At 38.2% G+C, this 144,179-nt stretch overlaps 1 protein-coding gene across 1 annotated transcript; it reads left to right on the top strand.

Moving 5' to 3' along the window:
* Positions 1-57,555: 57,555 nt before the first annotated feature.
* On the top strand, positions 57,556-105,902 carry LOC149230203 (uncharacterized). Its single transcript, XM_089378904.1, has 4 exons — positions 57,556-57,806; positions 57,914-58,015; positions 102,388-102,548; positions 105,169-105,902. Exons 1-4 carry the CDS (start codon positions 57,707-57,709, stop codon positions 105,274-105,276), a joined length of 471 nt encoding a protein of 156 aa, XP_089235030.1. The 5' UTR covers positions 57,556-57,706; the 3' UTR covers positions 105,277-105,902.
* Positions 105,903-144,179: the final 38,277 nt, after the last annotated feature.

Here is a 144,179-nt window from a genome sequence, read left to right on the forward strand (position 1 = left end):
AGAAGTTACAACCTTCCCTTTTAGCAATTTCCCTTCAAAAATAAAACTTTGTAAAAACACTGGTATACCTAGGTTATTCTGTATTGCCAACTTCAAATTTTCCCCAGAGCTTAGCTTTAAACCCCTGAAAAAAACTAATTTCTCACTTAGGATTTTAACAAAAATTTGAAAAAACTTCTAGATTTGGTTTTGCATGAAGTGTTTAGATCCGGGAAGATCAAGCCGAATTCCCTTGGAACAATTTACGATCTCAAGATTAGTATTGTCCTGCCACGTCCTCATCTTACAAGCCATGGTATTTCCAAAACTACAAATCTAGTAGCGTATATTGTGTCCATAAAATGTGGAAGAAACCATAGGCTACCCTTTCACTCCTTCATAGCGCCCATGGATTCTTTGCTACCAACCCTCGTGGTTTACTACTAAAATTTTACTCCAAACCCACTCCGGAAATGCCCTGCCATCTCCATAGGAACATTACGAGAGATCCTCCACATTCACAACTGCCATTCACGTCAAACCTCAAGCCCTGGATCCTTACAAATCATGGTGTTTCCAATCCACAAGTTGTGATCATGGCAGCATACAAGAATTGAGCTAGAAAAGGATAGCCTAACGCCGCTCAAAAACTCCGTCACTCCAGAACCTTGGTCTCCCCAACCTCTAATAGAAATTATACCATAGACCAGCCCCGCCGTCACCATCTTCTGGTAATAGCACATTCGTCACGGTGAATTCAGATAGTGATCCAACCACCAAAGGCCAGCACCGCCACCGCCATATATCTGAGAGTTGAGAGCCAATATGAGGCTCTGATTCCTTACTGCAGGTTCAAATGAAACCCCACCACCAAAAGTTTTGTGAGACCAGAACAAGTGCTTTCCGTTGCGATCCAGTTGAAGGGCGTGGTAGGATCTAGATTCGTTCGCAGGATAACAAGTCTGGATTTCCTTACAAACATCACTCCACTGCTGCAAGAGGGAGAATTCATCATCGATCCAATGGCCATCCACGTAGCCTCCCTGTAAGGACCTGCGGTTCCACCTGAAGTGCGACCGCGTTCGACGATGGACGAGCAGTTGGAAAACATGTGAAGTGAAGCTCATAATGAAGTTGCGTGGACAGCAAGTGATAATACGCACGAATAAAGGTTGAGTGAAGGTGTTTATACGATGGATGAGCATGGGAAATCCACATATGAAGCCGACGATGGAGAAGTTATGTTGAGGGCGTTGGTCGATGGGCCGACCAGCCATGAACATGAACAAAGTGTTGGTTGATGAATTGCATGGGTCGGTCGAGGGGATAACACGACCGTGTGATGAGCGTATATATTAGCGATGGAGAATGGCATTTGGAGGCATCGCTCAAGCATTCAAGTGAGAGTCTTCTATGAAGTAGTGCGCACATAAAGGGCCGCAGCAAGGAAATATCCGCAGGTCGTATGAGCCCAAGTCTTGGGCAGGCCGCGTAGGGTGCACGAAGTCTGAACGAAGGCGTAGGACGAGGAGCGCCCGTCGGTTGAACGAAGGCGAGGGTGCTTGATTGTGCAAGGCGTGCATGGGTGTAGGCGTGGGCTCCCGGTTGTGCGGTTGTGCACGGGTTCTTGGGCAGCTCGGGTGAGCACCCGCCCATTGTGTGAAGGCAAACGCGTGGGTGTCTTGGTGACTCGGGTGAGGTCGCCCGCCCACCGTGCGAAGGTGAACGAAGGGTGACTCGGGTGAGGTCACCCACCTGTCGACAAGGTTCGGTTGTGAAGTTTGGTTGGCAGCTCGTGTGAGGGCGCGCCTGCCCAACTTGGGCAAGGAAATCTTGGCTATCACACAGAGGTGTGATGATGATGTAAAATTGGCTAAGTATGAAACTTGGAGTTTCCAAGTATACTTGTAAAGCATTGTAAACTTGTAAAGTTGCATAATATATTATTCGAGTAGACTCATTGTTCAGGAAGTTGTCCCTCCCTTTATACTGTGCAATTGCATTCTCATGTATAATTGTTGTTGATAATGAATGTGTATGGGTGTTCATTGGTATAAAGGAAAAAACATAATAATTACTTGGTTGCGAAACACAAACTAAGTAGGATAAGTGGTTAGGCGTAGTCCACGAACATAAGTTTTGGTGAAAAGAAAGTGTTCGATGGTGCCGCACCTCGCCAAGAGTGGTTGAAAGACTACCGAGGCTCCGACGTCGTGACACTCCCTCTCGTGAGCCTGAAACCCTTGGTGGCACCAAGTTGAGATTCCCTAAGAAACCAATCCCTAGCGCAAACCTCCATCACTCTATCATACCCAAAATCCAATAACGCACTTCTTAATAATAATAATCATTAGAATATTTGAAACATTCAATTTTACATTTGTTGAATATCGTGTAGGGATTGGTAGAGATGTAACAAAAAGAAATATTCAAAAGATAAAAATTACGAAGGATGTGAATGATAATGAAATGGTTCTGAGTTAATTAGCATTTAAAGTTTTCTAAGAGGTAAAAATAGAAAAGTCATATGAATTTATAAGAGGTATAGTGGAAATAAGAAATTAATTCAATGATTCCCATAACCAAGTTATTCATAAATAATAACAAATATTTTTGTGTAATGGTTAATGTGATTTTTGAGACTCGTAAAATTAAAAAATATAAGAACTAGTGAATTATATAAATTAAATGGTTAATAAATGTAGATATGCATTAATCCATAATAAGTATGAAAAGACTTACTCCATAATACATATCAAGTTGTTAAAAAAATTCATAAAAACTAATTAATTATAATTTTATTTTAAATTATTATTATTAAATAATTAAAAATAATAATATACAAGTTAAACATATATACATTAAAAAACATGGAACAATATATTTTTCTTTTTTTTACGAAATCGGGTGCTGTATGTATTCAAAAAAGGAAGGGGAGACTAAGCTCCAGCAGTACAAGAGAAGAGCTCATAGGATGAGCTTGCAGCTGTATTACATTGAAGGATTCTGCTGAAATGCTTTCATAATCTACTTGAAGGACTCTAACACAAGTGTAAATTCGGACAAACTGGAACAGTAGCAAACTGACTTTACAAAACATCTAATCTATGCTTATGTGACTGATTTGTCGAGCAGTGGAGTTCTCCGGGTGGCTGTCAGCTTCTGCGATTTTTATGCTAGAGGAACTGGTACTTGGGGCGTTGATCTTGTCCATCATATACCTGAGAATGTCAACAGATTCCTGAATGTGCGCACAGGTGTTTTTAAGAGAGTTGAATTGTTCCTGCAGAGAGGAGATGCGATGAAGGAAGAGGTTGATATCGGCTTCATATTTTGCTGAAATGATCCTGGAAGCAGCTTCGATTTTCTCATCCAAGAGACGCTGGTGAGCTCTAACTTGCTCAAGTTCTGCTTGCAAGTCACGACAATGGAGGCAATCTTCACTGTGATCCATCCAAAGAAGGTCAAATCGGACTTGAAAAGGCATTGAATGAAGGCTCCCGTGGGCTGTATTAATGACAAAGATAACCAAAATGTTAATCAGAGCGGCAGGGGAAAGAGTAGAAGGGGGTCTCAGGAAATTGAAGGCAGAACTGAGGGGAGGTCCAGAATTTAAGACAGAGACTACAGCTGAGCGATAGGAAGCATAATAAGACAAAGGAGGATTGCGCTGAGGCAAGCTGGAGATGCTTGTCAACCCAGAAAGGGAGAATCGGGCGGGAAGGAGCCTGATCGATGGAGCGATCACAGAATTAGAAGTCGAAAAACAACTGCTAACAAAGGGAGCGAGATCAGAGGGATAAGCGAACGAGAAGAGGGGAACTTGCAGATGAGAGGGAAGCTTCCCATGATAAATAGCAGGCGGGCAGAGACCCAAAGTGAGCCGGATCACGTGAAAGGATCTAGGGCGTTCACGAAATCCAAAGGGGAAGCAAGATTTAGGAGATACAACAAGATCTGCAATGGGATATGAGGGTATTATCGGTTGATTGCAGCAAAGGGCCTCGGGATTACAGGAGATTTGGTCGGGGTACGCTTTGACAGGAGCGCAGGTCATTTGACATAAACAGTTTAAAGTAATCATGAAAATCAAGGGAGGAATTGAAACGAATCTTCATTGTTACAGTGCAAGCTTCCTTTGGGCCGAGAGCAAGCATGACTGGCCCGTTTGTCAGCCTCTCGATTGATGGATCGAAGGATGTGATAGAATTGGAATTCCTTATCATGGTTAATCAGGACTTTGCATCTGTTGATGATTTGCTGCAAGAAAATATTAGAAGCTTTCCGCTTGCTATTCATTAAATTAATAATGATAGCAGAGTCACCGAAGATGAGAGCTTTTTTGATTCCCTGTGTCTGTAGCTGAAGTATGCCTTGGTAGAGGGCCAGAGCCTCAGCTCTGTTGTTTGAGAGGATCCCCAAACCCCATTCAAATGAGACTAAGGGCTCACCAAAGGGATTGAAGATAATGCCCCCTGCTCCCGCAGCTCCCGGATTAGATTTAGAGGCACCGTCAAAAAACAAGGAGTGGATGTTACTTGAGCGAAGCCAGTTGTTGAAGTCATTCTGCTTTAATCTAATTTTCCATCTGAAACTGATAGCCTTGCCCAGATTGCTACAGGAATACTTATCTTTTCTATTAGATTTCTGATGAAGTCTTTTTCCTCGACCCATAGGCTAGATATGTCAATTTTTTTTGTGAGTTTAGAAGCAATAGTTTCAACCGCCAGACTTTTTGCCTTAATACAGAGATTCCTGATAGAAGTCTCCTTATCTCTAAATATCATGTTGTTCCGAGCGATCCATATCCTCCATAAGATAGCAAAAGGGAGGGCATCCCACACTCTCTTAGCAGGATTGTGTTTCATGGATTGCCAGGGGTAATTTCTTTTCCAGTTGTTTAGAACTTCTCCAATAGATTGCTGAGAATTCCAGATGAGGGGCGCGGAAGGATTGATGCTACTCCAGCAAGAGACTGCGAAAGGGCATGAGATAAAAAGATGTTGTATAGACTCCTCTGCATCTTGGCAATTAGGACATCTGGAAGGTCCAACAATGCCTCTTTTTTTAAGGTTCTCTGCAGTGAGAGTTTTTTCTTTCAAAAGTGTCCACATGAAGAATTTAACTTTAGGAATTGCTTCTGCTTTCCATACAGTTTTCCAGTGTATCCATGTTGGCGCTGGGTGTTCCTTGCTGTTCAAATGATCATACCCTGCTTGTATTGTGTAGCTAGTGCCTGTAGGGTCCCATCTGAAATCGTCCTTGTCATTTTCAAAGGTGGGAGCAATGTTGTGCAGATGTTTACAGAAGTTATCAAAGTTGCCTTTGAGTCGTTGAGGAATGGGAGGAAAATTCCATTGCATCCAAGCATGGGATAATGCATCCCATTGAGAAATTTGGTTTAAATTACATATCCCTTTACTTTGGAGGAAGAGTGTTATTGAATCCATACCTGGGAGGCTGTTGATTGGCGGATTTCCCATGATTTTATCAGTGCCGATGTTGACTTCCTTACCTCCTTTAGGCACCTTAGAAACGTTTTGCGCCATGAAGGTGATGGCTTTTTTACATAGCTTCCAAATATTTGTGCAGTTTCTGTTGGGGATCTCAGCTTCAAGAAGATGCTGCCTTGGTTGGCTGAGGTATTTGGCCTCCAACACTTTTTTCCACCAGGCTATTTGGTTTTCAATGAGTCTCCATATCAGCTTTCCTCCGAAAGCTTTATTCATGAGGGTTGGGGATCTAATGCAAAGGCCTCCTTTCTCCTGATTTTGTATGACTTGTTTCCATCCAACCAAGTTGAATTTTTTCTTCTCATTTTTCTCGCCCTGCCAAAGGAAGAATTTGAGGATACTGTCCATTTTACGGTGGAAAGAAGCTAGAGCCTGGGCCAAAGAAAATTGATAGAGGGGGAGGGAGGAAAGACCCGATTTTAGCAGCACTAGTCGTCCAGCTGGATTGAGCCAAGAGGTTCCCCATCTCTGGACTATTCTTTTCATTTTTTCTAAGGTTAATTCCCAAACATCTGCCCTTCCATTCCCAATACTCACCGGCATTCCCAGGTAGCTGATATAGCCCCAATTTAACTTGCAAGGGACACCAAATATAGTGGCAATGCTTTGAATCGTTTGAGCTGAGGCATTCCATCCATAAATGCAGCTTTTGAGATGGTTAATCTGGCCCCCTGAATATCTCATGAATTGATCTAGCAAGGATTTGAATCTTCGAGCTATGATCGTAGTCGCCCCTCCCAGCAGCAGAGTGTCATCAGAAAATTGAGAATGGTTGATGTTTTTCACTCCATCTTCAAATTTGATACCAGTGATGAGACCTGCCTGCCTCTTATGGTCAAGCGCACAGCTGAAAGACTCTGCCATTAAGAGGAAAAGGTAAGGAGATAAGGGGCAGCCTTGTCTTAAACCCCTTGAGGAACGGAAAGAAGGTCCAGGTCTACCATTGATAAGAGGAGCAATCCAAGGGCCAGAGATACAGGCTCTTATAATATCAAGTAAGGAGGGAGAAAAACCCATTTTCTGAAGTACAACAAAAAGAAAGGAATGCCTTACCCTGTCAAAGGCATTTGCCAAGTCCAATTTCAGAATGAAGCCCTTTTCATTCCTGGAATGACTAGAATGAATGGCTTCCTGAACCAAGAGAATGGAGTCGGATATTTTCCTGTTAGCCATGAAGCCTCCTTGGTTTTCTGAAATTAACATCGACAGAAGAGGTTTGAGACGGGAGGCAAGGATTTTTGTGAAGATTTTATAGGAGGAGTTGCATAAAGATATTGGCCTGAATCGGGAGAAGTTAGAAGGGCGGTTCTCCTTTGGGATGAGGGCCAGGTGTGTTGAATTTGTGTAGCCTCCTATTTTGCCTTTCCTCTGAATCCATTTGAAGTATTTTATGAGATCCTTTTTTATCGACTCCCAATATTCTCTATAAAAACATATTGGAAAGCCGTCCGGTCCGGGTGCCTTGTTGGGCTGAAGACACCAAATTGCTTCCTTAATTTCTTCCTCTTTTATCTCTTCTGTCAACCTTTTATTTAAGTCTGTTGTGATCTTTGTTGGCAAATGCTGCAAGAGGTCAGCATAGGGTTCTTCCTCCCCTGTTTCAGTTAGGAGCTCCTTGAAATGGTCTGAGGCAGCACTTTTAATGGTTGTTTGATCAGCGTGTTGTATCCCTGTATTGTCTATGATGGCTTTTATGTTGTTTTTAATTTTCTGAGTAGTAGCTTGCTTATGAAAGAAAGAGGTATTCTTATCTCCACTTTTCAGCCAAGTCTGCTTAGATTTTATACGCCATTTTTCTTCCTCCTCTCTTTTGATGCTACATAGTTGATTATAAAGCTTTTCTTCTTGAATCTTTTCAACCTAATGATACTCTTGGTTTTCTATTGTAGAATGGAAATCCTCAATTTTGGCTTTCACCTCTCTCTTTTTTTCTCTGGTTCATCATACTGCGTTTTGGCCCAATTTTTGAGTACTCTTTTCACATTTTTTAATTTGCTTTCCCATATAAATCCGTGAGATACTTCGATGTGTTGATGCCAGGTTTGATGTATCAGGCTTTTGGCTTCTGGATAATCGCTCCAAATGTGATTGTACTTAAAGGGAAGAGGCCCAAGAGAGCTATGCAAATCAATAGTTAAAACAATGGGATAGTGATCTGAGACAGCGAAGGGCAGAATGGTGACGTTGACTGCTGAGTATGAGGAAAGAAAAGAGATGTTAACCAGAAACTGATCCAGTCTCTCCATAATGTTGCTGCTACCCAATCTGCGATTATTCCAAGTGTATTTTTGGTTTTTTGGTATGATGTCAATCAGATCACCGTGTTGCATTATTGTTTCTAGCTGATTTCTAAATGGATTGGGAGTAAAACTGCCCCCACGTTTTTCATTGGCGTGTAATATCAAATTTAAATCACCCCCTAAGATAATATTGCTACTGTCTTCTTCTATTATGTTCTTGTTGAGGGAATCCCAGCAGACTTCTTTGTCCCTGTAATGCTTGGGGGCTTAGACGTTGTAAATTACAATCTACTGATTGCTCTTATTGTTCCTCAACACTATCTTTATCCAATGCTGTTATATTACTTCAGCTTCTCTATTCCACTGTTCCTGGTTCCAAATAGTAGCAATCCCACCTGAGGCACCTCTAGATTCACATGTGCATCTTGTGTAACGCTTATGATGGGCAATGATCTTATCAATTTCTGACTTTCTCTGTTTTGTTTCCTGCAATAAGATAATGGATGGTTGCTCTTGATTTATAAGATCCTTTAAGGCATTGATTTTGGGGGGGTTCCCTAGTCCCCTGTTGTTCCATGAAAGAATTTTAATCATTTCAAAAGTGTGATTCGAGGAGTTGCTCTCCCTCCCTTATCTTTACTTGCTGTTTCTTTATCTATCGATCCTTGTATATATGATTCTATAGGATTTCGGAGTCCTAGAGCTATGTCTTTTTGAGCGTTCTCATCCCTGTGCTATTTGGAAGATTTTCTTCCCAGATTCTTTTGACCATCTAGAGAAGACCCATGATCTTTGGAATTGCTTCGGGTGATTCTAGGAGGGGGAGGATCTAATGGGATGGAGGAGGGAACGACTAAGATACGAGGAGAAGAGGGAGGCTCAGTATGAACATGAGAGTCTTCAGGAAGGGAAAGAGCACGAAAGGGATTTGAAGAGGGAGAAGAAGGAAGGGGATTTAGCTGGCGGGCAGAAGAATGAGGAGCTTGAGGGGAGGAGGGAAGAGGGGGAGAGGGTGGGGCGGAAGGATTGAGTGATATGGGAGGGTTGTGTGAGATTGGAGGGTTGTGAGAGGAAGGTCCAGCATCATTGGGCAGCTTGTGGCTAGGGGCTGTTTTTTTTCTTTTTTACCGTTTCCCATTGTTCTTCTTGCAGATTATTGTCAACATTAGAGAGCTTAGAACAACGATTAGCAAAGTGACCGTACTCATGACATACCTTACACTTGAACGGGATCTGCTCATAATCGAGTTGCTGAATGTGCGACCAGTCGTCAACTTTAAGCTTAATGGCCTCCAGAAGACCTTTGCCCAGATCCACTTCAACAAAAATTCGGGCACATGCATGCATGTTATCACTTGGCTCGCTCTGATCAATGTATTTCCCGACTGCATTTCCAATGGCATGAACTGATTCATCTCCCCAGCAATGCAATGGGAGATGAGGGAGACGAACCCAAACAGGAACCGCATTTGGGATATCCAACTCCGGATCAAAGTCCGGTGTCCATTTGTTTAAGTACAACCCTCTGGAATCCATGAAGTAAGGTCTGTTGCGGAAAATCAAGTCCTTGTCTTCCTTTGTCTCAAAATGGAAGGTGAAGTATCCCTTCCCACAAAATCTGATAGTAATTTTCCCTTGTATTTTGTCTATCCAGTTCCTTTCCACCCATCTCTGAATTGTTTTTGGTGAGGACCAGAGACCTGTAAACTGCCCTATGAGTCCTTTTTCCGCAAGAGCAAGAGCAGCCATTCTTGGCAAAGTAGGAGGGAGAGAGACTTCTTGTAACCCTTCGATTTTTTTAACAAAATTGGAGATCGAAGGACGAGTTAGCTGAGGAGGAAGGGAGTTTATCAGAGTCGAAAAAGCCTGATGTTGCACTGCCTCCTCCGGTGGAGCCTATGGAGGGGCCATCCTAGCTGACAGAGGTCAAACCTAAGCGGGAAACAAAGGCTGGCAGGCGGGAGCCTTCAAAGAAGCGCCGGTCCAAAGGAGAATAGGGCGCGGGAGCACCGGAGGACCAGCAGCAGGGCTGCCAGGCGGGAGGTAGTTGGGGGTCGCAGGGCCGAAGGAGGGTAGGGTGCGGAGGCAGCGTGCGCGCGATTCCACATGGAACAAGATTCTTAATCATGGATATTTACTCCCATTTGACAATGGAGGTTCTCAATTTGTAAATAGCTTTTGTCACAATACCATGAGACAACACCATGGCTTATCAATACCACATGTCCAAAAAACCATAACTCACTTCATATGACACGTGTTCATATGCTACTTTTTTTAGTTAATCAATTTAATTTAAAGGGAAAATTTTGGGTAACTACTTTTCACATAAATCTCAACCTTTGATTTGTGTTTACTATTATGAATATTCTAGAATATTCCATCAAGGTTAAATCTCTACCATCCACTTAATAATTATTAACAATTAAATTAAAATGATGGAAACTTATTCCAAAATAAGTAAGTCTATCAGAGAGATTATTGATAATTAACTTACAATTTTGGAAGCCTATTCCAAACAGATACAACTATTGGCATAATAAACCATAATCATTTAAAACTTGTTATTGCTAAACACATTTTTTTTAATATGCATATACTCTTCTAAAAGATTACCAACTTAACAGTGTTGCTATTTTTATTTTCATATAGATATTAATCAATTTTTTTTATCGTGTTTTTCATATTTATTTTCAAGAAGATGGATAAAATTACAAAGGACGCATTATGTGAATTCTGAAACAAACATGCCAATAAGGATATCATACAAATGGTACAATGAGACAGTCTAAGAAATGATTATATTTACATAGTAAAAAAACTATTCCAACAATAAGGTGCATCAAATGCATGTAATAGTTGTTGTTGTTGTTGTTTTTTTAAATGTAAAAAGAATTTAATTATCTATATTGGAATTGAGCTTGAGGAATTTTTATTTTCAAATAAATGGGTGAACAAGATTTGATTTCAAGAAAATATTTTTCGTCTAATATATCATTCAACAGATATGAAAAGTATTCAAGTATGTTTTCAATTTCAAATCAAAGAATATCATATTTAATTTAATTATTCTCAATCTTCCACAGCCGAATTTAATTATCTGTATTGGAATTGAGCTTGAGGAATTTTATTTTCAAATAAATGGGTGGACAAGATTTGATTTCAAGAGAATATTCTTCGTCTAATATATCATTCAACAAATATGAAAAGTATTCAAACATGTTTTCAATTTCAAATCAAAGAATATCATATTTAATTTAATTATTCTCAAACTCCCACAGCTGCACTTGAAGCGTTAAAGCTGGAGGGAGCTTTGAAAAGAATCAACTCATTTTCCATCGAATTGACAAAAAAATAGCGAAATAAAAAAACCTCTATAGTGGAATAATCTACATTTTACCTCATGTTATTGGTGATCGAGAAGCATAAAATCCACTCAATCAAAGTGGGTATGTGTGGTTTTGTGCAACAATCAAAGTGGATATCTCTTGTTTGGTATCAGGCCATTGAAACTGAATCAACTGCGGAATTGATCTAAACTGGAGACCTCCCATGTACAGAGTGACAAGACCCTTCCAATAAAATTATGCCGTAAGGACTCGCCTTCTTATACTCTTGAAAATGCCATCACATTGTGGAGTAAAATCCCATTGCACAGGATTGAGGGAAACTTTATCAAGTGATAGGCAGAGAAAACATTGAGTATTAGTGTTGCATTGCACATATCGAGCCAGCGAGGGATGGAAAATGTCAGAGATGGGAGATTACTTTGCAGAATGGATGAGGATGAGGTCCATTTCCGCAAAATGAGGAGTTAGATTGGTGAAGATGAATGCCCTAAGTGGAGGCAGGCCAACCACAACCCTATAGCATAAACTTGTGGTATCCACGAAAATAGAGCACAAGATTTCATAAACCAGGCATACATTTCATTAGTGAAATGTATATATAACCATGTTAGTGATTTCAATTAAATGTATATATAGCCATGTTAGTGATGTAAATTAAATGGTCTATAAAATATTATAGACATTAATTTGTAATAACTATTAATTATAAGGAGGGCTTGAGGAATTTTGATTTTCAAATAAAGTGGACGCTTCATGTTTTCCAAATAAAAAGGTCTAAGTTTTATTTCTTTAGGTAGATTTAGGCTATGATTACTTCAAGATTTTAAAAATATTATATTTTATTATTTTAGGTTTATAAAAAAATTAGGTTAAATAAAATTAATATATTGAGTTAGTTTTTTTGTGTTAATACATCTTTTGTTGATGCCTACGACATATATCAACCACATTTATTAATGTGGTTGTGCTAGTTATATCATGAAATACTAATTTCAATTGGTTTATTGTTGCAAAAAGAGAACAAAATAAAACTCATTCAACAAATAATATGACATGACAAGGAAGAAAGGATTGATGTCAAATTTTGTGAGTACCATTATATTTTCCTTAAAATTTCATTTTTTGTTGTTGGTGTATATATATTAATTACTTCAAAATCATCCTTGGGTGTTTTTTAATGGGTGTTGACATACAAAGAAGAACCATCCTGTTATGCTCCTATACCAATAGGTGTCATATTTCATGATTGACTTGATGAGCTCTGTAATATGTTCATCCCTTTCCTTGTTGCAAAGGTTTTCCATATTATCAAAAGATCAAAAAAGTCAAAAAATGTAAAGAGGGTATGCCCTAAAAGAAAAATCGAAGGTTAAAAAGAATAAAATGGTCAAAAAAGTGAAAGAAATGAACCCCAAACAAAAATAGACCAGGAAAGTGTGAAAATAAAAAATGCCACTACTTTTTTTGTAATAAGCATTGTGTGCAACTTGTTAATTCATGCCACAATTGATGAAGAGTCAAACAGCTTAAACTTGGCTCATTTATATTTTGAATTTCTTGTTTTAGAGATTGAGAATAAAAATCTGACCAAACTGTTTAATCTTGGCAGATAAGTAGATAGGTAGAGAAGCAAAGGAGCTCAACAGTTAAATCTGAGCCCTTGGATGTTATAAGTGCAGACTTAGGTAGGATTTCCATGCAAAAGAAAAGAAAAGTTGATGAGGGTTTGCTAGTCTAAGTGCACCCGAATAAAGAAGAAAAAATGCTAGGCAAAGTAGGCAGGGTAGGTAGATTGGTGTTGCAGAATGATACCTGTGATGGATTATGTTTCTAAAAATGTGTTAACTTTCACTTCTATCACAAAGTGCAATGGAAGACATTATACTTGAAGCAGCTCAAACGAGGCAAGGTTTCATAACTAACTCCCCTTCATATTTTTCCCTAATCATTTACTAATTTCCCCCCTAAAATATTAAGAAATTGTTCTTAATATCCCTCATAAACCACTCATTCCATTTCATAAACATTGCCTAAGTAAGACCCTACTTTATTTGGGAAATTGTATAATATCACCCATAAACCCCATTCCCACTTTAGCCTAAGTCTAAAAATACACGTGTTATTGTACTTAGCGCGCATTCATTTTCATAAGTCATATTAACCCTAACTTTTATTATATAAATCCCAAGTAAATTAATACCCTTCCCCGTATTATGTGAATATATAAAAATCCCCAAATATTAATATTCCTGTCCTCGGTTAAATATAACCATATTCGCTGTATAAAAAGAAAAGGGATTGATAAGTTTTATTTGAAATTTATTGAAAACCTCCTCGCCGCGCAACAATGAGATTTATTAACCATCCGGGTTAATTTATAACCAAGCCCGCAACCCAATCAAATACGCCCGAAAACCATTAAAAACATTGGTTTATTATGTCGGCCCTGCTGTTTAAAACTCGGCCATGTTCAAAACCCGTCCACTGTCCGATCAACCCTCGCCCATCCGTCGGTTGATAAACCATATCGCAACCGCCTTTTGACCGATGTTTAACTCGCATGGGTCCGGCGGTTTGGCGACCGTACTCTGCCACGCATCGCGCTCCCAGCATGATCGCTTGCCCTCCACCCGAAACCGCCCAGCCCTAAAAGCGGTGCGGTCAAAAAACCACTTACCACCGCCCCCCGCTAACGTCACCCGCCACGCCACCTGCCACGTCATCTGCCCCCATACTCTCGCTGACGTCATCCGTACTGCTGACGTCATCCGTCCTTCAAATCAAAAAATCCTACCAAAACTAAATTTTGTCAAATAAAATGGTAAAAAAGTCATTTTTGTTGTATTTTTTGCATATCGCGCTCCAAGCATAAAATCGACTGAGGTCACATTTTCAGTTTCCGACCAGAAAGGCTACATCGATGAGCTCGAAGACTCTACCAACCTGCCATTTTGTAGTTTCTTCCTCTTTAAACATAGTTTAAACCAAACAGAGGGACTTCCGAGCTTGCAGAGGAAAGAAATAAAGATATACAGGGATATTTTGATACCCTAACAAGTGGACCTTTAGAGACATGAATTTCCAGAGGAAAGGTGGTGAGAAGACACATTAGCAGCTTTGTTTTACCAGAACACGATGGACAGCGATGAGCAGAAGTCAAAACACAGTTAAAGAGTATCAGTTCAGCATTAAAGTGTATCAGATCAGCGATAAAGAGTGTCAGAGAAAAATTGAAGAGTAGCAGATCAAAATTAAAGTGTATCACATCAGAATTAATGCATCAGTTAAGACAGGTAGCTAGCGCAGAGTTATTGCAGAGGACAACTGCAAGCCGAACCCTAAAGGCCTGCCTCCAGCACAACATCAGTTAGCTGTTTCTATTTTACTTGTAAATTATTATTAGTCATCCTAGATATTATTTCACGGCTGTTATGAGATATTTGTTGTACAAATTTGTTGCATAAATACACCCCCCCCCCCCCAATTAGATTATTGAGTGTGGATTGTGGATTTCCTAGACTCTGCTGTAATACTGAATTTTTGGAATAAAGAGTTGTTGGAATCAACTGTTGTATGGCCTGCTGGATGAAGAATTAAAGCAGAAGACTTGTCACAGATTTCTTGAATCAACCTCTAGATCAATAAGTCATCTATATCTTGTGTTTTACAGTTTTCTTGTTTATTATATCATCTTTGTTTCATAATCTGAATGATAAAGAAAAGGTTAATTTCAGAATATGCTTGATTGCACTCTGTTTTCAGTCTTTATAGTTCTCTGTGTTTTCTTCAGAATTAGAATAAGTAGTGAAATCTTAATTGCTCATGTTTCCTAATTCTTTCATGTTGATTATTTACTAAAAAATACTTAAATGTTCCTTACCAGTAATCATCCATTTTCCCTCTTTCAAAAGGTTGAAGGATTCTTAACTGCCCTTCACCCAATTTGAGCCCATTCCACCTGTTTCAAGTCCTTTATTTGTTCCCTGTTTGACTACCTTGCTCTGTGAAGCCATCCTCTGTTAAGAAACCAAATCCAGAAAGCCATCTTCTTTGACTCCATTAGCGCAATGGACTGACCTACTCAGTTTTACTCCTCTGTTCTATCGAATCTCACCACCCAAACTCAAACAAAACCCTTGAACTTCATAACTAGCCTAATACCTTTAAAAACAAAGCTAAATCATAAAGAGAGAGCCCTCTCTGGATATAGATTGGCTAGATTCTGTATCTAAAAGATTGGTCTGTGGTTACCTCGGCATCCTTCCCTTTCTTACAACTTTTGGGAAAACCTGAGTGATAACATCATTGGCGACTCCGCTGGGGACCTGAATAATTGTTTGTTACTATTGTTTATTTCATAAGCTACAGATGGAGCCTAAAGCTAGCCAGGTAGCCTTTGAAATGCTTTTGCTTTGCAATTGCAGAAGTAAATGAATGCTACTTCAGTCTATCTCCGGTCTAGCTTATAGATTGGACAGTTGGTTTCAAATACTTGATCAATTCCTCTTTTCAAAAAAGTCTTTAGGAAAGTTCAAAACTCCCACATCTAAAACCTCCTAGAAGAGACTGTTAAAGTTGTATTGTCAAATCTATTTCAAGAAAAAAACCAAAACACACCTAGAAACTGGCTTCAGAAAAGATTCATTACACCAAATCAAATCCTGATCCTAATCCCCCACCTGTGTTTGAAAATCCTAATCTGATTCCTAGGATTCTTAGAAGACAAGAGAGCCAAGAAAATTCTGCTAGTTCACACCTTGACAAACATTTGCAGAACTCCATTCAATCTGAGCTTACCTCTGGAAAACCACCAAACCTTCCTGTGATTACTACAGCTTCTCCAAGTTTACGATCAGCACCTCAAACCACACACATTCCCATTGTTATCCCTACTCCTCCAGTTGTCTCATCTATTTCTGCAACCATGGCAAACCGATATACTCCCCTACACTTACCTGCCAATTCAGGGGCATTGCCCCAAGACTATCAAAGTAAAATCCCTTATTTTGAAGGTACTGGCACTTACACAGCTCAACAACATACCAATAAAATGATCGACTATTTTGAAAAATATGAGGTTGATGATGATGATATTAGAATGAAAGTATTTGTTCAAAGTTTAACTGGAGATGTTAGAACCTAGTTTAGATCCCTCCCTGCAAATAGTATTAATGACCCACAAGCTCTCTATCAGACCTTCTTGAACAGATGGGAAAAGAAGAAAGATCCTCTCCACATTTTATCAGAGTATGAAAACCTAAGAAGAGGCACACAAGAAACTGTCTAAGATTACTGTACCAGATTCAATAATGTCTACAATGCTATCCCTCAAAATCTCAGACCTCCTCCAGATTTGGCCTTGATCAAATTCCCTGATGCATTTGATTCTGATATGGCATACCAACTTAGGGAAAGAGCTCCTCGAAACTTAGAAGAGATGCAGAGTATAGCTGTCAATGTTGAGGCAAACTTGATATCTAAACGATCTAGAGCCAGAGCTGAAAGGAGGACACCTTTCAAAGAAGAACCTTCTGCCTTTGAACAGAAATTAGATGTTATTATTAAAGGAATGGATAGACTTGGAGATAGAGTAGAAATAATCGAGAGAAAATCCCCTTGGGATGGTCAACCAAGCAATACTAGGAGAAATCCAAATTTCAGGAAGAACCAAAATTCTAACACTGGAAAGACAGGGCCTGACCAAAACATTAGGCCCCCATTTCAAGAAAATTATGTTGAAGCCTCAACTTCTGATGAACCAACAGAAGGCATTCAAATTAATCTGATGGGACTCAACAATGGACAACAAGTTTTCTTGACCCAGGAGGATCAAGAAGCTCACATCCTTAAAAAATTCCAAACTCAGCCAGGTGAATCATTTGACTTTAGGGAGGGATATGATACAGCCATTTATGAAGTCCATAAATAATACAATCTGAGGAGAAGAAGGATATATGTCCCTGAAATCAGCAAACATAAAGATACCAAGCAGCCTAACAAAGGTAAGATCAGTGCCCCCCCTGTACATATTCTTTCTAAAAAAGATCCTAACCCTGATAACCCAATTGTTGAAGATGTATCACATAATCAACCACCTAACAGACAACCTTCCAATTCTATCCCTTCTAAAGGAAAAGTAGGAGAGCCTATAGAACTTGATTTGGAAGCAACTTCATCCCATAATCGCACTCCTGAAGAGGAGAAAAACGCAGAAAATCTAGTTGTCCTAAATACAAGAACTCAAACCAAAAAACCTTTCAATTTTGAGATAGAAGTAGGTAAACTAAAGATAGTTGTTCCATTATCATAATTAGCTAAACATGATGTCTACAGAAGTCAAATCAGCAGATCACTCAAAATTTCTGTGAACGAAGATTCAATAAATGTTTTTGAGGACCAGCCTGAATTGATATTTGGCCCTGGAGTAAATTTAAAAATAGTAGAGGGAGAAGTTCGTCCTTTCTATGTGGGTTTAAACATACATGATAAAATACTTCATAATGCCATGTTTGATTCTGGTGCTTCCCATAACTTAATGCCTAAATCTGTAATGGAGAGGTTAGACCTTGACATCACTAGGCCATATAAAGACCTTTTCTCTTTTGATTCAAGTTAGGTCAAATGTTTGGGTTTAATCAAAGACTTATGTGTGTCACTAGTCTAATATCCTGCCAAAACCATCTTAATGGATATAGTAGTAGTTGATATTCCACCAAAGTATGGCATGTTATTGTCTAGATCTTTGGGTGCAAAGCTTCAAGGATCTCTACAGTTAGACATGTCTTATGCTACTATTTCAGTGTTTGGTCAACCCAAGAGACTATACAGAGAAACCTTAATGAAGTATGTAGTAAGTAGTCAAGAGAAACCTCAAAATTTCCCTATCTACTCAGTACATTCAGATATGGATTCTTTTATCCTTTACAATGCTTAAATTGATCCCCCACATGAAATAAAAGTTATGGCAGATGAAACAGAAAAAATTTCAAATGAAAGGTCTAGGGTCCGAATCCAAGAAATTTCTGAAAATCATGAAACATTAGATAAACCAGAAGAAATTGAAAAACCAAATCTCCCTATTGAACAGATCCCTACAACTCCAGATACTAATTATGAACATGAAATCCTTTGGCACTTAGAATTTAATGGCTATGTGAACAAATTAGGAGCAGGAGCAGGAGTCTGGGTGCACAATCTTGAAAACAATCATGTTGAAGGTCATGCCTACAGGTTAAACTTTAGATGCACTAATAATATGGCCAAATATGAAGCTCTATTGCTAGGTCTTAAACTGGTCAAGAAATTGGGAGCAACTAGAGTGTCAGTCCTAGGAGATTCTGATTTAATCATTCAACAGATAAAAGGGAAGTTCTTGGCAAATGATCCCAGATTAAGAGAATACAGAGGAATAGCTATAGAGATCCTCAATACATTTCTAGAAACTCAGCTTGCCAAAATCCCGAGAAAACATAACTTGCAAACTCATAGCCTGGCAATGTTTGCCAGCACCTGTAAATTACCATTTGAACCAAATCATCAATTCACAGCTGAAATTATACACAGGCCAGCCATACCTGATAATGTAAAGAATTGGCAAGTGTTTGACAGTGATAATCAGATCAACATTTTTTAACCCTTGAAGAAGAATTTTCTAGCACTAACATGAATGTATATACAGTTAGTGAGTCTGATCCAACAAATCAGATAGAAACCGACATTTCAGCAGAAAATGCAACCCAAATGCTTCATCCAATGAAATTTACCAAAAAGGAAATACAAGATCTTAAAGAAATAGATGTTGATGAGATTATTGATGGAGAATTTGAAATTATCAATTTGAAAGATAATCATTTGCCCAAAGGATTAACTCCTTTGGAAGATCTCTTTGATTTCAACAATATTCCAAAGAAACCCCAGATGGAACCTCTAAACGCAAACATTGAAGACTACAACATAGGAACTGAAGAAAATCCAAAAATGGTAAAATTGTCCAAATCTTTGCCCCCTGATCAAAAACTTAAGTATGTTGAACTGATCAAAGAATTCCAGGATGTTTTTGCATGGAGCTATGAAGACCTGAAATCTTATGACACCTTTGTAATTCAACACACAATACCCCTCAAGGAAAATAAAAAACCATTCAAACAAAAGCTCAGAAGAATCAACCATGTACTGCTTCCTTTAATTGAAAAAGAAATCAAACGAATGCATGATGCAAGGATAATTGCTCCAATTAGATTTTCAGAATGGGTCTTTAACTTAGTGCCTACCAGGAAAAAAAACAGGAGAAATCAGATTATGTGTTGACTTAAGAAATGTAAACAAGGTTTCTTTGAAAGACAATTACCCTTTACCTAAAATGGATCATATTTTACAAAGAGTAGTAGGTGCTTCTAGGATTTCACTTTTGGATGGGTTTTCAGGTTATAATCAGATTCTGGTTCATCCCGATGACCAAGAAAAGACTGCATTTACAACACAATGGGGTACATTCAAATATGTTAAAAAGACATTCGGACTTAATGCAGGGGCAACCTTTCAACGAGCAATGGACATAGCTTTTGCAAAAGAAATTCACGATTTTCTGGTTATATATCTAGATGACCTCACTGTGTTTTCTAGATCAGATCAACAACATTTAGATCATTTGAGACAAGTGTTTTTAAAATGCAGAAAGTATGGTATTTCATTAAATCCTAAAAAGTCCGTGTTTGGTCTAGAAGAAGGAAAACTGTTAGGCCATATCATCTCCAAAGATGGCATCAGAATTGATCCTGCTAGAATAGAAGCTATTCTGCGAATACCCCACCCCAAAAATGTCAAAGAACTTCAAGCTTTCCTAGGAAAGATCAACTTTTTGAGAAGATTCATATCTAATTTGGTTGAATTAATTAGATTGCTGAACAATATGTTAAAAAAGGATTCAAAGGTTAAATGGACAGTAGAAGCCAAACAAGCATTTGAAGAAATTAAAATGGCTTTGACCATAACACTAGTCCTTACAAGTCCAAAGTTCGATAGAGACTTCATAATTTTCTCATTTGCATCAGAACACACTATAGCAGTTGTTTTACTGCAAAAAGATGATCAAGGATGTGAAAAACCCATAGCCTTTTTCAGTAAAGCACTTAGAGATGCACCTCTAAATTACAAAATCATGGAAAAATAGGCTTTTGCACTTGTGAAAGCTATTAAAGACTTCAGAGTCTATATATTGTACTCCCATGTAGTAGCTTATGTACCAAATGTTGTTGTCAAAGACATCCTGACTCGGGATGGAATTGAAGGCAAACGAGGTAAATGGATAGCTAATATATTGGAGTATGATATTGAAATAAAACCTACAAAGCTTATAAAAGGATAGGGATTGGCTAAACTCATGACTGAAACAAACTTTCAAGCCCTGGATATTAATGAACTGGATAATGAACAGGAGATGGCGACTCCACAAATCAGCCAGGCCTTCTTAGAATCACCTTGGTATGCTGATATAACTCATGTATTATTAAACCTGCAGGCTCCTCCAGGGTTATACATAATAAAGAAAAGGTTTTTAAAGACGAAAGCTTCAAAATTTTGTATTTTAGATAATGCTCTTTTTTGGAAAAGTCGTGAAGGTATTCTATTGAATTGTTTAATAAAAGAAGAAGCTGACAAAGTTCTCAAAGAATTTCATACAGGAGACTGCGGTGGACACCTTTACTGGAAATCAACTGCAGAAAAAATCCTAAGGGCTGGATTTTACTAGCCAACCTTGTTCGCTAATGTAAAGAAATATGTCACTGCTTGCCACAATTGCCAAATTTTTGAAGGCAAAAGGAAACTGTTACCCTTGCCCTTGAGACCAATTTCCACTGAAAATCCCTTTCGACAATGGGGTTTGGACTTCATTGGAGAAATACACCCTCCCTCTTCTGGCCAACATAAATGGATTCTTACTGCCACAGACTATTTCACCAAATGGATAGAAGCCATTCCTTCTAGACAAGCCAATGATGCAGTGATTATAGGATTCTTAGAAACCAACATCTTGTCTAGGTTTGGCTGTCCTGAAAAGATCATAACCGATAATGTTGCTACCTTCAAGTCCAAGAAAATGATAAATTTCTGTAACAAATACCATATCACTTTAGGCCATTCCACAGCCTATTACCCTCAAGGTAATGGTCTAGCTGAGTCCTCCAATAAAAGCCTAATCAATATTGTTAAGAAATTGTTGGAAGAGAACAAGAAAAACTGGCACAAGAAACTTACAAATGCACTATGGGTGGACAGACTTACTATAAAGAGATCTATTGGAACTAGCCCTTATGAGTTATTTTATGGCATGGAAGTTGTGTTTCCTTCATCTTTAGGAGTCCCCATAATGAAATTACTGCAAGAAGCTCAGGTCGAACCCAATGACATTCAAAGGAGAATAAATTAGACCATCCATTTGCAGCAGACCAGAGAAGAAGTGCACCAAAGATCCCAAGTGTTACAAGAAAAAAATCAAGAAAATATTTAATAAAAGGACCAAAGCAGAAGACTTCTACCTTGGAGACAAAGTTCTAAGGTGGGATTCCAGGAGAGAAGACAAAAGAAAACATGGGAAGTTTGACTTCCTATGGAAAGGGCCATTTATCATCCAGGCATTGCAAGGGAACAATACTTACTTTTTGAAGAGCCTGGATGGCACAGAAACAGAAGAAGGACCAGTGAATGGTCGAATGCTGAAACATTACTTGATCCAGTTTTTTAATGTATTTTGACTCTAACATGTACATACTATATCCTTAATAATGTCATAGTTTGGGTTGGATAGTAACTTGTTGCAGTTGAAGCCCGAAGAGAAGGCCCTAAGCTTCACAAGTGTGCTGTCATATATACAATAAAGCAACCAGGAAAAGGAGATTTCAGAACACAGTAAAAGTTACTCATAAGGCCATCTGACTTGTTGTTCTTGACTTTCCACCAGGGAAAGCCATCCCCAAATGGAGCCACTGTTATGCTCCTATACCAATAGGTGTCAGATTTCATGATTGACTTGATGAGTTTTGTAATATGTTCATCCCTTTCCTTGTTGCAAAGGTTTTCCATATTATCAAAAGATGAAAAAAATCAAAAAATGTAAAAAATGTAAAGAGGGTATGCCCTAAAAGAAAAATCAAAGGGTAAAAAGAATAAAATGGTCAAAAAAGTGAAAGAAATGAACCCCAAACAAAAATAGACCAGGAAAGTCTGCAAATCCAAAATGCCACTACTTTTTTTGTAATAAGCATTTTTATGCTCTTGACCTGCAAAAGATACCCAAATACAGAATATGCGAAGAAATATACCCAGAACATAGAATAGTGAGAGACAACAACAAATATTTTATTATTCAGAAAGCAATGTTCACTGGCCTCTTCGAGGGGGCAACCTCCAATAGAGAAGAGCTCGATACAAAAATAAGACACGATGCTCCTCACAGGGAGTCTCTATCCTTTATATATGACTCATACATGCAATACCATGGATCAATACCATGGGTTTTATTAATACCATCTATCTAATGCCATGGCCCATTTGCAACTAACTGTGGTCCCGTCATTAGTTGCGGGTTAACCACTTACAATTATTAATATGGGCTTTATTGACTCTTTACTATGACTCGATCCCATTACATAAATAAGGGGGTTAGGGTGGGACCCTAACATGCCCTCCCCCTTAAGAATAGCCTTTTCCTCAAGGCTGAAGCTGCGGAAACTGCTGAAGAATAGTGGCTGGTTCCCAAGTTGCATCTTCCGGAGAGGTCTCTTTCCACTTGACCAGAACTTCCCTAATCATGCGACCACGCAGATGCCTTTCTCGTGTGTCTAGGACCTATTCAGGTTGGAGCCAGATTGACCCTTCCTCATCCAATTCAAGTAGACTGGTTTGAATTCTGCAATTGTTCCCAATCACTTTTTTGAGGCATGAGACATGGAAAACTGGATGGATTTTTGCAGTAGGCGGCAAAGCCATCTTGTAGGCTACTTCTCCAATGCGCTGAAGTACTTGATATGGTCCGTAGAATTTTGGAGATAGTTTTTGACAACTCTTGTCTTTGAGTGATGTTTGCTTATATGGTTGCAGCCTCAAAAAGACCTGATCCCCTTCTTGAAATTGGCGCTCTGAGCAATGCTGGTCTACCTGTTGCTTCAAGCGGTTTTGAGCTTGATGAAGATTCTCTCTAAGATGGGCGAGCATGGTTGCGCGGTTTTGTAGGAGTTGATCCACTGCTTGTACCTTTGAGCCCCCCTTGATATAAGAAGTAGGGGAAGGAGGGAGTTGACCATATACTGCTTCATAGGGATTCATTTTGGTGGTGGCATGATAGTTGGTGTTATACCACCATTCAGCCAGAGGTAACCATTGTACCCAAAGATGTTACTTTTATGAAGTGAAACACCTAAGGTAGGTTTCCAGACATTTTTTGACGGCTTCCGTTTGACCATCTGTTTGTGGATGATAAGAAGTACTGAGTTTTAGTTGGGTGCCTTATAGCTTGAAGAGTTCCTGCCAAAAATTATTGGTGAAGATCGGGTCGCGATCGGACACAATAGAAGTGGGCATGCCATGCAATTTGAAGATCTGATCCATGAAAGATTGAGCGACCAAAGTCGGTGTAAACGGGTGGGGTAGGGCGCAAAAATGAGCATACTTCGAAAGTCTGTCCACAACCGCCATGATGACTGACTTGTTTCCTGACTTTGGAAGACCTGTAATGAAATCCATAGAAATCTCCGTCCATATTGTTGCCGGGATGGGCAACAGTTGTAATGTGCCTGGTGCTTTGACAGTCTCCCCTTTGTGGCATTGACAGACATCGCATTCTGCTACAAAAGTGAGGATGTCCTTTTTCATGCCTGTCCAAAAAAATGATCTTCTGGTGCGAGCATACGTCTTATGAAAGCCTGACTGTCCTGCAATGGGGGATGAGTGCAATTATGCCAAAATGTGACTTTTGAGGGTGGATGTTGGTGATATTACGACTCTGTCCCTGTAGCGAAGAATCTCATCCTGCCACGAGTAGCCCTTGGTGGAATTTGGATCCGCCTGCAATTTAGAAATGAGTTGGGAGATCCCGGGATGTGAAAACCATTCCCTGCGAGCTTCTTCAATCCATTCTGGAATGGGAAGGGAAATTATTAGCAGGGTACTTCCCTCCTCAAATTGGCGAGATAATGCATCTGCTACACTATTTTCTTGCCCTTTCTTGTAAATGATCTCATAATCATATCCCAGCATTTTGGCGAGCCATTTATTTTGTTGTGGGGAGGATAGGCGTTGCTCCAAAAAATATTTAAGACTGTGACGATTTGTGCGGATTTGGAAACGTCGCCCCAATAAGTAAGGTCGCCAGGTCTCTACTGCATGTAAAATGGCCATCATTTCCTTCTCATAGGTAGATTGGCCCAGATTCTTCCCACTTAGTTGTTGGCTTGTGAAGGCCAAAGGTCGCCCTTGCTGCATTAAGACCGCCCCAATACCCGTACCCAAAGCATCACATTCAATGACAAAAGATTTGGTGAAGTCAGGTAGTACTAAGACTGGAGTGGAACACATGGCATTTTTGAGAGCTGTAAATGCCTGTTGTGCGTCCTCATTCCAGAAGAATGAATTTTTCTTCAGGAGTTGAGTGAGGGGCTTCGCTATGCGACCATAATTGTGGATAAATTTGTGATAATAGCCTGTGAGACCCAAAAATCCTCTCAGGCTCTTCAAGGTCTTAGGTTGAGGCCAATCCTGCATTGCCTGGATCTTTTGGGGTCCACCTTGACACCTTCACGCCCTACAATGTGGCCTAAATACTCAACTTCTTCCATGCCAAACGAACACTTGGACATATTAACAAATAATTTATGCTTGCGGAGCAGTTGCAAGAGTAGATCTACATGCTGAAGATGTGCGGCCAAAGTGAAACTATAGATGAGGATGTCATCGAAGAAGACAAGGACAAATTTCTTGAGATATGGTTTGAGAAGGTGGTTCATAAGGCTCTGAAAAGTAGATGGGGCATTGCAAAGACCGAATGGCATGACCAAGAACTCATAATGGCCTTCATGAGTTCGGAAAGCAGTCTTTGGAATGTCGACTTCCTTCATGCGAATTTGGTGGTAGCCTAAGCGAAGATCCAGCTTCGTGAAGAATTGAGCACCATTGAGTTCATCCAGCAAATCGTCAACCACCGGGATGAGAAATTTATCTTTGACTGTCAACTTATTAAGGGCCCTGAAGTTTGGACACATCCGCCACTCCCCATCTTTCTTGAGCACCATGACCATCGGTGATGAATAAGGACTAATGCTGGGACGAATGACACCTGCTTCCAAAAGTTCCTTGATTATTTTTTCTATTTCATTCTTTTGGGTGAACGGATATCTGTATGGGCACACATTTGGGGGTTGGGCCCCTGGAACCAAGGTGATGCTATGATCATGTTCCCCTCTCGAGGGTGGAAGATCATGAGGCTTGTCAAAGACCGGCAGATGGTTATTTAAAATCTGTTGCATCTCAGGATGAATCGGTAGAGACTTGGTTTCGACTGCCTGGATGGCATTAAATAGAGCTATAACTCCATGATGGCCCTTTTTTAGCAATTTTTCCATCCTATGCGAGCTGATGATAGAGGGAGCTCCCGCCTAGAGTCCACGGAGGGTATGTGTGGAGTTGTTCTGCCTAAAACTCATATATAACTCATGGAAATCCATTGTGATTGGCCCAAGAGTGCGAAGCCATTCAGCACCGAGGACAATGTCGCACCCTCCCATGTGTATGGCAAACATGTGGGTCTTCCACTGATAATCCCCCATTTGAAGTTTGACATTTTCACAGCGGCCTTCACATTTCATTGTGCCCCCATCCGCAATTTGGACTTGGAAGTTAGAAACTACTCGTACAAAACAATGCACTACTTCTGCGACTTTTTGATGGATGAAATTATGTGTACTTCCACTATCAATCAAGACTACTACTGGGTGATGTTTAATAAAACCTCTGATTTTGAGAATTTGAGGTGAAGAAATCCCTGCCAAAGCATGCAGCGAAATAACTGGTCTGTCAGGGACATTGTCCTTTTGGTTGTCCTCTTCTACCGCCTCCTGTTCCTCCAGTGGTGGATCTTCCTCCGATGAGCTGTAATCAGTGGCATCAATTTGAAAAAATTTGGGCTCCTTGCATTTATGACCTGGGGAGTATTTTTCATCACAGTAGTAACATAATCCTTGCTTTCTTCTTTCAGCCATTTCTGCAGGTGACACCTTTTGAACCTTAAGTGTTTGAGTCGTGTTGTGAGCCTGTGGAAGGCTAAGGCTTTAAAGGCTGTAATATATTCATCCACTGTGCCAGTCCGTCGGAGCTTAGTAAGACGACCCAAAAAAGAAGATTCCTGGTCAAAGCGTTCTGTAAGAGCTTTTTTGAAGGAGGTCCAAGTCATAAAAGGTCCATTGCAACGTTGATGCCATTCCCACCATTGCCACCTTTCATTGTCCAAGTACATGCTCCCCACCATAAGTTGAGTCTCATTATCTAAGATGTTATTCAGATTGAAATACTGATCCATTTATGCTATCCATGCTGCCGGGGGAGAACCATCAAATTTATGCATATCCAACTTGGGAGGTCGCAGACGGGATTATTGGTGGGGGCCCCCGAGGTGAAGAGAGTGGCTAGACTCACCCTCACTGTGTCCATTGCCAATATAGGCCTCCTCATGGGCTTGCTCCTTGCCCGTCAGGATTATGCTTGGGACTATGCTAGATAGTCGGTCAAGCTGAATTTGGAGGGATTGCAAGGATTCTTCAAGTTTGTCCATCCTCTCATTGGCCATAGCTTGAGCTCTAGTTTCTACCATGCACTGACCTGATGTTCTTGATAATTGGGACCGCCCAAAAAAAAAAATTCACTAAGAATTGAATGGTACCACCGTGCTCAGCTCGTCGTCATGATTGTGATGGGCTAGATCACTAATAAGCGCCCCAGGAGATCAGATAGCTCTAAGCAGTGGAACAGATTGCTGCTGCGGATCTGATGGATCTAATAGATCTAAATGGCTGTCTGCTAACTCGGAACTGCGGGACTGATGTCTGCTGTTGCTGCACCCCTTTGCACGAGCGGATCTGGTAGAGATGATGCGTGATCCCCAGATAGAAAAGGGAACTATGGTCTCGAGGTGTGTCAGGTGCTACAGATCGCAATATACATAAGGGTTTGACAGTAGTACTTGGCCCAATGTTTCAGGGCTCTAACTAAGGAGGATCAACCGTACCCTTAGCCGTACAACCCGACTACCCTATCGTACGGGCGAGTAATCTCTCCGAGTGCTGTTCTCGGTGTACTGTAGCAGCAAGACGGCCGAAGGTTTATCTATGGCGAGGTTGCAAAGGAGCTAAGGGGCTTCCGATATACCCAAAAGGTACTTGGAAGACAGTCTATACGCGATTCTATCTAATGTGCTACTACTCGAAGGGGTACCCACAGGGGTTACAAGGGAGTCCAACAAGCGTGACCACCTCTTGTATTTCCTGCGTGCATGCCTCCCCAAATCCGCAGGTTTATGCGCTCAACAACAGATCCCGTGGTTTAAAGACGCCGGAACACGTCTCTAGCCAAAAAAAAATTTGCTAAGAAATGGAGATCCCACCAGCCCTGGAAAGTGCTCTGATACCACTTATTATGCTCTTAACCTGCAAAAGATACCCAAATACAGAATATGTGAAGAAAGATACCCAAAACATAGAATAGTGAAAGACAACAACAAATATTTTATTATTCAGAAAGCAATTTTCACTGGCCTCTTCGAGGGGGCAACCTCCAATAGAGCAGAGCTCGATACAAAAATAAGACACGATGCTCCTCGTAGGGAGTCTCTATCCTTTATATATGACTCATACATGCAATACCATGGATCAATAACATGGGTTTTATTAATACCATCTATCTAATACCATGGCCCATTTGCAACTAACTTTGGTCCCGTCATTAATTGTGGGTTAACCACTTACAATTATTAATATGGGCTTTATTGACTCTTTACTATGACTCGATCCCATTACATAAATAAGGGGGTTAGGGTGGGACCCTAACAAGCATTGTGTGCAACTTGTTAATTCATGCCACAATTGATGAAGAGTAAAACAGCTTAAACATGGCTCATTTATATTTTGAATTTCCTGTTTTAGAGATTGAGAATAAAAATCTGACCAAACTGTTTAATCTTGGCAGATAAGTAGATAGGTAGAGAAGCAAAGGAGCTCAACAGTTAAATCTGAGCCCTTGGATGTTATAAGTGCAGACTTAGGTAGGCTTGCCATGCAAAAGAAAAGAAAAGTTGATGAGGGTTTGCTAGTCTAAGTGCACCCAAATAAAGAAGAAAAAATGCTAGGCAAAGTAGGCAGGGTAGGTAGATTGGTGTTGCAGAATGATACTTGTGATGGATTATGTTTCTAAAAATGTGTTAACTTTCACTTCTATCACAAGTGCAATGGCGGACATTATACTTGAAGCAGCTCAAGCGAGGCAAGGTTTCATAACTAACTCCCCTTCATATTTTTCCCTAATCATTTACTAATTTCCCCCCTAAAATATTAAGAATCTGTTCTTAATATCCCTCATAAACCACTCATTCCATTTCATAAACATTGCCTAAGTAAGACCCTACTTTATTTGGGAAATTGTATAATATCACCCATAAACCCCATTCCCACTTTAGCCTAAGTCTAAAAATACACGTGTTTTTATACTTAGCACACATTCATTTTCATAAGTCATATTAACCCTAACTTTTATTATATAAATCCCATGTAAATTAATACCCTTCCCCGTATTATGTAAATATATAAAAATCCCCAAATATTAATATTCCCGCCCCCGGTTAAATATAACCATATTCGTTGTATAAAAAGAAAAGGGATTGATAAGTTTTATTTGAAATTTATTGAAAACCTCCTCGTCGCGCAACAATGGGATTTATTAACCATCCGGGTTAATTTATAACCAAGCCCGCGACCCAATCAAATACGCCCGAAAACCATTAAAAACATTGGTTTATTATGTCGGCCCCGCTGTTTAAAACTCTGCCATGTTCAAAACCCGTCCACCGTCCGATCAACCCTCGCCCATCTGTCGGTTGATAAACCATATCGCAACCGCCTTTCGACCGATGTTTAACTCACGGGGGTTTGGCGGTTTGACGCCCATACTCTGCCACACGTCGCGCTCCCAGCATGATTGCTTGCCCTCCGCCCAAAACCGCCCAGCCCCAAAAGCGGTGCGGGCAAAAAACCGCTTACCACCACCCCCCGCTGACATCACCCGCCACGCCACCTACCACGTCATCTGCCCCCGTACTCCTGTCGACGTCATCCGTACTGCTGACGTCATCCGTCCTTCAAATCAAAAAATCCCGCCAAAACTACATTTTGTCAAATAAAATGGTAAAAAAGTCATTTTTGCTGTATTTTTCTGCATATCACGCTCCAGGCATAAAATCGACTGAGGTCGCATTTCCAGTTTCCGACCAGAAAGGCTACATCGACGAGCTCGCAGACTCTACCGACCTGCCATTTTGTAGTTTCTTCCTCTTTAAACACAGTTTAAACTAAACAAAGGGACTTCTGAGCTTGCAGAGGAAAGAAATAAAGATATACAGAGATATTTTGCTACCCTAACCAGTGGACCTTCAAAGACATGAATTGCCAAAGGAAAGGTGGTGAGAAGACAAGTTAGCAGTTTTATTTTACTAGAACATGATGGACAACGATGAGCAGAAGTCAAAACGTGGTTAAAGAGGACCAGTTCAGCATTAAAGTGTATCATATCAACGATAAAGAGTGTCAGAGCAAAATTGAAGAGTAGCAGATCAGAATTAAAGTGTATCACATCAGAATTAATGCATTAGTTAAGACAGGCAGCTAGCACAGAGTTATTGCATAGGACAGCTGCAAGCCGAACCCTAAAGGCCTACCTCCAGCACAACATCAGTTAGTTGTTTCTATTTTACTTGTAAATTATTATTAGTCATCCTAGATATTATCTCACAGCTGTTATGAGATATTTGTTGTACAATTTTGTTGCATAAATACCCCCTCCATTAGAGTATGGAGTGTGGATTGTGGATTTCCTAGACTCTGCTGTAATACTAAATTTTTGGAATAAAGAGTTGTTGGAATCAATTGTTGTATGGCTTACTGGATGAAGAATTGAAGCAGAAGACTTGCCACAAATTTCTTGAATCAACCTCTGGATCAATAAGTCATCTACATCTTGTGTTTTACAGTTTTCTTGTTTATTATATCATCTTTGTTTCATAATCTGAATGATAAAGAAAAGGTTAATTTCAGAATATGCTTGATTGCACTATGTTTTCAGTCTTTATTGTTCTCTGTGTTTTCTTCAGAATTAGAATAAGCAGTGAAATTTTAATTGCTCATGTTTCCTAATTCTTTCATGTTGATTATTTGCTAAAGAATACTTAACTGCTCCTTACCAGTAATCATCCATTTTCCCTTTTTCAAAAGGTTGAAGGATTCTTAACTTCCCTTCACCCAATTTGAGCCCATTCTACCTGTTTCAAGTCCTTTATTTGTTCCCTGTTTGACTACCTTGCTCTGTGAAGCCATCGTCTGCTAAGAAACCAAATTCAGAAAGCCATCTTCTTTGACTCCATTAGCCCAATGGACTGACCTACTTAGTTTTACCTCTCTGTTCTATCGAATCTCACCACCCAAACTCAAACAAAACCCTTGAACTCCATAACTAGCCTAATACCTTTAAAAACAAAGCTAAATCATAAAGAGAGAGCCCTCTCTGGATGCAGATTGGCTAGATTTTGTATCTAAAAGATTGGTCTGTGGTTACCTCTGCATCCTTCCCTTTCTTACAACTTTTGGGAAAACCTGAGTGATAGCAAATCCCAAGATTTGATTGAATTGCATCAAGTATGACATGTGAGTATATGTTGAAGTATCCAGGTTAATTGAACAATTGTAAGTAGTTATATTCTTTTACTTCCCTTATGTTGTAATTAATGAAACACTAAGAAGCAATTAATTATATCTATGCTTTTTCATAACATATAAAATTTGCAAGAAACTAAGTATGAAATGAATCCAATAGAAGATATATTAAGAGAGGACATGAAACATGGTTTCAAAAGTATGTTTTTTGATTTAAACAATCATGTAATGATTATAATATAAATGTATAAATACTCGTTATATTTTATTGTGATGTTTATACATGAAAAATGAAGAAATATAACTTCAAAATCAAGCCAATCAACAACGCATTCCAAATAACCAAAATACAATATCCCCTATAAGTGATGAATAAATAAGGAATGCAAGCAAATTGAGCAACAACAATAGTTCAAGTGATGAATGATGATCAATGAAATTGAATGTTAAAAGTTGTATATTCTGGAATGTTTATTTATGAAATGACATTTTATTAAATGTTGACATATTTTCCCAATTGGATGACAATAATTTCTTTTCTTTTTTTCTTTTAAAACTAGAACATAAAAACATTATATTATTTAAAATGTTGTAGTTACTTCTAGTAATGGTGTACGTAGGTCAACTTCAATGTTTTAGAGCATAAAGCCAAAAGTATCTAATATTACAATAAGGGTTGTAACTAGATAGTGAAAGTGAAAACCCAATGGATTTTTGATGGACCATCTTACAAAATATACCTCCTCCCATCAATTGAAAAGAGAGTGGCCTACTCATTTTCCTATCATAACTAATACTATATAATTCTTGATTACATGAGTACATTCGAATGAATTTCCCACATAAAATATTGAAAAAACAACACATAATTATCACTTATGCTAAGTTCTTACTCCACTAAACAAGACAACAACTAGAGTTTGTTGCCTTTCCAATATAATTTTTTATCCCACCTCTTTCTCTCTTTTTTCTTAGTTTGATTTGATTTCCTTTATTAATAGAGGAGAGGGATACAAATATTTTCTTAAAACTTTTACAAAGGCATGGGAACCATATTTATACACTTTCCCTTCCTCCTTTTGTTCTTCTCACTCCATGAAAATTTCCAAGGGCCTTCTCATGAGAGGATGCCAAAACCCCAAAAGGAGTCTCTTCTATATTAAGTGGAGTTGAATTCTTTTTTGATTATGAATTTTGATTGATGGATCTAACTGATACTTTGAGATCTCCTTCCCCTCTTCCTCTTAATCTTTAAGGACCTCAACTCTAGTATTAATGTCTTCTTGAGCCAATGGGCTGGTTTTGGGATTTGAGTGTACTATTTTATCTTCCACTTCCTCCTAATTAAGATTTTCAAATATATTTCTATAGGGGTTGGATGGGATTGATTGAGGTCTTTTTGTGGGTCGCGATCCTTTTGCTACTAATTCTTACACCTTTTGGAAACTTGTTTAAATGGTTCCTATTCATTGTTGTTTTGAAATTTTTTATCTTGCTTCAAAATAGACTATGTTCCTTAGCTATTGGACTTTTTTTTTTAAAAGGACTATAATCATGGTAGGTGTTACACTTGAAGGGAATCCACTTATAATAAAGGGTTTGTAAATGACTCATCCATCCATATTGATTTGGATTTCCTCTTGAATCCCATTTTCTAAGTCCATTTCCACACAAATTCTAGCATAAGTTTAAAAATTCTCTTTTGATTTATCTTGGTCAGTTTAGTGATCTTGCTTCTCTCTAGTGAATTTAATAGAATATTCATCCCAAAAGATGATGAGAAGGTGTGGTATCTTGAACCATTCATGGGAAACCTTGATTTTCATGTTTGGATCAAAATGTAAGGCATAGTGGGTAAGGAATATTCCCTTAGAACCCATGAAATAGGGACCATATTTGAAAAGTTGTTTCATCTCCTCTTTGTTGCTAAATAAAAATAAATTATGACTTTCATCTAAATAATAACTAGAGATGTTTCTTGTATCTGAATTCTCTAAGATCCTTACTTGAGCTACTTGGGGGATAAGCCAACTTCCCGTGAAATTTCCAATTAAGACTTCCTTATAAAACATAATGAATTTGTTTATTTCCTTTTAACAAATATTGTTTTCACTAGGAATCTCTCACCAAAATATTTGGAAGATCTAAGTAGAGAAGCATATGATTCCTCCACTTTATTGGCTACATCCATAATGGTATAGAGGACAACCGTAACCCTTCTTTGAAAAGGCGGGTAAAATTGGAGTGAAGTCTCTTCCTGAGTGACCTAACACTAGGAGAGAGATAACTTGACATGCAATTGGATGGCAACATATTACCAAAAACTGTAATAATTATTTATTGACATTTTGAATATCATGAATCTTTATGTTTCCTCTTTTTGTATAATGAGGGGTCTTTTATTCAAATATAATAAAATGAAATTCTTATACTATTGCATTGTCTAATGACATGAAATTTTAAGTTTGTGATATATGAGTGATTTACTTCGTTAAAATGATTAGATGTGAAATCAATTGGTATATTTGTTTAAATGATACAATATAGTAATGCAATGACTATATCAAAACACAAAAATAAAAAATCTAAAAATCAATATTATTATAAAAAATATTTAATCTTCAAGTGATTAATTGAATGTTTCTTATTGCATACTCACAACATGGAAAAATTCATTATTGAAACATCTCATTGAATTGTATTTATTTCAATAAAATGATATGCTTCATTCATATTTAACCATCAATGTGTTTAAATGAGTATTATCATTGACGTAAATAACTATAATAAATGCATCAATGTTCTTAATGACAATAAAAACATCTCTTCTTTAAATGATACCATTACCATTGCATTATTGTTATCATTACCATTACAAGACATTATGATGCACAAGGTAACATATTCATAAGTACTTTTACATATGTAATATGCATTGGGTTTTAAAATGTAGAAATTCCCACTGTAGATCAATATATTATGCAATACACTAAAGCAAAATACAATATCTACTTCTACAACAAACTTTGCGGAAGCTTAATCGAATATGAGCAAGATCAATTAGAACACATATAACTGAGAATGATAAATCAATCACACATGAACACAGAAGAATAACCCAGGGAAAGCCTCAGCCTAAAACCCAAATCTTTGTATTATCATACAAGTGGAAATATGTTCAGATTACAAAAAGAATCAACTCACAAGCTATCCAGCTCTCTCTGCAATCCAACTGCTGCTCATAGACAGTCAAAGGCTTTTCCAAACCTTCTCCTTTGCCCTCCAAGCCTCCTATTTCCTTGCGCAATTTTCCTTGGGGTCCAATGCTGCCACCTGTGTGAATTGGCCTCTTCACACACTCACTAACCTCTGATGTAACTGCGCAATCCTGAAGGAGATAATTCCTTCTGCATGGATGAGTTTCCTATATAGGAAAATTCCCCCAACTAATAATACACTGTCCCTTCCTCTGATCTCAACTCAGTCTCTGACTGAACTGACATGCATGAGTTATTTATGATAGAATATTCAGTTATCTGAAGTGCAACAGTTACATGCATGCATGCATTAACTAACTGAACTCACAATTAATTCCACAAACTGTTGGAACTAATCTAACTGGACTTAACTCAGTTAACTGAGCTAACTAATTACAACTCAAAGTACAACTCATCTTGATCTCCTTTAATCAAGGGATAACTTCCTCAATCAATGGAGAAACTATTGCATGTCTTCATACAGACTTCATGTTTGATTTCCTACAACTAATTAACTCAAGATGAATTAATTTATTATTTTACAAACAACTGCTAAGATCAAATTCGAATTTTACTTCTCAATTTTAGTTCAGGGACTAACTAAAATTGGAATCTAACCCGAAATGCTATTTATAGCAATGCTATTTTTAGCACTTCCATTTTTCATTCCTTGTTGCTATGTCAAACACTGGTACCTGAACTGCTATTTATAGCAGTGATATTTTTAGAACTTCTATTTTTAGCATTTCTTGTTGCCATTTTCAACACTCCCTCTCAAAAAGAAAGGCATTCAACTCGAACCCGATCCTGAACCTTGGAATGTTCTGCATGCAACACTTCTCCCAAGTGTTGTTGCTCCAGCAACTCTAGAAACAAAAAATCTCCCAACTGACCTCCCTTTTGGGCTAGAAACATCCTCTGATGTTGAAGCTTCCTCTGAGCTGCTACAACACTCCATGCATCTCGCACCGTTGCACACCTCTCTGTGCCATCCTGCACTGGTGAAACACTCTTGTGCCTCTCGCATTGTTGCAGCCTGCTAGCTCTGCACTGTCTTGGGATTCCTGCACTGTAGCTCTCTCTAGCGCTCCATTCGCGTCTGCCTCTACCCACTTAGCCAGTCCTGCTACTCCTCGTCGGGGCTCCCGTAGCAAGGCCTAATCAAAGAGGTTGGGTACCTCAATGATCCTACCCCTATTCCAGCCTTCTTAGGACTATCACTCTACATCGCCCCACCTCCTACCTGGAGGTATGGATGCATGTGAACCCTCTGCCCACTTGGCTCGAAATTTCCCCCTACTGTAGGTCTCGACATGAGTGGATGCCTCCACTCGATCTCCTCTCAGCTTCTCCAGTTGTGGCTGCTCCACAACCTCCTGAAGCTACTTCACTAATTGTGGCTCCTCCAAAATTTTCTGAGACTTCTTCTGGCACTGCATGTTGAGAGGTAATGTACTCTCCCTCTCAACCACCAAGTCTCCATCAGTTACCTTACTCATCAAGACTTTACATGCATGTTGAACCTCAAGAGCATACAGGTTCTTGACTCGTGAACCGATCTACTTCACCTGTCTAGTGGTGATATGTCGAAGGAAAACCTTTCCCTTATTGAAGGCTACATCATAGCCTTTATCTTCCATCATTGCGATCGACACCAAATTTTTCCTCAATACTGGTTCATACTTGACATCGGTCAAGATAATGCGAGCTCCATGCTCCCTCTAAAAAACAACCCTGCCTACACCTAAGACACCATACTTTTCATCATTACCCATCGCTATGAATATATAGAGATCTTTCTCCTCCAAGGTACTAAAAAAACTCTTGTCACTGGTCATGTGGAAAGAAGCTCCACTGTCAAGAAACCAATCACATCCCACCATGGATGAAACGATGCACGTGAAGAGGGTGAAATCCAACTCAAATTTTGAGGTCAATGCCTCACCTTCAGATCCTTCCTTGAATCCCATCTTGGATTTCTTCAGTGGACAACTTGTATCAAAATGGCCCACCTCATGACAATGAAAGCATCGCACTTTCAATTTGTCAAACTTCTTCCCACCATGGGAAGAACTCGATTTGGGATGAGAATCCTTCTCCTTCCCTTTCTTCGCCTTACTCACTAAGGCACAATTTTCTTCATCCTCCTTGGATGAAGAAGATCCATCTCTGGTGCTTCTTCTTATCTCCTCGTGCATCAGATCCGACCAAAGTCGTTCCCAATATGGCAGTTTTTCTCTTCCATTAACTGAGCCTTGGTAGCTATGCCAGCTCTTAGGAAGATCGAGGAGTGCAAGACTCACCATGTCATCATCGTCTGTCGTGATCCATACACTCCCAAGCTCATCCCTGTAGGTGGTGAGCTTGTTCAGATATGTAGAGATTGTGTCGCCCTTTTCACACTTGATTTTCTGAAGCTTGTTTTTCAGCGCCAGCTTCCTCTGATTACTACTGTTCTGATATAGATCTTTCAATGTTTTCCACATCAGAAATGGTGTCTCCTTGCCATGGAGGCTCGAGACAATGTGGTCTCGAACTCGCTCCAGGAGGATTAATTTTTCTCCTTGCTCTAACCACACATTTCTTCCATTCCGCCAATTCTGTAGCATCAGCTGCTGCTGGCTTGGGGGCTTCTTGATCAATGAAGTCCTTTAGACCATTATCCTCTAATACTGCTTCCATGCGACCCTTCCAGGCTATATAATTCAAGCTGCCATCAAGGGCATACTCGAGTCTTAAACCATTGAACGCCATTGGTGAAATTGAGATGTCATAAGAACTTGATTTCTATATTCAGGAACCTCAAACTTCGAGCTTCGAACTTCTTGTATATTTTTCTTCACTTTGATCACCTTTGCTCCGATACCATGTAGAAATTCCCATTGTAGATCAACAGATTATGCAATATACTAAAGCAAAATACAAGATCTACTTCTACAACAAACTTTGTGGAACCTTAATTGAATATGAGCAAGATCAATTAGAACACATATAATTGAGAATGAGAAATCAATCACACATGAACACAAAAGAATGACCCAAGGAAAGCCTCAGCTTAAAACCCCAATCTCTGTATTATCATACAAGTGGAAATATGTTTAGATTACAAAAATAATCAGCTCACAAGCTATCCTGCTCTCTCTGCAATCCAACTGCTGCTCATAGACAGTCAAAGGCTTCTCCAAACCTTCTCCTCTGCTCTCCAAGCCTCCTATTTCCTTGCCCAGTTTTCCTTGGAGTCCAGTGCTGCCACCTGTGTGAATTGGCCTCTTCACACACTCATTAACCTCTCATGTAACTGCGCAATCCTGAAGGAGATAATTCCTTCTGCATGGATGAGTTTCCTATATAGGAAAATTCCTCCAACTGATAGTACATTGTCCCTTCCTCTGATCTCAACTGGGTCTCTGACTGAACTAACATGCATGATTTATTTATGACAGAATATTCAGTTATATGAAGTGCAGCAATTACATGCATGCATGCATTAACTAACTAAACTCACAATTAATTCCACAAACTGTTGGAACTAATCTAACTGGACTTAACTCAGTTAACTGAGCTAACTAATTACAAATCAAAGTACAACTCATCATGATCTCCTTTAATCAAGGGATAACTTCCTCAATTAATGGAGAAACCGTTGCATGTCTTCATATAGACTTCATGTTTGATTTCCTACAACTAATTAACTCAAGATGAATTAATTATTTATTTTACAAACAACTGCTAAGATCAAATTCGAATTTTACTTCTCAATTTTAGTTCAGGGACTAACTAAAATTGGAATCTAACTCGAAATGCTATTTTTAGCACTTCCATTTTTCATTCCTTGTTGCTATGTCCAACACTGGTACCCGAACTGCTATTTATAGCAGTGCTATTTTTAGCATTTCTTGTTGCCATTTTCAACATAAAATATGCATAATATGCACTTGTGCATACATTTTATTTTAAAGACCTAGAGCATGTCAAAATTTGGCACATTGACATGTATTATCAATAGAAGTGCCATAATACTTTCAATGTATAAACTATACATCAAGGTTTCAAAAATATAATACCCACCAATGTATATTTTATATATTTTCAAGCCTCAAAGTGTATAAAAGAGTAATAAATTGGTGCATATGATATCTATTTGGCACTAATGCACATTTTCAATATAAGTGCATCGAAAGTAAAACATTCACTAGAACCTCCAACTACCCGGAATTTTTAGTTATAGTGAAAAACTATTAAAACTTATACTACCAATCATAGATGTTACAATGGAGTTTTATGATATAATTTTTCCCAATCTCGTAATAATAAAAACTTCCAAAATAATCCTCCACTAGAAAGTCTTTTTCTTATAGTGGATCACCTACTTTAGCACTAGTTGATAAGATTCATCATGAGGCATGGATCGGTAAGAACCCCTCTTTAGTACATCTTAGATTTTTTTGCTATGATGCTTGTCTGCATGTTCCCATGGAGAAAAGGAGCATGTTGAACAATAAAGTGGGAAAATGTATCTTCATTGGTTATAAACATGGATTAAAAGGACACAAACTTTGGAATCCAATGAAAAGGAACATTTTTTATAGTCATGACGTGATCTTTATCGAAGTTAAAAGCACGCTCAAACATGAGGATGAACTAAGATAAGGAGAAACATAGAAAATACAATTTTAGCGAACGAATGCAATACCTGACTTCACTAAGGATGATGAATCAAATGAATTAGATGAAGAGGTGGAACCATACACCTTAGTCTTTTAAGAATATCTATCCAAGTAATAATGTGAATTGAAAGTTGTGGTCCATATAATTTTCATCCCTGTTTTTTAGTTATTATTGATGATGATCCTATATCTATTAGAGAGGTACTTGATTGCGTGGAAGATAAATTGTACAAGAAATCCATGATTGAAGAGATGGAGGCCTTGGATGAAAATGAGGCATGTGACTTGGTCAAGTTGCAAGATGGAAGAAACCATATTGGTAGAAAATGGGTATTCAAGAAGAAGCTTAATGCAAGAGTTAGAGTGGAGAAGTACAAGGCTCACATGGTAGCAAATGGATATTCCCGAATAGAGGGAATTGACTTTGTTAATATTTCCTCCCTTATTACAAAATTGAATTCCATTAGATTTTTGTTTCCTCTTGTTGCAATATTGGATATTGAAGTAGAACAAATGGGTGTAAAGAAAATGTTCCTACGTATAAACCTGGAGCAATAAATCCACAAGAAACAACATGAAGGGTAAGAAGGCACTAGATATCAAGTTCCTATATGGATTAAATCAATCCTTAAGAATGCGGGTGAGAAGTGGTGGAGGTGGAACATTGTAGGATTGCTAGTGTTGAAATAAGTAGATGATGATAGGATAAGTGAACAAATATTTGGGGGAATCTTTGGATGTGCGTGAGGAGTGTAGGTAAGTCAATGTTTCAATCATTGGAATGAAAAATTGAAGATAATATGGTGGGTGATCAAATATTTAACTTTGTACCCTTGCTCATCTATCTAATTTGAAACTTGCCATGAAATTCTAGGATGATGTTGTGAGGAAGAGTTTAGGTGGTCAACAGGGAATTGAAATAGATAGATTGCTCATTATAGGGGTCGGATAGGGTGGTAAACACACCACGTGGCATGTTGAATCATCCTCAATCCATGCTCCAAAATATTAGTAAAATATCAAGTCACAAGCATCCAAACATCGATAGATTTCACCCTCTTAAAATAGTGACAATATAATTATTTCAATTATGTCAAATTATTTTGAATTTTATTTGTGGAACCTTTCAAGTGGAACCTTTTACCCATTTAAGAGAGATCAATCTTGATAATCATTGATCAACACTTGTTATTATGAATGTGAAGAGTTCGATGAACTTGTGCAAGAGAAATTATGTTAATAGGATCTTAAAATAGAAGAAAAAAACATGCTTAAATATGTACCTCTTCCTATATCATTTTATTATAAAAATAATTCATAATATAATACTTAGGTATTCTGCAACATCACTCAACCCTAATCCATCAAGTAAATTTAGATTGCATTGGGATAAAAAGTATAAAAAATGGAGCTTCCCCAACCCACATTGTTCTTGAATACAAAATCTACTTGCAAAGTAATTCAACACATATTCGACATAGTGAGCCTTCATAAGGTTTTGTTATTACATTGCAATTAACTCAATAGAATCAATATCTATTTTTATTAAATTAGGACTATATGTGAAAATGTTGCTTACTAAAGTAGCATATGAACTTTATTATTAAGGAATTTTTAATGATTATCACTCGACATGTTGTCAATATCTTTTTTGTAGAAGCAAGAGAAGCTTTTAAATTTTATTGCATTGAGAGAAGCTAGGGGCAACTAAAAAGCTTCTCTCAATGCAATAAAATTTAAAAGCTTCTCTTGCTTCTACAAAAAATATATTGACAACATGTCGAGTGATAATCATTAAAAATTCCTTAATAATAAAGTTCATATGCTACTTTAGTAAGCAACATTTTCACCTATAGTCCTAATAATAATAAATAATATTGATTCTATTATTGTAATAACAAAACATATATATATACATATATACATATATATATATATATATATCATATATATATATATATATATATATATATATATATATATATATATATATATATATATATATATATATATATATATATATATATAGTATATATATATATATATATATATATATATATATATATATATATATATATATATATATACTTCATTCATTCAAATCAAAATTACATTTTGTACATGCTTTTAAGATTTTCATGATTCCTTTGACATAATCCCATTTCAAAAATGTAACATATGACTACCTCCATTATAAAAAAAAATTCCAACATGCCATCTAGCACGTGTTAAGAAAAAATAGCTCCTTAAAATTCAACTAGACAATATAGTCCATGTAATCATGTCAACATTGTTCACAATCTATGTCATAGAATGAGCTCACAAAATACATCTCACTTATTGTATAAAGAAACTTTAAAGAGTGAAAAAGGACACAATTCTATAGAAAAATTTATCATTGACACACCAACATAGTCTCTAATAAAAAAAGTGATTAATAGTCATAGGTTTCACCCTCCAAATCCTTCTGGATATGCCAAAGTTCCAATTCTAATAGAAGACTAGCCTTACATAGTCCATTTGCAACCTCATGCTTTTATCTATAAAAATGATGAAAATATACATAATTAAATGCATCTCTATAAATTTGATCTCATAAAAAATGGGCAACAAGAGAAAATTGACCAAATCATTAAACCTCCACATCTAATTTACCACCACTAAAGAGTCACCAAATATATAGATTTTTGAAACATGTTTTTCAATCACAAGTAGAAGGGGTAATTTCAAGTCCAAAATTTTTGCGAAATTATTAGTTCCTCTACCCAAACACACTTTTAATTTTATCACATGAGTGTCATTTAGGAAAATAACACCGTATGCCCCACAGATAGATGGGTCTTCTTGATAAGCGCCATCAAAATACGCCTAAGCTCTAGATTGGTAAATCTATTCCACAACAATCTTCCTTCAAAGTTTCTAATTTTTAGTTTGTTTGAAACCATTGAGAATTGACATGCTTTAAATGGTGCATTGAACAAGGATAAAATCTACAATTAAAGAGATTTCCATTATGAGTGAGACATCTCCCTTAAGCTTTGATCAATGTTAGAGCTTTGAATATCTTCATTACAACATTATTATACCAACTTCTTAGGATTTCCTCAATAGAAATTCCCCTCTCAATTACCTTTAGGCATGTGAAGGTTTCCACGTCTTTCCAAATCCGAATAGAATAAGCATAGTTCAAAAGAAAATATTGGATATTTTTTTTCAATTTCCTTGCATAGAGGGAATTTTCTAGGACCATGCCTCCTTCTACTTTGTACGTGGACATCCTAGGTAAGTATTTTATTCTTAATAGAAATCCACATAAATATATGATATTTTAAGGGACATTTAACTTTTCAAATAATTTTCACCACCAAATAGAATCACATAGTCCATTTCAATCATAAAAAGAATACTATATCCACCTTGGGACAATATATCCATCTTCTAGTTCTTTGACCATATTTATTCATCATCTATGTCCTTTATTCTTGTATGATTTGTGCTTATATTATCAATATAAGTTTCCTAAACCATTTTATCTTCTCCTTTAATCCCAAGCATACCAAGAATTTTAAGTTCATGTTTCCAAACAATAACGAGTTCAAGATAAGCCACATGTCTTAGGTAACAATATCTTCTCATGAAGAATAATAATTAACTTGTTAGGTAGCATGAAGCCCTCCACAAAACCAACCTAATGGTATTCACCTAATTTAACTCCAGCCCAATATCAACCTTCCATAGAATCCTTTTCCTAATCGATGGAGAAATTGTAGCTAAATCCTTCCAAAACTTTGAAAAAATATGACAATTATTTGAAGGAATTCTAAAAAAATATTCTACTAAATAGGCTCAATGTATTTATGAAATCAAATTAACACCAAATACCCTTGTTGGAAAACAACCTCCAAACACATTTTGTAGCCAAGGCTTTGCCAAACATGCGAATGTTTTTCAAACCCCATCCGCCCATCTCTTTTAAAGATACAACATTCTAACATTTTACCAAAGGAATCGCCCATATTTGACTATCTCTAAGCCACAAGAACCTAATTGGTTATCCTCAACATTTTTAAGACATCTATTAGAAAAAAATTTGAGGACATCCAATATATAGGAATATCTTCTAACAATGATTTAAATGGAATAAATCCCCCCCCCCACCCTTTGGACAACTATCTATTTTACCTTATACATAATATCTTTTCAATTTTATAAATACACTAGTCCCAATATTTAATCATACAATCTCCCGGATGCGGGTGTTTAATAGGCCGCGCAGCCCACAGCTGGTGCGTCACATGGGCATGTGTCAGCCCAGACGTGCCACGCAGCACCCTGCAGCCTGCTTCATAAGGGCGCATGCATATGATCCTACGCGGGAGTTATTACCAGTCTTGTCTGCCTTTATTGTCCTCCTGCAACTCTCTGCGATGGCGCTTCATATCCCGGGAGCCTCTGTCACATTCTGGCATTCATTCGAAGCTGCTGGGCACTCCGCTGCAGCGTTGGAGCATTCTCTGGTAAGGTGGGGGATTGCGCAGGGACATTCTTGCTCTGTGGAAAACTTAGCAATGCAGAGGGAGCGCCTCAGAATGAGCATCTGACGAGGAGGCTCTCGGGGTCGGGCTTCAGCTCGGAGGACCGCAATTTCTCCTTCTTCCTCTGTCGAGGTAACATCGGACCAGCATGGCTTCCATGGTAGAGCAACGGGACGTGGCAGCGCGCCTTGGAGAGGAGATATACCAGAATGCGGACATGCAGCGCATCCCACAGTCAGGTGCCCGCAATTGATCTGCAACGCCCTACTAGGGAAAGTTCCTCTCCGGCTACTCAAGCTGCCCTTGCGGGCCCAAGCGAACCGGCTCAGAGGATCCATACCAGCCCGGTGGTCCCTCTCTCGGACTTGGATGACTCACAGCAATTTAGGGGCAAGGTGGAGGAAGAGCCCTATACCACAGACGAGGATTAATTCAACCAATCAGTTCGCCCTCAGCAGCCTGGAAAGGAAAGCTACGCACTGTTTTCGTACCTTGTTATCTGTATGTGTTCGGTTTCAGTCTGGATTTCCAAATCTATGTGTCGGCTATAAGGGTTCATATGTTTATCAGTCTTAGATCAAGTAATGTCATGTGTCGTTATGTTAGTCCGTCACAGCATGTCCATGCTCAGCATCCAATTTTTGTACCTGTTCAATTTTGGGTATGTATAATTTGGGCAAACTGTCAATCTTTCGGCAGAAGTTACAGGGCCATGGCCCTGTTGTAACACTTATGTAATTTTTTGACTTTTTGTACTACTAATAGAATAGCCTGATTCAGGAAAAAAATATTTAATCATACAATCATTAGCCTTAAAGAGGAATTGTATATACTTCAATCCATCTTGCAACTTAGTCTACTATAAAAGGCACATGTAAGCAAAGAATCTAACTTTCTCATCTCTCACACCCATAAAAGATATTACTCATCTACCCATATTAGCTTTTATTACTATAGTAATACAATACTAGTCTCAAATCTCCTTAAGTTTCAATTTGTTATCTTCTTTATCCATAACAAAATGATAAATTATCATTTACAAGTAAAATAGGAGTTATAAAAGTTTTCTCCAAATCTTAATACTTGTGAATGAAGTATTTCCCTTGGGTTCAATGAATGTGCTACTTGATCCCTAGGCAAAGATTATAAAAAGCAGTGGGATAGAGGGAATCCCTATCTTAACCTTCTTCTGGGAATGAAAACAATGAAGAAGATAAGGACACAAGAGCAACACAAATCTTAACCCAGTTATCCATATGAACACAAAATCCCAAATGGATCAACATCAACCTCAAATACAATCAACTAGTTTGATATAGGATTTCGATAGATCCAAATTAATCACCATTGTTGGAATCCTCGTAGTTTTGATGGTGGGAAAATCCAATTGAGCTACACCAATTGATTCATGTATTTATCTTGCTATCAAGAAGGAAAAATTTTCATTTGAAATCAAGCTAAATGACAACCTATTTACCGTCATTGCTATAATCTCGACTATTATTTTATACATGTGATTGCATAAGAAAATGGGCCTATACTCAAATGTGGCTAGATTAAATAACTTGGAATGATGGAAATAAAAGTAGCATTACATGTTGCTAAAATGTTCATAGAAGATATAGATTCCTCAATACCCTTCATCAAATCATCCTCAATATCTTCATAAAACCCTAAGAAGTATTCAATAGGCCACCCATAAAGACTAGCATTCTTATCTTTTTGAAAGCTACATAAAACTACCTATAACCCAACTTCTGGGACTTCCTCCAAGAGACTCACATTATCTTCTTATTTCAAACAAATATGGGAAAAAACAATTCATTTTAACCACTTCAACTATAGTGACCTTACTCTCTACCTTATGTATATCCACAAATTAATCCACACCTAGTTGGAAAATATTCCCAAAACTAGAAGCTATAGAACCATCACTCCTTGAGACCTTCCAAATTGTGCTAACATTCTTTCTATGATTTGCATATGAGTGAGAAAACATATTATTTTCATCACCCTTTGGGAGCCAAAGAGCCTTGATCTTAAGGCTCCAAGTTTCCTCCTTATATACCAAGAACTTCCTTTTCCTTTGCTCTAATACATTTACCATTTTGAAAGCTTAATTAGGATATCCTACCGTCTCTTGGGAATTTCAATCCTTCAAAGCATCTATAAAGACAATGTCTTGTTCATCAACTGCAACATGTTTCACTCTGTTCAAATTTGCTTCAAACAATATACATCCTGATTCTCAAAGTGTCCCATCAAAGGGGACCCATTTCTCTTTAAATAAACTAATAAAATATTCATCCTCCATACACGTGGGGTTAGGTTTTCAAGGGATGGGGAGTTTCCCTTTTTCTTTTATCATTTCTAGAAACACTAGTTAATGATAACAATCACCTCCCATACATACCAATTGCCTAATATAATTCTAATAATTAATAAATGATTTAGTAAGAATAAACCTATCCAATCCCTTTACTATTATTTACTCGTCCAACCTCATATTCCTCGAGGTAGGCCTTAACTTATTAAATTCCATGTCTTATAGTCCCAAATCTTCTAGCTTCTTCAGAAAGAAATAAGATAACGGGTCAAGATGGGTAGTAGGGCCCTATGTATTATCCTTATCTAAAGAAAAATTTAGCGGCACACACACACACACCGCCCCTCCCCCCCCCCCACAATAATTTTCCTCATTACAAATATCCTTTCCAAATAAGCCACTCTATTTGTATATGGACCCTATATGTTCCAGACATAATCTCCTTACCCAATTTATTGGAGAATAGTGCTATGTCCTAAACTAATTCAAAAGGCAATACATTCGAGCATGAAAAAACCATTGTTACCCACTTGTAAATTAGCCCCCAAGATCAACCCTTTATTCATCATACAAAAAATCCAAACCCCCAAATATCTTCACTAAATCACATATTTATTTACATCCTTCTCCCATGGTCTCTTGCAATAAGATTATGCTAGGATTTTTTGCTCACAAACTATGCAAGGTTTATTTTTCAAGGTTCTACCCAACACTCACATTTAATTTAAGAAAACTATAGTCCATCCTCCATATGGGTATGTGTAATTTTAAGAATCCATATCTAATAATTTTGTTTCGCAACCTTAGCTTCATTTTTTCCCTTGGCTAAGGTAATGGAAATATTTTATTTCATTCCTCTTGTAGACCCCTTTATCCCTCAACAATCACCCAAGCCCAACTTTAGTCCCACCATCTAAGGCTTTTGAATAATATTTCCTAGGTCGAAAGAAATATCTTGACATCCCATTTCGTGTACTCTCCTCATTCTAAAAGGGACCACCATACAGGGATATGTTCTCACCACCACTAGAGGACCCTCCTACTACATCGACCCTTCTAAGACAAATATTCTATTTGATGATATCTAAGACCTCTCCAAATGTCCAAAATTATATGTAAACATCTCCCTCCTCCTAAAATCATGAATTTTGAAAGCATCCAAGCTAGGATATGACCCTATATCGAATCCCCAATGTCAGAAGATGAAAAATTCATTAGAGAAGGGCATATCATTGACTTATACATATAAAAAAATGGATCACTCAATTTTGGAAAAACATCCTTCCATTCCATGCATTACATTGATGGTGGTTAACAAACAACACAATGATCCAAGGAAATATGACTAGAACCATTTTTAGTACCCTTAGCCTCCATGAAATCGCCATCCGCATTTGAAGACACTTCTTTTTTATCCACAAAAACTCCCTCCTTATGATTTTCTTGAACGAATCTTGTTATTAGATGAATAAATGCTTGATTGTTTTTCTTCCCCACAACACTCAATCTCCTAAGCCAAATCTTCTAACTAAATTTTAGATTACAATCCACAACCAAATGACCATACCACAACACCACACAGAACGAAATAGGACACTAATGTAGTCCAAAGATTGGATAAAGGAGAAACGACCATTTTGATGAGTAATATCAACATCTAAACCTTCCTTGAGATCCAAACCCATTAGAATCCATGTAATAAACATCATACCGAAGTCCAAAAACTTATGTCAACCTCAATAAATGACCCAAAAGAGGTCCCAATCTCTTGAATAACTTCTAAATGAAAAAAATCGAGCAATAATATAAGGAGTTTAACACACATAGGAGTAAAATTCATTTTCTTGGATCTAGAATCAACGAATGAGCTCTATTTCTTGAATGATAGAGGGGTAATGTCCCATTTCCAATGTGATTACAATATCTTCTTCGAATCAACCTTTGCTTGAAAGAGAGATAATACATGGCCCCATTATGCTTATACAAGTCCTTTAAGGAATTTTCATCCATATTTCTTCCATGAAACCTACCATCAAAGGCCCAAGTTTCTAGCTTTACCACCCATTGCATCTTCACATCCTCAAATAGAACTAACTTCATAGGGGTCCTTTTTGCTTCACACAATTTTTCCTTTTCTTCTTCACAATAGCCTCCATAGTGCCACATTTCAAGTAACCAACTCCACCTCCACTTTGTAAAGCATCCCTTTGGGCCTTACCAAGTCCATCTACCCTCTCACTTACCTGATTACACTAGGTTGAGTCTTCCTTTAGATGATTCACCACTAGATATTGACCAAACAAAGAACCAATTTTTGGAATCACTAAATGAAACAATCATTTCACCCAAGCTTAATGATGACAATTATGAACTACATCCATGTTCCTTGTATTGTAAAGAACATTGGTGTCTCCTTTACTCATGTTTGCACCCTTAATAGGCAGGATGTGAACTATTCTGGGCCACCTCATCCCTACTCCATCACATCCAACCATGTTCCTCTAATTCAACCCCTTCACCACATGAGAGTCTCTATAATGTGACTTGCTTCAAAATATATGAATGTTTTCCAAGAAATAGATAGAGTAAACAACTTAGTTATCATAACCCATTATGTCATTACCAATGCCAACTCCTTTCTTAGTATCAATAAAACCCTAGACACATAGAACCCGCAAAACCTTATTTATTTTTTTCTTAGACACATTACTCATTGTATCATCTCACACACCCCTCTCCACTTTAGATCACTAACTAGATCACTCAAACGTAATGCTTTAGCCATTTTTTCTTGATTAATTAATTTTAATACTTAATAAATTCATAATTAAGATAGATCTTCAACACTATTCTATAACACCAAACATAATATAGGAATCTTGGAAACTATTACAAAACACCCAATATAGTGTATAAAATAATATTTTCTAAAACATTTATTTAATGATTCATAGTCAACATACTTGTATAAAGGTTTTCTAAAGTGGTCATTTAGTGATTCAATGACCAACATGCTTTTGATTTATTCTCAAGATTGGTATGCCACCTAATAAGCTTTATTGCGACTGTAATAATAAGATATTATGCTAATCTAAAAAGTTGTCCAGAAATGACAATGACACATTGATGAAGCTTTCCTAAAAAGTATTTCTGGATTTTGTATGTGATTTATTGTTTCTATAATATTCTAACCTTCAAATAATTAAGATAGATTATCGTTCAATTCGTGTCGACAAGTACAAGATCCTGATTGGTGGAAAGGGTGAATTTTATGCACTAAAATTTTAAAGTGAGAAACCTTCGATAGAATAATTATAACGGACTAGTAAACATGTTTTTATTGGGTTGGTGTGATGATGATTGTTTCATTTTCGTGAAACCCTAAACTTTAAAGATAATAGCTTTATAAAAAATCATCGTAAACTTTCTAAGTTCACAAAATTTGACACAAAGTTTCAGATCTGAAGTTGTGAAATCCTAACACAAAGTTTTGGATCCAAAGCTTACATGCTTTATATTTGGACTTTTTTCATAATACAAAGTTTTGTATCCAAAGCTTACATGCTTTCTATTTGGACTTTTTTCATATTGGTACTTCATATTCACTTGAAAGTTCATCCAGATTCACACCTTAGTTTTGTCCAGAATCATGGAATATAATGGATTTTTATAAGATGGGATTTATTCAATTACCAATTGTAGCATCTTATTGTTTTAATTATGGAGTAAATTTGAGATGATTTATATTATATTTTTCAAGATATTGCTTTTATTTTGTTGGGTATGTGTTATGTTATTTACACGATTAATCAGACATAATAGGGGTATCATAGGAGGATAGTAGCCCTGTTTGCTTCTATCCCCAATTTTTTTTTAGGTGGTTTTTTGTGTTTGTTTTTGGTGGTTTTCAGCACATAGTTTTCACTTTTAATGGTTTTGTGGTGCGTGATGACTCAATCCATAGTTTTGTAATTTTGGTTAAGGAAATATGGTTGTATTATAATCTAACACTAATGGATTGGGGGTTTAGGTATGGTGTGGATATAAAAATTGTATTGCAACATTGTAAAAGATATAGTATATTGAAAAAGCTTTCTAAATTTCTTAGTTTTGGGTTTCTAGGGTAAAATGTATGTGTGTGTGTGAGAGAGAGAGAGAGATTTCTTTTTGTTTTTATTAAGAAACTATTTGCAACAATTAATTATACAAGGTTAATACCAACATTTGGTATCACAGTAATTCAACTTCAAGGGGATGCTTTGTGGCTAAGAGTTTTGGCGTGGGTTTGTGGAAAAAATTGTTATAATAAGAGATTTGCAATATTAATTCTTGTGGTGAAAGGAAATGGAAAGCAGTTCAAATATAAGATTTTGAAATTCAATGGGAAATGTTTTGAGACGTGGGAGAGCAATGGAAAATCTTTTGGTGGACAAAGATCAGAGAATTTCTATGGATTCTAGTATTGCATCGACGATAATGTTAATAGAAGGATAGATCAAGTTAGATTAGAAGGAAAAGAGCACAACACAATTGTGTCTCTTAGATTAAATATTACTAAATGTTTTAGGAGAAGCTACAATGAATGCATTATGGAATAAGTTAGTGGCTCTATATCATTCTAAGCCCTTAGTGAACAAATTGTTCCTACGGAAGAAGTTGCATAACTTGAGGATGAAGGATGGAGACTTCGCGACATAGCATTTGAATGCTTTCAATATTTTCGTAAGTCAACTATTATCTATTGATATTGATTTAATTTGAAGATACATGTATCAATTTGTTGTGTTCTCTACCAAAATCATGGGACATTCTAGTTGTTGCCGTAGGTAGCAATGCAACTACCTAAAGTTTTGATGAAAAATTCTCATCCTTGTTATTAGAGGAGTTGAGATGGACATGGAAAGTTAGATTGCACATGCCTTACGTGTAATAGGATGCTCCTATGATATAAATAAAAATAAGTCCTCAAGGGGAAATCTAGAGGAAGAACTAAATCTTTAGGAAAATTCATAAAGGTATGCGAGAGATGTGTAAAAGAAGGGAATTACAAGAAACATTGTAGATCCAAAATTATAAAGACAGGGAAAGGATTTGATGATGCTTCTTCTATGGAAGAAAAAACCTCCTCATATGGAGGGGATGAGTACTTGGCTTCTTCAAGTAGACACACAAAGAAAAGTCAAGTTGAATCTCATGGATAGAAGGATTAGAACAGTCCCTAGTGTTGTGCACATTGTAGGATTGGCCACAAATTTGATTTCTATAAGTAAGAGAAGCAATGTAAGTGTAAAAATAGTGTTTGAAAAGGAATCTTGCAAGATGATTTGAGGAGAAATGTTATTGTTGAGGACAATCCATATTAGAACTATATATAAGTTGCTATGAAGCACTATTAGTGACAGGTGTAGTAGTTCCATTGTTTCTAAGAGTGGAGCTTAAGAAGAAAAACTCCTATAGTCTTTCGAGAAAAGGCTACAACCTAGCATCAAAGGAAGGAACAAATCAGAGAGAAGGGCCTTCCATTACTACACGGTAAAAGTATGGTTGAAGGGTATGTCTAGCTTCTCTCTAGATTTTGATTTTTGTGAACGTTGTTTATATGGGAAGTAGAATTGGGCAAGATTATGCTCTAGTGCTATGAGGGAAAATGGAATATTATGTGTTTGGACCTATGTTGGTTTCATCACTAGGTAAGTATGTGTACCATGTCTCATTTATAGATGAATTCTCGAGGAATACATGGATTTATTTTCTTAGGAAGAAATCTAAAGTTTTTGAGAAATCTAAAGAGTTTAATACTTTTGTGGAAAATTAGGGACAAAAGAAATTAAGGTGATGAGGAAGGATAATGGTGGAGAATTTCGCAGGAATGAATTTGAGGAATTCTGTAAGAAGTGTGATATAGAAAGGTAGAAGACTACTCCATACACACCTTAATAGAATGGAGTTACAAAAATGATGAACATGACTCTTATGGGAAAAGCAAGGAGTATGCTTAATGGTGCCAGGTTACAATAGGAATTCTAGGTAGAGGCAAGGATACTACATGTTACCTGCTAAATCAATAACTCTTATTAGTGTCGGATGACAAAACTCCACATGAAGTATGGACTGGTAAGAAACCATCTCTTAAACATCTTATGGCTTTTGGATATGAAACTTATGTACATGTTCTAAAGGAAAATAGGAGTAATCTAGATAAAAAGTTGAAAAATGTATCTTTATTAGATATAAAGATGGCTAAAAGGTTATAATCTTTGGAACCTAAAAATTAAGAAAGTTGCATATAATTGAATCTTGGCATTTAGAGAAATCAAAGATGTTGTCAAACATGAAGCCACATAAAGGGAGAAAGAATTAGACAAGATAGACTTTGAATAAAAGGATCATGAGTCAAACTCTACAGATGAACAAGAATAAGATAACGAAGAACCACATACTTCAGTATTAAGGGTATTAGTTCAGGAAAGAAGGAAACTAGGAAGGTATACCCCTCCTCATTTTCATTGTAATTTTTCTTTGTTTATTATTGATGATGATCCTAGAATTGTTAGGGAGGTAGTGGATTTAGAGGATGGAAAACTATATAAAAAGGTCGTGGTTGATGAAATGGCAACCTTGGATAAGAGTGAGGCTTAGGATCTAGTCGAGTGGTTGATTATAAGAAATCCCATGGGAAACAAATGGGTGTTTAAAAATAAGTTGAATGCAAAAGGAAAAGTGGAGAAATACAAAGCTCAATTAATAGCAAAAGGTTATTTCCAAGTAGAGGGAGTTGACTTTGGTGAGATTTTTTCTCCTATTACCAAGTTAACATCTATTATATTTCTTTTATATGTTTTTTCTACTTTTGTCATTAAAGTAGAATAGATGGATGTGAATAAAACGTTCTTACATGGGTATCTAGAAGAAGAAATCTACAAGAATCAGCCATAAGGCTTTGAATTGAAGGGAACAAAAGATATAGTATAGGCTGAGAAAAACCCCTATATGGGTTGAATCAATCACTAAAGATGGGGTATAAAAAATTTGATACGTATAAATTAGGACTTGGCTTCATAAGGAGCAAAGTAGATCACTATGTGTATTTCAAATTAGTTGATTATTGTATTATTTATTTGATATATATGTGGATGAAATGTTGTTGATTGGAAATGAAAAGTGAATCATCTAGGATGTGAAAATTAAGTTGTCCTCTAAATTTTACATGAAGGTTCTTGGTGTTGCAAATTTTATTTTGGGCATGGAAATTAAAAGAGATTGGGAAAAAAGGAGCCTTTGGTTAAATTAGAAGAAGTATGCCTAGATAATGTCGCAGAGGTTTAATATGTGAGAATATAAACCGATTAAGTTCCTTATTCCTATAGGTGTAAAATTATCTACAAATTAGTGTTCTAAGACATAGGAATAGGAAGACGACATGTCTCGTGTTTTGTATGCAAGTGTAGTTGGAAGATTGATGTATGTAATTATTTTTATTAGACTGAACATAGCGCATGCAATGGGAATATTGAGAAAGTATATGTCAAAACCAAGGAGCATTAAGCAACAATAAAGAGGGTTTTCATGTGTTTGTGTGGCACTGCTAGTTATAGATTATGTTACCAAGGAAGACCAGGATTTGACAGAATGTTGTGCATACATTCCTTTGTTGATACAAATTGGGTTAGAGATCTAGATTGTAGAATATCTGCAAGTGGGTATGTGTTTAACCTATTTGAAGGAGTAAACAGTTGGATGAGCAAGAGATGGTTTATAGTGGCACTATCAACTATAGAAGTTGAATACATAGTAGTCACTCGTGCAAACAAGGAAACACTATGGTTACAAGGATTGTGTAAAGTTATTGTAGTGGTACAACAAGATGTAAGGATAGATTGTGGCAATCATAGTATAATTTTACTGGAAAAGAACCCATATTATCATTCGAGGAAAAAATATATTGATGTTCAATACGACTTTGTGAAAGAAATGGTTGAAGAGAACAAGGTGCTGTTAGTAAAGGTGAATACATTAAAGAATGTTGCAAATTCATTAACAAATTTTGTAAGCATTGAGAAGTTCTTTTGGTGTAGAGAAACAATGAACATTATTGCCTTGGATTGTTGATGAGGTATCATTGTGACCCCTCGTATGAAAATAAAACAACAAGTGGGGGAATGTTGGGTATGCGTTATATTCTTTGCACAACTAGGCCTATGTATTATATGTTGCACTAAGCGCAACGAGGGGGTCACAAGGGGTGAGGCCCCTATAATTTTTTGGGCAGATTTTTGCATCCATTTTTGGCAGTATGCACGACATGAATTTTCACATTTAATGATTTGTAGCCAATGGTGATTCAACTCATGGTTTTGGGGAGGTTTATGGATGTTGCAAGATATACATATTGTATTGTAACATTGTAAAAAATATAGTGTACTATTTTTTTTGGTTTCCGTGATTTTTGGTTTCCAATATAAAATCAATGTTAAAAATGTATGTGTGCCATTACATATATATATAATTAAATAAAAATATATTTGTGACAATTCACTGTATAGAATAAATTAATATATTTAAAACAATAAACAAGATATTATAATTAATTTTTCCTACTTTTATAGATATACAATTATCTTAAACAATAATTAATTTATATAAATGAATATGTATTGACATAATGTTTTAATATATTCTAGCTAAAATATAAATGTCTAATAGATATATATATGATTTACCTGCAATGAACATTTTCACTTTAGCTTAAAACATGTGATCAATGTTAATTATATTTTTGATCACTTTGATAAATTAAATATATGCGATAATTGATATTTTATTGTTGTAATATGAGTCATGCCTTAATGGGAAAGCTGCTTCATAAGTTAGAAAATTAGTTTAGTAATAAATCTAATAGGAATTTAGGCCACAAAATAATTGCCATAACATGGGTTAGGGACGAGATATATGACAATTGCTCATTCTGTACCATGATCTCCATCAACTTTAAAAAAAATTAAGTTACATCATTAGGTTTCTCATTTAGAAAAATCCCATAAACTCCAAACATTAAATCTAATAAGAATTTAGGCCCGCAAAATAATTCACTATTCCCATAACATGGGTTAGGGACCAGATATATATGACAATGGCTCATTCTATACCACGATCTCCATCAACTTTTAAAAAAAATAAGTTACATCATTGGATTTCTCATTTGGGAAAATCCCATAAACTTCAAACATTGATAATTTAAATTAAGTTACATCATTGGGTTTCTCATTATTGGTTTCTCATTTGGAAAAATCCCATAAACTTCAAACATTGATAGTTTACATTACTTTTGATAAAGCGAGTTCAAAATAATTATGATAAAACTAATGGTAATTATGCCATATCATATTCCTGACCCATATTACGAGAATAATGATTCACATATTAATTTTGCTGAAATAATCAAATATACGAATTTTTGACAAAAAAAGAGATTTCTTCCATTACGCATAAGGTTTGTTGGTGGTTTCTCAAATATATTGAAAATGAAATAATGTCTAAACTGGCAGTGTTGTATAATATTCATAAATATTATAATATTAATTTATTTATGTACTTTGGAATTATATTTTTAGAATTTTAAAACGCTTGAGGGCAATAGTTCTTTTTGAAGTAGATTCAAGTTGAGTGTCTTCAAACTTGTAACTTTTACCCTAAAGCATATAATATTGAGTATATAATATTGCCGTAATGTAATGATTATGCTTTTTTGTTTTGAAAATTATGGAAATTTTGGTTATATTTTGAAAAAATTTGGTAGGGATTTTTGTAAATCCAAGTAAAAGTTGTTAAAATTCATAATTTTAGGTGTTTTGGAAGTTTTTGATGGTGCTAAATCCATTTCCACCATCAAAAACATGATTCAAACACTACATCTACAAGATTTTTTGAATTTTTTTGCCCGGATTTCGGCCACTTTTAACTGTCCGGGCAATTCCTCCGCCTCCGTAGACGACTCCTATACTATTTCTTTTATTTTTACATCATCATGTCCGTTTGAAAAAAATATAATTACTTTAACTAATAAACGATATGGAATGATTACAAAGTGATAAATATTATATCTATTTTTTTTTAATTTAATTAAAAAACTTATATTAAGAATGTGGACACGGTGTCGTTTAAGGGGATTTTATATTTATATTTATTTTTTAATTTAATTAAAAAAACTTATATTAAGAATGGGGACACAATGTCGTTTTATGGGGTTTGACAAAGGATATTGGCAATGTACTAGATTGTGTGTTGTTCATGGCAAGGTGATAGTGATGATATGCTTATGGAAGATTTGTGGATACCATGTTAAGTAAAAATGAGATCTCCAATGACTATCACATTGTTTGATTGGTTATTCAAGTATTTTTTCTTTGGTGGAGGTTATAGTAGGTTGCCTATGGTTGAGTGGCAATAGTGTAGCATCATTTTTGATGAAAAACTCATTCCAATATTCCATATGGTTGAGGATGTCTAGCTTGGATTCAACTAGGACATGATGGTTAGGCATATTCCGAATGATACATGTGGTTGATGGTCATGCCTAATTCATGATATCACACTGGTGCTGCATAAAGACTAAGCTTCTTGAATGGTATGGGACTCTCAAATAAAATGAAAAGTCTAGCCTTGTAACAATTGCTATCAGAACGATGCTTGAATGTGGAAATTGCATAAGTCTCTCTTCACCACCATTGCCCCTTTCATCAAATGTACCAGTGGAGCCATAGTGATGAGGAGATCAACAATTTTAAGTGGGAGAGAATGTACGGGCCTTGAATTGAGACACCATTAGCAATGGGATGATGAATGGTGCACCAAGCATATTTCACAAGTTGCATGGTGAGTCCATAATCTTGGTAGTCTTGGCGACTAATTTGCAGCGATGCATGAGGTGGTTAGGACAAAGTACTAGTTTGTACTCTAGGTAGACCAAAGACGTGTTGTTGAGTAGGATGAATGAACTATCGACAAAGTGTTGCTTTATAGGCTTCGACGAAGGACAACATGACTCAACAATTTATTAGATTGTGTGTGTCATTTACAACAAGATGACAATGGTGATATGTCAATGAAAAATATGCAAATGCCTTACGAAATAATTGCATATTAGGCAATTGATTGTTAAACATAAGTCATAAATTACACTAATAATATTAACTTGCAAATTATTGATAATAGCATCTCTAATGATGACTACTATAAATTCCTTTACATAATAATTTTTTTTAACAATCATTATCTTTATCTATAATATAACATTTTGATTTTTTTTAACAAATCTTTTCCAACAATTTATTTTCTCATCACAAAATTTATTTCTCAAAATAATCTCTTATTATAATATTTTGTAAGTAATATGATGAACTTTATTGTAATAATTTAGTAAAAAACAATACCTTAAATAACTAAAGATTCCTTTGTTCTATTTTCTGAAAACATGTTAACTTATATGATAAAGAATTAAACAAATTAAAAATCATAACTAACAATTTCTGAAAAAAAGAAAGTAAAAAAACAAAAACAAAAACTGGATGCGGTAGAATCTGGCTCTGCCCATAAGAAAATTGACCCATTTACCATTAAAAAAAAAATACCATAAAAAATAAAAAATAAAAAATAAAAAAGAATAATCTCTAATAATCCAATTTTATTTAGGTGGCAATATACATATTCACACAAAGAGTCTACGATATGTTGGAGATACGTCTGTAGCATGACAACAATGTGTCAATTCCCCACTGTCCGCTTGAACTGGACTCAATGGTTTGCACTTTATTTGATTCCTAGGTTTTGTTTCATCAAATTATTTTCTGGAATTCTACTGGAAGTACTTGATTGATCCATTATAATGGATGAGAAATTGCTCTGTTGGACTCTTCTGGTAGTAGTCGCGAACTGTTCACTGATTCCGCTAACAAATGCGGCAGCAGCCAAGCCTGTTTATTGTGGTAAGCATGCAGATTGAGAATTGATGGCGTTGATGGCAGAAATTCGGTTGGCTTTTCAATGACGTAATTATGTTATTGAGCAAATATATTTCTTATGGTGTCTACAGATTTGGATAAGAATTTTCCAGTGAAGGTTCCATCCATGGATATCGATCCTAATCCAGTAGTGAGAGGCAAGCTGGCCACATTTACGATTTCTGCCACTTCCAGTAAGTCCTCAGGGTTTTCTCACATATGGTTATTGATCACGAAGAGGGAAGTTTGCATAATTGGGGAGAATCTTAGGGCATATTTGCTGTAATTTAGCTATAGTTTGCAAATTTTCGCTTAAAAGGTCCTTAAATTTATCTTTGGGAGTTCAGTCCATAAATTTTATTCTACCAAGTTTGGAAAATTTGTAGAATTTTATAGGGAATTTTGCTTTTAAATTATAAATTCTTTGCTCGTTGAATCAGGAATCTTCACCCAATGTTTTAAAATTGTTTCATTCTTTTATTCTTTCATTTAAGGCGCTTCCCTAAACCTCTTTTGTGATGCGAGATCCCATGCTCATCATGTAGAGCTTTTATAGGGAATTTTGCTTTTAAATTATAAATTCTTTGCTCGTTGAATCAGGAATCTTCACCCAATGTTTTAAAATTGTTTCATTCTTTTATTCTTTCATTTAAGGCGCTTCCCTAAACCTCTTTTGTGATGCGAGATCCCATGCTCATCGTGTAGAGCTTTATGGTTGGCTCAGCTTTTGAAAAGTATGTCTCTGATTTTGGTGTGCATCTGCAATAAGTGGCATACAGAGAAAGTGAGTTTTCTTGTTCTCTTAGTTCATGCGCTGTACCTAGAGAGGGAAGGGCAGCATCACTGAATTTGCTCTCAGGGATGAAGATTACCAGTTTTCAGAGGCAACATGCTACCATATAATTGCAATCATGCTTTCATTGAGCTACCGGTGTCCTTGTAGGGTTTAGTAAGAGCGATAATTCTCATTGACAGCAGTAACTGTCTCACAATATCCCTATGAATACTATCTATCTGCCATTAGAAGAGTATACAGTAGGTAGGATATGGATAGTGTTCAAGTAATTTGCATTCAAATTTATGGCTATATGTTGTTTGGGTAGCTTATCATGCAATTGACTATTTTTTACCGTGATACTTGTCATATTCATGCTCATAATCTTATAGGAGACATTAGCACGGCTATCCATTCACTTTCTACTTGATAACAGGGTAAATCTGTCAGCTGCCATTTGAATATTGGTTAGATGCTATAGGGACAGAGCAGAGCTGCTGATTTTTTGATGCTGTGCTATGGTTTTCCTTGAACATAACAAATTCAAACAATCGTTGGCTGGATGTTCGTGCGCTCTCATGTCGTTCTCTATCCCTGTTCTATCTCATCGAACACAGTTGTGCCCTTAATCTAACAGGAGATATGAGCATGGCTATTCTTTGACATGAGGATGCAATCCCTTTTTTGTTATGGTGTACAGATTAATATTTTATTGTTGCATTTTGTGCATCTACAGTCCAAGTAGAAAACTAAATTGAGAAAATTTTGAAGTCTGTAAAATTATAAAAGTAACCGAACAATTAAAAACTCAAAGTTTCCAAGGGAAGGGGCAGCTAAATTGGCAAAACCCTGTCATGAAGTGAAATCCTCTGATTAAACCCTGTCTACTGGTCCCTTGATCCGGACTTATACAGGAACGCAACAAAATACAGATACGGACATAAACACCTAGAAGCAACAGAAATAAAGCTTCATTTCATTAATATCAAAGAACTGAAATATGCTTACATACAAAATGGAAATAAACTAGCTCGGCGATGGTAGCTTATCTCTGAGAAGAGATGTGGTGGCTACATGTCAGTGAACTGTGTTGCAATGAGGTTCGAAGGCTTAGTTATTGTTGAGAAACAATGGAAAATCTTAAACATCCAAAAACTTAACCCTAGGAGATGAAGCGCCAAAACTATGGCCTCCCTTTGGGTAAGTTGGTACATCAGCTTCCTAGGGTTGTAACCTTGGCATACGATCTCCGTTTGACACACATGATACCTCGTTTGACTGCAAAAACTATAAGTCTTGCTCGTTTTCCAAAAAAATGTCATTTAGGGCCTCAAAACGGCTCCGAAAGTTTAGGACCCGAAAAATTGCCAAAAATAGTAAACTGTGCTACAATTAAGGAAATTGAAAAACTGAAAGAAACAATGGTGGGGGTCCAAGTGGAATAGGTGGGTGGCCACCAATATCCACCTGGAGCAGCCCTCCCCCCTTAGGAAGCAATGGTCCCCATTGCGTTGAGTGCCTCCATAAGAAGGGGAAACTTTTGCTAAACTTGGTCCCTACTAAGCCACTTGCCTTGGTGCAGGAGTTGGCCAATTTTGCCAACTCAATACAGTTGGATCTTCTGCTGGTGAGTGTTCTTGATTTGTTTGTCCATGATCTTATCAATTGTGGATTTTTCGATGCGGCTTGGGTTGAGCTCTGTTGGTGTCAACTGCTCAACAATGTCTGATGTGTCTAGCAATGGGGGAAAGTATGGCCGCAGCTGGTCTACATTGAATATTGGGTGCAGACCAAGTAAAGGTGGAATGCTGAGCTTGAAAGCATTGTCCCCTACAACCTTAGTGATGGTGTAAGACCCATATCGGAGTGGGCGAAGCTTGCGGTAGGCGCCAACGAGGTGCTCCTTCTGCAAATGTAACCAAACTTTGTCGCCCACCTGAAACTTGTGTGGCACTTGATGCTAGTCATGACGCTGTTTGTACTTAGAATTTGCTCTGTCCAATATGTCATGGACCTGTTGGTGGATGTGCTAAATGCGCTCAATGAAGTTGTTAGCTCTGTCAGCTTCAGAATGGACACGAGTCGAATCTGCCTGAGTAGTTGCAAGTGGCATGGCAACATCAATGGGACATAGCGGTTGGAATTCCAGTCCCACCTGAAAGGGGCTGTGGCCAGTTGCGCTGTGGAGAGTTCTGTTGTAGCTATGCTGGACATAGGGGAGGCTTTCATCCCATGTGCATGATGTTTCGAGTTGTACATGCACAGGATATGCACGATCGTCCTGTTGACGACCTTTGTCTGGCCATCAGTTTGGGGGTGGAAGGCCGTGGACTTAGTGAGCTTGGTATCTGACAACAATGAAAGACTTGACTCGAATGCACTTAGGAACTTGCTATCCTGATCTGAGATAATGGATTGTGGGATCCCAAAGTGTACCCACACTCATTCAAAGAAGAGTTTGGCAGTGGCTTCTGTTGTGATACTCTTCTTGTAGGCTGCCAAAATGGCCATCTTGGAGAATTTGTCGACGACCATGAAAACACAATCATTGTTATGCTTGGTAGAAGGAAGGCCCGACATGTAATCCATGGAGATGGATTCCCAGGGCTGGCTAGGATTAGGCAGAGGAGTATACAGGCCTTGCTTCTTGATTGTAAGTTTGGCAGTGGCATAGGTAGTGCAGGATTTGATGTACTTTCCAACATCCTATTGAAGGTTTGGCCAATAAAAATACTTCTGCAGCACTGCCACTGTCTTTTCTATCCCAAAATGTCCAGCAACTCGACTGTAGTGCGCCTCCAAAATCATCTTGGCACGCTCGCTTGAAGGAACACAGAGGTGTCCCAGGTGGCATAATAGCGTGTCCTGGAGGTGAAAGTTTGGAAATTTCTTACCTTCCAGGAGCATCTGATATGTGGTGCCGAATTCTGGATCACTCTTGTAAAGATGTGGCCATTTCGAAGTCTCGTGTCCACAAAAGTCGAGCACAGTGGTCAGTGCTATGACAGGCAGTCGGTTGAGAAAGTCTGCAACATTATTGGTGCTTCCCTTCTTGTACTTAAGGTTCAAATGGAGTTGTTGCAGGTATGTGGACCATTTATGATGGTGATCGTTCTGCAACTTTCCTTGTGTCTGTGTGGATGACCATTTCCTTTCCCAGAATGTAATGCTTCCATCGTCAACAGACCTGCACAATAGAATACATCTCTTTGTCGTAGATGGGATACTTCCGGACTGTGTCTAAAAGTGTCTCACCGTGATATGCCACTGGATGCCCCTGCTGAGTAATAACTGCACCAATAGCAGTGGAAAACATCTGTCTCAATCTCAAACGATTGCTGCAAGTCTGATAATGTGAGCACTGGTGCAAAGCAGAGGCGATGCTTCAACTCAACAAACACCTTCTGTTGGGATTCAGACCAAAAGAACTTTGCTTTCACTCCACCCTTGGTGACTTGACTCAAAGGCCAAGTGATATGAGAGAACCCCAACACGAACTTGCGGTAGAAATTGGCAAGACCCAGAAAGCTGCGGAGCTTTGTTAGAGTGGTTGGGGCTGGCCAATCTCGAATAACTTGTATCTTGGTTGGGTCCACATGCACACCTCGCTCATCAATGATGTACCCTAGATATTGAACCTGGGTCATACCAAAAGTGCATTTCTCCAAATTGGCACACAATTTGTGTTGTCGCAGGGTTTGGAGGACCTGTCGAATATGGTGGAGGTGCTCTTCCCAACTCTGGCTGAAGATTAGGATGTCATCCAAATACACTACCACAAATGAGTTGGTGAAGGGCCGCAAGATGTCGTCCATCAACCTCATGAAGGTTGCGGGGCATTTGTTAACCTAAAAGGCATGACCAACCATTCGAAAAGACCCTCGATTTGAAGGTAGTCTTCCACACATCAGAGGGTTCGATTGGTACTTGGTGATAACCAGACTTCAAGTCAATCTTGCTGAAATATTTGGCCCCCTTGAGCTGGTCTAGAAGGTCATTAATCCGTGGGATTGGATACCTATTTCGGACAGTGATCTTGTTCAGTGCCTGATAGTCAATACAGAGTCTCTAGGTCCCGTCCTTCTTCTGTACCAACACGATCGGGCTCCCACAGGGTGATGAACTTGGCCCAATGTGCCATTTTTGCAACAACTCTTGAATTTGCCTCTTGATTTCATCGTTCTCTAGAATAGAGCGTCGATAGATCGACTCGTTGGGTAGCGACGCGCCCGGGGTCAGATCGATGGAGTGCTTGACTTGACAGTGTAGGGGTACCCCTGTGGGTGAGTTGAAGATGTCCCTGTACTCCTCCATGACCTTGTCCAGACTCCATCTGTTGTTGCCGTGTGGAGGAGCCCTGTCTGGAGGTCATGGATGTGGCCATAATCTTCTTGTTTCCTTGAGGGCGAATCATAAGGAAGACAAATTTCCCGGTCTGGGAAATGATCTTACTGCATTGCTTTGCATAGATCAAAGAGATGGTGATAGGCAGTGGTACCTCTGGTATTTTGTATAACTTATTGCCCAAAGAAATAATAACAATGCGAGGCCTGGACTTATACACAACATGACGCTTCCACAAGTATGATTGGCCTAATAATACATCACAAACTTCAAGAGGAGCAACATCACAAAGTGCCTCATCTGTGAAGGGTTTGATGTTGTAAGGAAGGCGACATTGCTGGTTGACGTAGAGATCTCATCCTTAGTAAAGTCACTTGATGGTGTATGGCTGTAGGTGTGGTGTGGTCAGTAGGCCCAACTGCTTCTCGACCTCCGTTGATATGAGGTTCTTTTGGCTTCCATCGTCGACAATGAACTGTAGCGGAGAACCCTTCACCCTCATTTGTGAGTGGAAGAGCCGCCCCCCTCCTCTGGATCTTCGGGCTCAATATTCTGGATCTTGGTGGTGGCAACAGTGGCACTAGGCTCTGCATCAATAATCTACTTCCCTTTGTCATTCCCCTTGTTGGGTTCTGACTCAGAGTCAAAACATGCATCTGATTCGGAAGCTTTCAGCTCGACCACTTGCTTGGCTCTTCACTCACGTGTTGTGATTGGGGCTCTTATGGAACTCACACCATTTCGCTGTCTCCTTTGTCTTCGTGGTGTTGTTCTTTGCTTACGACTTCGATGGGTTCTTTTGGGTCGCCACGCCTTGGCTTTGTCTTTTATTCTGTGGTTTGGGTGCGCCTTTCCCTTGCTTTGGATTTGCAGATCCAAAGTCTCGCTTCTTTTATTTAAATTTATGCTCGATCTTGATAGCGTATCGATAGACGACGCCAAGTGAGGAGATGTCCAGGAATTCCATCTCGTCCTGGATGTACGTGTGTAGACAACCGCGGTACTTGAGTACCAAATTCCACTCAGAATCCTTGATACCAAACTTCGTGCGAAGCATATGAAAAATATTTGTGAACTCTAGCACATTTTGGTCCCTTCCTTGCTGTAGCGTTGTCCACTTTATGTATTTATCTTCATAGCCCCTGACAGAGTAATATTGTTCATTGATGGCTTCTCGAAAAGAATTCCAAGTGGGTGCGATTGAAAATAGTGAGAGTTCCCTCTCGTCCTTTTGTTCACATTAGGTTTCTCACCAATCCTTGACATGGGGGGCATCTTTGAGGAGTGCAAAAGTAATATTTTCCCGATTAGAAAAGTCATGCACTGAAAAATATCTTTCCAACAAATTTAACCATCTATCTACGACGTGTGCATCTATCTGGCCTTCAAATATGGGAATGTCAAAGTTGAATTGTACCTTAAAAGGAGTGGCGCTTCTAGATTGGTTGATGGATGAAGATGCGTCGCCTGTGGGTAGCCACCGAAGGATCTGGGCAAAGTTATCCATCATCGCGTTCCTCTTTTGAAATGATCTCCTACTCCCTTGTCTTTCTTTTCTTCCACCATGGGAGAACGTTGGGGTTTGCGAGCCAGGGCTTGCAAAGGTTCAACTAGTTCGAGGCCTAACTCCTTATACCTTGACCTCGTTGGGGTCATGCAAAGAAAAACAAAGAAAGAGCAGACTGTTCTAATACCATTGATCTGGACTTATACAGGAACACAACAGAATATAGATACAAACAGAAAGATCGAGATGCAGCAGAAATAAAACTTCATTCCATTATTATCAAAGAACTGAAATATGCTTACATACAGAATGGAAATAAACTAGCTCGACATTGGTAGCTTATCTCTGAGAAGAGATGTGATAGTTACATGCCATTGAACTGTGCTACAATGAGGTTCAAAGGTCTATTTATTGTTGAGAAACAATGGAAAACCCTAAACATCCAAAAACCTAATCCTAGGAGATGAAGCGCCAAAACTATGGGCCCCGTTGGGGTAAGTAGGTACATCAACTTCCTGGTGTTGTAACTTTGGCATACGATCTCTGTTTGACGCACACGATACCTCGTTAGGAAGATATATTCAAGGAATACAACTTCCGACTGCAGATAATGAGTCTCTATTTTCCAAAAAAAACATCATTTAGGGCCTCAAAACGGGTCTGGAAGTTTAGAACTCGAAAAAGTGCCAAAAATAGTAAACTGTGCTACAATTAAGGAAACAGAAAAACTGAAAGAAATAATGGTGGGGGTTGTTAAAATTGGAAACTAGGGCTAAATTCCACCTTAGGACAACTCATATGATGGAGATGATTATTGCATTGGATTCCTCTCGTCGAAAGGTCCAATTTTGATATAAATATCATCTCATTATGACAAGCAGAAATGGAATTTTGAATTTATTCTTTCTCGTGCACAAATTGTCAAGGGCAGCCTCAGTCAAATGTAGGCTCTTGAAGCTCAATGGATGTGTCTCCTCACCCTCAACGAAATGTATAAATAGGAGTGACCTCTCTCTTAGTTGGACATCACTCATTTCATCACATATCTCTCTCTCTCCTCTCTTGATTGGTTCGTACAACTTGGAGGCTTCCCTACTTCGCATGTTTGAAAGGAAGATTGATTTTAGGACTGTTTTGGAGGCTGGAAATTTTAGGAAACATGACAACGTTGACCAACGTTGACTTGGGTGACTTTGACTTGCGTTGACTTTGTTCTTGTGGGCAAAATTTCGATTTTTGAAGGCTGCATTGATTGGCATGGTTTTCAAGGTGATTGGGACAATGTGTTTGGTTTGACTTCAGTGTTGACTTCATCCTTTGACCGCATAAATTACAACAACATTTGACCGGGTTGACCAAACTGTTTTTGGGTTGACTTTGAGCCTCTTGGAAGGCCGAATTCTTTTGCTGTTGACCAAGCTGCTTGGAGGACATTTTGGAGCTGCTTTGACCACCATTGACTTTCTGGTTAGGGCTGCAGTTGACTGCTGATTTGACAGTACTGTTTTGGACAAGCTAATTTGATATTTGTACTCTCTCTCTCTACTGAACTATTGGAGAATAATAAGAAGATTTGATCAAAGGGTTTCCCCACATTGGGGTTTGTCCCCAGCATCCGCGATATCTTGTGTCCTCTTGTCTTGGCTTGTCTTCTACACATGTTTTTATGTTCTATCTGCATTTACTGTCAATGTGTTTAAGTTAATGTGATTTCTACTGAATATAATTGGAAATTGTCATTGGGCAGCTTAAGGAACATTGAAGTAAATTGTGCTAAAGCATATAATAGACCATTGTTATCTAAAATTCACATTGTATCAGAGCTCAGGTGAAGACAAAGCCCAAGCAAGAGTGAAGAAAAGAAATCACTAAGAGAAGCTGTTGGACAAGAACTTGGAACTAGTCCCAATGATGACTACATCTTTCTTCAAATTTGAGGACAAGTTACGGACAAATCCGACCATCATGCATGGAAGATGACTCTAGATTTGACATTGGAAGAAAATGTTGCTATGGACTATGTTAGAGGAAGAGTAGTGGAGCCTCCTTCAAATGCATCTGCAACTGCACAAATAAAGTACAAGAAAGGTGAGGTCAAAGCTAAGAAAATTATTGTTAATTCTATCCACAAGCCTTTGGTTGCCTATATTTCTGATTTGGAAACATCTAAGGAGATGTATGACAAGCTGGTTGGAATGTTCAAAGTAAATAATGCAAATCAAGTTCTCTTTCTCAAGAACAAGTACAAAAGACATTAAGATGGATAGAGGAGAATCCATCCAATCCTACTTCATGAGGATTATCGAGATCAAGAGTGATCTCCTATCTATTGGAGAAGTCATTGGTGACAGAGAGCTCACTCTTATTGCTCTTGGAGGCCTTACAAGAGAATGGGATGTGTTCAACACTATCATCCTCAACAATGATAGGATTCTGGGATTTGATGAATTATTGGGCATGATGCACTCGAGAAGAAATAAGGATGACGGAAATAGACAAGCCCTCAAATGGAAACAATCCTACCACCTTCTGCACTTATTCTAAGAGGAGGAACAATGCTGGTCCAAGGAATCAAGGTCAAGGGTTCTGTTATCTATAATGATGCAAAGTAAAGTGAACTATTGTGAGTCAGTGGAAAAATAATGCTTCAACATCATACCATTAACAGGTCCTCCTGGTAAATCTGATCCATCTATCTCTCTCAAGAAAAAGGCATTGTTGCCCCTGTAGCCACAAATGACATAAGGCCCTTGCCACAAAAAATCAAATTTTCCATGCTTGCCTTTGACTTCTTTCCTTGAATCCCATTTAAGGACTTTATCTCCTATGTAAAAATCATTTGCTTTAGTCTTTTTATCAAAGACTTTCTTGATTTTTTCTTGGATTACTTGTGATTTTACATATACTTCTTCTTTGGTCTGCTGCAGGTGTATGGTTTGATTTATTCTTCTTTGAATATCATTTGGTTCCACCTATAATTCCTGAATGATCTTCATCACTAACACTCCCAAGGATGATGGGAAAACTACATCCATCCCATAAACTAGCTGATAGGGTGATGTTCCAATGGACTTCTTAGTAGTCAGTCTATCTACCCATAAGGCATTGACTTTAGAAAATGACCTTAAGGGGCTCAAGATTAAATTTAAGGTTTCCTTAAAGTTTTATGAGACTGAGGATCGAAGTCCCCAGTATGGTCGCCAGAAATGTTATCACTCTAATATTTCTTTTGAAGTTAAATGAAGAAAGAAAAATCAAAGGTAACCACAAACCACTTTTGGAGATTAGGACCTAGCCTTCCTGATGCTCAGAGAGGGCTCTCTCTTTATAATTTAACTTTGTTTTAGTTAAGATGATTTTAGGCTAGTTATTGCTTGGACTAGGGGTTTTGTTTTGAAATTTGGTGGTGGGATCACTTTACTTAGATGAACAGAGGTTTGGTTTCTACCATTGGGCTATGGAGTCGAATGTCAGACAAACAAGACTGGATCGAGTTCTAAAAACAATGTTTACAGGGCAAGATAGATGAGTTACTGTAGATCTCAAAGGCTAAATGGTGGATGGATTCAAATCGGATCCGGGGAGAAATTAGGGGTTCCCTAGGCCGGACTTTGGAAGGAATAAAAGAAGTCAACCGGGATAGGAGAGGAATTAAGGGTTCTCAAATCGGGTATCAGAGGAAAACATGTAAGTGACTAATTGTGCAAAACAGAGTGTAATTAAACAAATTCTGAGTGATATTTCCAGTTAATTCATTGAGATTTTAGAACACATTTAAAACTATGAAAACACATAAGAAAGGTAACAAAATCACAAAAAGAAAGTACTTCATTGCAAATGGCTCATCTCATGAATCCTGTAGCAAAACGCTTTTATTACTTGCTCTAGTCTATTGACTTGAAAATGGTACAATCACCCTTAGGTTCAAGATCAAAATAACTCTACAAATGTAAAATAATCCACCATAATACTTCAAATTTTGAAGTATTTATACAAAAGGAATTACAAAATATCTGAAACTGCTTTCAGAACTAAACTAGGAAAAAAGGAATATCTTCTTGCAAGAAGATAGAGATAGCTATTGAACTGCTGCTTGCTGTCCCTATTATTAAGGTTCTGCTGGCCTTTGCTCTTTGATCTTTTTCCCTTTATGCTGCTTAGCTATTTGGTTTTTATGCTGGATGTTCTGTTTTACTTTGACCTTTCACCTGATACTTTTTCATCTGATACACTTTAATCTTGCTGACCAGTTAATATCTTTTTACCTTGCTGTTTCACTTTTTATTGTAGATTTATAATTTACTGTCCTTTTACTATAGTAAATCATTCAGTTTTTCCCATCTTTATTCATCTGGTAATTGGATATTGATCATTTTTCTGTATATCTCATCTGCCTCTATATATTTGGCAAAAGTGGGCTTATTAATAAACAGGTGTTTTACCTCATGCTAGAGGTAAAACAAGTTTTCAAAAGTTTGGTACAAGACTTTTCCTGTTGGCATGCCCTTCATAGATGAAGTGATCACCTGTTCTTTGGCCACTTCCCTGATCTTCTTGTTGTAATCTACCTGTGTCATTAACTTGTCATTTATAACTAAGGGATTAGGTAATCCCTTTTCCTTCAAAAGTTCAAATTTAGCCATGAACTTGTCAACGGCTAGCTGCATGTTCTGACACTTATCTTCTAAATTCAACATCAAATTCCTCTTGGTGAGGACTTTTCTGACTTCCAAAATTGTACCTGTCCTATCAGGTATCTCAAGCTCTTGCAGTTCATATTTATTCTTGGAGTTTAGGAAGTGGATGATTCTTGCTGCTTCCTCTGGCATATCTCCAAGTTCTGTTTTAACCTTTTCAATGGCTTCTGTAGCCTGCTTTATTAAATCTATCTGCTCAAATATGACCTAGATGGATGGCCAAATATCATTGACAGAGTCAATGATATTGGCCCACAATTGCTCTTTAGCCTTTCCTATTGGTTCAATCAAGGTCAGTTTTTTTTTCCAGGTTCTTTATCCTCTCATTCATCCTTGCAACGTTTTGTTGTTCTTCCTTATGCATGATCTGGGCAAGTTTGCAATCTGTCTCAAGGCTGCTGACTTTCTCTTTCAATTTGTTCATCTCATTGGTCTGAATGGACATTTCTTCCATTGCTTTGACCAACTTGTTTTCTTCTTCACTTGTGGAGGCCGTTGCTGTTGATCTTGTTGCTGATGTAGTCTGTGTTGATGTTGATAGTGCAGTGGCCATTGGAGCAGTGGGAGTTAATGCTATTGCCAGAGTAGAAGGTACAGCTGTTATCACCGTTGGAATGATAGTTGCAGGAGCATTATCAATGGTAGCTTGTTTGAGCTGGATTAAGGTATCCAACTCCTTCTCCATCTCCTTCAACTGGTCATTCAGTTGCAACACCAAGTCCATCATCTCTTCATGATTGGTCTGGCTTTCTAGGACTTCTTTTGTCTGTGGGTGCTGCAAGTGAGGCAATTTGAGTTGTTTCTTGAGGGCTGCTATGTCCTCATTTTTCTTCTTGATCAGTTTCTCTGTGGCCTTTACATCACTTGGGTCATGGCCTAATTCAATAACCAAGTCCTCCAAGGACTTTATCCTGGTGTCTTTAGCCTGTGAAGAGGCTCTTTCCAGCTTGAATTGAGTTGTCACATTGTCTAATGAATCCTGTAACTTGTAAGCAACCATGGCCTTTGCTATGAGGGTGGAGTAGATCATTTCTCTAGCCTGCTTGTGAAATTCGATCTGATCAATGGGATGAACATCCCTGGCCAAGACCTCAAAATTGGTCTTCTTGTAGTCTGCTGAGGTCTTCAATTGTTGTATAGTGGGCTGTAGGAATGAGACCTGCATTTTTCCTTCTTTGATGTCAAAGGCTGACATCAGTCTAGTTTGGTTTGGTGGTGTGAGCTTGAGGTACTGTGCATATGTTTCTGCCTTCAGTCTTTCATTCCTCATTTTGATTTCTTTAAATCTGTCTTTGATGTCTTTTTCCTTGTCAGCTGGCCTAACATAGGAAGAAATCTCCATACTCGGCTGTCTATCTACCAACTGTGTGTTGGATGTTGAGGGCTGTTCTGTCTCCTCTGATGCAACTACTTCTTTGCCTTTTTGTCTCATTGCCTTAGTGTCAATGATTTCTTCTGATGTAATGTTATCTTCCTGCTCAAAGACAGGATTCAATTTGGGCCTCTTGCTTGGCTCCATCAACTCATCAGTTGTCTCCATGGCAGAGCTAGATGCCTCATCCCTGCTCCTCTTAGGATTCTTCTCCTCATTTACTGGGGTTTGTATGATTGGAGGAATGTTCATTGGCCCTCCCTGTTTTGGAACCTGCAGGAAAGAGTTATGATCAAATTGTCTTTCCAAATCAATAAGTGTATTCTCTATGTCCACAATAGTGCTTTCCATGTCAATCAAGGTGTTCTCCACCCACTCATCCTGGTTAGCAAACTGTTCAATGTCAGGCCTTGGGTGGTGTATGTAGGCTGCCAACTTGACCTTGAGTCTGAGCTTGTTTATGACCCCATGAGGGTCATAGTGCCAGATGAAACTGTTTTTGAACTTCATTAGTTGAAGTAACTTGTCGGCCTCTGGTCCAGCTTCTCTGTTGTTGCAAATAAATGGGCCCATCTGGTTCTTCACTTTGAACTGGGTTTTCTTCCTATAAGCTAGGAAGTTGATGTCATCAGAGTTGATCATCTGCCTAAAGTACTCAAGAGCAAATATCCTCATTGGGAGGTACTTGGGCAACTTGTAGGGGGCTAGCTCACAGCCATAAATCCTGATCTCTGTGTGGTTTTGGTACAAGTACCAATCTCCCACCTTGCTGTTCTTGGCCAATTGCAGTACTCTTTTAATCTCTGGGCTGATTCTAGGCTGAGTCTTAGAAGTCAGCATGTTCATGACTAGATATACAAAAGAGTCAATAAAGTCTTTGTAGGTGAATGAAGTGGAAAACTTGTGGACCAAGGGTGTCCAGTAGATGACTGATCTCTCCTTTCCCTTGGTGTCCAATTTCTGGATCCTCAAAGGGAACTTATCTATCTGATAATACAAGAACATATGAAACAACACTGAAGAGTATTTGAAGACTCTTTCAGTGGGCAATCTAGTGAACTGTTCATGCATTCTGTCTGCAATGAACTGGGCATAATCATACATGACAGCAGGAGGCTTGCCTGGAGTGAAAATGGATAAGAAGGCCATGATGACCTCATCCACATGCTCATCTGATGTGAATCCTAGGATGCATGAGAGCATGGTGATTATTCTCTTGCCAGTCTCTGAAAAAATAGTGGCAACATAGGGTGGAATGTCTTTAGGAGTATGTTTCTCCTCAATGATGAAATTCTAGAATATTTGTTTGATCTTGTCTGGGCCCAGTGTGATGTATAGGTCCAAGAGGTTTCCAATGGACAAAGGAGTAGGCTGGATTTGCAGCATCTGGTTGATGGATTCAACAGTGATGGTGAATAATATCTCATGGTTTGGTGCCTCAATAGCCCTATGGCTTGGAACATAACAGGCATGACAAAAATGTACTATGTCTGGGAATGGGTGGACTTCTGGGAATGTATATTTGGGCAAATTGGATTCCCAAAGGTTTATATCATCAGCATGGTTTAGGAACCTATCCTTGGCCCAACAATGGATTCTCAGAAGGTGGCCTGGGGTGGCTGTGTCTTTAATTTGAAAATCCTTGTCTGCCAGGGCCAAATGGTCAATGTCTAAATGAGGGGTTGTCACTGACATCCAAAGAGGTTGGGGCAGCCATCTTTGTGATAAAATGTGGGAATTGGGCTTATACTGTTTGAATGAAGTCTGAATAACTTTGGTATAGGGGTAGGGTATTAGTAGTTTGCAGGTAGGAGTTTTGGTATTTTAGGAGAGGGAATACTCTCAATTTAAGGGAATTCAATTAAATTCAATCAATTATTTCATGAATTTTACTGTATGTTTTAAACTGAGAGGGCTGTTCTGGTTTTATGTCGAAATACCTGGAAATTATGGTCGGGGTTGCAAACTGGTCTTTGAATGGTGGTTGCAGAGGTTTTGTGGCTTCAGGTGTGCTGTGGATGGCTGAAATGGGTGTCTGGAGCTTCTTCGGGCTGCAATTGGTAGTCGGAACTGGTCACAAAATCTTGGGGGCGCAAGAGGGCTTAGAACTCTTTCGCAGAGAAAATGCGTGAAAAGAGTGAAAATGGGGGTCTTTGGGCTTTTAACGGGCAATGTTTAGAAAATTGGCAGGGAAAATGTTTTTATGAACAGTGATGGTTTTCGCGCTGGGCGGGGAGGTGGTTTAGGGAGATATCACACCGCTTATGGGGGTCGGGTGGTATTTTCCCGAGAGCACGTGACTTAGCGCAGTGCCGCCACATAACCCAAGGGGGCCTGAGCAATACCGCCCATATCGCGTGCTCTCGGGCCGGTAAAGGTCGGGCAGTGAGCAGGTGCGATATGGGCAAGGGCTGTAGGATCTAGGGGTGGGCAACCCAACGTCATCGTGTGGCGGAGATGCACGGCGGGAGATGGGGGCGGGATTTAGCGAGGCCCATGGTTAATTACGCTTAAGTGTAATTAATCACTGTATATGTGCGGGGTTAATAAAGTAATGCGGGTTTATGGAACATAATGGGTAAAAGTGAATTTTTGGGATTAATAAAGTAATGCGGGAGGGGAATAATAGTTAGGATAAGAGGTTTAGTGGGTTTTTCGGGGTTTTTAGGGGAATTAATCAAAGGGAAAGTGATTTTTCCAAGGGGAAAAGGGTTTCACACTAGGGGAAAGGGATTTTTGGGAAAGGGGGTGAATTTAGAAGGTAAATTGGCTAGGGAATGTGTGAAACCAAGGGGTAGGAGTCAAAATGAATGGAAATGGTGTCTTCACAAGCCATGAAGGGGTAAAAGGGAAATTAGTAAGTATATAGTGGGGGGTGAAATGCAATGGGGGGAAATTAGGCAAATCAGCTTATGAGCATCCATTTTCATTCACAATTGCTCCTGCACACTGAAACACATGATTAAACATGATAGATGTGCTTATGCCTCAAATAGCTTGTGTTTCTGCAACCTTTCTTCTACTTACCTCTTTACTTACACTAACATTTTTTCTTCACTTTGTGGGGTGCATTTAAGCTAGCAAACCCTTTCCTTTCCTTTTTTTTTATGAAACAAACTATCTACTTCTAACCTTATATCTTCCAAGGGCTCATATTAAATTGATGAGCTCCTTTTATTTCTCTACCTATCTACTATTCTGCCAAGATTAAATTGTTTGGTCATATTTTTATTCTCTAACTATAAACATGAAATTCAAAGCATGAAGTAGTCAAGATTAAACAGTTTCACTGTCATGGGTTGTGGCATGTATGACAAGTTGCACACAATCATTATTTAAGATAGTAAAGTAAATAGTAGTGGCACTTGGATTTGCACACTTTCATGATCTGTTTTTTGTTTGGGGTTCATATTTTTTTCATTTTTTGATATTTTTTTACTTTTCGTGTCCTTTGATATTTCTTTTAGGACATATCCTCTTTACATTTTTTAATTTTAATATGGAAAACATTTGTAGAAAGCAAAGGCATGTACAATATTACAAGACTTAACCTCATCCAATTCAAAAATTATGAATCCTATCACTGTAGGACTCTAACAGGTTCAAGCCGGGATTCAAAGAAGGAAGAAAAGGAAGATGTTTCAATTGTAACAGGTTTGGTCACTTTGCTAGAGAGTGTCCTCACAAGAAGGATACTCCAAGAGATGATGACAACAATAACAACAACTTCAAGGGCAATGGCAATCAAAGGAACAACATGTTCAACAACAAAGGAAAGAGGAATGCTCCCGCTGCTCGAAATGGAAATGGTCATCCTCCCAAGAAGTCGAGAAACTCTAGGCATGGAGTTAATGTTGTAAAGCAAAAATAATTTTATCTTATTTCTGCCCTCACCACCGCCTTTCCTCCGGATACATTGGACCATTGGTTGATTGATAGTGGTGCCTCAAGGCATTTCACTGGGTACAAGGAGGCCCTCTAAAACTTGATTGGAAAGAAGAAAAATATGGAGATTATACTTGGGGATAATGCCACTTATCCCGTGAAAAGAATTGGCACTGTTACTCTCCACTTAAATCAAGGTCAAACTCTTTATTTACAAGAAGTGCTATATGTACCTGATCTGAAAAAGAACTTGGTTTCTATTTCTGCGATGGAGGATAAAGGTTTTAAGGTGACATTCATTGATGGGAATGTTCGTGTTTGGCAAAGGAACCGAAGAGATGCATTCACTCTTGGATTCAGGGTTGAAGGTCTCTATAAGGTTGGAGGAAGTCCATTGGGAGCAATGACTTGTTATACTTCTCTTCAATCCAAACTATGGCACCAGAGATTTGCTCACCTTCATTTCAAAGCCTTACTTGATGTAAGGAATATGGTCACAGGTATGCCCAAATTCAATTTAAATCATGAAGGTGTTTGTCAGGGATGTGAAGCTGGAAAACATACAAGGGGACCATTCCCCTCAAGTGAAACTCAAACCACTGATATTCTTCAATTGGTCCATTATGATCTATCAATTATGTTTCCCATGACATCTTTGGGTGGATATTTGTACTATGCTATTTTTGTGGATGACTTCTCTCGAAAAACATGGATCTATTTCTTAAAGAAGAAGGATGAAGTATTCAAATGGTTCCGCTCTTTCAAAGCCTTGGTCGAGAATCAAACAGAGAAAAAGATCAAAATACTGAGGACCGATAATGGGACCGAATATGAGTCAAATGAATTCAAAGACTATTGTAGAGAGGCTGGCATTAAGAGGGAGACAACTACTGCATATACTCCTGAACAAAATGGTGTTGCTGAAAGGAAGAATCGTACTATCATAGAAGCCACCATTGCCATGCTTCATGACCATGGTCTATTGAAGTTCTTGTGGGGGGAAGCTGCCAATACCGTTGTGTATGTTCAAAACAAATGCCCACATCAGGCTTTGGACTTCAAGACACTCAAAGAAGTATTCACCGGTAAGAAACCGATGTTTCTCATTTTAGAATTTTTGGTTGTCCCGTATATTTTCATGTGCCGAAAGAGAAAAGAAACAAACTAGATGCATCTGAGAAGAAAGGAATGTTTGTGGGCTACAATGAAACTTCGAAGGCATATAGAATCTGTGCCTGGTAAAAAAGAATTGGAATTAAGTCATGATGTCACTTTTGATGAAGATTTTGCTCTTAGAAAGATCTGAGATCTTCCTATCCCTAGGAAGGACAATGATGATGTTGATGTAGAAAAGCAGGATGAACCTCCGTTTGATGAATCGATGCCCGATGTGGAAGGTCTAATGGATCCCATTGATCCACCTCCTAGTGAGCCCTCTACTTCAAGAAAAAGACCTTTGTGGCTCAAAGATACTCTTGAAGATGTTGAGAAACATATTGCACCGAGGGGGACATTTCGTGAAAGCAAGAAGCCGAATAGGTACCAAGGGTACTTCGCTGCCATGAGTACCGTTGTACAATTTGAGGCTTGCACATTCAAAGAAGACATGAAGCAACAAGTTTGGAAGGATGCGATGAATGAGGAGTATGAGTCGATCATGAAGAATGATGTTTGGGATGTGGTTCCTAGACCCAAGGACAAGTTTGTGGTCACTTCAAAATGGCTCTACAAGATCAAACATGGAGTTGATGGGAGTGCTGAAAAGTTCAAGGCTAGATTTGTTGCTCGAGGCTTCTCTTAAAAGGAAGGAGTATACTATGATGAAATATTTGCACCGGTGGCTTGATATATCACCATCCGTTCAATCATAACCTTTGCCGCTTCGCAAGGATGGAGCCTACACTAGATGGATGTCAAAACTTCCTTCTTGCATGGTTCGCTTAAGGAGGAAGTCCATGTGGAAAAACCCGAGGGGTTCGAAGTTCAAGATCGTGAGACACATGTATGCAGGTTGAAGAAAGCCTTCTATGGGCTGAAGCAAGCCCCTAGGGCTTGGTATGAGAGGATTGATAGCTATCTTATGAAGATGGGATTTGCAAGGAGTGATGTTGACCCAAACCTATACTTCAAGGTTGAAAAGGAAAAACCTCTCATTCTGGTCCTTTATGTGGATGATCTCTTTCTGACAGGTGATGACTCTCTCACTCATCAATCCAAGAGGGAGTTGGCTTCCGAGTTTGAGATGAAGGACCTAGAACTGATGCATTATTTCCTAGGGCTAGAGGTTTGGCAAAAACCAGGTGAGATTTTCCTTTCTCAAGGAAAATACATTGTTAAGCTACTTGAGAGATGTGGGGTGGTGGATTGCAAGTTCGTGACTAGTCTAATGGAACTCAACTTTAAGAAGCTATGTGGAAGTGATGTTGGGCTTGGATTAGCAAACCCTATCGAGTATCCTCAACTTGTGGGGGCCTTGATGTTCTTGGTCAACTCTTGTCTTGACATATGCTTCGTTGTGAACACATTGAGTCAATTTATGTTGAACCTCATCACATCCATTGGATTCTTGCTAAGAATCTCTTGAGATATCTTTGGGGCACAATCCACTATGGAATGAGATACACTGTCGGGAACTTGAGGCTACATGGATATTCTGATGTTGATTGGGCTGGCAGTGTGGTGGATTGTAAGAGCACGTCTGGGTGCTTCTTCTCATTAGGGTTTTCTTCAATATCTTGGATGAGCAAGAAGCAGAAATCGGTTGCACTAAGCATTGTCGAAGCCGAATACATTGCTACGAGTATGGCCTGTTGTGAAGCTATTTTTAAGGAAGTGCTTTAATGAGCTATTTGAGCACGTGCTAGATACCATTGTGATCTTCTGCGACAACTAGAGTGGGATTCGCTTATCAGAGAATCCCGTGTTCCACGACCACTCCAAGCACATTGATATCAGGTACCTCTTTATCTGGGATATGGTACAACGAGGAGCAATAAGGCTCCAACACATCATGACGGATGAGCAGGATGCAAACATTCTTACGAAGCCTTTAGGGAAGGTCAAATTCTTAACCTTCTAGGAGAGACTTGGAGTCATGGAACGACCCTCCTATGAGGGTCTCGTATGAGTTGGACACTGAGCTCTGGGAGCTCTTGGGGGCTTGGTGTTAAAACTGGCAACTAGGGCCAAACTCCATGTGGGTCATCTTATTTATGGCAGCTGATATTTTTCTTGGATTCCTCTCGTCGAGAGGTGTAGGATTGATCTAAAGATCATCCGATTCCGACATGTATTCATGGAGATGTGAATTTATCTGTGTTATGGGACAATTCGTCAAGGTCGGTCAACAACCAAATTGCCCCCACTAATCCTCCACGTTTTAGTATAAATAGAAGAGGACTTTAAGTCATTTGACACACACTCACTCTTGTGATCTCTCTTCATTTTGTTTTGGGTTTGATGAAGATGAGATCTAGAGGGAGTGCCCTAGGTGATACATTGCCCTAATAGGAGATGCCCCAGAAGATTTGATGAAGAAGGCTCTACGCTGCCCTAAATGCGGTCATGGAATCACAACAAGGATTGGGCAAAAACGCAGGTCTATGATTGACATCTAGACGCTGATTTAGGAGGGTCATATTATGCCCTAGCCGCAGAGAATAGGAGGGCTTATTGTTATGCTCTTAACCTGCAAAATGATACCCAAATACAGAATATGCGAAGAAAAGATACCCAGAACACAGAATAGCAATGATTTTATTATTCAGAGAGTAATGTTCACTTGCCTCTTCGAGGGGGCAACCTCCAATAGAGCAGAGCTCGACTACAAAATAAGACACGATGCTCCTCGTAGGGAGTCTCTATCCTTTATATATGACTCATACATGCAATACCACGGGCCAATACCATGGGTTTTATTAATACCATCTATCTAATACTACGGCCCATTTGCAACTAACTGTGGTCCCGTCATTAATTGCGGGTTAACCATTTACAAATATTAATATGGGCTTTATTGACTCTTGACTATGACGTGATCCCATGACATAAATAAGGGGGTTAGGGTCGGACCCTAACATGCCCTCCCCCTTAAGACTAGCCTTGTCCTCAAGGCTGAAGCTGCGGAAACTGCTGAAGAATAGTGGCTGGTTCCCAAGTTGCATCTTCCGGAGAGGTGTCTTTCCATTTGACGAGGACTTCCTTAATCATGCGGCCGCGCAGGTGCTTGTCTCGTGTGTCTAGAACCTGTTCGGGTTGAAGCCAGATTGACCCTTCTTCGTCCAATTCAGGTAGACTGGTTTGAACTCGGCAATTGTTCCCAATCACTTTCTTGAGGCACGATACATGGAAAATTGGATGGATTTTTGCAGTAGGTGGCAAAGCCAACTTGTAAGCCACTTCTCCAATGCGCTGAAGTACTTGGTATGGTCCGTAGAATTTTGGAGAGAGCTTTTGACAACCCTTGTCTTTGAGTGATGTTTGCTTATATGGTTGCAGCCTCAAAAAGACCTGATCCCCTTCTTGAAATTGGCGCTCTGAGCGATGCTGGTCGACCTGTTGCTTCATGCGGTTCTGAGCTTGATGAAGATTCTCTCTAAGATGGGCGAGCATGGTTGCGCGGTGTTGTAGGAGTTGATCCACTGCTTGTACTTTGGAGCACCCCTTGAGATAAGAAGTAGGGGAAGGCGGAAGTTGACCATATACTGCTTCATAGGGAGTCATTTTGGTGGTGGCATGATAGTTGGTGTTATACCACTATTCAGCCAGAGGTAACCACTGTACCCAAAGGTGTTGCTTTTCTGAAGTGAAACACCTAAGGTAGGTTTCTAGACATTTGTTGACGGCTTCAGTTTGACCATCCGTTTGCGGATGATAGGAAGTACTGAGTTTTAGTTGAGTGCCTTGTATCCTGAAAAGTTCCTGCCAAAAATTACTGGTGAAGATCGGGTCGCGATCAGACACAATAGAAGTGGGCATGCCATGCAATTTGAAAATCTGATCCATGAAAGATTGAGCAACCAAAGTTGGTGTAAACGGATGGGGTAGGGCGCAGAAATGAGCATACTTTGACAGTCGGTCCACAACCACCATGATGACTGACTTGTTCCCGGACTTTGGAAGACCTGTAATGAAATCCATAGAAACCTCCGTCCAAATTGATGTTGGAATGGGCAATGGTTGTAATGTGCCTGGTGTGTTGACGGTTTCCCCTTTGTGGCGTTGACAGACATCGCATTCTGCTACGAAAGTAAGGATGTCCTTTTTCATGCCTGTCCAAAAAAATGATCTTCTGGTGCGAGCATACGTCTTCTGAAAGACCGAATGTCCTGCCATGGGAGATGAGTGCAATTCTGCCAAAATGCGACTTTTGAGGGTGGATGTTGGTGCTATTACGACTCTGTCCCTGTAGCGAAGAATATCATCCTGCCACGAGTAGCCCTTGGTGGAATTTGGATCTACCTGCAATTGAGAAATGAGTTGGGATAGCCCGGGGTGTGAAAACCATTCCTTGCGAGCCTCTTCAATCCACTCTGGAATGGGGAGGGAAATTGCTAGCAGAGTACTTTCTTCCTCAAATTGGCGAGATAATGCATCTGCTACACTATTGTCTTTCCCTTTCTTGTAAATGATCTCATAATCATATCCCAGCATTTTGGCGAGCCATTTATTTTGTTATGGGGAGGATAGGCGTTGCTCCAAAAAATATTTACGACTGTGATGATCTGTGCGGATTTGAAAACGTCGCCCCAATAAGTAAGGTCGCCAGGTCTCGACTGCATGTAAGATGGCCATCATTTCTTTTTCGTAGGTAGATTGGCCCAGATTCCTCCCACTTAGTTGTTGGCTTGTGAAGGCCAAAGGTCGCCCTTCCTGCATTAAGACCGCCCCAATACCTGTCCCCGAAGCATCACATTCAATGACAAAGGATTTGGTGAAGTCCGGTAGTGCTAAGACTGGAGTGGAACACATGGCGTTTTTGAGAGCGGTAAATGCCTGTTGTGCTTCCTCGTTCCAGAAGAAGGAATTTTTCTTTAGGAGTTGAGTGAGGGGCTTCGCTATGCGGCCATAGTTGCGGACAAATTTACGATAATAGCCTGTGAGACCCAAAAATCCTCTCAAGCTCTTCAAGGTCTTAGGTTGAGGCCATTCTTGCATTGCGTGGATCTTTTTGGGGTCCACCTTGACACCTTCACGCCCCACAATGTGGCCCAAATACTCAACTTCTTCCATGCCAAACGAACACTTGGACATCTTGACAAATAATTTATGCTTGCGGAGCAGTTGCAAGAGTAGATCTACATGCTGAAGATGTGCAGCCCAAGTGCCACTATAGATGAGGATGTCATCGAAGAAGACAAGGACAAATTTCCTGAGATATGGTTTGAGAATGTGATTCATAAGGCTCTGAAAAGTAGAGGGGGCATTACAAAGACCAAATGGCATGACCAGGAACTCATAATGGCCTTCATGAGTTCTGAAAGCAGTCTTGGGAATGTCGACTTCCTTCATGCGAATTTGGTGGTAGCCTGAGCGAAGATCCAACTTAGTGAAGAATTGAGCCCCATTGAGTTCGTCCAGCAAATCGTCAACCACCGGGATGGGAAATTTATCTTTGACTGTCAGCTTATTGAGGGCCCTGAAGTCGGGACACATCCGCCACTCCCCATCTTTCTTGAGCACCATGACCACTGGGGATGAATAAGGACTAATGCTGGGACGAATGACACCTGCTTCCAAAAGTTCCTTGATTATTTTTTCTATTTCATTCTTTTGGGTGAACGGATATCTGTATGGCCGCACATTTGGGGGTTGGGCCCCTGGAACCAAGGTGATGCTATGATCATGTTCCCCTCGCGAGGGTGGAAGCTCATGAGGCTTGTCAAAGACTGGCAGATGGTTATTTAAAATCTGTTGCATCTCAGGATGAATTGGCAGAGACTTGGTTTCGACTACCTGGATGGCATTAAATTGAGCTACCACTCCATGATGGCCCTTTTTTAACAATTTTTCCATCCTATGCGAGCTGATGATAGAGGGGGCTCCCGCCTGGAGTCCACGGAGGGTATGTGTGGAGTTGTTCTGCTTAAAACTCATATATAACTCCTGGAAATCCATTGTGATTGGCCCAAGAGTGCGGAGCCATTCAGCGCTGAGGACAATGTCGCAACCCCCCATGTGTATGGCAAACATGTGGGTTTTCAACTGATAATCCCCCATTTGAAGTTTGACATTTTCACAGCGGCCTTCACATTTCATTGTGCCCCCATCCGCAATTTGGACTTGGAAGTTAGAAACTGCTCGTACAAAACAATGCACTGCTTCTGCGACTTTTTGATGGATGAAATTATGTGTACTTCCACTATCAATCAAGACTACTACTGGGCGATGTTTAAGAAAACCTCTGATTTTGAGAGTTTGAGGGGAAGAAATCCCTGCCAACGCATGCAACGAAATAACTGGTTCGTCAGAGACATTGTCCTTTTGGTTGTCTTCTTCTAGCGCCTCATGTTCCTCAAGTGGTGGATCTTCCTCTGTTGAGCTGTAGTCAGTGGCATCTATTTGAAAAAAATTTAGGCTCCTTGCATTTATGACCTGGGGAGTATTTTTCCTCACAGTAGTAACATAGTCCTTGCTTTCTTCTTTCGGCCATTTCCGCAGGTGACACCTTTTGGACCTTAAGTGTTTGAGTCGTGTTGTGAGCTTGTGGGGGGCGACCTTTAGTGGAGAAATTTGGGCGACTGTATTGGGCTGCTAATGCACGTTCCACGTTACGGGCTACCTTGCAAGCCTCTATCCATGTGGGAGGGTGGTGCAGTAAGACTTGAGCTTTGATGGCTTCTTTAAGACCGCTGATAAAACATTCCGTGTAGAACACATCTGAGAGACCCCAAGTGCGGAAGGCTAAGGCTTCAAAAGCTGTAATATATTCATCCACTGTACCCGTCTGTCGGAGCTTAGTAAGACAACCCAAAAAAGAGTCCTCCTGTTCAAAGCGGCTTTGAAGAGCTTTTGTAAATTGGGTCCAAGTCTTAAAAGGTCCATTGCAACGTTGATGCCATTCCCACCATTGCTACCTTTCATTGTCCAAGTACATGCTCCCCAACATAAGCTGAGTCGCATCATCTAGGATACGATTCAGTTTGAAATACTAGTCCATTTGTGCTATCCATGCCGACGGGTGTGAACCGTCAAATTTATGCATATCCAACTTGGGAGGTCGCTGACTGGGTGGTTGGTGGGTGTGCCAGACGTGAGGAGAGTGGCTAGACTCACCCTCATTGTATTCATTGCCATTATACGCCTCCTCGTGGGCTTGCTCCTTGCCCTTCGGGATTAATTGCTGGACCTGGATACATAGTCCGTTAATCTGATTGGTGAGGGTTTGCATGGATTCTTCAAGTTTGTCCATCCTTTCATTGGCCATCGCTTGGGCTCTAGTTTCTACCATACACCAACCTGATGAACAATTGGGACCGCCGAAAAAATTTTCACTAATAATTGAATGGTACCACCGTGCTCAGCTCGTCGTCCTGATTCTGATGGGCTAGATCACCAATAAGCGCCCCGGAAGATCTCAGATTTTTTTTTTTTCCTGAAAACTCCTAACGGAGTTTTACTCCTTCCTGATCAATACTGCAGTCGCCAAATCCTCAAAATGTCAATGCGGCCAAAAGTCCTGCGAAAATTATACCCCGGTATAGGAACCCTTCACAACAACTCCGATCTGGAGAATCTGAGAGATCTGAATGGCAGATCGGATAGCTCTGGGCGGCGGAACAGACTGCTGCTGCGGATCAGCTGGATCTAATAGATCGGAATGACTGATCTGCGAACTCGAGACTGCGGGACTGATGTCTGCTGCTGCTACTGCACTCCTTTGCACAAGCGGATCTGATATAGATGATGTGCGATCCCCCGATAGAAAAGGGAACTATGGTCTTGAGGAGTGTCAGGTGCTACAGATCGCAATATACATAAGGGTCTGGCAGTAGTACTTGGCCCAATGTTTCAGGGCTCTAACTAAGGAGGATCTACCGTACCCTTAGCCGTACAACCCGACTACCCTATCGTACGGGCGAGTAATCTCTCCGAGTGCTGTTCTCGGTGTACTGTAGCCACAAGACGGCCGACGGTTTATCTATGGCGAGGTTTCAAGGGAGCCTAGGGGCTTCCGATATACCCAGAGGGTACGTGGAAGACAGTCCGTGCGCGGTTCTGTCTAATGCGCTACTACTCGAAGGGGTACCCATAGGGGTTACAAGGGTGTCCAACAGACGTGACCACCTCTTGTATTTCCTGCATGCATGCCTCCCCAAATCCGCAGGTTTATGCGCTCAACGACAGATCCCGTGGTTTAAAGACGCCAGAACACGTCTCTAGCCGAAATTTTTTTTTGCTAAGAATTGGAGATCCCACTGGCCCTGGAAAGTGCTCTGATACCACTTGTTATGCTCTTAACCTGCAAAATGATACCCAAATACAGAATATGCGAAGAAAAGATACCCAGAACACAGAATAGCAATGATTTTATTATTCAGAGAGTAATGTTCACTTGCCTCTTCGAGGGGGCAACCTCCAATAGAGCAGAGCTCGACTACAAAATAAGACACGATGCTCCTCGCAGGGAGTCTCTATCCTTTATATATGACTCATACATGCAATACCACGGGCCAATACCATGGGTTTTATTAATACCATCTATCTAATACTACGGCCCATTTGCAACTAACTGTGGTCCCGTCATTAATTGCGGGTTAACCATTTACAAATATTAATATGGGCTTTATTGACTCTTGACTATGACGTGATCCCATGACATAAATAAGGGGGTTAGGGTGGGACCTTAACACTTATGGCTGTATAATGGAGGCCTAAAAGACAGCCCCTAACGCTGTGTAAGAAGGCTCAATGTTGGCTTGAATAAGGGCACCTATGTGCACCCCAATACGCTGTCCTATATGCAACAAGAAGAGGGACTTCGTTGTCCCTAACACAGTCATGGAAGGAGGTTAAACACAGGTCCTATCTGTGGGCCTTATTCCACTCATATGCTGGAAAGAACACAGCCCTAACGATGCCCTATCAAACTATTCTAAGTTGCAGTTTAAAGAGGGTTTTATGTGCCCTAACCACTATGAATACAAGCCCTAGCCACAATCCTATTGGGAGGACTATAGTCACAGTCCTAGAAGAATCATGGCTGCAGATCAAAGGCCTAACTGTTATGGTGATGACCCTAATCTTAACGCAGTCATCTAAAAGGGCCTAACATAGTCATGAAGGAGGACAACCCTAACACAGAGTAAGGACCATTCACGCTGTCCTACAGGAGTCCTCTATACCCAGCAAGGAGAAGCATATATATGCTGTCAATGGATGCTCCAAAAGGACGCAGTCCTAATGTGAGGATATGCCGCAATCAAGGATGTATATAGTCACAACAAAGGAAGCTTATCAGCAGTAGTAAAGACTGTTGTTCTAAGGCATGACTTAGGCATGTTTGGGAGCAACTGTCTCTATATTAAGGACTGAGGGCAAAGCTATTTACATGGACCTGTTGAAGGAGTCTACAACTATAGCCTAGCTGCTCTGCTAGGCCATAAGCCATAGCAAGCAACTAAGGATGTTAGTATTAATAGTTGCAACATATTAGATGCAGTATATTGGGTGTAGCATAATGATGTGATAGATGAAAGCATGATGGGGGTAGCATGGTGCAGTATGGTGCAACATAATGGTGTAGTATGGTGCAACACAATGGTACAACATGGTGATGATGGGCATGGATGTATAGCAGCAGCACGATGCATTGCAACAGCTTGTTGATGATGGGTACAACATGATGATGAGGTACTGCTCAGTGATGGGAGCAACATAGTGATGAGAGCAACTTAGTGATTGGGTGCACCACGCAACACATTGTCAGGTGCAACATGATGATGAGGTGTAGCACAGTGATGGGTGCAGCATGGTGATGGAGTCACCTTGGAGGATTAGTTGAAGCAATATGCCTTCACTTGAGTTCAGATCAGCTACCTCATTATGTTATCTTCATGGTGAAGATCTCTACTCTTATCTTGTCAAGTCAAAGTGTCGACTTTTGATGTATATGTACTATCTCTCTCTTTGCTGAACTATTGAAGAACATAAGAAGAATTGATCAAGGGTTTCCCCACATTGGGGTTTGTCCTTGGTTGGCACCACATCTTGTGTCCTCTTGTCTTGGCTTGTTTTCGGAGATTTATGTTTATGTTCTATCTGCATTTTACTATCATGATTAATGTGATTGCTAATCTAGAATTGATATTGAGCTGATATGGAAAATTGAAGTAAATTTTCTCTCAGCATAGAACATACCTAAAATTAACATGGTATCAAAGTTGAGGTGAAGACAAAGCGCAAGCAAGAGTGAAAGAGCAATCACCGAAGACAGTTGGAAAGGACAAAAGGTTCAATGGGTCGGATCTAAGGGTGGAAGGAAAGGCAAATGCCTTGCTTGCAATAAGTTTGGCCATTATGCGAGGGAGTGTTCGAATAGAAGGGACACATCACTTGATGATGATAACAATCATTCCAGGGGCATCTTCAATGATTGAAGGAATGAAAGGTACCACAACAAAGGAAAAGGGAATGCAGGTCATCAAGGAAATCGCTGACTCTTCAAAAAGGCAAGGATCTCCAGGTATGAAGAATCAAATGTTGTTTTTGATAACTACCTCTCCTCTAGACTCTTTGGGAATCTGGCTTATTGATAGTAGTGCTTCAAGGCACTTCATTGAATAGAAGGAAGCTCTCTCTAATTTTATAGGGAAGGAAACGATTTGGGAAATTATACTTGGAGACAATGCCACCTATCCCGGAAAGGGTGTAGGGAATGCTACCCTTCAATTGAATGAGGGTAGCACGATTCATTTACAAGAATCTCTTTATGTACTTGATCTCAAGAAGAACCTGGTGTCCATTTCGGCAATGGAAGTCAAAGGTTTCAAGGTGGCATTCATCGATGGAAAGGTACGTGTTTGAAAAAGGAATTTTCAAGATGATTTTACTCTTGGGTTCAGGGTTGGCAATTTGTATCAAGTTGCAGGAAGTCCATTGGGGACCATGTCAGTTGACACATCTCTTCTATAGCACCGAAGGTCTGCTTATTATGGGGCCCTACCCGATGTGAGTCAGATGGTGACAGGGATGCTTGAATTCAAGAAGAGCATGAAGGTACATGTCCGAGATGTACTGAAGGAAAACTTACAAGGGAACCATTCCCCTCATGTAGCAAGACCTCAGATGTGGAACAACTCGAGGGGTTTGAGATTCATGATCGAGAATCTCATGTATGCAGGTGGAAGAAAGCCCTCTATGGCTTGAAGCAAGCACCCCGAGCTTGGTATGAGAGGATTGTTAGCTATCTGATGAAGTTGAGATTCACTAGGAGTGAAGCCGATCCAAACCATTGCTTGAAGGTTGTGGATGATAGACCTCTCATACTGGTACCTTATGAGGACGACTTGTTTCTGACAGGTGCAGACCCTCTCATTTGCAAAAGTAAGAGGGAGTTGGATTCCGGATTTGGAATGGTAAACTGCAAGCCCTTGACTACCTCGATGAAGCCTAACTTTAAGAAGTTATGTGGTAGTGATGCTGGACCTGATTTGGGAAATGCCTATGAGTTCCATAAACTCATACTAGCATTGACGTTCTTGGCGAACTCCTGTCCGGATATATGTTTTGCAGTTAGCATGTTGAGCTCATGAATGGATGAGCCTCACTAGATTGGTGCCAAGAATCTTTTGAGATATCTTTGGGGCACAATCTCTCATGGATTGAGATACATTGCTAGAAATGTGAAGCTGCATGATTATTCGAACGCTGATTGGGTAGGCAGTGTGGAGGATCGCAAGAGCACTTCTGGGTTCTGGTTCTCTTTGGGTTCAACTTCGATATCTTGGATGAGAAGGAAGCAGAAGACGGTTGTTTTGAGCACCGTTGAGGTCGAATACATAGCTGCGAGTATGGCCTCGTGTGAACCTGTCTGGTTGTGGAAGCTCTTCAGTGAGATGTTTGGACATGTGTTGGATACAATTGTGATCTTTTGTGACAACCAGAGGGGGATTTGATTATTGAGGAATCCCGTGTTCTATGATCGCTTCAAGCATATAGACATAAGGTACCACTTTATTTGGGATATGGTACGTCGAGGAGAAAGAAGGCTCCATTGCATTGGGACTGATGTGCAGGTTGTCGATATTTTGTTGAAGTCTTTGGGAAAGGTCAAATTCTTGACTTTTCAAGAACAACTAGGAGTCGTGGAGAGACTCTCTCCTAAGGGTCCTGTATGATATGGACATTGAGCTCTGGGAGCTTCGGGGGCTTGGGGGTACATCTTGGAGCGATGAGCAACCAGTGGGTGAGTGGTTCATCGTTCCCCTAGTGGTCTGCTATGTAGGCAGGATGAATGGTTCATCCTTCTCCTGCTAAGACACAGTCATAGGGTGAGTGGTTTAGCCTTCCCCGAGTTATTTGTTGTGTACAGGCTGAGTGGTTCAACCTTCCCTGGGATACCCCTGGCGACATGTAGGTAGGATGAGTGGTTCATCCTTCTCCTGCTGAGAAATCCTACCCATGCAGTCTAGGACTCATTGGAAGTACCTCTCATCTGGCCAATGAGTAGGGAAATGAGGATAGGGACCATAGTAGTATTGATGGACACATCGTGTTACTACCGAACTCCCTACGCTAAGATGACATTGATCTGGGATCAATTGGAACTGACTTCGGGTCAGTAAGAGTGATATAACTAACTCTCTTTTGGAACTAATTTCGGATCAGTAAGAGTGGTATGATACACTCTCTTTGTTTGGAATTGACTTCGGGTCAGTAATAGTGGTATGAGACACTCTCTTTTATATGGGATTGACTTCAGGTCAGTAGAGGATGGTATGATACATTCTCGATCACTTCTTCTCCTTAGTTTAGCAGAGCAGTGCAGGGCACTAATGCCAAAGATAATACAATCTGGCAGATGGATTAGCAGATGGAGTTCTCCCTAGTTGAGAGGGAGTGTTAAAATTGGAAACGAGGGCCAAATTCCATGTGGGTCATCTTATTTATGGCAACTGATATTTTTCTTGAATTCCTCTCATCGAGAGGTGTAGGATTGATCTAAAGATCATCTGATTCCGACATGTATTCATGGAGATATGAATTTATTTGTGTTATGGGACAATTCATCCAGGTCGGCCAACAACCAAATTGCCCTCCCTAATCCTCCACGTTTTAGTATAAATAGAAGAGGACTTTAAGTCATTTGACACACATTCACTCTTGTGATCTCTCTTCATTTTGTTTTGGGTTTGATGAAGATGAGATCTAGAGGGAGTGCCCTAGGTGATACGTTGCCCTAATAGGAGATGCCCTAGACGCGGTGATGAAGAAGGCTCTATGCTGCCCTAAATGCGGTCATGGAGTCACAACAAAGATTGGGTAAAAACACAGGTCTATGACTGACATCTAGATGCTGATTTAAGAGGGTCATATTATGCCCTAGCTGCAGAGAATAAGAGGGCTTATGACTGTATAATGGAGGCCTAAAAGACATGCCCTAACGCTGTGTAAGAAGGCTCAATGCAGGCTTGAATAAGGACACCTATGTGCACCCCAATATGCTGTCCTATACGCAGCAAGAAGAGGGACTTCAATGTCCCTAACACAGTCATGGAAGGAGGTTAAATGCAAGTCCTATCTGCGGGCCTTATTCCACTCATACACTGGAAAGAACACAACCCTAACACTGCCCTATCAAACTGTTCTAAGCCACAATTTAAAGAGGGTTTTATGTGCCTTAACCACTATGAATACAAGCCCTAGCCACAGTCCTATTGGGAGGACTATAGCCGTAGTCTTAGAAGAATCATGGCTACATATCAAAGGCCTAATTGTTATGGTGATGACCCTAACCTTAACACAGTCATCTAAAAGGGCCTAACATAGTCATGAAGGAGGACAACCCTAACGCAAAGAAATGACCCTTCACGCTTGTTAGGTCCCTATAATACTAGTGACTCCCCCATTACTATTGTCCTTGTACCCCTTATTGTTATTATTGTGCGCCTATTGTCCCCATATTGTTATTAGTGTGCCCCATAGAAACCCACTATTGTTATTATTGTGCCCTTATGTTATTACTGTTATGTCGGCTTGATTATATTGTGACCCCTTAGACTCCTATATGTAGAAGGGAGCTTTAGTCATTTGTATCATCCAAGAATTGTTCATTTGTGTAATGTAAAGGAGGTTGCTCCCCTCGAAGAGGCTGAATTCTAAGGCATTGATCTATCTTTTTGTGAGTTGGTTTCATAACATTTGGTATCAGAGCTTTGGATTCTAGGGTTTTGCTGCTCCAAACAGGTTATCATGGCATTTTCGCTATAATTTTTTTCTGCGACGTTTCAGAAGCTAAAAAAAACCCATTTGAGTCGAAATCGTTTTGAACTTCAGGTCAGAATTTCAGAGCTCGTCTCTCTATATTTTCGGAGATATGAGCTGAGGAAGTTAGGGTCTTTGCAGACTCTCGAATTACATTCCAAATAGGTGACCTAGTGAAAATCGTCATAACTTTTGTTCTGTGCATCACATTGAAATTTTGTAGGAAGTTCAGAAAGAGGACGACCGTAGTTTTTTTTATATTAGTTTTACGTACTAAGGTCGAAACAGTGACACGTGGCACTTCGTACAAGTTTGCTCTACTGAACTAGTCTATAATCAGGTCACCGTGGGAGATTTGGCATAACTCTTCCTTGGAGAATCCAATCTTGATCAGACTTGCAAGGTTAGAAAGAGGACTCTGTTAGTGTCGGTATCTTCGTCCCTCCATTAGTGATCAAATTTCTCTTTTTGCATGCATGTTAGGTGTCCCATCCGATCAGCTACATTCCATTAGGCCATGGATCAACTGATAGTAGTGGTTCATTGTCATTTTCCCTCATGGCATTTACCTGCTGGCCTGTTTTCACATGTTCAGGTCATTTACTGTTATTTTATTTCATTCCATTTACCAAAATCATTTTTAGGGTTTTAGGTCTCACTAGGTCTAGGGTTTGCCACCATGGTCATCAAAAACCTAATAAAAGGTCAGCAGGCACATGAGGTCGTCTTATAAGTTCATCAAATCAAAATTTCACTAATAATATGCTCAATAAATGATTTTTAGAAAACATAGTTTTTATTTTCTATGTACAAAATTTATGTAATTTGAAATATTTTCTATATGTAATAAGTATCAGCTGTTGCCCTTGTTCACCTTGCCAACTGCAGCCACTGCAGACAAAAGTAAAAGCATCAATGTATTAGTTTACCAAATGATCAAGAAAAGTCAATTCAAATGAAAAAACAGAGCTTATGTCCAAAAGTGACTTTGGCATTAGAAAAGTGGGTTTAAATAAGTAAAAAATTAAAAGCCATCCATATATAAAGTGAAAGGAGTGCCATTTATCATTTCATTGTGCAAAATACCCTTGGAGAACACAAAATCGCGATTTGGAGGCAAATTGAGCTAAGGAGGTCAAAAATTAGGTTTTCCAAGCAAACTTGCCTGGCGTTGCGCATCAGAGGCAGTGCACTGCGCATCAGACTGGCGCTACGCATCAGTGACTTTCTGCCAGTGTTAATTTGCACGGGCAATGCACATCAGGAGGGTGCTGCGCATTGGGCCCAGTGCGCTATGCATTAGTCTAGAACTTGCTAGATCGTTCCAAATCATTCAAAAACCCTCAAAAATGTTGCATTGCTATTCTACAAGTAAGTTATCATTGCCCTAGAGCTGAATTTGATCTCATACTTGTGTTCTTCATGAGTTTTGCATGTTGAAAGTTAAACCCTAGCTTGTCTTCCTTATTCTCCTTTGCATTGTGCAATTTTCACTCCATAATCTCAAAAAGCATCATTAAACCCTTTTCCCTCTTCCATTTGCCTAAATCACTCCATTTATTCCATTTTCCATATCCCACTCCCCTAAAACAACTAATTCCCTTCACCAAACCCTAAGTCCCTCACTAAACCCTAGTTTCTCAAAACTAATCCTTTTATCCCCCAACTCCATTTCCTATTAGTAAAATCTCTTTATACTCATCTCCCTTGTCCTCTCTCATTACCATTTTCTACCATATCATCATCACATCCCTTCCCTAAGACAAGCACCAAGCACCATGGCAAGAAATAGTGAGTCAAGCTATGAAGAAGAAACTCTAAGTGATAGTTCAAGAGATAGAAATGTACAACCTAGGAGACCTCACAAGGGTGGGAAAATTATCAGAGAGGAATCTGTTAGCATTGCTGTACTCCTTGCTTGCCCTCTTGCAACCACTTGTTTCAGATACCAATCTTGCTTTGAGTTTTGTGAGATGGTTGAGAGGTTTAAGTATCATCATGTTGGCGAGGCAATTTGTCATAAACATGGAGAATAACATGGTACATCTTGTTGGCATCAATTTCACTCTTTCACCAGCCATTATTGCAGAAGCAACTAGAATGCCAGATGTAGGGGAAAGGTGGAACAAAAGACAGAATATCAGCGAACAACATTATGAACCATATATTAAGGCCAAATATCATGGTAAATTGAGCAGGGTGTTTCCTTTCAAGTTTTTGGAGGACTGGTATGTTTCAAAAATGAAACTCATCATCAAATACTTTACATGTGAGGGAAGGTTCTCCAGACTCTATGCATATCATATCAGATTACTTATGCATTTCACCAGGGTTAGAATGATGAGCATTCCATATTTCATTTGCAAAAATATAGAGAGGATGACTGTGATTGCAAAGAGAAAACCATACCCACAGTAGCTTAACAGTATTTGTCACTTTGTTGTCATCAAGATTATTGCTGTGCATCAGCTTACTCAGTTGGGAGTGCAATGAGACACCTTCATTGCCCATGAAATCTTCAAGGGGCCTCAAATTTTTGCAGATCCTCAAGAGGAAGGTGGACTTTCCGAGCAACAAAAAGAGCATGAAAGCAAAACTGAATAGGCTTGCATTCCTGTGTTTATAACTTATGAAAAAGGTACAAGAAGATTTTTTGCAGCTGCCAAATGAGTATTATCTCCTCCAGGGATGGAAGGGGTCTCGTTTCCTTCACCAGATCATAGGCAAATGCTATCTTCACCTGGGGTGAAAGGGGCTTTGCCTTCTTCTCCAGCAAAACAGGTATAGGACAAAGGAAAGCAACCATTGCATGATGAAGGGCCTTCTGAAGGGCAAGACAGGGATTTTGTTTTGATTGAGGAAGATGACACTGATTTGGGCTCCCAAAGCTCAAAACTCAAGGATATGGTCATCAAAGAGAAAGAAGCTGAGATCCAAGCCTTATCACTTGACCTTGAGAGGGCTAAGTGGATCATTAACTTCCTTGAGCAAGAGAACAAGCAATTGGAGGACAAACAAACAATCATGGAGCTGCAAACCATTAGGGAAAACCGACAAGTGGCGAAAAGAAGGAAAATCAAGATGACATCACTAGAACAAGAAGATCGAGAATCATGGTTGGAAAAAGTGAATATCCACCTTGAGAAGCTGCTTGATAAGGCTAACAAGGAGAAGAACATGTTGCGCCACATGGCTTATCATTATTTGGCCCGGAATAAAATTTGCAAAACAAGGATAAGAAGCCTAAAAGCTTAAGTTAAAGAGAGCCTTAGAAGCCAAATGGGAGCAAGATAAACTTAAAATTTTGGCTGAAGCCTCTTTGGCTCAGCAAAGCAATTAGTAAGCTTGCTTCTTGCCAAATTTGAAGCAATTTTGAGAAATTTTTGTCATTTCACAAATTTTAATTGCAAAACATAGGAATTTTCCTCTGATGTGGCGCTGCGCATTGAGCTGGCTCGGAATAATGCAAAATGGTTTACATTTTTGGATTCCTCATAGAAAAATACTGAAACTCAGAAAGTTTCATGAAATTTGGAGGAGATTTGGGTCACTTAAAGGGCAAAAACCACCTAAAAAATGCCCTCTCTGCCACTTTTTGGACCCACAGGAAGTAGTCTTGGGAGAAGTGATTTTTGAAGGGGCAAATGGACTCCAAATCCAAAAATTCCAGTTGTCCTAGAAAGTAGACAGACAGAGCTTTCCAACAAGCCATCTTGGACCTAATTTGGTGAAGGGGAAGGCCTTCAAACTCAGCCTTGAAGTGGCACTACGCATCAGGCTCAGGGCGCTGCGCATCAGGCAAAATTTTGCCAATTTTGCTCAAAAACTCAGAATTTCGCCTAGTTTTCTACCAGTTTGACTTTTTCTTCTCTCATGGTCAAATTCATGATGTATTATGATGTAACTTGATGTAAAAATGGTGAAAAATGACTTAAGGAGGTAGATACATTAGTTATAGGTGGTTTTGAGCTAAATGAATTAGTTTCCATAGTTTAGAGGCAAGTTGTTTCACTGCCTATTTTTCAGTTCCTAGTTTAAATCTTGTTGAAACAACTCCTTAACTCATGGATTCGACCCTTGATGGCTAGCATAGGTGGTTTGATGCCTATATCTTGTATTTTTTTAGTCATTTGTCAAAGTTGGACTCTTGTGGATGCATTGAGCACTATTGTACATCACTTCTGCGGTTTGGCAAAGGAAATAAACCAGGGTTTTGCAGCGTTTTGTGGGATTTTTGTAATAATGTGAATTAGCATTGTTTTCTTCTCTGTTATTCAGTTTATCTTATGTTTATATGTGTCATCATCTCTCTTTTTGCATAACTAAATGAATCAAGTGTAAAAGTTGGAATCCATTGGTTTGTCAGTGCTCTACCTTGGGGTTTATTTAGTTTTAAATGTTTTCTGCTGTTTGAAGAGGACTCATGACATTTGCATGCCCTCTCCAACTCCTCACCAGTCTTTAGATTCACCATTACATTCATTTCAGAGTGCTAAAACACTTGCCTACCTTGCTCCACAGAAACCTCTGCAAATCTGAGTTGATTTGTCGGACCCAAATCTGCCTTCCTCATCTGATCCAGCAAACAACCATTAAAATCAATCAAATTCCTTTGAGCATATACCTAGCATAAAATTAGTATTCATATCAGTCATCTCTAGCATTATTTGCCATATTCCCTTGAGATTGACAAGGAGAGAGCCCTCTCCCGACCTGGTAGGGCTAGCTACCAGGTTAAGTGTGGTTTGATGTTACCCTGGACCTGCCTTTCTCAGCCTGAGGTAGATTTAGGCTATAACAGACTCAAAGAGCTATTGCAGAACGTGATTTCAGATATTCGAGATCCGCAGTTATAGAGATACAACCTATTCAAAATCGAGCTCTTACAAAGTGAAAAAAAGGTTTGTAGTTTTTTCAAATTTTGCATAAGATTGGTTTGAAAAATTAGTTTGAAGGAATTCAAAGGGAATAGTGAAGAATTATTAATATTAATTGATGCCCTGAAGAAAGAAAATGGAAACACCTAGTAAGCAACCTGAAAGCTCTAGCATGACTTGTGAAGAAGAGGAAGAAATGCGACATGATATATCAAAATTACAAGACCAAGTACAACAAATTTCGCTCTCACAAAAGGTAACTGAAGCCAAGATGAATAGCGTGGAAGCTAATATGAATGACGTGCAAGTTAAGATGGATGGCGTGGAAGCTAAGATGGATGGCATGGACACCAAGATGGAAGAATTGAAGATAAATTTGAATAAGTTGCTACAAGAAATGGTTACTAATGATGAAATGGTAGTAAAGGAAACTCATGATGAGAACAAAAGAAATGTTAATCATGATTTCATAGACTCTAATGTTGGATTAAAGACCCACCATGTTCCAAAAATCGATATGAGGAAGTTTGATGGCAAGGATCTCGGAACATGGATACTATAGATGGAGCAATTTTCCAATCTCCATAATGTGCAAAACACAAAAGGTACGTATTGCAACTTTATATTTGGAACCAAATCAGTTTGTATGGTATCGATGGCTTTGCTCTCGTAAACAAATTGTCACTTGGGCAATTTTTACGGAAGAATTAAGGGGTATTGCAGGGAAACCGGGAAAGATAATCATCTCTAACGGTATGACAAAACTTCCAAAGAAGGAACAACGAGGCGTAATTGCACAATTATGTTCGCTAGAGGTTCCCACATTGAAATCATCTATTTCTCTAGATCTCCAAAAAGTCTTGGACAATCATTCCAAGGTATTTGAGACTCCCAAAGGCCTCCCACCTATTCGTGATCATGATCATGCTATTCATTTGATTCCAGGAAGTGTTCCTCCAAACATCAGGCCGTACAGATATCCCTATGCCCAAAAGAGTGAAATTGAACGTATGGTTGCAGAAATGCTAGAGGTTGGTATAATTCAACCTAGTCAAAGTTCTTTCTCTGCTCCAGTAGTATTGGTGCACAAGAAGGATGGATCATGGCGCATGTCTCTGGATTATAGGGAGCTCAATGAACTCACTGTTAAAGATAAATTTCCCATTCCTGTCATTGATGAATTAATGGATGAATTGCATGGATCAATTTACTTCACCAAGTTGGATCTTCGTTTAGGATATCATCAAATTAGAATGAAGATTGGAGACATTCCGAACACAACATTTAGAACTCATGAGGGTCATTATGAATTTTTGGTCATGCCTTTTGGCCTTACCAATGCACCTTCTACATTTCAAGGTTTGATGAATTCCATTTTCAAAGCCACCCTTAGAAAATTTTTGTTAGTATTTTTTGATGATATACTAATCTACAGCAAGTCTTGGAAGTATCATGTTCAACATGTTGATAGGGTGCTCAAACTATTAGAGGAGAAACAATTATATGCAAAAAGCTCCAAATGTTTCTTTGGAGTACAAGAGGTCGAATATCTGGGTCATATTGTATCTCATGAAGGTGTTAAGGTAGATCCTAGCAAAAATAAAGCCATTAAGGAATGGACAATCCCCACATCCATAAAGCATCTGCGAGGATTTCTTGGGTTGATAGGGTATTATCGCAAGTTTGCTAAGAATTATGGGAGAATAACAGCACCTCTAACAACATTATTGAAGAAAGATGCATTTTCATGGACTCCAGAAGCAACAAAGGCCTTCGAACATCTTAAAGAGGCAATGTGCCAAGCATCGATCTTAGTTACGCTGGACTTCACAAAAACCTTTATTGTGGAATGTGATGCTTAAGGAAATGGAATTGGTGCCGTTTTAATGCAAGATGAAAGACCCATTGCTTTTGAAAGTCATCCAATCAAAGGAAAGTATTTACACAAAGCTATTTATGAGAAGGAAATGTTGGCAATATTACACGCACTTAAGAAATGACGACCCTACCTAATGGGAATACACTTCAAGGTAAAAACGGATCATGATAGCCTTAAATGCTTTTTAGAACAAAGATTATCCTCTGAAGAACAACAAAAATGGGTCGCAAAGATGTTGGGTTATGACTTTGAAATCATCTACAAAAAAGGGAAGTAAAATGTTGTGGCAGATGCACTCTCAAGAAAGGACGAGGATGTGGAAGCATTGCTGTGCGCCATTTCTATTATCCAACCAAATTGGATAGATGAAGCAAGGGATGAATGGAAGAATGACGAAGAAGTGTGGGCACTCATTCAAAATATAAACAAGATCCCAGTACATCTGATACATTTAGCTGGAAAAATGATTCGTTATGGTACAAAGATTGCTTATACCTATGTAAGAATGCCCAACTCAAACAAAAGATTCTTATGGAAGTGCACACTTCTCCCTTAGGAGGGCACTTAGTATTTTTAAAAACTTACCACAAGGTTAAGAAGGAATTTTTTTGGGATGGCCTTAAATTGGATATTCAAAAGATTGTGGCAGAATGTTTGGTTTGCCAACAAAGTAAAGTTGAAACAATTAAGACCCTAGGTCTATTACAACCTTTATCCATTCCAAGCCAACTTTGGGAGGAGGTTTCAATGGATTCTATCACAGGTTTACCCAAGTCTGAAGGAAAGAGTGTCATCATGGTGGTAGTTGACAGACTTACCAAGTATGCACACTTTTGTGCATTATCGCATCTAGTGTTGAAAATATGGGTATCGACAAAATATCGATGAGGGTCCAGAAAACATCTTATCGGCAATATCGGCGAAAATATCGGCAAGCATAAAAAATATTTTTTTCAAATTTTTAAACATAGTTGATATTTTCAAAATATTGCGATATTTTGCCGATATTTTGAAAATATCGCGATATTTTCTCGGCGATATATCGTTTTGTCGAAAATATCGCGATATTTTCGAATATTAGTGATATATCGCTGGTATTATCAACAGTCGCATCCATTTAAAGCCAGTACAAATTCCACTGCATTTATGGAAACAATTCAAAAGCTACATGGAAACCCAAAGATTATTGTAAGCGACAGAGATCCCATTTTCACTGGAAATTTTTGGACAGAATTATTTTCTTGTCTCGGTACTCAGTTAGCTCATAGCTCATCTTATCATCCTCAATCTGATGGGAAAACTGAGATAGTAAACAAATGTTTGGAAGGATATCTTTGTTGCTTTGTATCCGATAAACAGACACAATGGGTCAAATGGTTGCCTCTGGCTGAATGGTGGTATAACACTTCCTTCCATATTGCAGCAAAAATGACCCCATTTATGGCACTTTATGGATATCATCCACCATCCATCACATCATATTTAAGAGAAAATTCTAAGGTTCAAGCAGTGGAACATCACATCGAGCATCAACAACAAGTTCTCCAACTCTTAAAGGATAACTTCACGTTGGCGCAGAATAGAATGAAACAACAGGCAGATCAACATCACAGCGAAAGAAGTTTTGATGTAGGTGACTGGGTATTCCTATGGCTACAACCATATAAACAAATGTCCCTCAAGCAAGCTAAGAAGGATAATAAATTACCACCAAAGTATTATGGTCTGTACAAGGTGTTGCAAAAGATTGGTACTATGGCATACAAATTGGAGCTCCCTGCAGCTTCCCGAGTGCACCCAATTTTCCATGTTTCATGTTTAAAGAAGGTTTATTCCTATGGCTACAACCATATAAACAAATGTCCCTCAAGCAAGCTAAGAAGGATAATAAATTATCACCAAAGTATTATGGTCTGTACAAGGTGTTGCAAAAGATTGGTACTATGACATACAAATTGGAGCTTCCTGCAGCTTCCTGAGTGCACCCAGTTTTCCATGTTTCATGTTTAAAGAAGGTTATAGGTGACAAGCTCCTAGTTCAAACAATATTGCCAGAACTTGATGAGGAAGGAAAAATCATATTGGAACTGGAAGCAGTGACAAAAACAAGAACTTGACAGCTACGAAATCGATCAATTTCGGAGTATCTCATCAAGTGGAAGAACTTATTTGCTGAAGATTCCACATGGGAGGATGAGAATTTTATACAGAAGCATCTAGAATTACTCAAGCGTTGAGGACAACATTTTTCGGAAGGAGAGGGGCATGTTAGGTCCCTATAATACTAGTGATTCCCCCATTACTATTGTCATTGTAGCCCTTATTGTTATTATTGTGCCCCTATTGTCCCCATATTATTATTAGTGTGCCCCATAGAAACCCACTATTGTTATTGTTGTGCCCTTATGTTATTACTGTTATTTCGGCTTGATTATATTGTGACCCCTTAGACTCCTATATATAGAAGGGAGGTTTAGTCATTTGTATCATCCAAGAATTGTTTATTTGTGTAATGTAAAGGAGGTTGCCCCCTCGAAGAGGCTGAATTCTAAGGCGTTGATCTATCTTTTCTATCTTTTTGTGAGCTGGTTTCATAACAACGCTGTCCTATAGGAGTCCTCTATACCCAACAAGGAGAAGCATATATATGCTGTCAATGGATGCTCCAAAAGGACGCAGTCCTAATGTGAGGATATGCCGTAGTCAAGGATATATATAGTCACAGTAGAGGAAGCTTATCAACAGTAGTAAAGACTGTTGTTCTAAGGCATGACTTAGGCATGTTTGGGAGCAACTGTCTCTATATTAAGGTCCGAGGGCAAAGTTGGTTACATGGATCTGTTGAAGCAGTCTGCAACTATAGCCTAGCTGCTATGCTAGGCTGTAAGCCATAGCAAGCAACTAAGGCTGGTAGTATAAATAGTTGCAGCATATTAGATGCAGTATATTGGGTGTAGCGTAATGATTCAATAGATGAAAGCATGATGGGAGTAGCATGGAGAAATATGGTGCAACACAATGGTGCAGTATGGTGCAACACAATGGTACATCATGGTGATGATGGGCATGGATGTATAGCAGCAACACGATGCATTGCAATAGCTTGTTCATGATGGGTACAACATGATGATGAGGTACTGCTCAGTGATGGGATTCGGGAACAACATAGTGATGAGAGTAGCTCAGTGATTGGGTGCAACATAGTGTCAGGTGCAACATGATGATGAGGTGCAACACAGTGATGCGTGCAGTATGGTGATGGAGTCACCTTGGAGGATCAGTTGAAGCAGTATGCCTTCACTTGAGTTCAAATCAGCTACCTCATTATGTTATCTTCATGGTGAAGATCTCTGCTCTTATCTTGTCAAGTCAAAGTGTTGACTTCTGATGTATATGTACTATCTCTCTCTCTGGGCTGAACTGTTAAAGAACATAAGAAGAATTGATCAAGGGTTTCCCCACATTGGGGTTTGTCCTTGGCTAGCGCCACATCTTGTGTCCTCTTGTCTTGGCTTGTTTTCTGCGATTTATGTTTATGTTCTATCTGCATTTTACTATCACGCTAAATGTGATTGCTAATCTGGAATTGATATTGAGCTAATATGGAAAATTGAAGTAAATTTGCTCTCAGCATAGAACATACCTAAAATTAACACTTGGCGTACTTCTTAGAGCTATGAGCGACCATAGGGTTAGTGGTTAACCTTCCCTAGTGGTGTTCTGGATACAGGGTGAGTGGTTCACCTTTCCCTGCGATACTCCATTATGGTTGACATGTGTGTAGGGTGAGTGGTTCACCTTCCCCTACTTGGACACATGCATGGTGGGTGAGTGGTTCACCTTCCTGTACGATTGACATATGCATAGGATGAGTGGTTCACCTTCTTCTATGGCAAATGAGCAGAATGAATGGTTCACCTTGTCGTGCTGATGCCCTGACACACATCCTACCCATAGAGTCCGGGACTCATGGGAAGTACCTCTCATCTGGCCAATGAGTTGGGAAAAGATGGTTAGGGACCGTAGCACTACCTATGGACGCATCGTGTACTGTCGTACTCCCTATGATTAGGATGCATGGTGTTCAACAACTTGATCTGGGATCAAGGACTGACTTTTGTCATTGGAGAGTGGTATGATCTTATGACTCACTCTCGATCACTTCTTCATTATTTCTTCACAGTTCAACAAAGTAGAGCAGAGCAGGGCAGGAATGATACAGGATGACAGGATGGCATGATGACAGTTGGATTGGCAGGGGGAATTCTCCCTAGCTGAGAGGGAGTGTTAAAATTGGTAACTAGGGCCAAATTCCACCTTAGGACAGCTCAAATGATGGAGATAATTATTGCTTTGAATTCCTCTCTTCGAGAGGTCCAATTTTGATATAAATATCATCTCATTTCGACAAGTAGAAATGGAATTTTGAATTTATTCTTTCTCATGCACAAATTGTCAAGGTCGACCTCAGTCAAATGTAGGCTCATGAAGCTCAATGGATGTGTCTCTTCACCCTCAACGAAGTGTATAAATAGGAGTGACCTCTCTCTCATTTGGACATCACTCATCTCATCACCTATCTCTCTCTCTCTCTCCTCTCTTGATTGGTTCGTACAACTTGGAGGTTTCCTTACTTCCCACGTGTGAAAGGAGGATTGATTTCAACAATGTTTTGGAGGCCGAAAATTTCAGGAAACATGACAGCGTTGACTTGGGTGACTTTGACTTGCGTTGACTTCATTCTTGTGGGCAAAATTCTGATTTTTGAAGGCTGCATTGATTGGCATGGTTTTCGAGGTGATTGGGACAGTTTGACTGGTTTGACTTCAGCATTGACTTCAACCTTTGACCACAGAAATTACGGCAGCATTTGACTGGGTTGACCAAATTGTTTTTGGGTTGACTTTGACCCTCTTGGAAGGCCGAATTCTTTTGATGTTGACCGAGCTGGTTGGAGGATGTTTTGGAGCTTCTTTGACCACCGTTGAATTTATGCTTAGGGCTGCAGTTGACTACTGATTTGACAGGACTGTTTGGGCAAGTTAATTTGATATTTGTACTCTCTCTTTGCTGAACTATTGAAGAATAATAAGTAGATTTGATCAAAGCGTTTCCCCACATTGGGGTTTGCCCTTGGCATCCGCCATATCTTGTGTTCTCTTGTCTTGGCTTGTCTTCTGCATATGTTTTTATGTTCTATTTGCATTTACTGTCAATTTGTTTAAGTTAATGTGATTGCTACTGGATATAATTGGAAATTGTGATTTGACTGCTAAAGGAACATTGAAGTAAATTGTGCTAAAGCATAGAACATACCATTGTTATCTAAAATTAACATACCTCGTTAGAAAGATCTATCCGAGCATTACAACTTTCGACTGCAAACTGTGAATCTTGCCCGTTTTCCAAAAAATCATTATTTAGGGCCTCAAAATGGCTCCGGAAGTTTAGGTTCCGAAAAAGTGCCAAAAATAGTAAACTGTGCTACAATTAAGGAAACTGAAAAACTGAAAGAAACAATGGTGCGGGTCCAAGTGGAATAGGCGGTTGGCCACCAATATCCACCTGGATCATCCCTAGAAATTATAACTATAAAAAAATAAAAGAATACCATAATAACTATAAAAATCTGAGTGCTGCTAATGTTTAAAGCTTGTAAGCTGTCTGGTTGGAATCTCGTCCTTGCCTTGATATATATCTTGGATTATAATTATTGTATGCATACTGTGTGCTTCTTTTTCTGCTTGTTGATCCTTTTTCACGTTCCTCAATTCCGAACAGCTAATACTTGCTCAATTTTTTTGCAGATAGGATCATTACTGGTGGAAAAATAAGTATTGATGTCTTATTTTATGGGCTAATTGTCTATACAGAAAGTCACGATCTCTGTACCCAGACAACATGCCCTATAAAGCAAGGAAGTTTCGTACTTACAAACTCCCAGAGTTTGCCAGGATTTACTCCAGCTGTAAGTTAAATTGGTTTAGCTGAGGCTTTATCTCACGACATATTATAAAGTCCCACTTTCTAACATTTGAAAAGATTATATCCGACATCAGTAAGGCAAAATATCTTTTTTTAATCTAAATACGATTTTTCACAGAAATGGCCTTGAGAAAAGTTTCCATGGTCGGTTTAGGCAAGGATGGGCCTCATTTTTTGGATTTTTTGAAATATTTTGTTTGAACTGTTGTTATCTTCCAGTTGTCAGCCACAAGAGGAGATTGAAAGGCATTTGGTGCAGTCTGACTATTAGACATTTTTGATTTTTTGGCTGGCAATACAATTTTGGGCGAGATTGTGATTTCTTGTTATTTAAAATGTATTTTTGAATGTAGAAAATATTTAGTACTCTGAGAAACCCTTGGGGCATTTGGATTCTGCATATTATACAACTCAAACTTACAATTTTAAAAAATCCCTACTGGATTTTAGGCAAAATTGACCGGAAAAGGGGAAAAACGTCTAATAGTTGGACTATGCTTCGTAAAACAGATACCCTGAAAAAGGAAAAGACATCTAATAGTTAGACTACACTTCTCACTTCCTACAACTTAGAGAAGTTTGTCTGGAGAAGTCATATCTTGCACATGACCCACAGTTTTTAAGGATTGCTTCCGAGTTCCAAACCTCTTGATTGATGCTAGACTATGTACTTAGTGCCAACAATAGTACCTTTGCATTCATGTGAAATTTTCAACTGTCGGCAGTTAACTGATCAATATAAAACCAGTTTCTTTTTAGAGGAGAAATCAAAAAGCGAATAACAGTTCTGAAAGCACATGAGCTATTTTCATTATTTTTCATTACTGTGGGAGAGAAGCAACTCTTCGATATAATTGTTGCAGCTTTGAAAATAAGAAATTGTTGAAGGGTTCTCTAAAGCTTAGGAACATAAATAATTTACAAATCAGCAAGTGTGAGCACCAAGATAGCAATTTGAAAGTGGGATTTCTCATGAACAAACCTTGTACACTGCGTTCTCCAAAAATGACAGCGAAGGAAAATCGATAAATACAGGCAGGGCAGCCTCTCCCACCTGCACCACAGTTACACTAAGAATATCCATTCATGGTATAAAGCCCGTTTCATTAGCTGAAATCAGTTCAGTCATAGAAGGGCTAATTCTTTTTGTGAACACTGGCAAATTTTTATTACTAAAATCTTCATTCATGGTATAAAGTCCGTTTCATTAGCTGAAATCAGTTCAGTCATAAAAGGGCTAATTCTTTTTGTGAACACTGGCAAATTTTTATAACTAGAGGAAAAACGGGTCTTCAATACCTTATGTCATCTGACAACCTTCCTTTCTGAACTAAGTCAACAAAGGTGGTACTTAATGCTGAATAAAGGTGGTACTAGCATCCTGCCACCATTGCTCCAACTTCCAAATGAAGCCCTTGTTTTTACAAGGATATGCCTTAAATTTCAAATAGAGAACACCGTCTCAGATCTTCCATATATAAGGACTAATAACTAAAAGCATCAGCTAGTCATTAGAAATAGAACCGGTCTGTATAGCCTGCATGTTACGGTCTTACACTCCAGCTGCACATCAAGCTATAGATTGAATGTAACCTTGCTGTCTTGAAATCCAAGCCTTGGTGTTGTTTGCCCAGGTGAAATGCTGATCACCCTGACAATCAAATTCATAGAGGCTGAAATTTTCTTTGAAGGAATCAAGTTGACACCACCTATCTTCGTTGAATTCCCATCTAGTATCCCGTAACTTCACTGTTTGATTAAAGTCACCGGGGAAAACCAGTGTAGTGCTTCTGAAATTTTCCCTAATCGTTACTGCAACCATCATTTTCTAATAACCCTCTCATTTCCTCGTGTTAGAGAAACATAGACTGCAACGAGAGTCATGAGCTGCCCATTTTCGTGAAATTCATTCAATATCCATTGCCCCAAATCATCCATCACTGTCTATAGATGCACCAAGTTTCTAATTCTGCCACATTAGTAGAACATTTGAAACTGAATTATAACAATAAAGAGAAAGAAAAACCCTTTCTAGATACTACTAGCCACCTCATCAGCACTACAATTTTCTAAATAGCATTCAGTCAAAATTAAGACGCAAGGCTTCCAATCTCTGATAAATTTATTCAATTCTACTGTTTTGCCGTTCGATAAGGAAGAAATTCCTCTAGTATTCCAAAGTAAAAATATATACCTCCTGCTTGGGGGAGTCCTTCCAAGCTTACTTGGACTTGTGTTGTCTAGCTCAGGTCCTGAAGCACTAGGTTGCTGCCTTTTATATGCTGCCAATTGGAACAATTCTCTACAAGATACTATTTGAACTCTTCCTCTGGGCTTGTTCTGCTCCACTCCTATGATTCTTGCAGGTACTGTCTGACCGAAATGGGTCTCAACAGTAGTCATTGCAAGCCCTGCCTTTGCACCACAGTTCAACGGTCGTCTTTTTGTCCCCCATAGATTTAGGCCATGTTTTCTTCGTTACCTCTATAATGGTAACGGACTTAATTGAGTAATTTTCAGAAGTTTATCATAGGGCATCTTGTAGATTAAATCTTAATTAACCTTTCTTGTCTCATATTGCCTATTGGTTGGTGCCATTTCAGGGAGACTATAGGCTCAGACTGAAGATGAAGGATGCTGTTGACAAGGTATTGACTTGCGTGTATTTCAACTTCAAAATTGTTCATGGTAGTCTGATTGCCCAAATCTGAGGTGGAGCAACTGGAGGACTACTAGGAACAATTTGATTGTTGATTGCTGAATCCTGATTCAAAGTTCTAGATCCCAGAATGTATTGGTTAGTTATTTGATTTGTTTGCATCTCTATATGTTAGCCGTTACAGAGAGGCAAGACTAGAGCTACCATCTGTTGTAATTATAATTTGCATCCTTTGGTTCGTGTTACATAATTCCGGAGAACTATTTGGAAACATTTTCAAATAGGATTTATATAGTTGTGGAGTCCCCATGTGTTCACACCTGTGCATAACTAGTAAATTGAAGGCAAGGGATAGTTCTCATTGGAAGTTGACCTGTTTACATTGGTTCTTGGTCTTTGAGTAATTGGATGGGAGCATTCAGTATGATTGTCAAGTTACTGCAAGGAACCATAACAGTATTGCATGATAGTGGATCAACTCCTGTCAACTCCTCTTGCAAGCAATCAGCAAAATGTGAATAGGGTATCTAGTTATTGCCCTGCTTATTCTTGTAAATATCATATTGTTTCTGGTAGTGATACCTATTTTCGAAACTTCACCTGTTATAATTAATGCGTATATTTGAGCTCCACTTTCAAGATATGAATTATCAAATATAAAAATTGATTTTAATTTGATCCTTCTCATGTATCTTTTGGCAAGAGACTGGTTTTGATTCCTTAAGCAGTTGGAAAAATGCAGTAAATAATGTATTTCTAGAAAAGAAAATAAAGAAATAGAGTATACTTGAGCTCCACTTTGAAGACATATGAATTAGATGTATTTATTGTGGTAAGAGGTGTTAGATGAGATGCTGTACCGTAGATATATTTATTATGGTAAGAGGTGTTAGATGAGATGTAGTAGATATATTTATTGTGGTAAGAGGTGTTGTAACGAAGAACCAATACAAAATTAATAATAATAAAAATATAATGTAAACTAATAAAAAAATAATAAAATAATAAAAAAGTAATAAAAAAGTAAAGTTAATTCAATTTGTTATATTATATTTTTAATTTTTAGGCGGCAGTTTAATTGGCGATGGTGGTGAAAATGAAGTATTATGTATCACGAGGTTTAAGGTTCAAATCTCTCTAATTTACTCATGTTTGTAGAAGGGGTATACCTAGGCACCTAGGGGTTATAGTTGTAGTGGTTGGAATTGATCGTGTGTCATAAGTAAGCACCTAGGTGTTGTAGTGGTAGTGGTGGGAATCAAACCTGTATTGTCTGAGTACAAAACCGACCCAATTTTATTCCTCTAATCACATTTAAAAAAAAAATTATATTATAATTTTATTTTTATTAACTAATGGAAATCCATCTTGATCCCAGATCTTGTAATTTTGTTTTTGTTAACCAACTTAGATCGATTCTAATAATCATGGATTTATCAAATGCCCAAAAGCATCAAATCTATTGAGGTGCAAACCTCTTTTAGAATGTAAAACTTAAGAAAAATTTGCACCTCTTTGAACTTGATAGATCCGGGTTTAAGATGGATTTACACTCGCCCTTTATGTGTATGTGTGTGTACACCAACATCTTCAATTTTAATTTATTTATATAACATGTATATATCTGGAATTGAAATATTTTATTTATGGTCCACATTATCCATATTTTTTTTGTTATTAATATATTTTTAAATACACATCTCCCTCACAGTAGGAAGTCTCTCTCTATGTATAGATATTACCTCTCTGAACTTGATAGATCCGGGTTTAAGATGGATGTACACTCGTCCTTTATGTGTATGTGTGTGTACACCAACCATCGTTAATTTTAATTTATTTATATAACATGTACATAGCTAACATTGAAATATTTTATTTAGGGTCCACATTGTCCATATTTTTTTGTTATTAATATATTTTTAAATACACATCTCCCTCACACTAGGAAGTCTCTCTATGTCTATAGATATTGAAATAATTCACTTAACCATGCATATTGAAATATTTGTTTATGACTGAGGGGATCAAATCTTTCTAGGATGCAATTTTTTTTGAGTACCAACTTTAATAAATGGTTACACCTAGAGAGATATGATTCCTCTAAGTGCTTGATAAATCTAGAATTGAGATGGATCTGTGCTGTTTTTTAATAACATTATTAATATCTGTATAAATTTTACATCTCTATAAAGAAATGTCGGTTTTATTTTTATTAAAACCTTGATGATACAAATAGTTTTTCTTTTTAACAAAATTGAGTATATAGATTATATTGAAAATCTGCCTTGGATGCGGAAGCATATCAGGAGTTACATTGCTTTTGTCTCACAAAGTTCTAAAAATGCTAGAAACCAACTTCCTCCCAATAAGAACAGGGGGAAAAAGGTCCAAAACTAAATCTTCAAATGTTTATTCCTACTACTTCATGGGAGCAAGAGTAAATTTTACCAAATTGCTTGCACAAAAAAATGTAGAAACAAAACATTTCTATACATTGCTAGAAGATGACTCACTGCTGGACCTATGGGGTGGAAGATTGAGCTTAAGACCAAACTTCTTTTTATTGTGATCTTTCTTACTTCTGTTACTGGTGGGGAAGAACACAATTTTTTAAGCACATTTGAATAGGAAGGTGAGGAAGAGGAGGGTTTGAACTTCTTCTTGGCCACCTTACCAACTTTCTCATCATCCACTGCAAAAGTTTTCTTTGGAGAGTTCTAATCTGGGCCTTCTTCATCTTTAGGAGGGACCTTTGGAACATGAGTATTCTTTGAAGAGACCCGATCTAGCATTGACTGATTTGCTTGGACCCCAAGATTCCCACCTTCTGCTTCAAGAACATTCGAGACTTCAAAAATATTATTAGAAATGAGCTAATGCAGAGCTTTAACCTTACATGTTTGTTGCATCTAATTTCCATGCTTCTTAGGTTTCCTTTTAATAAAAAATGAATCCTTGCTTATTTTTTCCTTGCTCTTCTTTAGGAGGAAGCATTGGATTTGGAAAACTTTGAGAAACTGAAGCTTTTGGACAACATTTCACAAAGTGTCCATAATCATGACACATACTACATTTGTATGAAACTTGTCCATAAGCTAGAGCCTGAAGGTGAGACCAACCATTCAGATTTAGCTGAATCGCCTCAGGGAGGCCTTTTGAGAAATCCATTTCAACTCAAATTCTAGCACACGTGAAATTGTTTCCATGTTTCATGTATCTGGAAATAAATCGGCCCAATTTATCCCCTATATCTTTAAAAATGTCCTCACCCCAACAAAAGAAAGGGAGAAAGGACAATCTGATCCACACGTGTAGATGAAATTTCCATCACGGGGTTTAATTCCATAGTCCAATGAGTGATAAACAAAACTCTAATACCCATGAAATAAGGACTTGAATTATAGATTTGGTATGTCTTCCTAGTTTTCAAAAAGAAATGTGTGATATGCATTTCCACAATCTCAAATGCCCGAGGGTTCATGGTTTGTCCAAAGGAAATAAACCCAATCTTCAACGACTTCATAGCTTGGCCACATGTCGATAAGCTTTCCCAATAACCCTTTTTCCTTCAAACTTACCATGTTCCTTTTCAACGGGGAAGAGAACCTCAGGTTCAAATAAATGATTGATTCTACCTTCTTCACGAATTTGTTTGGGGCACTTATTGTGCATGCATTGAACCGCACAACCTTCTTGTTTTACCCTTGCACCAACATAACCCAACAACACGATGATGTGCGAATAGTACTCAAATCTACTACGCAAAACAAGCTCATTGCGGAAGTCTTAGCATGGAGGTTTCCGCAGTGGATCAGACTTGTAGACTCATCCTCAACCTATATTCTTCACCACTGATACAAATAGTTACATATTTATGTGATTAGCATTAAATATGAAATTTTGAAATATAAGATTACAAATGTAAACGATTATTTTAATTTATATGTTAAAATGAATCTTAATTTATATTTATTATTTATATTTTATATATAGAAATATTATTATTTCTAATTATATGTTTATTAATCAAATGCATTATGTTTATTTAATTATAATTGCTTTGGGGGAGTAGCTCAATTGTGATGGTTCTGTGAATGAAGTATTAGTGTGAGGAGGTTCGATGTTCAAATCCCTCCTCCCCGGTTCACCTCGTGCATGCGAAAAGGGGCCTAAGTATGTGTCTAGAGTTTATAGTGGTAGTAGTTGGAATTGAACCCATGTCATGTGAGTACGAGGCTGACCTAGTTGCCAATTCCTATAGTCACAAAAAAAATTGAGTCAACATTAATTTTTATTTTTTAATATAATTTTAAATTTAATTATCTAATATGAATATCTACTCCATATTGGATTGTAGAGAGTCTCTTAATGCATTTAATATTTTTAAATGTCACAATCACATTTTTTTTCTATGTCGTTCACAATTCCAGAGATCGGTGATTGCTACCTCCAAGGAATATTGTACCAGGCATATCTACCCAAAAGAATCAATTCCTGTTGGCTCAACCACAGACACTGACCTCAAGAGAGTCAAAAGAATTGAACCTCTCAATTGTAGAGGTGCTTTAATGATAAGGACTCGACCAACTAAGCTAACCCTTGGGGCTAAACGTCATAGTTACATATCAACTTCATATTAAGAATTGAATTGTAAACGTCATAGTCACATCAACTTTATATTAAGAATTGAATGAACTTTCGATCAAACAAGTCCTTGGAGAGATCAACCTCTCAAGATGTAAAGCTTTTTTTAGTGCAAAACTTGCAAACCTTTTCTTTAGTGCAAAATTTGAGGAAAATTTTACACTTTAAAAAAATTGATCCATGTCAATGAATTCGAATTTATAAATGATCTATGTTAGTCCTTTATAATGCTATTATATACATTTATTTCACATTTCTATATATAAAAATATTCTTATTTTTAATTTTATTAAAAATTTCATGATACATATGGTTATAAATTTCACAGCTCTCTCTCTCTCTCTCTCTCTCTATATATATATATATATATATGTGGTTTTTTTTTGACATATTTTATAACTTCTTTTATTTAACATTTTAATGTAATATGCATAGAGAGAGAGTATATAATTTTTACATTTCTATATAAAAAATATTCTTTAAACACTTATAACATGTATACATATGTTTATGGCATTCTTTTTTTGACATGTTTTATAATTTTTTTATTTAATTTTAAATTGTGAAAGGGATAACAAAGATTATACATTGTAAGTTTATTGTAAGCATTTCATATTATCAAAATAATATTATCACGACATTCTTTCTTTGCAAGCATATGTTTCATAGTAAAAGGTTATATGTTCAAATCCTAAGGGGGTAGAGTATGTACCCTCCATGGATTTTAGCATTCAAGTAGTTGTGGGGAGATAGGCATTGAATTTTTGTAGCTATGGCCATACTTCATAATTAATATTTTAGCCCTTGATGTATTAACAATGATAAATATAAAACATGTTCTTCATGCTATTGTCAAAAGATAAATTTGAAGGCATGTTCTTCATGTCCTTTTTAAAAGAAAAAATTTGAATTTTGAAAATTGAATTTTTGGCTCCAAACAAGCCAAGTCGACCCTCCTCCTAGTCAGTGAAAAGGGCACCCATTTGGCCTATTAGTCTTCCATATATATGATGCATTTGAACTCTTTCTCAAGCATGAAATTCGATCATTTGAGGCATACAGAAAAGGATGAATCTCAGGAAAACGATAGGATGAATTCAAGGTTTGTTGATGAATGAATGTGAAGCTTAATAGTAGGACTGAATCTCCGAGGTAACAACTTATCTAAATTTCTGTGGAATGATTGAATCTCTAAGGACCAAAATTTTGTAAACGACAGTAGGACCAAGCTTCTCTAGGCATAACATGAGGTTGGAATTCATCCCCAGCAAACCTAACCATACTGAGTTCAGTGGGAATAATTATGACTTGACTAGGAGGTAGTTGGACGAGGTTTGACCAAGTCTTCTTTGCTGGTCAATTTGACCTTGTGATTAACTAAAAGATCTAGGTGTGCCTCTTGTTTAACTAAAAAATTTCTCTAAGGAAAAGGTTGTTAGGTTCCCCCCCCATGTGGGTTTTCTCAAGGTAAATGTATTTGTTCTTCTTTGACTGTCCTTTTATGATCCTACTGACATTTAGTTTCTATCGTTGAGATCTTTTGTGTGATTGCTTTAAATGAATTTGAATGCAAGAAAATATTAAAAGTAAGAAATTATAAGAAATAATTATCGATTAGAATATCCTATGAAAAATCAACATGGTATCGAAGCTAGTTATGAGAGCAACCTCGAAGAACTCAGTTTGTTCCTCTAGGGTTTATTCTAGCCCTAGAAACCCTAGTCTATTTCTGAGAAGGAATGAGTATATAATATTTGTCTCTTTGTTTATGGTCTAGAAGAAGGCTCGAAAGATCTACCTTTGTGATTAAATCTAAGATCACAAGTCGAAATTGTGACAAGAAACCAAATTTCCTTAGTCTTACCACAAGTAGGCCGAAATGAAGCCTCATGTTGGTTTCAAGAAGGTTGACAAGGCCTTAGGATTCCCTCAAGAAGGCCGAAAAGTCTCAGCATAACATTTAGATTGAAAAGCCTCAGATGCAAGGTCATATAGCTAAAGCAAGGATTGCATTTTTGTCTTCGAATCATAACACAATGAGATCTTTGTGTGAGCATTTGAAGAACAAATTGTTGTTACAATGATTCTAAAGAAGTTGAGGTTGTTGAATGATTGAGTCATTTCCAGAATTGAAGACTATTTTGTCTTAAAAGGTTGACTCCCTTAAATTATTGAGGAATCGAGTTGGCATTTCAAAGTTCGAGGAATTGAGATCATATACTTGCTAGATCTGGTTATCACATTAGAAGCCAAATTCCTATTTTCTTGGGAGCCAAGATCAAGTCATTCTCTCCTAGCGACTTGAGTTTTTATATTATTACTGGAGCTATACCAAATTTCCTTTGGTAAATCCTTTTAGCAAGATCAACCAGTTGCATTGCAACTACTTGAGTCAGAAAGGTCATTCATAGCTTTAGAAGGTGTTACAATGGTTGAAATTTATCCTTAGGCCCTAGATTTTGTCTAAGGCTAATCAAGCACACAAACACACTAGGAACCCTCAACTTACAAACACTTTGCACAACATAAATCTTCAACAATGAAATCAATTTAGTACATAGAGATTTGAGCCCAAATCTCAATTATTTTATTAATCCATCAATAAAGGAATCATGGGGCTCCCATACCACGGACCATGGCCCTTGATCACCAATAAAACTAGTATACATAATATACAACTGGGGCTTGTAGTTTGCAACATCAGATCTACAATCTTCCCAATGAGAAATAGATAAGAACAAACACATAGCTTACTCGCTGAAGTAGCCCATCTAGATCTACCCTTTCTGCACTTGTCCTTGACACCCAACAAGTCCTTTTGCCCCCTTTAGACCAATTGCTCACATGTGTATTTGCTACTCCAAAATACATAGTATACTCATCCCTAGTTGATCTGGTTCTCACAAGGAATTTTCCCACCAAATCACTATATGATTAGGTCTCCAAAAATCAGTTAACTCATAGTGGATTTGTCCATCAACCCACTAGATATTATCCTTCATTTCATAATGTTCACAACTTCATTTTTGAACAAACTTTGAGATCTATGCTTAGAATCTCCTCATTGTCCTTCTTATGTCAGAACTAGGGATTGTATTACTCCCACAACCCTAAAAAACCTTGAATCTACCCTTAACAACCACCCAATGTAGAGTATGAGCCTCATACATCTCTGTCACATCCTTTATTTAATCCTCTTCAAGACAAGTCAGGGGTCTTGGCCCTCCACAACTAGATCTACCTTGTTCTGAGGCCTTGTGACCTTGTTGTGCCAACCTGAGGCCCTTACAACTCTCTCCTAATAAAACTGAGGCCCTTACAACCTATTGTAGCACAAACATTGGTATCAACCTCCTCCACATGGATTCAACCCTCCCTTTCCAACATAATAGACTCACGGCAACCCTTTTCTTAGTCTTTCTCATAACATAAGACATAGATAACACATCCTCCTCCTTAGCTTGATCTACTCAGATTTAAAATGTATCTATTCCAGCTCAGTCTTCTTGAGGGTCTTTGGCTAGAATTTCTTCACAAATGGTTGGTTTCTCTTGGTATTAGCTTTGCGCATGACCTTTCCCTAGATCTTTATACATGCGGCCAAGTATCCTGAGGCCCTCACCATGCATCCTTTAGGCCTCGACCTCCTATTCATCCCTACTTGACCTTCCTCTATCAACAGAAACCCTTGACCTCTTCCATGGACAAATATTGACTCCTTTTGAAAACTTACTTTGCCTTTAGGCTTGGCTCCTCTAAGGTTGCATCCTTCCAGACTTAACACACAATGAATTTCATTTCATTGATATGTCCTAGGCCTCTCCCTTAGGCCTCTTTTGTACTTTTCCTTTAGGTCACTTAGGAAACCTTCTAGATCTAGGGTTTTAGCCTCTTTGACCCTTAGAATAAATAATAACTTTCTCTTTTAGTTCTAAACCCTTTGCTTGGGTCAAAAACCCCACTTTTGGGTAAATCACTCAATAAACAACTTATTGTTGGGTTGTCCTCTCTCGAAAATACCTTCCAAGCTACGTAAAATCTAATAATCCCTCTTAGTGAGGAAAGTATTTTCTTCATGCTTCCATCTCCATGACTTTCCTTACATGCTCATGACTGGTGTTCTGGTTGCAGGTGTAATGGGTAATTGTTTAAATCCTGAAACAATCTCCTCTAGAGTAGGTGGTAATTTTTTTTCTATTTCCCTTGGAGTTTCAGTCATCTGCCTCCAAACTTAGATATTCACTAAAACAACCAAATTGCTAAATTTACCTTTGAAAATAACAGAAAAATTACTTACCCGTAACTGAAAGAAAACAAAGCTCCAGCTTATAATTTCTCGGGTCTGCTGAGGCTGTTAAATTGCACGCATTTCTCCGCACGATCACCGTCTGATCACGAACCAATGAACGGTCCTGATTGCCAAATTCAATGAGGGTTTAAGCCCGTTGAATAAACCTTCATCGCGTCCAATTTTGAATTAAGTCTCGTGCACTTAAGCCACACGATATGCATCCGATCGCTTTTAAATGGGCGGCTCGATTATCTCCGGACTTCAACTCAATTAAATCTCGGTTCATAACTTCATCGGGTTCGTTTTTTGGAAATCGCTTCCAGTTTTGAGGCTGCGCAAGAATCCACTTACCACCCTTGGGAAACCGCTCTTCCATCTAATGCTTGCGCTTTTTTTAACCACGCGATGGCCGTAGATCTAACGGTTTTGTTGATTGGATGGTTCTAGGCTCCTTTCTTAGGCTCTCTTGGCTTTCATCGGGTTTTCCTTCGTTCCGCCAAGTTTTTCCCTTTCGCCAAGTTTGGACTGTGTTAAATTATATTTTCTTTAAACCTATCCCTATTATCCCGATGCATAGGAATAAAGATTGAATCGTGATCACACAAATTATATTATCAACCTCGAATTCTAAAGGCCAAGCTAGAAATTAACAATACACAGAGATATTTCGAAGGAGTCTACATCTCGGGATTTAACCTTTCATGCATAAAATACACAGAGATACAGAGATATGCCAATTTTTTTACAATCTAATTCTCCAAAACCAAAATCCAGCCAAATCCCCTTACAATAGTTCCAAACTTACATAAATACTTTCCATCTAACAAACCGATCCTCAATCCATGGATCGAATCTGTCTAATCCTAGATAAGTACCTAAACTGCTTGATATTCTCCTCGAGAATCTCAACTAAGTATGAACTACTTGAATTAATTACAAAATCCTTCAAATACCTATATTTTAGCTCAATTCCTATCTAGAAAACTTTGTAAATTGACAGCTGAAGGATCCCACTCCTTTGCTTGTAATTTTTTTTTGGATTTTTGGAATAAAATGAAGCCTTTTGTCTTTAAGCATCATGCTCCTGCATCAGACTCTTGAAGAAAAAATTCTTCATGGGCTCTTGTCCATGAGCTCTTCTGCAGAACTACCCAATTTCTGTAGCATGGTTTCTGTCACCCAGGTAGCATCAACAATTGGTTGATCTTTCCACTTGACCAAGTACTGAAAATACTCTTGTCCCCTTGTTTTCTTAAACACTCTTTTATCCAATATCTTCTCTGGCTGCAATGTCTTTGCTGTAGGTAACTGTTTTACCCAATCCACCTCTTGTTTTTCCTTGTCTTCTGCTATGTCATCTGCCTGTCCCTTTTCATACCTATACAAATCAGCAACATTGAAAATTGGAGATATTCCAATACCAAGGGGTAACTCAATTTCATATGCATTTGCAGAAAATTTCCTTAAAACTCTGCATGGTCCAATCTTCTTGAATTTTAATTTTTTATACTCCTTTTTTGGAAATCTTTCTTTCCTTAGGTGTGCCAAAACCAAATCTCCAACCTCAAAATTTACTTCTCTCTTCTTCAAATCTGCTCTATTCTTGTACTTTGTGTTGCTGTCCTGTAACTGTTGTTTTCCCTGTTCATGAACTGTTTGAATCTCTGAAGCAAATTCTTCTCGTAGAGCACTCCTCATTTCAACTTTACCCAAATCTCTCAATTCAAACACTCCTCTTGGGTGCATTCCATAAACTATATGGAATGGAATTTTCCCTGTACTCCTGTTAGGAGAATCGTTATAAGCATATTCAGCCTGTGCCAAAACTTGATCCCACTATTTTGGATGTTCACTTGCAAGGCTTCTCAGAAGATTACCCAAGCTTCTATTGACAACTTCAGTGTTCCCATTAGTCTGAGGATGGTATGCAGAACTGAAACTTAGTTTAGTACCAAGTTTCTTCCACAAAGTCCTCCAGAAATGACCAACAAATTTGGTATCTCTGTCTGAAACTATGCTCTTAGGTAACCCATGCAACCTTACAATTTCCTTAAAAAACAAATTAGCAACATGAGTAGCATCACTGGTTTTATAACATGGAATAAAATGTGCCATTTTTGAAAATCTATCAACTACTACATAAATTGAATCGTGTCCCCTTTGAGTTTTTGGCAAACCCAAAACAAAGTCCATACTTAGCACATCCCAAGGCCTATCTAGAATAGGTAATGGAACATACAAACCCCTGTTTTGGCTCCTTCCCTTTGCATACTGACAGACTTTACAATTCTTCACATACTTTTCTACTTCAGCTCTCATCTTCGGCCAGAAATAAAATCGGTTCAACTGCTCATAAGTCTTGTCTGCACCAAAATGTCCTCCAAGTCCCCCACTATGTTTCTCCTTGATCAAATTTTCTCTCATAGAACAATTTGGTATGCACAACTGATTTCTTTTAAATAACAGTCCTTCTTGCACGAAATAATCCAACCACTTACTTCTGTCTAACAAAATAGGATTTCTACAAGCTTCAAATGCCTCTTTAAAATCTAGATCTTTCTCATATAATTCCTTAAGAAAATCAAACCCCAACACTTGAATTTGACTTTCTTGCACCAAAATGCTTTTTCTACTTAAGGCATCTGCTACTTTGTTTGATTGACTAGTTATATGGCTTAACACAAAATAAAAAATTTGAAGGTATTCTACCCATTTTGCATGCTTCTGGTTAAGCTTTGGTTGTTGCATAATGTATTGTAATGCATGGTTATCTAAATACAGTATGAACTCCTCAGACATCAAGTAATATCTCCACTTATTCAAAGATTGCACCACTGCATAAAATTCCTTGTCATAAGAAGAATAATTCTTCTTTGACTCATTCATCTTTTCACTAAAATAAGCTACAGGCATGTCCTCCTAACTTAAAACAGCGCCAATGGCTTCTCCACTGGCATCACACTTCACTTGAAAAGGTTTATTAAAATCAGGCAAAATCAAAACAGGTTTCTTAGTAATCTTTCTCTTCAACAACTGGAAGTTCTTTTCTGCTTCAACAGTCCATTTAAATGGCTATCTGTCCTTTTTTATAGTATCAATAATAGACGCATTGATCTTACTAAAATTCCTTATGAATTTCCTATAAAAGCTAGCAAGACCATGAAAACTTCTTACCTCAAAGACGATTTTTGGTGAAGACCACTCCATGATTTCCTTGATCTTCTCAAGATCCATATTTAACTCATCAGTAGAAACAACAAAACCCAAATACACCAACTCTTCCTTCATGAATGAACATTTCCTTAAATTTAACAATAGCTTTTCTTCTTGTAGCCTCTGTAAGACATAATTCAAATGTCTCACTTGTTCCTCTTTTGATCTACGGTAAACTAATATATCATCCAGATATACTATTACAAATTTACTTATAAAATTCTTTCAAAATTTCATTCATGAGTCTCATAAATGTACTGGGAGAATTTGACAACCTAAAATGCATTACCATCCATTCATACAATCCTTCATTTGTCTTAAAAGCAGTTTTCCACTCATCCCCTTCTCTAATTCTGATTTGATGATACCCACTTTTTAAATCTAATTTTGTAAACTATCTTGCTCCACTCAAACAATCCATCAAATCTTCAATTCTAGGTAAGGCAAATTTGTACCTGATTGTTATCTTATTGATTGCTCTTGAATCAATGCACATTCTCCAGCCTCCATCTTTCTTTAGGCTCAACATTGCTGGCACTGCACAAGGACTCAAACTCTCTCTAATTAATCCCTTGTCTAACATTTCCTGAACCTGTTTCCTGATTTCTTCATTCTCTGTGGGAGTCATCCTGTAAGCTGCTTTATTAGGTAGATTTGCTCCTGGAATCAAATCTATATGATGGCTAATTTTTCTAATGGGTGGTAACTCATCAGGCAAATCATCTACAATGATATCACAATAACTGTCCAACATCTCTTGAATTTCAATTGGTAAATCAGAAACTTTAGTGGAAGTTATTATTACCTTGGGTTTGCAAACCAATGCAAAACTTACCTCATCTTCTTCCATTTGCTGCAAGTACTCCTTTCCACTCAGCAAAAGGGTCTTTGGATCAGGTTTCTTCGATGCATCCTCTTCTTCCATAGGCAACAATGTATGATTGACACCATCTTTTCTAAATTTGTATGTGTTCTTCTTTCCATCATGCATAGCTACTTTGTCATACTGGCAAGGCCTTCCCAACAATATGTCACACACATCCATAGGCATCACATCACACAGAATTTTGTCTATGTATTTGCCCAACTGCAACTCCACTTCACACTGCTCATTCACTATCAACTGATATCCCTTTTGAAGCCACGACACCTTGTAAGGTGTTGGGTGTTTCTTTCTCTTCAATTTCATTTTTTCCACCACTTCTGTGGAGACCAAATTATCTGTACTACCACTGTCAATTATCATCTGACAACACTTCCCTTGAACCTTGCACACAATCCTGAACAAGGTCTTTCTTTGTGCCGGTTCAACAATTTCCTTAGCTGGCTTTAGTAAAACTTTGTTAACTACCAAAGACTCTCCTTTCTCTGGTACATTTTCTTCTTCTATTATCTTTGTTGCTTCCTCTTCAGTCTTGGTAACAATTGCATTCCTTTGATTTATTCCTATATTTTTTGGGCACTCATAGGCTCTGTGTCCCATCTTGTTACATCTGTAACATCTGACTTCTCTTCCTCTGCCTCTGCCTCCTCTTCCTCTAGAAAAACTCCCTTTGCCACTTGCATCACCTCCTATGTGTGCATGTTGACTTGCGCTGCTGATAGCTCCATCTATGGGTGCTGTAGACCTTCCTCTACCACCTTGACTTCCCCTTCCTCGGAAAGTACCTCTATTTCTGGCAGACTTCTTCCTTATGAGTTTTTCTTCAGCCTTCAATACCATCTGATAAGCCTCTTCTACTGTTTTAGGAGGCAATACACTTATCTCATCTTGGATCTCCATTATGAAACCATTCACATATCTTGCAACCTTCTCATCTGTATCTTGGATTTGTCCTGCTCTTATACTCACTTTGTAGAATTCTTTTGTGTATTCCTTCACTATCAGAGACCTATGTCTAAGATTCTGTATCTGTCTAAATAATGTTTGTTGATAATCACTTGGAAAAAACTTACTTTTCAGCTTTTTCACGATACTATTCCAATTCTTAATTGGCTGTTTACCGAGTCTTCTTCTTTCTACCTGCACTCCATCCCACCAAAGTGCTGCATGTCCTTTCAATTTTGTGATAGAAAAATTCACCTTCTTTCCTTTTTCTGTTTCTTCATAGTCAAAGAATTTCTCCATGTCATTAATCCAGTCTATCAATTCTTCAGGGCTTAAGCTTCCTGTATAGATTGAAACTTCAAGTCTAGGCTTAGATGTGGATCTCAATACTGACTTAAAGAATCTCCTTTCAGGAGTTACATCTGCAGGTTCCTCTTCTTCTGCAGCTCCAACTTCAGGTTCATTGACATCTCCATCATCTTCATCTCTTGCCATTTCCATTGCTTCTAATCTAGCTCGCATTTGTTGCATAGCTTCCAATACTTCAACATTTGCCACTGGTCTTCCTCTTCTTCGACCACCACCTCTTCCTCTAACTCTAAAAGCCATGTTGGAATTCTTTTTCTGATCCTTGAGATCCTGTCCAGTGTCAGTAGGCTGCTCTGATACCACAAATGGTGTTCTGGTTGCAGGTGTAATGGATAATCGTTCAAATCTTGAAACGATCTCCTCTAACGCAAGTGGTAATTTTTATTCTATTTCCCTTGGAGTTTCAGTCATCCACCTCCAAACTCAGATATTCACTAAAATAGCCGAATTGCTAAATTTACCTTTGAAAATAACAGAAAAAATTACTTACTCGGAACTGAAAAAAACCAAAGCTCCAGCTTATAATTTCTCGGGTCTGCTCAGGGCATTAAATAGCACGCATTTCTCTTCACGATCACCATCTGATCACGAACCAATGAACGGTCCCGATTGCCAGAATTCAAAGAGGGTTTAAGCCCGTTGAATAAACCTTCATCGTGTTCGATTTTGAATTAAGTCCCGTGCACTTAAACCACGCGATATGCATCCGATCGCTTTTAAATGGGTGGCTTGATCATCTCCAGACTTCAACTCAATTAAATCTCGGTTCATAACTTCATCGGGTCCATTTTCTGGAAACTGTTGGAAATAATACTGAGAGGGGGGGTGAATCAGTATTATTAGTTCAATACCTTAATTTTCAAAACGGATTTGTATACGCTACTTCAGCTTAGTGAACTAGCGTGTATACACAACTATACGTAATGCAACCAGCATATATGTAGAGATCTTTTGATTTACCCAAATTATCATGCATTGAACTTTAACCAGTATATCAGGAATTCATTTGACAGTGCAGTAAAAGCAGAATAAAGCATCACACATAAGAAACACACAAGAACACCAAGATCTAAGGTGGAAACCCAATGTGGGTGAAACCACCTGCTGCTGTTGTCTCTATCTTCTTTTAATAAGAAGAAAAATCTGCTTACAATTTTTGTATTGGTGCAGTCTTATACCAGTACGCATGCTTCTACCTGCAAAAGGCTACAACTTTCTATCATTCTCCAGCTTCTACTGGAAGGAAGCTACAACCCCCTAGCTCTTGTACTAGTTGATATGTTTACTAGTACATAGGTGCCGACCTACAGAAGGCTACAACCTTCTCTTTTCTTCCAGGGACCTCGTTTCATAAATTTTCAGACTAGATCTATTAACAACATCATTCAATCATCAAATATATCTGCATCAACCAATCTCCTAAACCACAACCAAATCAATCAATCACTTTGACAACCCATTAATCTGATCTTTCAGGATGCTGTCACCAGAATAGAGTAACCAGAACCCAAGCCAGAACCCAGAACACTGCAACAACAAACAGAAGCAGCTAAAACATATTTTATAAGGTATACGCTACTTCCATGTGTCTAACTTGCGTGCATACGCGCTTTCCTCAAGGCGAACTAGCGTATAGACTGCAAATCAATTTTATGATGTATAAGCTGTTTTGATGTGCAGAACCAGCATGTATACATGCCTTTTTTAAAGTGAACCTGCGTATAGATCTATAAATGATGATTTAAACATTACAACAATACTAGACTTCATCCATACCCAGATCATCATACAACATGCACTAATTATTCAGATACATGATCAAACCACATAAGAATAATTCACTTCAAGCCTTAAGATCCTGATATATCATTAGATCTTATCCTTCATCAAATGCTAAGGTTCATCCTTGGTTCAGATCAAACACAACACCATAAGCCAATAACCTGCATATTATATCTCATACATCATCAGATATTCGATGCTTGCCCCCTTGGCCTAATGATATTCTCTTCCTTTTATAGTTTGTATGCTTGTTTCAATACCATGTACCAAAACCACTTAGGACCAATACCTTGGACTAAATACCTAGGGTCAATACCTCAGACCCAATACCTTGGACCAATACCATGGATCAAAATACCATGGACCAAATACTTCGGACCAAAAACTTAGTTTTCCAAGGTATACACGCTTTTTCTTTTGTGAAAGTGCATGTGTACGTATACGTGACTTGTATACAGTTAACTCTCGTGTATACGCGGCTTAGCCAATGGTGAACCTGCATATACCTTTCTTTATTCATTATGTGAAGTCTGATCTGTAACTCTGAGCTGTTAACCTGTTGTATTGTGATCTGTCATCTGAGAGAGTTTCCATCAAGGACAACACCTGTGTCATAATGCCAACAATCTCCCCCTTTGGACTTGATGGCAACAACCACACCAAGTCACTCTCCCCCTTTGACATCAAGGGCAAAGGGTCATGCTCCCCCTGAGTGCATGCTGAATTCTCTGATATGCTGAAGTGTGCTGATTGAGCTCCCATGATCGAGTCCATGCTCCCCCTGAGCATAAGCAAAGTCTGCAAAAAGATGTTCTAAAAGAAGAACATGACTCTATACATACATCACAAATGACCTTCCTATCACTAATGACTCATACATACATCCATCTCCCAACCAAGTGGGGATATATCAATTGTTTATACATGTCAAAAACAAGAAACATTACATCATCCATCCCATGCATAGTGGGGTTACAAATTAGGTCTTTTCATGACCGTTACATTAAAAGATATACATGACATATATAACAGAGACCAAATATCTTAAACAAGACCATGATAGTCATCAACAACTATCATCAGTAGCATCTGTCAATCAGCATCTAGACCAGTAACCATGTTCTCCCCCTGAACCTGTTCCTCCTGAATCAAAGACAACTATGTGAATCAGTACCGAGATCTTCTAAGATAATGCCAACAATGCATTATTAGAATCATATGCTCCCCCTGACCCTGTGTCAGATGTTCACTGTCAGATATGATCATTTCAGATATCAGAAGAGTTATCAAGGCATCATCATCAATCAGATATAAGTTATCGACAACTTATGAGAGTTAACATATTTCCACATGTCATCAACAGACTGTAACCATCATCAAGCACAAAAACTAATTCACTGAACCATATCAGACCCCTTTCTCCTGAGTTTGGCTCACTGCTTTTCCTCAAACCAACATATACGCCATTGTACCCACAGAAACCATCATATATACGCGACTACACTTCATGAAACTCGCGTATAACCACCTTTCTCTGAAGAAGATAGGATTTAACAGCAGGATGATGTAGAAACTACTCACAGATTTTGTATGAGATATTCAAATGTCTCTCTAGGTAGTGGTTTAGTGAATATATCAGCAACCTGTTCTTTGGAGGGAACATAATCCAATTTGACCTTTTGTTCAAGCACTTGTTCACATAGAAAATGATATTTGATGGGTATGTGCTTGGTCTTGGAGTGCATGAATGGATTCTTTAAAATACTGATGGTGCTTGTATTATCACATAGATTGGAGATGGGTGGGGTACATGTGATCTGAATGTCTTGCAAGGTTTGCATTATCCAAAGTAGTTGTGTGCAGCAAGATGCAGTAGCCACGTATTCTGCTTCAGCTGTAGATAATGCAATTGAAATTTGTTTCTTGCTGAACCAAGACACTAACCTAGAACCCATATAGAATGCACCACCACTAGTGATTTTTCTGTCATCAACACTTCTTTTCCAATCTGCATTTGTATATGCATGAAGTGTAAGATTTGTATCTCTAGGATACCATAAACCAAAGTTCTATGTTCCTTGAAGATATTTGAAAATCCTTTTGACTGCCTGAAGGTGTGTTTCCTTAGGATTTGCTTGGAATCTTCCACATATTCCCACTGCATGCATGATGTCCGTCATGTACCTGTTAGATAAAGTAGACTGCTAATCATGGATCTGTAAGTTGGTTGATGCACTACTGCTGATTCATCATTTGAGCTAAGACTACATCCTGTTACCATTGGGGTACACACTGGTTTAGAATCTTCCATGTCGTACTTTTTCAGGATCTATTTGAGATATTTGGTTTGTGAGAGAAAAATACCATCTTTATTTTGTTGAACTTGTAGACCAAGAAAATAGGTAAGCTCACCAAGCAAGGACATTTCAAATTCTTGCTGCATTACTGAGGCAAAATTCTGACTCATGGAGTCTTCGTTTCTACCAAAAATGATATCATCAACATACACAACAATTATTAGCAATTTATCAGTGTCCATCTTTGTATATAGATTGCTATTTGTTGACCCCTTTCAAAAACCTTGTTGGTGGAGATATTTGTCAAGACGGTAATACCATGCCCTTGGAGCCTGTTTTAGACCATAGAGAGCTTTTTTGAGTTTGCATATAAGTTTTGCATCATTTCCAAGAATGAATCCTTCTCGTTGTTCAATATAGACTTCTTCTTCTAAGTCTCCATTAAGAAAGGTAGATTTCACATCCATTTGGTATACTTTGAATTTCTAAAAACTAGAAAGAGCAAGGAACATTCTTATGGATTCAAGTCTAGCAAAAGGTGCAAAAGTTTCTTCAAAATCTATACCTTCTTGTTGAGCGTATTCTTTGCAGACGAGTCTGGACTTGTCTCTGATAACTTCTCCATTTTCGTTCAACTTGTTTTTGAATATCCATTTGGTTCCTATGATATTCTTATCATGAGGTCTAGGAACTAATTCCCAAGTATTATTCTTTTCAATTTGCTCAAGATCTTTATTCATGGCCTTGACCCAAAATTCATCTCTGCATGCTTCATTTACATTTTGAGGTTTAGTGGAAGATAGTAATGCTAGATAGCTTGAAGCTTCGGCAATGGTTCTTCTTGTTTGCACACCTACCCATTTTTCCCCTAAAATTTGAGTTTCTGGATGATTTTTCTGAACATACCTGGACGGAGCCTTTTCTTCTATCGTTATCTCTTCTTCTACTGCTTCATTGGTTTCTTCTTCAAAATCAGTGTGATTTTATGTGGGAAAATGATCCTCATTTTCTTCATTGTCATAATCTTTGGTTTTTATCTGTTTTGGATGTTTGCATGCTTCATCAACCACAACATCAATACTTTCAATAATTTTCCCAAGTATTTTATTATAACATTTATATCCTTTGCTTCAGGAAGAGTAGCCAAGAATAATACCTTCATTTGCTTTGGGTTCAAACTTACCAAGTTTTTCATCAGTCCTTTTGATGTAACATTTTCTTCCAAAAACTTTGAAGTATTTTACTGTAGGAGTCTTACCATACCAAAGTTCATGTGGAGTTTGAGTGTTGTTTACCCGAACATTTTCTTGGTTGAGAATAGTGACAGCGGCAAATGCAGCTTCACCCTAGAAGGTTGTAGGAGTTCCAGATTCATCTAACATAGCACAATCCATTTGTTGAACAGTTCTTTTCATTCTTTCTACCACTCCATTTTGCTGAGGAGTCCTTGCGGTGGAGAACTGCCTTTTTATTCCATGTTGTTCACAAAAGTCAAAGAATTAATTCGAGGTAAATTCCCCTCCTCGATCAGATCTAAGGCATTTGATTCTGCGATATAATTCATTTTCAACCAAGGCTTTGAAGGCTTTGAAATTTTCAAATGCTTCATTTTTATGCTTTAGAAGACCTATCCAACACATTATGGAAAAATCATCGATGAAAAATATAAAGTATTCTTCTCCACAAGGTGACTTTTTCCTTGATGGTCCACATAAATCAGTATGAACAAGTTCAAGAGGCTTACTAGCTGACCCTTCCTTTTAGATGAAGTGAGATCTGGTTTGCTTATCGAATTGACATGATTTGCATATAGTATTTTTAGGAATGTTGATATCACGAATAGCCTGGAATCTGCATGCTTTTCTTATTTGAGAAAAGCTTAGATGTTCCAATCTTTTGTGCCATAGCCAGTTTTCATCATTTTTTCTTAGATAGCATTGTTGTTGTCCTCCCTTGAGTATGTATAGGTTGTTTGGAGTTCTTGTGCCTTTAATCATGGGTTCTCCTATATCAAGCTCACGAACAACACATCCATTTGATCGAAACACTACTTCATTTCTTTGATCACACATTTGACTCACACTCAACAGGTTATGCTTTAAGCCATCAACATACATAACATTCCCAATGTTAACTTTTTCTTTCAAGAAAACAGAGCCTTTACCTTTGACAGCAGGAGTGTCGTTTCCAAATGAGACACTCTTTTCCTTTTCTAAGGCATTATATGAGTGTAGTTTTTCTCTGTCACCTATCATGTGTTTTGAGCATCCACTGTTGATGTACCACTGGTTTTCTTGTCCTTCTGCATACAAAGCTATACCACATATTTCTGTTTGCGGTTTTGTCTTTCTCCATATTTTGGGATTTAATGGAGTTTGCTCCTTTTGAGATATTTGCTGAAATTTACTCCTGCATTCAGATTCTTCAGGGCCAAAGTTGTTACAGATTGAGCATTCTATTTCATTTTCAAGAAGAGAAAAGTTATTATAGGAACTTTTCTTGATCCCTGTTACATTCCTTTGCTTTCGTGCTTCTCTAGTCATGATGGTTTCGTAAGCAACACATTGAGCAACTTTGTGTCCAAAATTATGACATGAGAAACATTGACCATTAAAGAAGTTCCTGCAATTATCGAATCTACTGACCTGGTGATTGTAGTTTCTATTCATCTTTGAAGAAAATTGAGTACAATTTACCTGAGGTTGGTTGTGGCTTCTGTTCATCCTCGAAGTAAATTGAGCGTGATTTACCTGGTGGTCTGCTTTATGCCTTTGCTGACGATTGTCAACTTGTTCACTGCTCTTTGCTGCATCAAGATAGCTTTTAGTGGAGGTTGATGGCTTCTGTGCTTGAGATGCTTCTTCAGTATATCCAAGATCTATTTTTATTAGATGAGAATGCTGCACTTTGATAATTTCATTTAAGGTTTCTAATCCTTCAGCAAATCTAAGATTGATAGCTTTTGTTTTCTCAAGATTCTTTCTTAGACCCACAATTTCACATTCTAGTTTTTCATTGTGTTTTTCTCTTTCAACAAGTTGGAATGTCAGGGTATCTATAATCATATTCTTTTCTTCTAGACAGATTTTGAGTTTAGAGATTTCTTCATAAAGGTCATCTTCATCTAAAGCATCCAAAAAATCATCATCTTCATAAGCCATCAAAAGTCTATAGTCATTACTATTTTCATCTTCATCACTATTTGATAAACCATCGCTATCTTCATGAGTATAGTAGCTCTTTTTACGTTGTTTTCTATTCCATTTTGTAGATTCCTTCCCTTTATCATATTTATCTTTATGGGGACATTTGGCAGCATAATGACCGACTCTACCACATGCAAAACATTTGAAAGGTAGTTTAGCTCTGAATCTTCTAGAACCCCGTTGAAGCTTCTTGACAAAGTTAACTTCCTCTTCTTCCTCTGAAAGATGTCCTGATTCATTGAGTTCTTATTTTCCTTTTTTTGAAGCTTTAAATGCGGCTTCTCTCATATCTGATGGACCTCCTTTTCTCATCTCAAAGGCAGTTAAGATTCCATGCAGCTGTGTCATAGTAATAGTCTGTAGATCCTTCTTTTCTTCTATGGCAGATACTTTTGATTCAAACTTAGCAGACAAGGATCTTAAAACTTTTTCAACTAAGGTAACTTCCTTTATCTCTTCACCCAAATTCTTCATACAATTAACAATCTCATCTATACGTAAGAAGTAACTAGCAATACTTTCATCATTGTGCATCTTGAGGGTTTCATATTGAATTCTGAGGGTTTGCAGTTTAGCATGTTTTACCTAAGAGTCTCCTTCGTAGCTTAGAACGATTTTGTCCCATATTTCTTTGGCGGATTTGCGCTACATAACTTTGACAAACTCTGATTGTGACAGACTTCCCAACAATGTATTGACAGCCTTGGCATTGGTTTCATATTGCTTTTTACCTACCGTATCTGTAGGAATTGCTGATGGAAATGTATATCCTCCTTCCACGATTTCCCAGACATCTGTTCCAAGAGATTGAAGGTAGGCTGTGGTTCTTACCTTCCAATAAACAAAGTTGCTTCCATCAAAGATTGGCGGTCTGATGGATCCCCCGCTTTCCTAATTACTCATGATGATGGAACTTCCTTCAAGCGATCAAGCTTCTTCTGAAGGACCTCCTTTGATACCAATTGTTGGAAATAATACTGAGAGGGGGGGTGAATCAGTGTTATTAGATCAATACTTTAATTTCCAAAATGGATTTGTATACGCTACTTCAGCTTAGTGAACTAACATGTATACGTAACTGTATGTAATGCAACCAACGTATATGCAGAGGTCTTTTGATTTAACCAAATTATCATGCATTGAACTTTAACTAGTATATAAGGAATTCATTTGACAGTGCAATAAAAGCAAAATAAAGCATCACACATAAGCAACACACAAGAACACCAAGATATAAGGTCAAAACCCAATGTGAGTGAAAACCACTTGCTGCTGTCGTCTCTATCTTCTTTTAATAATAAGAAAAATCTGTTTACAATTTTTGTACTGGTGCAGCCTTATACCAGTACGCAGGCTTCTACCTGCAGAAGGCTACAACCTTCTCTTGTTATCTAGCTTCTACTGGAAGGGAGCTACAACCCCCTAGCTCTTGTACTAGCTGATATGTTTACTAGTACGTAGGTACCGACCTACAAAAGGTTACAACCTTCTCTTTTCTTCCAGGGACCTTGTTTCATAAATTTTCAGACTGGATCCATCAACAACATCATTCAATCATCAAATATATCTACATCAACCAATCTCCTATTGAACCAACCAAAACCAAATCAATCAATCACTTTGAAAACCTATCAATCTGATCTTTCAGAATGCTGTCACTAGAATAAAGTAACCAGAACCCAAGCCAGAACCCAGAACACTGCAACAACAAATAGAAGCATCTAAAACATATTTTATAGGGTATACACTACTTCCATGTGTCGAACCTGTGTGCATACGCGCTTTCCTCAAGGTGAACCAACGTACAGATTTGCAAATCAAATTTATGATGTATACGCTGTTTCGATATGTAGAACCAGCGTGTATACGCGCCTTTTCTAAAGTCAACCTGCGTATCGATCTATAAATGATGATTTAAACATTACAACAATACCAGACTTTAGTCATACCCAGATCATGATACAACATGCACCAGTTATTCAGATACATGATCAAACCACATAAAAATAATTCACTTCAAGCCTTAAGATCTTGATATATCATTAGATCTTATCCTTCATCAGACGCTAAGGTTCATCCTTGGTTCAGATCAAGCACAACACCATAAGCCAATAACCTACATATTAAATCTCACACTTCATCAGATATTTGATACTTGCCCCCTTGGCCTAATGATCTTCTCCTCCTTTTATAGTTTGTATGCTTGTCTCAATACCATGGACCAAAACCACTTAGGACCAATACCTTGGACCAAATACCTAGGGTCAATACCTCAGACTCGATACCTTGGAACAATACCATGGACCAAATACTTTGGACCAAAAACTTAGTTTTCCAAGGTATACGTGCTTTTCCTTTTCTGAAAGTGTGTGTTTACGTATATGTGACTTGTATACAGTTAACCCGCGTGTATACGCGGCTTGGCCAATGGTGAACCTGCATATACCTCTCTTTCTTCATTCTGTGAAGTCTGATCTGTAACTCTGAGCTGTTAACCTGCTGTATTGTGATCTATCATCTGAGTGAGTTGCCATCAAGGACAACACCTGTGTCATAATGCCAACAGAAACCGCTTCCAGTTTTGAGGCTGAGCGAGAATCCACTTACCACCCTTGGGAAACCGCTCTTCTGTCTAACGCCTGCGCTTTTTTTAACCAAGCGATGGCCGTAGATCTAATGGTTCTGTCGATCAGACGGTTCTAGGTTCCTTTCTTAGGCTCTCTTGGCTTTCATAGGGTTTTCCTCTGTTCCGCCAAGTTTTTCCCTTTCGCCAAGTTTAGACTGTGTTAAATTATATTTTCTTTAAACCTATCCCAATTATCCCAATGCACAGGAATAAAGATTGAATCGTGATCACACAAATTATATTATCAACCTCGAATTCTAAAGGCCAAGCTAGAAATTAACAACACAAAGATATTTCGAAGGAGTCTACACCTCCGAGATTTAACCTTTCATGCATAAAATACACAGAGATACAGAGATATTCCAATTCTTTTACAATCTAATTCTCCATAACCAAAATCCAGCCAAATCCCCTTACAATAGTTCAAAACTTACATAAATACTTTACATCCAACAATCCGATCCTAATTCCATGGATCGAATCTATCTAATCCTAGATAAGTACCTAAACTGCTTGATATTATCCTCGAGAATCTCAACTAAGTCTAAACTACTTGAATTAATTACAAAATCCTTCAAATACCTATATTCTAGCTGAATTCCTATTTAGAAAACTTTGTAAATTGACAGAGGAAGGATCCCACTCCTTTGCTTGTAAACTTTTTTTTGGATTTTTGGAATAAAATGTAGCCTTTTGTCTTTAAGCCTCATGCTCCTGCACCAATGACCATCCTTGCATGAGTCATGACTTTCCTTGTGTAGCCATAGCCATCCACCTATGTGCCACGACTTCTTTGTACTAGGCCTAACTTTGTCTTGTATGGTGCATGAATATCCTCACATGCAACATGACTTTTCTAGCATGATCCATGCCTATCCTCGCCAGATCTATGACTTTCCTTACACCACCATGAATATTCTTGCATGGTCTGTGACCCTTGAATCGGCTTAAAACTTTTCGAAATTGCTTGAACTTGAAGATTCAAACTTCCACAGGGAAGCCGCCAATCCTTCGTAGTGTCCCTCTGAAGCTAGATGCCCTCTAAGTCTACATAACCTCCATTGGAACACATTGCTTCTTGCACACACTTTGATCCACATGCCTTCAAAGTAGCTCTAATACCATGTTGAAATTTATCCTTAGGCCCTAGATCTAGTCTGAGGCTAATCACACACACAAACACACTAGGAACCCTCAACTTACAAGCACTGTGCACAGCGGAAATATTCAACATTGAAATCAATTTAGTACATAGATATTTGATCCCAAAGCTTGATTATTTCATTAACCCACCAATAAAAGAATCATGGGGTTCTTGTACCGGGGATCATGGCCCTCGATCACCAGTACAACTAGTATACATAGTATAAAACTAATGCTTACAATTTGCAACATTAGATCTGCAATCCACCCAATAAGAAATATACAAGAACAAACACAAATTACTTGTTGAAGTAACCCATCTAGATCAACCCTTTTAGCACTTGTTGTCCTTGACACCTGACATATCCTTTTTCCTCCTATAGAGAAGTTGCTCACATGTGTATCTACTACTCCAAAATACACAATATACTCAACCCTAGTAGATATACCTATCACAATGGATTTTCCCACCAAATCATTGTATTATCAACTCTCCAATAACCAGTTAACTCATTGTGGCTTTGTCCATCAACCCATTGCATATTGGCCTTCATTTCATACTATTCACAACTTTGTTTGTGAATATACTTTGAGATCTATGCTCAAAATCTCCTCGCTATCCTTCTTATGTCAAATCTAGGGCTTGGATTACTCCAACCCTAGAAGACCTTAGATCTTCCCTTAGAAACTACCCAATGTAGAGTATGAGTCTCATACATCTTTGTCAAATCCTTCATTTAGTCCTCTTCAAGAAAATTCAGGGGTCTCAACCCTCCACAACTGAAACTGCCTAGTTCTGAGGCCTTACGACCTTGCTATGCTAGCCTAAGGCCCTTATGACCCTCTCCTAAGAAAACTGAGTCCCTTATGACTTACTGTAGCACAAATAGAGGTCTCAACCTCCTCCACAGGGCTTTGACTCTCCCTTTCCAGGAAAAATAGACTCATTACAACCCTTTTTTAACCTAGTCTTTCTCAAAACATAAGACAAATAACACATCCTCCTCCTTAGCTCAATTTTCCCAGATTTACAATGTATCTATTCCAGCTTGGTCTTCTTGATGGTCTGCAACTAGCATTTCTTCATAAATGGTTGATTGCTCATGGTATTAGCTTTTCCCACGAACTTTCCTTAGATCTCTGTACATGCAACCAAGTATTTTAAGGCCCTCAACTTGCATCCTTCAAGCCTTGACCTCCTATTCATCCCTACTTGACCTTTCTCCATTAGTAGAAACCATCAACCTCTTCCATGGAGTCCTTTTGCAACCCTATTCAACCTTTAGGCTTGGCTCCTCGAAGGTTACATCCTTCTAGTCTTCACACACAATAAATTATGTCTCATTGATATGTGACAAGCCTCTCCCTTAGGCCTCTTTTTACACTTTTCCTTGGGTTAGTGGGAAACCTTCTATATCTAAGGTTTTATCCGCTTTGACCCTTAGAATAAATAATAATTTCTCTTTTGGTACTAAACCCATTGCTTGGGTCCAAAACCCGTCTTTTGGGTAAATGATCCAACAAACAACTTATTGATGGATTGTCCTTTCTTAGAAATACCACCCGAGCTACCCAAAATCTAACACAATGGAACTTCAAGATTCTTTATTCCTTGAGAAGGAATGATAAATAGGCCAACAAGAATGAAAAAAGGTTGCTACAATGTAAGGTTTGATGCTTCCTTGAATCCTTGATATGCATCAAGAAGACTAAATTTTAGAGTCTTATATCAAAGTGTTTGAAGATTATTGAAGTAAAGTTTGATTTCAGTATGCCTTGAAGGACAAACTTTAAAGTCTGTGCAAGATATTTCATCAAATAAGACTGTAACTTGTTCCTTATTTAGTTAAAGGATTGTGTCAAAATTGTTTGGACTATTTCCTTACAAAAGATATGAAGGGAGCCTTGAAAGGACAATCATCAATGGTGCTTGTGCAAAATGTTGCTAGATACTAATCTATAACTTAAAAGTCATCTTGATGTCTAAACAAGCCTTGAGTTTGGATTAATAATGACAATAAAGGGGGATGGATCAAATAGGATGAAAATATTTAGGCTTCCTGAAGATCGATGTGACTTGAAATTAGTAAGACAATTTCTTTGATATATAAGCTTCCTTGAAGTCTCTAATGCCATTTTGTATGACCAAATAAGGGTTCTTACCTAAGAATATGCCACCTCTGTGGAAATATCATGTCAAGTATCTAGAAGATGTCTTGCATTATGTATCATTAGCTATATGACAAAGAAGTATGGTAATATGATCCGCGAAGTTCCTTCCTGAAGTTAAGAAGGTCATATGCAATAAGTTATTCAACCGTTGAGAATCTTGGTTATCGAATTTGAAGCAAATTGCTTGAAGACATTTTTAAAGGTAGAATTCATTTTGGATACACTTGCTTTAGGTGTCATGAATTGATAAGAAATTTTGATGATTTGAATTTAAATCATGCTCAAGAGCTGATGGTTTTTGAGGAGGTCGAGTTACTTAAAAGAATCAAGGAGGCTTGAAGATTCTATGGTCTTGAAAATTTTGGATATGGAAAGATAATTTTCTACTGGTACTGTTACTAGAAGAGTCTAGAATAAACTCTCAGTGTTATAAGGGCTATTGAAGAGTGTGTCAAAATTATGAGCTTACTAAGAGGAAGAGGCTGAGTTCCTCTTCAATATTGGAGATCGAAGTCAATTAGACTTGCAAAAGGTATAAAATGGATTTTTGAAAATCTAAGGTTGAGAAGAATAGAAGTCTTGGAGGTGAAAACCCTAGGGTTTGTGGATAAAACCATATAGATGGATCTATATTAGATTCCACTAAAATAAGAAACCCTAACTCATGCAAGGAAGGAATTACATCATGCTGATGATGAGGACAAGGATGATAAAGGTGCAAGATGGATGCTAGATGGATAAGATCAAGAGGGAGATGACATTTCCTATGATCCTTAAAAGATAAGTAACTCATATCTTTCTTCCTTGATTATTGATGTTTTACTATTAGCTAGCCTCTTGACTTTATTTCTCTTTGTTGGGTTATAATTGTTCTTCCATGGACTCCTAGTGAGGATTGAGGTACATAGTAAATATTTCCAAGGATCAAGCAAAAAATGGAAGTAGTGGAAGATCGAAAAGAAGGTTGAGACAATAGGACTCTCCCAAAATCGATGAGGACTCTCCCAAAATCGATGATTCACGTTGAGAGATATTGTGCTAGATGAGATCCAAGCTCAGAGGGAGAAAATATATCAACAAGTTTGGAGTATACCTTGATTGTGCCGAAGATAGGTATACAAGATCTAGCGTGTAGTAGATGGCAACATAGAAGCAAGATTTGAGAAGGTTCTCCCAAAAAGAGGGAGAGGATCATGAAAAGGAATTTGCTCTAGTTGTTAGGTACACTTCTATTAGAATTATTGTTGCTTTTGTTATGGAATTACGTCAGATGGATGTAGAGACCATTTTTCTCCATGAATAAATTAAGTAAGAAGTGTACATGAGACCACCTCAAGGCTTTGAGGGTCATGAAGAAGTCTATGACTTGTAAATAGAAGATTTCACTTAAGATTTGGATCATTGGATCAAGGGAGTAGCTACAGTATAAAGATATCATTCTGTAATAGAGGAGACAATTAGGGAGCCTTGCTTTAGCTATAAAGGAAGTTGACCTCTGAGTTCGAGATGATGGACTGTCACTAATATTTTTAGGCTAGAAAATTTATATGCTAGAAAGCAACAGTGGCAAAGGGAGAAATCAAGACTTCCACAACATAAGTTGTTTCAGAAAGGGCACCCAATTAGGTAGCTAGATAGTAGCCAATCAACTTATGGTTGAGCCAAGGCATGTAGCTCAACATGTGTTGAACTACCAACATGGTACAATCAGTTATGACACACCTAGTTTTGGTTTGAGACATGTCTTAAATAGTGGAGTATAATTACATAAGTATGCAAATTCATATTGGGAGAGAGTGCAAAAGACAAAAGAATTCACCAGGATATTTCTTCAATTTAGGCTTCGTTATGATTTCTTAGATGAACAAGAAATAGACATCTATGACACTTAGTACTACAAAGGCCAAGTATATTACATATTGGTTGGAAAAATTGAGTAGTATGGCTTTAGAAGCTACTTGCAGGATTATCTTGATCAGGTGCATGTGATGACCATTATGTTAGGTTGAAGCATAGTGAGTTATAATACCGAGACATGGTACAAAAGGAAGCAGTGTGGCTTCAACATTATTCCTAAGTTAAGCAGATTACTGGCAATGTGTCTAGTTTAGGATAAAGTAGTATAATTATGGAAAAGCTTGGATTGATTGAGTACGTCTCTCTCAACAAGATGGAGTGATGGAATTGAAACATCAAGGAAATCATTATCCTTGGCTCAGGTTGACGAGGATTAAGGAAAATGGTTTTGTGTGTTGATGAGATAACATCAAGGACATGCATTTTCCCTATGTCAAGTATGTTAACCAAAATTATGGAGAATGGTCCAACAAAGGACAATCATTCTTCCCGTGTCAAGTATGTTGACCAGAATTAGAAAGAATGGTCCTAAAGGCCCAAGATCACTCAGTTGAGTGGGTTCAACATTAGACTAATAACTCTCTAGAGTGAGCTAATTTAGCATCAGCATCAAAATTACTTAGGTATAGTGTCGCCTTTGGAGATTCACCACGTGTCAAAGATATTGACCGGAATGATGTTAAGCCAAGACTAGTTAGTATACCATGTGTCAGAGAGACCGAAATTATGGCGACTAGTTGATGTTAATGTTATACCATGTGTTAGGAGTACCAACTAGGATTATGGTGATGATGCAACAAAGGTCGGAGGAAACCACTGGAATTATTGTAACCAATTGATGTCATTGATTTACCACAAGTCAGAGTTTTTGACCAAGGTTATGTTAATTGAATGATGTTGATGTTGATGATGATAACCTTTTCTTAGAGAATTTTTTCAACATGAGAACACCTAGATAGTCATTATTAATACCTCCCTAGCTGAGAGGGAATGTTGAATTTTTGTAGCTATGGTTAGTCATCATAATTAATATTTTAGCCCTCATTGTATTTGTAATGATAAATATAAAGCATGTTCTTCATGTTATTGTCAAAAAATAAATTTTAGGGCATGTTGTTCATGTCCTATTTAAAAGAGAAAATTTGAATTTTGAAAATTGATTTTTTGGCTCCAAAGAAGCCAAGTCAACACAGTAAAAAGGCACCCATTCAACCAGACATTCTTCCATATATATGAGGCATTCAAACTCCTTCCCAAGCAAGAAATTAAATCATCTGAGGTAGAAAGAAAATGATGAATCTGAGGAAAAAGACAGGACAAATCTGAGGCTTCAGTGTAGGATTGAATCTATGAGGTAGCAACTTATCTAAATATTTGTGGAAGGACCGAATCTCCGAGGACAAAAATTCTGTGAAAGGCAATAGGACTGAGCTTCTCTAGGCATAGTACGAGGTTGAAATTCAACCTTAGTAGACCTAACTAGACCGAGTTTAGCGGGAAGACTTATGACTTTATTATAAGGAGGTAGTTGGACCAGGTTTAATTTAGTCTTCTTTGCTGGTCAGTTTGACTTTGTGATGACTAGACGATCTAGGTGTGTTTCTTGTTGACTTGAATAATTTCTCTAAGGAAAAGGTGATGGGTTTTTCCCCCATGTGGGTTTTCCCAAGGTAAATGTTTGTGTTCTTGTTTGACTATCTCTTTACGATCCTACTGACATTTAGTGTCTACTGTTGAGATCTTCTGTGTACTTTCTTTATGATGAATTTGAATGTGAGAAAAGATTAAAAGTAAGAAATCATAAGCAGTAATTATGAATTAGTAGATCTTATGAAAAAAAAACAGTAGGTTCATTGTCCCACAAACAAGTGAGTCTCATGCATTGATTCAATGTTTGACTTAGTCATGACTTTAAAAATGTTAAAATATGAAAGTTCTATGCAAAAATTTAAAAATTCTTTGCAGAAAATTGAAAGTTCTATGCAGAAACTGAATGTGCTTGTAGCAAATTGAATGTACTTTGCAGAATACTGAATGGAACTGAATCTACTTTGTAGAACGTTGAATTTACTTTGTAGAAAACTGAATATACTTTGTATAAAACTAAGTGTACTTTGAAGAAAATTGAATGTTCTATGCTGTTACAATTACTTAGAATGTAGATTTCTTCTTCAAAACTTTTCGGATCAACAATTGTAGATAAAACATAAAATTAAGGATCATGTGAAGACAACCAAGCACACATACGAGACACTAAGATTTTTGGTCCATTGACTAGGGAAAAACCCTCAAAGGGGAAAACCCAAATGATTCTTCTTCTATTAGATTTGTTCAATTGTTCAACATAGTACATAGAGAGAGAGAATGAGAATGAATAAAATCATTAATGTCAAATCAACTTGCAACTGAAGTGAACTTGTTCTTTTCTTGAAGATCTCCTCCTTCCCTTGATCAAATTTGTCCTTCACACTTGCTCTAGCTCTTCCCTTGCTGTTGCTCTTCACTAGCTCTAACACTTCTATTGCACACACTCAACACTTGCTCTCCTTCTTCACAATGAACATGCTACACTGATTTCTCACTTTCTCTTGCTTAAATAGATGAGAAATGAGAGGAGTTACAACATAAATTCATGCCTTGAGCCAATAATATGAGAATCAAAGTCCATGAGGGAGGAGTTACTTGAAGATAAATGTAACTCATCCCCAGAATAGAGAGAGAGGTACACTTGTCTGGAGGAGTTACAATTCGAATTAGGGAGAGAGAGAGTTACACTTAAACATGAGAGAATATTTGGTGATAGTTACAAATCGAATTGCATGAGGGAGTTACAGGTGTATTTAACGAGGAGTTACAATTTTGCCATACATTGAGTTAGTGAGGGAGAGTTACATTCTCTTAAGTGTGGAGTTACTATTATATTCCAAGGGAGAGGTTTGATTTTCCAAGTAAAAGATTCTCAATTTAATTTACTTATTCTATGAGATAATTCATTTTTATTAATCCATTAAAGGTGAAAGACTTTAGACTATTTTATAAATAGTAGTATCATAATAATAACAATAATACTAGTAAGGATAAAAATATTAAGTTTTGACTTGTATAAGCTTGATTGATTGGTTTTAAAGTGGATTCCATATGCCAAGATCATCCTTGATCATTCAGATATGACTTTCTATTTTTGAAAAGTGACTTCCAAATTGAGACATGACTTACTATTTTTGGAAAATCATATTAGAATTGTCAGAAATGAAATTTTATTATAGGAGGTTCAAACAACACTGCAAGATATGATTTCTTCTAGGAGAAATTCATCCCTGAGCTACCAAATTTCAACAAAAAATAATTTATTATTAAGTTTTATATGTTTATTAACTAAGTTTTCACAAATTTATGAAATCTCATGGTTATTAATATGAATCATGATTATTTTAATTTATATGGTCAATGAATATATTATTTATAACTAATATTTATATTTTGTCTGTATTTCATCTTTTTTTTTTTTAAATCCTAATAATACATATAGCTATATAAGACATTTTTCTTTAACATGTTTTTATCATTATTATTACATTAAAATGTGATATATATATATATATATATATATATATATATATATATATATATATATATATATATATATATATATATATATATATATATATATATGAGTTTATTTTAAGTTTTCATTTGGTTATTAACCAAACCAACATAGATCCATCTTAATTCTAAATCTACAAAGGGCTTATAGGAATCAAATCTCTCAAGATGCAAACCTTTTTTTAAGTGCAAAGCTTGAGAAAATGTTTCATTTAGTATATCTAAAATTAAGACGGATCTATGTTAGTTCTTAATAATATTATTTGTATTTTATATAAATTCATATTTGTATAAATAGAAATATACTTATTTCTAATTTTATTAAATATGACTAATACATATAGTTACATACTTTATAAATTTTTAAGTAATGTATCTCTCTCTCTATATATATATGAATTTCTATATATATATATATATAGAATTCTTATATGTTTATTAATGAAATTTAATGGATTTTTTTGAAATATAATGATAATGAGTGTGAATATATATATATATATATATATATATATATTCAATTTTATTGTTAATATGTTTTTATTAATTATATGTTTTGAAATATAAATAATTATAATTATAATTTATTTTAATGTAATATGTATATTATGATTTTTTATTAGAAAAAAATGTTTGTAATTTTATTAATAAAAATAAAATTACAGTATAATAAATTGAGTTGAATCGATACATTTATTTCATATTGATTGTACATTTAAATGTTTACACTCATACAACCACTATAACATCTTTTCCATATTGAGCTAATATTTAAATGTTTACACTAATTTATGAACACTACAACATCTCCCCCTGCAACAATTAAATTTAAACATGAAGTTCAAGAGTACCATAATTATGAATATGAATCATCATTATTTAAATTTATTTTAATACGATCTGTATATTATAAGTTATTTTTCAAAGATATTGAATTGAAGAAATATAACAAATGGAATTGAGTTAAATTGTTATTTTTATTATTACTTTCATTACTTTTTACGGTGTTATTTTTTTCTATTGAGTTGACATTATGTTTTATTATTATTATTTTTACAACTTTACCTTTTATTATTATTAGTGGAAAGTACGTGTGTGTGTGTGTGTATAAATTTTAATTTTAGATCTAATGTCTCATTGTTTTAACACTCCACTACAACATCCCTTTGATAATGGAGGCGCTCTTGGGGCATTTTTTGTGTACTTTCAATTACTTTATTTCTCTATATAAAGCTAATATAAAATCATGTTGCTTAATATGAACATCAAAATATTTTATTTATGGCTGAGAGTGATTTTTTTGTTTTGTTTTGTTTATATGTTAAAGTTCATTTATAATTCACCAAGATTACAAGAACCAAGAATTGTTTTCTCTCTTTGGCCTACAACTTGAGAAACTAGACTAGAGACATAATAATTGATTATCAATCATAGAGAAAGCTAAGAGTGTAGTCAATAGATTACAAAGTTTGAGAGGTATCTCTATAGCATGAAAACTAGGGAGAGTAGGAAAATGAGTAAATAGAGTCCCTGACCTCATAACTAAAAGAGGAAATAACAGAAACAAGAATATTGAGAATATAAATATGTGTCCACCTCAATGGGTTGAGCTTCATCCTTGTCGTGTGGGGTGTCGATTGTTCCTGGAGGAAAACTAAGTTCGAGACAAGTGAGGTGGATTTCAATATCTAGAAGAAATTATTTCAAATCATCCAACTTAATCAGAATGTAATTCTGTGTGTCACTGCGATCTAAAAAAACATTTCTTTGAAGAGTTTTTAACTGCTAGTACAAATCCACAGTATACAGATAACGAATTTTCCTTTCCATGGTATTCAATGTGTTAGGAATCTAGGCAACAACGCTGTCTAGAATCTCTGCATTCAAAATCCTTTAACGATCGTGGTTGATCCGGGTCCGGGTGTGACGAAGGACCCTTCCAAGACCTTTTACTTTCGTGATGTGTTAAATTTCATTTTTAAAAGAACATAAATGAATACATCTGCATGCTGTAAAGAAGAGGAACATGACAATCATCAGCACATGAAAACATAATCCGTTGATAATGGAGTTCATCTAGGAGGGACTACGTCTCTAGGCCTCAGTGTCAAGATGGTGTAGGCCACTGCATTAAGTGCTGTCAATAGTGATGATGTACATAAGAGATGATGTCACTATCATACAAGGAAAATGCCCTCACGCAGGAGTGGCTCCAAGAGATGTTCCGCTACAGGAACTCTCAGTAAAAAAGGACTCCTATCAGTATGACACAAACTCATGCATGATGATAATGAGCATCCTGCCAACATGGCATAAAAGGGATCTCAATGCAAACAGGCATGGCGACATAGGAGTATCCCATCAACATAATGACAAAGGTATATGAAACAAAACATGACGAATCATGACAACAATTAAATCCCAAAAATGATTCCGCATCACATCAAGCAGGAATCATGAAACAAGTAAGAAACAAGATCCCACATCAAACATCAAACATGGATCTATGCAACACAATGCATAGCAAAAAGAAGTACATGAACACACTGCATATACCTCACATCTAGGGGCCATATGAAGAAAAGGATGTCAAGCTGCTGAAGCTGTTCATACCATCGATCTCACGACATCGAATCACATGGAAATGACTGCTCGCACATGAATGCTGACACTTGCACCCCACTTTGAAAAGTGGTTGAAAAATGAAATGAGCAAATGAAAAATCTGAATGCACCATCAGATTTGTGGCCGCGAATAGTGCAAAATGGACTGTCAAATTTCTGAATTCTGAGAAGGTGAAAAATCTGGAGCTTAAGGAATCTTTTAGATTCCCCCTAGATTCCTCAAAGATTCCCTCCTCCGTGTCCTCTACAAATCAGCTACTTAGATCAGGAAACTGACTGCGCCATCAGGTTTATGTCGCTGAGAGGTGTAAGATTGACATAAAGTTTGTCGATTTTGGACACTGCAAAAATTTAACCCTCCTGACAATTTTGCCCAATCATGGTTCCACCTACAATAAAGTAATTAAAAAAATTACAGTATTGGTTTCCATGCCCACTCCTGGTTCCTCCATGCCTATGGGTGCACTAAAAAATGAGGTTTATATAAATTTCTGGGCGGAGTTTATCAAAAAATTGTTTGGTGTTGTGGTAAAAATCCCGAGTTATAAGGAGGAGGTCAGGTGGTCAAACTTTGACCCCTCCATATTAATACACCATTTGTTTAAACCACAAAATATTTTCTTTGTTGGGGGCATCGGGTCCACATTGGGTGGCCTGCGCCCATAACCACCCTCTGTAATGCATTAATTTAAGGCACAATTTGTTTTGTTGTTTGGTTATATATTAAATGGTGTGGATTGGTACATGGGGCCGCCCAGTGGGGGCCAACCCATGTGGGCCAGGCGGGTTCAATCCCTACCGACCTCCACATAAAAATGTGATTCACGTTTGCTCTTATTTATATGGAGAGGCGTGGGGTGGTGGGGGTGGTGGCCCACCACCTCCCTTATATATATATTTTTAATTTTTTAATAATAATAAGGCCATTTCGAAAATTCCAATATTTGACTGAAGGATTCAAATTAAATAGGCCACAAATTTGCCTGGAATTTGGCTGGAGTTGGCTGAATTTCGCCGAATTTCATCCACCAAAAAACTTCCAAATTGTGTCTCCATTAAGCCTGCCCAGTCAGCAAAATTCAACCAAAACTTTTTCTGGCTCGTTCTCCCTCATATGAGCTTGGATTGACGAACCGTTTGCACCACTGCGATCAAGACGACGAGATCTACACTCTGGTCCTAGTTCGAAAGAATTCTGATCATTTTGATTTTCAAGCTTCCATAAGCCCTCTTTGTCTTGTGTGTGTCTCTAGAGCCACATGGATCAATCCTCCCCACTGAGGAGCTTTTGGTCCTCCAAAAGCATAAAAAAATAATCTGCAACTTCTTTGTACCTTGTCTACATCACAAGCGTCCTAAAAGGTCTTGCTTCCATCTCCTTCACCTTTGTTCTTTGGAGCCTTAAGCGATGAGCCGACACCTGCAACCTCTGCAACCTGTAGTACATTGTTTTTCAAATTACATGCTTGACTTTCATAACCAACTAATGACCTAAGCATCCCATACTTGCCACGAGTTTATCACACATACTTGGTGGTCAAGTTTACATCAAGATGGACCTAATACCCCAGCTATGAAAACAAGGCCAACATATCATTGTTGCTTCAACAAGTGATGGAAAACACTTCATCACTGCAACACATGATTTACAAAGATAAGGCCAAACACTATTTTCTTTGACAAGTGATGGAAACACGACATCACTTTCAAAGTTTAAAATGCAACTAAAAATAAGACGAGATATCATTGTTGCCTAACAAGTGATGGAAAACACATCATCAATTTTACATTTTAAAATAAAACAAATGATTTACAAAAGCACGACCATGAAATGCTAACATATCTAGAAACCATTTCTCACTTATAAAGGTGAACGGGTCATCCTCTTGTGGTGGTTTTGCTTGTCGAACAATTGTTTCATTTGGTTCATGCATCAACACTTTGTCTTTAAGGCGTTGCTCTGGATGGAGCCTCTAACAAGTGGCTCTTTGATGGCCATTTCGGTCGCAATGAATGCAATAGGTATTCTTCCTCCAAATTTGCTTAACATGTTTCTTTACATGCTGTTGAGAGGGTCTTTCATGCCTGCTGCTTTTGTGTGCTGCTATTCTTTTCCAACATTTAGAAAATGTATGATTATGTAATCCACAAAGGTACATGTTTTTCGATGCCATGTTTTACGTTCATCATTAAAAACATGATTATAATCGAAATGAACATTCGAATGTCAAGAGTGGTTATACCTTTCCTTGTTGTCTCTGGTGTAAGTATGGCGATAAGAGGTTCTCTCAACACTCTCCCTGCAATGACCACTGCCATGGGATGATGGGGATGTGTTCCCATCATTCTATTTCCTCAATGATTTCGATGATGTTTCAGAAGAATCTGACACCTTCGAGAATTCTCCTTTGGTGTATCCCAAGCCTGCAAATTGAGGTCTCTACACAACCTCCAATGGTTGAGCTATGCCTTGGTTATTAACACTAAGTTCTTCTTCCTCCTCGTGCCTCATCCTGGTAAGGAGCCTCATGTATGTCCCTGTAATTGGGATCTCCAAATCTGCAACAGAAAGCATAATATGTGAAGATGAAACTGAAAGGAAATCAACATCTTTTACCTCCTCTGTCGATTTGGAAAGAACTAATGAGGCCTTCTCATCATTTGTTGTTGGTGGTTCACTAGCTGTCTCGGCGCATTCCCCAACTTCCTTTCTGACATACCCAAGTCCTGCCTGATGGGGTAATTCTTCTACTTTGATAGGGTTGACAATGCCCTAGCCATTAACACCCAAGCCTTTTCCTTCATACCCCATTCTCTTCAATAGTTTGGAGCCAATTCCTGTGGTATGATTTTCAAAAACAATGAAATCATCATCAGAACACATACATGAATTTAGAGAATTACTTTTTACCTCACATGGGTCACGCTGCAGCTTTTCAAAGGTCTCGTCCTTTGCTTGCAGTTGTCGTAGCAAACTATGTTTTTCCTCCTTCTCTTCATGTAGAAGCATCTTCAATTCAACATTATCTGTTTGAAGACTTTGGTTGTTGTGCTTCAATTCTTCTAGGGCCTCTTCTGTGGCTCGCAACTGAAGCTGCAATCGCTCCTTTTCCTCAGTCTCTTTCTGTAGGGTTTCATACATTATTTCCACCCTTTTGGAAATTTTGAGCATGGTCTTGTACATCGCTTTTTCATCCTCTGTCGTTGCATGTTCCATTGTTCATGCTTGCAATTCACATCCGTGCAAAGACCGCTCTGATACCACTTGATTTGGGTCCGGCTGTGATGAAGGACCCTTCC

This window comes from Pinus tabuliformis, chromosome J (assembly GCF_031772625.1).
Source record: "Pinus tabuliformis cultivar Carrire ecotype Pingquan chromosome J, CPIR1, whole genome shotgun sequence".
Taxonomy (NCBI): Eukaryota; Viridiplantae; Streptophyta; class Pinopsida; order Pinales; family Pinaceae; genus Pinus; species Pinus tabuliformis.

Bases quoted from the DNA above. Each gene is read 5' to 3' on its own strand.
- LOC149230203 (XM_089378904.1), top strand. From the start codon at position 57,707: ATGGATGAGAAATTGCTCTGTTGGACTCTTCTGGTAGTAGTCGCGAAC. The intron at 57,807-57,913 runs GTAAGCATGCAG...TGGTGTCTACAG, and splicing joins AGCCAAGCCTGTTTATTGTG to ATTTGGATAAGAATTTTCCA. The intron at 58,016-102,387 runs GTAAGTCCTCAG...ATTTTTTTGCAG, and splicing joins TACGATTTCTGCCACTTCCA to ATAGGATCATTACTGGTGGA.